Raw genomic sequence first — 144179 nt, 5'->3', positions numbered from 1 at the left:
TGACCTCAGGTGATTCACCTCAGCCTGCCAAAGGGTTGGGATTACAGGCATGAGCCATCGTGCCCAGTCTGGTCATTCATTAATACACATTTTTAAATTCCTACTAAGAGTCGGGCACTGCCAAGGTCATCAAGATGCTGGAGGCAGAAATGGAGTAAAACAAAATCCCTCAATAGAGTTATTCTAGGGCTCACAGCTTCTACACTGATTCCAACCCTTCCTTCTGAATTAGAGCTGGTAACCAAGAGTGAGAGCAATTGTTAGTATGACTGGCTAAAGACAAAAATTTTTCCACTGTAACATCTGACCCAAAAGTATTATTTTCCAAGAAGAAGAACAAAACACTTTTCTAAATTTTGGTGGGAGAAAGTAATGTCCAAGTGCTCACATGTAAGATTACATTGCACATAGTTTTGTCAACAAAAATACATGGCTATTAATATTTTTGCTAAGAGGACCGTCTTTTATTTTATAACAGTTTCATACTATATATATGTGTGTGTATAGAATATATACACACATATATTCTACTTTTACATATGAGGCACAGAGAGAATTTAGAGGCCTGTTGCCTTGGATTATAAATTGATGATAAATCAAGATCTGGAAAAGAAGCACTGTAACTTAGAAGTTATTCCTTGAAGATTAGTGCTTTTTAAACAATGTGCCTATCCATCTTAACATCCAAGCCGATGGAATTACATCCATAGACAAGGAAATAGCCAGGCCCCCAAAATAAAGATATCAGTGACCCAAGGAACTTGTATCAGTTTTATGAATTGAGGTTCTACTATAATGTTTTATTTGATACTTTTTTTCCTGCTCAAAAGTTAAAACCCCACGCTGTCACATTGCCTTGATTTGGGAAGATTTCTACCTGCTATGGTTTGAAATTAATTTTGTCATAGACAATTAAAAACTGATAAAAGTATAATCACAAATATAAAAACTCATGTACAAAGACAATATTTAAAATAGGACTTGAAGGAGTACATGTAATTCTGCCACCTCTTTTCATTGCTCTGTGACTTTGCAGTGAATTGTGCTGTGGTTGTCTCACGTGCTGTTCACACAGCTCTCAAAATAATTACAATGGCTTTAAAAAATAACTTGTTAATGTTTTGCTCTAAGTGCTGAGACTTTGAATATTTAAATAATTATCTTGGCTCTAAGTAAATCCTAAAACTTAAAAGGGTTCCTTACAATTTTTCCAATTTTTGTAAATCTGCATGAAACTTTTATGATTATTTCCACTTAATTTAGTTTTCAATTCATAACAAATATGTTTCTGTGGCAGGTTCTGTATGTGTGATACAGTGTTCTGTGTCAGGACTAATAGAAGCTAAATTTAGTGAGCACAAGAGAGTATAAACTCTCTAGAAACAATATCATTGAACCACCAGAACAAGACTACAATAGCTAGGTTCCATTGTGCAGGTGAGCAAATCAAGATTCGAAGAGTTTATTAAGTTTAGTAACTCTTCCAAGCTGAAATATTTAATAAGTGACCAAGCTCTCAGAAACCAAGTTTGTTTCATACAAATTATATGTGCTTAATAATTGCTATATTATTCATTCTAGATTCTGTTGAGTGATACAATTTGAAAGATCAGTAATCTAGGGAATAATATGGGTGAATGACAGTTTTTCCACCGTTTATTATTGTAACGTAATCATCATGTCTCAGGCACTTACTGTTCGACAGCAACAACAGCAACAACAACCAAATGGGAGACTCAAGGACAAACAAGGGCCTTCCCTCAAGATGCTTTTAATCTAGTGCCGTATTGTCCAGTATAACCACGAGTCACCTGGGGCTACTTAAGTCTACGTTTCAATTAATTAAAATTAAACGAAATTTTAGTTCCTCAGTCAGACTAGCCACATTTAAGTTGTTCAGTAGTGACATGTGGCTAGGGGCTACCATGAACAGTGCAGACAGAGCATTTCCATCAGTCAGTACTCTGTGTAATTAACTATCGGAGTAAAACTATGGCAGATGATACAATGATTTCTGATTTGACACAACCGATGAGAGACATTTGCTCTGTTAAACTGAAATTTTTTATGTTTGTTAAGTCTTCAAAGTCAGTACAGTAGCAGAGAACATCATTGTTAAATGTACTCCGCTCAAAAGAAGATATGGATACGCACTAGAATTCAGAAGCAGGCAATTAATACTGCAATTCAAATGTTCATAGTAAAATTATGGTGAAGAACAAAAGTAACACCTGCCATATATTTCAATGGGGGGGTGCACAATCTCCTTTGCAGAAGTTTATTTAAAAACATGGTTCATCTAGAAGTATTATAAATTAAGGACACTGCTCTAAACTCATCTTAAACAGTTATATGAGAGCTAAACAAGGAAAACAGCCAGGAGCTGACTTCCAGAGTTCCTTATTTAGGAAACCGAGAGCATAAAATCAAGTTAAAACATATTGTGTCTGCCACTTCTGCTTTCAGTGCCATGTTTTCTGAAACTCTCTTTGAACCTGACCTTCTATTGCTCCTTTGTGCATAATAATCAGTTTAACCAGAGGTTGATTTTTAAGGCATATTTTGTAAGTTGCATTTTTTCTTTCTTTTCCCCAAATTAGTATGTAAAATGTTAAAAAAAAAAAAAAAAAAAAAGTGCTACATAAAGCAGGTATCTCTATTATAATGAGTGGTTTTTTTTTTTTTTTTTTTTTTTTTGGTTATTTTTGCTACTAATGAACTACCAAGTTGGCCGAAATAAGTGAAAAACGCTAGAGCTAGGAAAAGCTTGCTAAAATTAGAGATACCACGTACACCTTTCTTTCTTTAACAGGTTACTAAGTAAATACTGGGAAGAGTAGTCTTAACTCCGCATTAAAATGTGTACACATAAGCAAGATAAGGTCTCCTAAATGTGCTCGTGATTTCAGCTTATGTTGAAATGGGCCTGCCTAGAAACAAGGAGGGTGCTCTCACTGTGTTTCTTTCTATTCGGCTTGCCAACTCCTCTCAGCCCTTCTCCATTAGGTAGTTCAGGTTACTGATAGACTAGGTCAGTGTTAGTGTTTAGCAAACAGATCAATTTAGATTTTAACTCTAGTAGTAACATCAGAATAGGAGCCACTATTATCTAGCCAAGTAGGCCGTTGCTATGTTTTGTATTTCCTTCCTTTCTTCCTTCTGTCCCTCCCTCCCTCCCTCTCTCCTTCCCTTCCTCCTTCCCTCCTTCCCTTCCTCCCTCCCTCCTTCACTTCCTCCCTCCCTCCTTTCCTCCCTCCCTCCCTCCCTTGTCCCTCTGTCCGTCTGTCCATCCCTCCCTCCCTCCCTCCATCCCTCCCTTCCTTCCTGTCTTTCTGTCTTTCTTTCTTTCCTTTTATTTTCTTTTGGTTAGGCCAGTAGTTTCCTCTTGTTGCTCTTGCTTTGCTTGTAGAAATCTGCTTTATATCAATATAAATATCTTTAGGGCTCTTCAAACAGGTATTTTTCCCTCCTTTCCCATCATTTTCACACTGAGCCACTTCATGCATTTATTTGTACAACTTACCAAGCCTCTGAAACATTTTGAGTTTTCAACCCTCGAATTAGATGTTTCTTCACATGAAAATAGTTAGGAATCTTACACAGAGATTTATGAGAAAAACATAATTGCTTGAAAATAATAATCATATATGACAAATAAATTAAAAATTCTAAGAATTGAAAATATTCTCTATAAGTGTGTGTCTATTATTAAACACATGAGCAATTTAAAATTATAATAGTTTTAAAAATACAAATTCATGAGAATTAGGTTTAAACCAACAATCTTTGAGTTAGCTATGTCTCTAGATGTGAATGACTAGCTGTCTCTACTTTACCATTTTTTTATTATTTATCGTTGTTTCTTGCCTATCCTTTTTAAAGATGCATTAGGCCTGCTCAGTGGCTCAGGCCTGTAATCTCAGCACTTTGCGCTGCTGAGGCAGGTGAATCACCTAAAGTCAGTAGTTCGAGACCAGCCTGGACAAAATGGCAAAACACCATCTCTACTGAAAATACAAAAATTAGCTGGGTGTGGTGGTGCGCACCTGTAGTCCTAGCTATTCGGGAAGCTGAGGCAGGAGAATCGTTTGTTTGAAACTGGGAGGCAGAGGTTGCAGTGAGCTGAGATTGCACCACTGCAGTGCAGTCTGGGTGACAGAGTAAGACTCCTTTCAAAAAAAGAAGCAAAAAAAGATGCATTAGATCCTTCCTCCTTCTTAATCCAGTGTCAGACAACTAGTATTTCTATTAAGATTTTGCTGTTCCCTCTGCAAATCTTTATAACTTCCCTTCTTTGAGCCCTTTTCTTCGTTCTGTTTTCGTAGCACATCACTTCACACTGTTTCATGCTTCCCTCTCTTCCAGTTTCTGCTTCTCTTGCTTCTCATCCTGCCCATACTTCTCAGTCTTCACACACATTTTCTGCTGTGCCTGTCATCATTCCTGAGTTCACCTTCTGCAGTTGCCCTCAAGCTAAGTGGACTAGTTTCAAAGTTCTCTTCTTCACTCTTTTTTTTTTAAATTTTTTTATTTTTTATTTTTTTTATTGCATTTTAGGTTTTGGGGTACATGTGAAAAACATGCAAGGTTGTTGCATAGGTGCATACGTGGCAGTATGATTTGCTGCCTCCCTCCCCTTCACCTATATCTGGCATTTCTCCCCATGCTATCCCTCCCCAACTCCCCACCCCCCCGCTATCCCCCCTCCCCCCAACAGACCCCCATGTATAGCTTCACTCTTTTTTTTTTTCCATTTTGAAATGGAGTCTTCCTCTGTCTCCCAGGCTAGAGTGCAATGGTGCAATACCAGCTCACTGCATCACTGCAACCTCTGCCTCCCGGGTTCAAGTGATTGTTCTGATTCATATTCCCAAGTAGCTGGGATTACAGGTGCCTGCCACCATGCCCAGCTAATTTTTGTATTTTTAGTAGAGACAGGGTTTCACCATGTTGGCCAGGCTGGTCTTGAACTCCTGACCTCAGGTGATCCACCACACCTAGGCCTTTCAAAGTGCTGGGATTACAGGCATGAGCCACCACTCCCATCCCTTTGCACTTTATAAAGCCTAAGAGAAGCTGTTTATCCATCCCTCCATCTGGATAGCCATAATTGTCTCTATTCCCTCTTCTTTTATCCTCCAGGGAATACAAAACAGCTGGTATAGGCTGGGTGCCATGCCTCACGCCTGTAATCCCAGCACTTTGGGAGGCTGAGGTGCGGAGATGACCTGAGGTCAGGTATTTGAGACCAGCCTGACCAATATGGTGAAAGTCCATCTCTACTAAAATTACAAAAATTAGCCAGGTATGGTGGTATGCACCTGTAGTCCCAGCTACTCGGGAGGCTGAGACAGGAGAATCGCTTGAACTCAGGAGGTGGAGGTTTCAGTGAGCAGAGATCATGCCACTGCACTCCAAACCTGGGTGACAGAGTGAGACTCCATCTCAAAAAAAAAAAACAAAAAAAAAAAACCCAGTAACAACAACAACAAAAGACCAGCTGGTATTTTCAGTCCTAGAAGCAAGTTGTCCATATAACTGAGAATAAGGAGAGTATATACAAAGAATATGAATAATGTAGTGAACTAGCAACATATGGTCTCTGTCTGTGTGGGGGATTGTATATAATACTCCAATTCTTCTTACCAGTAAGAACTTGGAAATTTTTCAATTCTGCATGCCTAATAAACTTAGCTAGTAGTTGATTTAAAAAGTAATGTGATAAACAGAAGAATGAAATTTCTTTTTGTTGTTATATATATACATTCTGTAGTTTCTGGTTGTTTAATTCTTCATTGCTTATATTTTGCAATAGGTAACATACTATTCCTAACTTGCTAACAAGAGTACTCAAGATCATAATCATTTCATTAGTGGAAATATTTTAAGTCTTTTGACTATCTCCTTTCATATTTTTAAAAATTGGGATTAAATTGCCTTCTGCTAAACAGTCATATTCTCCACTTTTTTTTTTTTTTTTTTTTTGCTAGAACACAGCACAAAACAGTATTTGTGTTAAGGTAATTTCAGGTTGTGTTTATAATTCTGAGACTACATAAAGAATAAACATGTGACTAATATGTATGATCCTTAGATTTATGAATTAGAACATGTTAATTCTCAATCTAATTTTTTGCAGTTTATTCTATTTAATTGGTAGCTATTGTCTTAACACAGATTTATTTGTAATTTCAACATAATGACCAGGAAAGAGGTAAAAAAATGTACAGGTCCAAGGAAGTATCATCTCACGTTAGTTATTTCTTCATAAGAACTGTTGTATGTGACCTAATTCTATAAGCTCATTATAGTCATCACTGTGAGTTAGCTCAGAGGTTCATCCTCTCAAGAGTGCAATCTACCTGTATACATCCGATGCATAACTGCAGTATAGGCATTCTAGCACCAGGTGGCACTAGTAGTAATTTATAGCTGGTTAGTCTTGGGTCGTGCGGTTACCTTAAATAAATTCAGAATATCAGTCAAAAAGTGTCTCTTTATTTAGAGCACCATGGGATACTAATCACTTTCTTCTAATTTTATTATTTTTACAAATAATATTTTCTCATATGAATTTTTAAATGATTTACATTATATAATCCATATTGTCCATTTCCCTTTGTTTAGATGTTTGCATCTCTTTGTGTCTTTCTGCTATGCTTCCTAGCCTTACTCCATGAAAACATGTTAGGAACACAGCTGGAACTGTTTTTAAATTAATAAAATTGAGCCATCTTCTACTTTTTGAGTTAGCACGTTCTCAGCCATTTCTTTCTTACATCTCTGCCTGCTCCCCATACCTTAATTTCATATCCAATCTTTAATTAACTGAACCAAACTGATTATAAAGCAATCATTACTTTATCTTTTTACACTCGAATGGTCCAAACAGCAGAAGTCTTTAAGCAAGATTCCCAACTGACTAGAACAAGCCTGGGCAGTTTAACCAGTGTATTGAGAACACAATGGGATAATTGTTTAATAAGCCTTACCACTGGGCAATCAAAAGCTGTCAGTCAACTTAGCTTTCATAGATAATATTGAAATCTAGTTCTTTAAAACTGTCTAAACATTAACTAAGATAAGTAACCTGTTTTAATGTAATATAGTCTCTAAGAAGCTGGGCCATGGGAGAAAAATCAGACCTTCCCAGGTCTCACACATCCAGGCCAAATATAGCAAAGAGAACAGAGCAGCAGAGGTGAGTGGTTGTTTAAATTCATACCCACTACTATATACTCAAAGCTTAATTGCAGCGATAGTGATTCATAAGCACTTTAAATGTAAGGGTTAAGTTACAGCGAACAAACACACATGGTGGTGGCTGAAGACACACATTGGTTTGTTCCTTCACATGAAGACCAGGTTGTTCCTTCTACAGAGGTTGAATGAAGAAGAAAGGTCCACAGAGATAAACAATAAATTAATAAAATGCAATCCATTTTGAAGGAATTAGATTCTCTCTTTTTCTCTGTTCTTCATTTATTCTGCCTCTTTTTTCCATTCCATGCTTGTGAGAAGAATAGCCTCAAATATTCAGTTTATAGGAGAGTGTGTTTTTAAATATCACAGAGAAATCCATATTTGTTTTGGCTGACACTCAATAGCTAATTAGTCTTAAACAATCTGGTAAAAGCTTGAACAGAGACTTTTTTTTTCCTTGAAATTCCCTCTGTGGCTTTACAGTACCCAGCTTTTCCAAAAATCTTTAGACAAATTTACAGTATATATGGAGCTAAATGCCTTCTTTTTTTCCTAGTTGCACTGATCTGTGGAAAATTGTATCCGGTTTATGCCATTGGATATGATAAAATAATGATAGCTGGCATTTATTGATGACTTCCTGTATATTAAACCCTTATTCTCAGCTCTTCATGTAACTTATTTAATATTTACAGAACCCTGATATTATGATACTTATTTTTACAGTTGACAAAATTGAGACAGAAACAGTTGAGTAAATAGTAGACTAAATACAGTATGTGGCAACAGTTTGTATTTCTATTAAGGTAGACAAAGCACAATCAGGATGGAGGGTTTAAGCTCTGAATGATCTGTAGGGAACACATGCTTTACTTGAGGGAGTTAAAAAAAGGAAAGCCAGAGTCCCTGGAGAGACAGCTGTCACATAAACAGACACTCTGACCTCATAGCACGTAGAAGACTATGCTAGTCCTCTGAAATGTAAAGAAGTGACTTTGATGTTTTTTATATGTATGATTCACAACTAAAAATTAAAACATTTTCATCATGACCAAATAGTCATACAAATACCCACATTCATACAAATTTTCATTTAATGATATTCTTACTGCATGTAATAAAATCTGACATTTCTTGTAATTCTATTTTTTTGTGTGGTTGAGATTCATGAATTGATTACTTAAACCACCAATGGGTTATAACCTGCATTTTGAGAAACAAGCTGGTTTGTATAACAAAACAATAAATAAGATCAAAATCCAAATAGATGAAGAGTGGCATTCAAAATCCAAATAGATGAAGAGTGGCATTACACTTTACTGTTTGATATCTTCTATATATGATTAAATAAAGAAAATCCACTATAATAATATTTCTTAACTGCATATGAATTTTCCTGTGGAAATGTAAAGTTGTGATCATGTGTTCCTTCTGGTAATGGGCAGCACAAAACTACGAAAGCCTGGCTGTTCGTGCTAAAAATTAGATTCAAAAGGCACAGAGCGTCCAAACGTTAGAACAGCAAGAGAAACGGAAGGATCAGAATTAAAAAGAGGAGCGAGTTGGGGAAAAGACCATCAAAAGGCACATGGGAATTTCAGACTTAGGCCAGCAGAAGCTTTGACAGCATGGAGTAGTGGGAAGAAAGGAGAAGGCAGGGCTGGCCAGAAGGGACAGTGGGTTGACAGCTAGATTATAGATAACATAGAAGAACATAGCTAATTTGGAATTGATTTTAATGAGTATTCAGATCCAGAATCCAAGGGATCGTGCTGATGGATCCCAGTAGAGAGAGACTCCAGACACTGGTGATATGCAATGTTAGACAGACCATGGAATTGTGGCCCTGAGGTGATGGTTCTCAAACTGTAGAATATATGTGAATTACATGATGTATTTGTTTAAAATTCAGATTCCTGAGTGTCATCCTCAAAAATTCTGAATGTATGGAAACCCAGAACTCTGCATTGTAACAAAAGTATAGCCATGTCTTGAGAAATACCTCTTCAGTATTTGGAGAAAGATCCAAACAGAGCTAGGGAAATGGTGACAGTGGATACCTACAGGGGCTTGGCCAATTCTATCTTTGAAAAGACTAAACATTAGTCGGAGCTCATGTTTAAGCCTTACCAAGCAGATGGGATGCCAGGCCTTGAGTTGCAAAGTTGAGCCTACAGAATGCTGCCTTGAAGGTCAAGAACAACCCTGCCTGATACAGGAGTCAGAACTGCCTCCAAAAATTGTTGTGTCTTGCTAGGACCATGAGCAAACGTAAATGGGTCTTCTGAAACCTAGTAAGAATGAATTTCTGAGGGCATAGAAGGAAATTTAGAGAAAATTCTAGATGAGGTCAAAGGTACAGATAGAACAAAATTTGGCCTTTTGGGGGCAAGCAGGGACAGGACATCAGATAGAACAGAGGTTTTCCAAGATAGGCATAAGTTCCCTAATGAACTCATTCTGTCATGTCTCACATGTACATGTTTTGTCTTTGTAAATTCTCATCTTGACATTACCAGTAATCACCATCAACAAGTATACATGAAATGCTTTGTTTCATTCTATTATTTGGTGTGATTAGTAGTTAAAATTTAGCAAATATCTTTGGTTTCCCTTAGCCGCAAAGCTCTTATAGGGTTACTGATTGATAACATGGAATTTGGAATCACCCTTAACTTTAAATTCCCATTCATTCATTTTTAACAATTTGACCTTGAGCAGGTTAATGGGCCCGGACAGGTCTTAATTATTGAACATATGAAATTAGATGAGGTAAAAACAAGTATTTCTTTTCTTATATCTCTAATTTTCAAAATAATATGGCAAAGTGAATGTATTGATTTTATTTTTCAGGTGAAAAAATGGAGGCTTAATAGGTTAAGTAACTCAAAGTCATAGAGCTAGTAATAAGTTGAATCACAACATATTAACAGCAATATTCACCCCAAAGTTTAGCATTTTCTTCCTAAGTCACACTGCTGCCTTCACTGTCCTCCACTATGATGACTTCACCTTGTTTTATTTCTTATCCTAGCACAGACATGATCTGAGATACCAGTAGAGAAAAATTTGCCATCATTCCTTTCACGAGTTAAGACAGTGAAAAGGGAGAAACTGCCTTCTCTTTCCCTCAAAACATATATTTTATAAGAATGAGAATAGTTCAATAAAACCCACCTGATGGTTAACCATTTAAAGTTATTTCCATGAATTAAATAAAGAATCTCTTAAGTAGGAAGGTATGGAGAATGTTGATATAATTAGGAAGAATCTCCACAGGTGGATAAATTTCTCAGCAGAATCACAATCTAAATTGCCACACCTATTCTGCATGGGATTTGGGGACATTACTTTAAAAAAAAAAAAAAAAAAAAAAGATCTGTTTTGTTGTTGGGAAGGCAGAATCAGGATTTTAAATCCAGTCTTTGGAAGCTCTGCCTCTACCTGACCTGGGATGCTTGAAGTTCATAGCAACAATGATATACTTAAGTGGGAATGTGGAATTCCACTCTTTGATTCATTTGAGCATAATATAGGAGCCAACATTTTCTTTTCTCTTTTCAAGTTCTTCTCTACATGACTGAACAAGTGATCTAGGTGTGGTTTTGATGATTATTTCTGGAGCTTGGAGCCAAGATAGAAAGAGGTATAGCGTTGCAGTTTGGCTTTCTTGCTTGCCTATAAAGGAATGCAGGAAAGGTGCCAATTTCATTGAGTGTAAGCCCAAGGACTCTTGCAAAACAATACTTTATAAATTCCTGCCTTAATGAACATCATTTGTGGCCAGGTGTGGTGGCTCACACCTGTAATCCCAGCACTTTGGGAGGCTAGGTGGGCAGATCATGAGGTCAGGAATTCAAGACCAGCCTGATCAACATCTACTAAAAATACAAAAATTAGCCTGGCATGGTGGCGCACACCTGTAATCTCAGCTACTCAGGAGGCTAAGGCAGGAGAATCACCTCAACCCAGGAGGCAGAGATTGCAGCAAGCTGAGATTGTGTCACTGCACTCCAGTCTGGGTGACAGAGCAAGACTCCATCTCAAAAAAAAAAAAAAATGTAATAGAATATGCCATCGTGTTAATGTCATAGTTTGATAAATTTAAGAAAACTAAGCTCACTGTTTTCTGAAATGTTATGAAAATTTAGAATTGAATATTTTTAAAAGACAACATTTTCAGGTCAGTCATTTATTCTAGACCTTAAAAAAGTCCGTTATTAAATGTTCTTATATTCTATGTGTCTTGATTTTCAATTAAAATTGTTAGATATTTTTATCACAGGATTCTCTGCACCCCTAATTCGAGGAATGGATATATTTTATATGTGAATAACAGAGTGCCTTATTCCTGCTTTTTCATAAGTAAATGAAACCACAGCAGGGTACCAATCCACAATATAGTTTTGCTTTCTCTCTTGTCCCCTCAGTTTAAAATTGAACTTGGGACACGAATAGAAAACAGCATCTATATTAAACTACTTAAAAAGCTTTTTTATATCTCTCGATTCAAAACTCTGTTTTTTACAAACCAAGTAGGATGATTGTAGCTGGCATTAAATCAATCTATTGAATGCTAAAGTTCTTTTTGTATAACACAAACCCAGCATGTATAGCTGTGGCTAAACCTCCATCACCCTCCCCTACGGAGGAGTCTCAAACTGAATTCACAGGGGACCTCCTTTAGCAATTTCTGAGTTTTTATATTCACATAATTTTTAGACCTTCATCCCTGATCATCAGAAAGATATTTTTTATCAGTTATGGACACTTGTGTTTTAAACATTCAAAGAAAATGAACCGCAGCATTTTGCACAGACAGCTGCTTCCAGAACATCTGCTAAACAACAACACTTTGATTCCCACTGACCTAAGTCAGAACATATATTGGCAACCTGCTTCAGCCTTAAGATTTGCTAGCTATTTTAATAAAATCCATTAATCAATTCCAACCTGTTTCTCATAATAAAGAGTAACCTCAGGAGAAAATGATATGACACTGAGCAAATAATGCCTATTTGTAAAATTGTTTAAACAAGTATTCATATGAGAGATTCTTGACCCAGAGGGATTTATATTATGCAGGTTCATTCCTTTAAGGGCAAGTAATTACTTTTCAAGATGAGCATTAATAATAAAGATTTGCAAAGACATGTTTAGAGTTTTATCTTAAATGCATCAAGACCAGTCCTTCTCCTGTTGCATCAAATTATTCTTCTTTGCTGGAACTTTTTATCTAGTTCTAAGGGAGCTTACCTGCTTTGTCCAGTTGCAACCAGGACAAATTTTATATTGTATATAAATTTTATATTGTATATAAAATTTAAAATATACAAGAACACCATGTGAAAAAAAAATAGAAAACCCTTGACTTAATACGTTACTGTTCAGTTAATAAACTGTAGGTTGTGGTCTTTTTCTTAGTCAAAGTTTCTAGAGGGGATTTAAAAATAGTGTTATATTTTAACATAATTCCAGTTATATTTTATTTGTATTTTCTTTATGCTGGAGAGGATGTGGAGAAATAGGAACATTTTTACACTGTTGGTGGGAGTGTAAATTAGTTCAACCATTGTGGAAGACAGTGTGGTGATTCCTCAAGGACCTAGAAATAGAAATTCCATTTGACCCAGCAATCCCATTACTGGGTATATATCCAAATGATTATAAATCGTTCTATTTTATTTAATTTTTTATACAATTTTATTGATGGAGATTCAAGATCTGAGTAGACTTGAGATTTTTGAAGTTAGAAATATATGTTCAAAATCTCTGGTTTGACATAGGTCTCAATTTGTAATTTGTATGAACTTGGATTGTCATATAACCTGTTTAATTTTTCTTTTCTGTCAAGTGCAATTTATAATAAATTTTATTTACCTCATAGAGTTATTATGGGTAACTAATGATATAATGTTTCTGAAACATTTAGAAACAGCAAAGTTCCATAATTGTTGGAAGAGTCGAACCCCTCATCTTAGACATGAGAAAAATGAAGCCCAGAAAAATTGGTAGGAAGGTCTGAAACTAAAAGCTGAGACTCAGTGAGATTGAGGAACCAGAAGAATATATATTTCCAAATCTCAACTTAGAGTTTATTATAACCTATTGGATTTCACTCAATAAATAATGCACAGAATATATTATATATTACTGACATGCAAGAGTCCCACAAAGGGTGACCAAGACCCTGATAGGTCTGCAGGACTGGGATATGAGTGATATAAATCTGTGGCTCATTTTTGAGTGATATTCCCAAAGTGTGTATGAGAATGGCTACCCAACAAATTCCTCGAGGAAAGAGAAACTGCAGATCCCTGGAAGTTCTCTCTAATGCAAGACTTATTGGAGAGCCAGCCAGTGGAAGAAAACTAATCAATATTATACCTGAGGCCAGTGGGGGAAGAAGGTTCCATCATTGTAGAGTGTATAGTTTTAAGCTCTTTGAAGTGAGGAATTTTGCAGAGGGCCCATGTTATGAAAATAAGTGGGCATTGTCAAATCAAGGATGGCTTTTCATAGGAAGTTATAAAATTAAGTATGTTAATAAGAGAGATAATGCTGTACTATGGGGGACCGCATGGACTCTGGAGTTAGTTCTGGGTTTGGACGTTAGCTTTGTGAATTTCGCAAGTCATATAATTTCTTTCTGGGTCTTAGTTTTCATAAATAGAAACTGAAGATAATGTTACTTATTTCTTAGGACTATTAGGGAAACAGAAAATATTTGTGCAATCATTTGCATATACTAACATATTTAATAAATGCTACTTCCCTTGAGATCTATTTATCTTCCTAATTATCTGTGTTTGTATATTCATTGGATTACTTTTATTCAACCTCATTTGTTCTTGGTTCCTTTCAATGCTTACAGGTTTGTTGATAAATTAAGTTAAACTGTTTATAGTTCTATTTTAATGAATTTTATGTTACTTCTGCAATAATTATTCTTGATACATCCTGGTGTGATTTAGTAATAGGTTCCATTTTAGAGAAGTTTTAAAGAAAATGTGTTTATTTTTCCTTGAAACTTTCAAACATTTAAAATTTTAAATTAAAATGATTCTATTAATCACTGAAATAGAAAAGTAATAAAGCCACAATGTTTTTTCTATTTTATCTCATATTTTAGGTAATATTTTTTGTGATTGCTGGGTATCTATAAACGACTATTTCTACCCAAGTTAGATTCTGCTACTAAGTGACCATGTAGCATTTGAAAAGAAATTAAGCTTTTCATCACCTCAATTTCTTCAGCTGTAAAGTGAGGATAGTAATTTTCCTACCTGCCTTCTAGGGTTTGTTGATGATCAGATGAATAATAGTTGTGAAAGTGTTTTAAACACCTTCATGTATCATTTAAGGAAAGTTGTTACATTAAAGTAGCTCTGTCTTTAGAAAATTCCACTATCTTGCTTAATATTTTATAATTTATTAAAAAGAACAAAAATACCTCTATTGTGGCATTTTTTATTTTAATATATTCTCTGAACATCTTGAAGATCTTCACTACTTTTTTAAAACAATTTTTAATTTCTGTGAAAAAATTTAACACTAGCAAAATGAGACACTTTAGAATAAAAATTGTGATACTAAGATTTCTACTTATTTTATCCTACGAATAAGAAGGACTACAGTGTCTTAGAGATATTCATGATATGACCTAGTCTCTAAAATTTTTAAGTGAAATATGTTAAAAGTTACTTAAATACAAGCAGCAAATGTAAGATGTAAAGAGTTGTGTTTCTGCATGAAAATATCGAAGGAATGTAAAGTGCTAGTCATGGCAAGTGTAAGAACTATAAATTTCTCACTGTGTTAAAAAAATTGATATTAAAAACATGTTAAAAAATACACCTCTCCTTGTAAAGTTTGTGGAGATGGGAGTTTCTTCTAAGACTGTGGATATTCAAACAACTCTAGTTCTCTACCATGTTCCTACTATCTTTAATCGGGATGCTCATATAACAGAATGCCATACTGGTATTAAACCCAAAGTGATCATCAAACCACTTCCTTATTATTTTCTTTCTCTTTCTACTTTCTTTGACACAATGAATTTCAATTCTAAGAGTTGTTTTATGTATTCATTTAGCAAATATCTACCATGTAACTACTATACGACTCTTTCTCAAGAAGCTTAAAATTGAATAGAGAAGCTATATATAGAAAAAGAAATAATGGATTATCAATACCATAAGAAAATTACAGAGTAATAAAGTAGATTAGGGGAGTAGACATAACCTTATGATTTTACTATGAAAGTATATTAAGAAAGTATACTTAACCTCATAATTTTTCTAAGAAGATCATAATCTAAACCACATGTATTTGATGAAAGACCTGACCTCCTTGTTGTTCAGAGGTGGTAGCATTTGCATTTGGCCTCAAAAATGGATAAGACCCTTGATAAGTAAAGATGAAGAAAAATAATATAGATGTTTAACAAAACAAGCATGAAGGTATAGAAAAAGAGGAAGACAGTGTTGTTACTGCAGTGAAAAAACAAAAACAAAAGCACTCACCCAGTCTAGCCAGAGCACACACAGTAACATGGAGCACACTACAAGGACATAGCTCTGGCCAGTTTAGCGTGTGATTGCAGAAGGTCTTAAATGTAAGCCGATCAGTTTGCATACAAATTTGAATAAAATGGAGAGCCACAGAAATTGTTTCATCATAGTATTGAGATAACCAAACTATAGCATCTCCAAAGATTAGAGAGATTAATTTAACAGAAGTTTACAGGCTTGGGCTTGCTTCCTATTTCTACAGTGGGAAGATATTAGGTAGGGTGGGCAGAAAAACAGCAGATAATTTTACTATAAGGAGCAAAATCCAAACCACATGTATTCAATGGAAGCCCTGAACTTCCTGTTGCTAGATGGAGAAAGAGACTTGCTCACAGTGAACCAATAGCCTACTTGGGCACAAAGGCCATAGGCAAATTTTTGTCAGATGAAGAACATGAAAAATTCTGCAGGAAATAAAACCATTCCTTATTTAAAAAAAAAAAAAAACAGGAATTCTCTAAGAGAAGAAAATAAGAAAAGAGTCAAAGGACTGGTCATATTTTTACAAAAAAAAATTTTCCTCTGTTAGTTTTGATACATCCCTACTTTCAACCCACTTTTGTTTAAGAATAATTGATGTAAAAGCAAATGTCCCATGACAGAAACCTCAATGCTGCTCTAATCACGACACTCGAGAGATATATCAAAGTAGAAGAAAACAGCTTCCATAGAAGGACAAATAAATACATGAGTGAAATGGACTTTTAAAAATCGACAATCTTCCATAACAAAGGATTTTTAAAAGGCATTTGCTTAACCTTGCAAAATTATGAAAAATGTGGATTACATGCCTAAAGATTTGTTCACTTGGCATACCAGAATCATTACGTGGAGTGCTCTTCCAAAAGTTTATAATGGAAGGATCAGGGCAATTATTTCAAAGAGAGCTCTCTACACCCTCGTAGTAACACAGACTGACAATATTAGGAGCCATGTGAAGGCTATTAAATAGAATTTATAGGTGACAGAACAACAGTACACTACTAATCAAAGCTAAGATGTTTTCAGTGAGAGAGCCATAACATTTTCATCTTTCTTGGAATCACTGTCAGTAGAGGGAAGGGAAGAAGGTATATTCTGTGAGAAGAAAAAGTGTAACAAGAAAAGATGATTCTGTGCTTATTGTGGCTTGTGCATTCTACTAGGTGGTTTCACAGAGTCGTTTCATTTATTCCTCACAGTAACTGTTGCAGAGGTAAAATATGAAAATAAGTTACTTATTTTTTTTCCTTTTACTATGCCCAAGTATTTATTCAATGACTACTTATTGAGCACCTACCAAATGTGCCTTACACTGAGAACAAACTAGTGAACAGGCAACAATTTTCCTGACATTGTAGGATTTATGTGATAGACACAGGTAAATCTATAGTCAAATAGGAGTTAGAGTAAATTTCTGTGAAGAAATACAAAACTGCTGTGAAGAAAGCAGAGTGAAAGAAACAGCAGGAAGATAAAGCATGTGGTGGAGGTACTATTGTATGCAATCAAGGCTTCTGTGAGAAAGGGATGTTTTGGAGATCTGAGCAAAGTGAGGAAATGAGACGCAGAACTCTGCCAGAAATGCATTCCAAGCTGATTGAACAGTACCTGCAAAGGTAAGTGGGAGGAAAGGAAGAGTGATCTTAAAGTCTTCAAGAAACAAGACAGTGTGACTAGAGAAGAGCAAGCAAACTGGCTTTGTTAGCAGTCCAAGTTTTCTACGGCGTCAGAAAATAATTGAAACCATGGGTTTAATCATCTACAAAAGGAGGGACTTGAATATTTAAAGGACACACAAAGGAGGGTATGCTGGAAACAGAGACTGAAAGAAATTAGAGATGTGGGAGTAAAACCAGCTAGGATAATGGAAGAATGGAAGAACAAGGGCAATCATATTGCATGCAGCCAAGAGGTAGGATGAAGACCAAAAGATGCCCATTGTATTGCTCTACATGGAGATCCTGACTGTAGTGATTTCCCAGCAATTCAAAAGAGGAAGAATAGCCTTTTCAACAAACAGTGCTGGAAAAATTGGACAGCTATAAGCCCCACCCCTCAAAAAGTCGACTTGACCTAAGCCTCACACCTTCTATAAAAATTAACTCAAAGTCAATCATAAACTTAAATATAACACATAAAACTATAAAACTTGTAGGAAAAAAACAATATATTTGGGATCTGGAGATAAGCAAAGAGTTCTTAGATGTTAGCGCAACTCATAAAAGAAAAAAATTGATAGATTGGACCTCATCAAAATAAAAAAATTTGTTATTTGAAAGACCCCAGACTGGGTGCCGTGGCTCAAGCCTGTAATCCCAACACTTTGAAAGGCCGAGGCAGGTAGATTGCTTGAGGTCAGGAGTTCAAAAACAGCCTGACCAATAAAAATGCAAAAATTAGCTGGGTGTGGTGGTGGGCACCTGTAATCTCAGCTACTCAGGAGACTGAGGCAGGAGAACCACTTGAACCCAGGAGGCAGAGGATGCAGTGAGCCAAGACTGTGCCACTGCACTCCAGCCTGGGCAACAGGGCAAGACTTCATGCCTGTAGTCCCAGCACTTTGGGAGGCCGAATCACCTGATGTCAGGAGCTCGAGACCAGCCTTGCCAACATGGCGAAACCCCATCTCTGCTAAAAATTCAAAAATTAGCCAGGTATGGTGGCACATGCCTGTAATCCCAGCTACTCAGGAGGCTGAGGCAGGAGAATCACTTGAACCTGGGAGGTGGAGGTTGCAGTGAGCCAAGATTGGGCCACTGCACTCCAGTTTGGGCAACAGAGTGAGACTCTGCCCCACCATAAAAAAGAAAGACTCCATTCACAGGATGAAAAGACAAACTATACACTGGGAGGAAATATTTGTGAGTCATGTATCTAACAGAATATATGCAGAGAACTCTCAAAACTCAAAAATACAAAAAAAAAAGAAGCTCATTTTCCCCCCTAGATAGAGTCTAGCTTCGTTGCCCAGGCTGGAGTGCAGTGGCCCAACCTCAGCTGACTGCAGCCTGTCTCCTACCTCCGCTTCCCAAGGAACTGGGACTACAGGTGCGTACCACCACATCTGGCTAATTCTTTTTTGTATTTTTTGTAGAAATAGGCTTTCTCCATGCTGCCCATGCTGGTCTCAAACTTCTGGGTTCAGGTAACCCATCCACCTCAGCCTTCCAGGGTGCTGGGATTACGAGCATGAGCCAGTGTCTGGCCAACAGCTGAATTTAATAATGGACAAATTTAATAATGGACAAAACCTCATTTCACCATGAAGGAGATAAGCACATGAAAAGATACTCATTATTATTGGCCATCAGAAAAATACAAATAAAAACCACAATGAGTTATCACTACATACCTATTGAAACAGCTAATTTTTTAAAAAATCATACTTTGTTTCTTATTAGGTATTTAGTAAGCATCAAGTATTTATTAGTATCAATATTTATTGACAAGTATTTTTTAAGATATAAACATGGTTATAAAAATGAGCTTTGATCTGAAGCAACTTTGTATACATTATATTTAGTATTATTTTTAAGTCAAACATTTAGTATAAATTGTCTTATTTGTCAAGTAACCACTATATAAATCACATTTTGTGGAAAGAAATGTAAAAGTGAGAATTTAGAAATGTTTTAAGATAGTTAGAACTTCATGTGAAATTATGTTTTAAACATTGTTTAATGCTTGGGAAGCAAGCATTAAAACAAATCAATATAGTCTAATATAACTAAGCTATTCCAAAATATTCTGTTACTTTTTTTCATTTGCTAATGCTTCCCATACCATGCATGCAAAGTGTCAGCAATTCTGCCAGGGTATACTTAGTGATCCAACCTATGACAGAATGAAGTTTTGTTGTAATTTAAAATTGAAAACATTTGATTATGTTGTGCTGAAATACCCTGTGATTTTGTGTTACTATATACAGAAAGCACACGTGTATTAGTCTGTTCTCACCTTGCTATAAGGAACTACCTGAGACTAGGTAAAAGAGTTTGTATTGACCCACAGTTCTGCAGGCTACTCAGAAAGCATGGCTGGAAGGACCTCAGGAAACTTAAAATCATGGTGGAAGGTGAAGGGGAAGCAGGTACATCTTACATGGCCTGAGAAGAGGGAAGAGAGTGAAGGGAGAGGTGCTAAATGCTTTTAAAACATCAGACCTCATGAGAACTCACTCGCTGTCAGAACAGCAAGGGGGAGGTCCACCCCCATGATCAAATCACTTCCCATTAGGCCCCTCTCCAACATTGGGTATTACAATCTGACATGAGATTTGGGTAGGGATTTGAAGTTTGTCATTACTATGCATACTTTTGTGAATGTATTTTACATATATCTTACTACACATACTTTTGTAAATTTATTCTATCTGTATATTTCTATAAACTAAATATAATGATTTTTAGAACAATGGTTTTGCATGCTTTTGAACTATATATATGGTGATAAGACTGTATACATTGCATAAGACTCTTTAATGAAAAAATTAACTTTGTACTTTATTGTTATAAATGTAACTCTAATTTCTAGCAGTCTGCTAGGTCGTTATTCGAATCATCTCTTTTTTTCTTTATTAGTCTAGCTAGTGGTCTATTGATATTATTTATTCTTTTAATGAACCAATATCTGGTTTTGTTGAATCTTTTGTATGGTTTTTGCCACTCGGATTCATTCATTTCAGCTCTGATTTTGGTTACTTTTTGTCTTCTGCTAGTTTTGGGGTTGGTTGGCTCTTGTTTTTCTCATTCTTCTAGGTGAATGTTAGGTGGCTAATCTGAGATATTTCTAACATTTTGATGAGGATATTCAGTGCTATAAATTTGCCTCTTTAACCCTGTCTTGGCTGTTTCCCAGAGATTCTAGTACTTGTTTCTTTGTTCTTTTTTTTTTTTTTTTTTTGAGACAGAGTCTTGCTCTGTCACCCAGTCTAGAGTGTAGTGGTGTGATCTTGGCTTACTCCAACCTCTGCCTCCTGGGTTCAAGCAATTCTCCTGTCTCAGCCTCCTTAGTAGCTGGGATTATAGACATGTGCCACCATGCCCAGCTAATTTTTGTATTTTTAGTAGAGATGGGGTTTTCCATGTTGGCCAGGCTGGTCTTGAACTTCTGACTTCAGGTGATCTTCTTGCTTTGGCCTCCCAAAGTGCTGGGATTACAGGCATGAGCCACTGCAGCCAGCCAGTTCTTCTTAGTTTCAAATAACTTACTGATTTGTGCTTTAATTTCATTGTTTACCTGAGTCATTCAGAAGCAGGTTGTTTAATTTCTATGTAATTTTATTGTTTTGAGTGATTTTCTGGGCCTTGATTTTTACTTTTATTACATTGTGGTCCAAGAATGTGATTCATATAATTTTAGTTTTCTGAATTTTCTGAGAAGTGTTTTATGGTTAATAGTGTGGTCAATTCTAGAGTATGTACCCTGTGCAGATGAGAAGAATGTATATTCTGTTGTTTTTGGGTGGAGTTCTGTAGATGTTTGCTAGGTTCACTTGGTCAAGTGTAGAGTTCAGGTCCTGAATATCTTTGTTAGTTTTCTACCTCAATGATTTGTCCAATATTGCCAGTAGAATGTTGAAGTCTACTATTATTGTATGGTTATCTAAATCTCTTCGAAAGGTGCATTTATGTTTAGAATAATTAACTCTTCTTGTTGAATTGAACTCTTTACCATTACATAATGTTCTTACTTGTCTTTTTTGATCATTGTTGGTTTAAAAGTCTGTTTTGTCTGAAATAAGAATAGTAACCCTTGCTTTCTGTTTGTCTGTTTTTGTTTCGTTTGCTTGGTAGATTTTTCTTCATCTCTTTACTTTGAGCCTATTGGTATTATTGCATTTGAGGTGAGTCTCTTGAAGACAGCATCCAGTTGTGTCTTCCTTCTTTATCTAACTTGCCACTTGTGCCTTTTAATTGGGACATTTAACCTGTTTACATTCAATGATGATGTTAATATGTATGGATTTGATCCTGTCATGGTGGTGTTGGCTGGTTGTATATAGACTTGAAGGTATAGTTACTTTATAGTGTCAGTAGTCTATGTGATTAAGTGTGTTTTTGTTGTGACCATTGACAGTCTTTTGTTTCCATATTTAGGACTCCCTTAAGGACCTCTCATAAGGCAGTTCTGGTGGTAACAAATTCCCTTAGCATTTGCTTGTCTGAAAAGGATCTTATTTCTCCTTTGCTTATGAAGCTTAGTTTGGCTGGATATAAAATTATTGTTTGGAGTTTGTTTTTCTTTAAGAATGCCTAATATAGGCCCCTAATCTCTTCTGGCTTGTAGGGTTTCTGCTGGAAGGTTCACTGTTAGCCTGATGGGGTTCCCTTGGTAGGTGACCTGCCCCTTCTCTCTTGCTGCCTTTAAAATTTGTTCTTTCATGTTGATCTTGTGAAATCTGATGACTATGTGTCATGGGGATGGCCATCTTGTAGAGTACCTTGCAGAGGTCTCTGCATTTCCTAAATTTGAATGTTGGTCTCTCTAGTGAAGTTGAAATCATTTTCATGGGTAGTATCTTCAAATGTGTTTTCCAAGTTGCTTACTTTTTCACCCTCTCAGGGACACCAGTGAGTTGCGTATTTGGTTTCTTTGCATAATCCCATATTTCTTGGAGATTTTGTTTATTATTTTTCATTCTTTTTAAAATGTTTGTCTGACTGTGTTATTTGGAGAACCAGTCTTCAAGCTCTGAGATTCTTTCCCCAGCTTGGTGTATTTTGCTGTTAATACTTGCTATTGTGTTAGGAAATTCTTATAGTGAATTTGCTATCTCTATCAGGTCAGTTTGACTCTTTCTTAAAATTGTCATTTTGTCTTTCAGCTCCTGTATCACTTTATTGTAATTCCTTAGATTCTTTAGTTTGGGTTTCAATTTTCTCCTCAATCTCAATGATCTTCATTCTTATCCATATTCTTAATTCTATGTCTGTTTTTTTCTTTTTCTTTCTTTTTTTTTTTTTTTCCCCAGCCATTCCAGCCTGATTAAGAACCATTGTTGGTTCCACTGTGGGAACTAGTGTGACTGTATGTAGGTGAGAAGACTCTCTGGCTTTTTGAGTTGCCAGAGATTTTGTGCTGGTTCTTTTTCATCTGTGTGGGCTGATATTCCTTTAATATTTGAAATTACTATCCTTTGTATGGGTTTGTTTGTTTGTTTGTTTGTTTGGATGGATGGAGTCTCACTCTGTTGCCAGACTGGAGTGCAGTGGCACCATCTTGGCTCACTGCAACCTCTGACTCCCTGGTTCAAGTGATTCTCCTGCCTCTGCCCCTGGAGTAACTGGGACTACAGGCAAATGCCACACCATGCTAATTTTCATATTCTTAGTAGAGACAGGGTTTCACCACGTTGGCCAAGATGGTCTCTATCTCCTGACCTTGTGATCTGCCCACCTTGGCCTCCCAAAGTGCTGGGATTACAAGTGTAAGGCACTGTGCCTGGCCTGGTCTGTGTGTTTTGTTTTGTTTTTCCTTTATCTTCTTTGATACCCTTGGGAGTTTGATTGTGACATAAGGTAGATTCATTCTGACTTCCATTCTGGACAATTTCAGGGGGCAAAGTCTCAGCTCAGCACTCCTGAACTGTGTGCTATAACTCTCAGAGTCTAGTACCTGGCTGTCTATTCATGGTTAGGAATCTGTTGCACTGGAGGGGGATGAGGTGTTCCTGGTCTTCTGGCCTCAATACCCCTATGGGGGTGCCAGCTAAAGTTAGGGTGGTGGCAATGAGATCCATGTTTGTGTGCATGTGCCAACAGCCAAAGTGGTGTGGCACTGTGCCACACCTTGGCTGGGGCAGGGAAATGGTAGCAGCCTTTGTCTTAGTTTTCATAGGTGCTGTATATTGGCAAAATGTTCTCGTGTTGTATTTTGTGCTGTGATTGAATAGGAGGCACTTAAGAGTGTCAGCCCGCACATAGGCTCTTACTCTGGGCATAACTCTTTTGGGTTTTGGCACATTTGGAAGTAGTGTTCTATGGTTGTGGGGCAAGGTCCACTTGTAGGCCTTGGAGATGCCCCCTCTGATTACTGGCTTCATGCTCCCATTTCTTTTGTTGAGTGTTCTGGTCCACAGGATTCCCTCAGGCAGGGGCTGCAGTTGGAATACAGGCCATATTCTTGATGTATAGGCCTTGCAGTGGGAGGCACACCCCACTTCTCCATTGGCCTGGGAACCAGGGAGTCTTAACCTCTCTCCGTGATCTGAGAGTAAGGGCTCCTCTCTGCTTAGGCACCATATGAGTCAGCAAGTCCCACTTGGCTAGGAGCTGGGGTGGGGGGTCACCTAATTGGCTGTCTAGGTGCTTTCCTGGGGAACATTGGGTTGTGCCTGCCACAGAGCTCAAGCAGAAGTGGGAAAGCTGGGCTGCTAGTAGGTATGGCCTCTCTGGCTATGGGAGGCGAGAGTAGGTGAAGTTACCCACTCCACCTCTGGGTATTTCCCAGGACAACAAGAGGCCATGCCCCTAGGCGGAATTCAGGCAGAAATATTACTACTGGGCTGGAAGCTCTAACAGTAGCAGCCTGCCCAGCTACCAGCGGTGGTGGTGGCGGGGGGGTGGGGTGGTGGAGTTGCCTGCCCTGCCATCCAAGTATTTTCCAGGACAACAGGAGGCTGCACCCACAAGCTGAATTCAGGCAGAGACAGGACTGCTGGGCCAGCTTCTGGCCCCAAGCCTTGTCTGGTGAGGGGGATTGGAACAATCTTACTGCTCCCAGGCACCCCAGTTGCCCGCTCTGTTAGGGCTATGGTGCTGATGCCAGTGTGTTCGGGGGTCCAATGTTTCTAGAGGTCCCCTTGGACTTGAGAGTTGTCTTTGTAAAACATTGGGTGGCTCTCTGCCTCTGTTTAGAAATGCGGTGGGGATGGTGGAGGACTGATGCGTAGGCACAGGGACTCTCCCATCCTCAGTGTGCATGGGTCTCTGTGGAGAGTGTGAATTTCCCTGGGAGCTCTTACTTACTCACTCACTCATGTAAGACATCCATTTGCTCTTCCTTCATCTTCTGCCATGATTGTGAGGCCTCCCCAGCCATGTGGAACCGTGAGTCCATTAAAGCTCTTTCCTTTTTTAAATTACCCAGTCTTGGCCAGGGATGGTGGCTCACTTCTGTAATCCCAGTACTTTGGGAGGCTGAGGTAGGCAGATCACCTGAGGTCAGGAGTTCCAGACCAGCCTGACTAACATGGTGAAACCCTATCTCTACTAAAAATATAAAAATTAGCCAGGTGTTGTGGTGGCTGCCTGTAATCCCAGCTACTTGGGAGGCTGAGGCAGGAGAATCACTTGAAATTGGGAGGTGGAGGTTGCAGTGAGCCGAGATCATGCCATTGCACTCTAGCCTGGGCAACAGAGCAAGACTCTGTCTCAAAAAATAGTAATAATAAATAAATAAATTACCCAGTCTTGGGTATGTCTTTACTAGCAGCAGGAGAACAGACTAATACATCTCATTTGCCCATTTTCTAGTTGTATCATTTGTTTTTTACTGTTGAGTTTTGAGAGTTATTTATATATTCTAGATGGTCATCTTTTGTTGGATATGTTGTTTGAAAATATTTTCTCCTTGTCTGCAGCTTATCTTTTTATCTTCATAAGGAGGTAATTCACAGAGCAAGAGTTTTTAATTTTAATGAAATTAAATGTATTTTTTTTCTTTTATGGTTCACATTTTTAGTGTCATATTTAAGAACTCCTTGCCGAGGTCTAGATTTCAAAGAATTTCTTCTATGTTTTTTCTAAACATTTTATAGTTTCATGTTTTACATTTAAGTGAATGGTCCATTTTAAGTTAGTTTTTGTAGGTGTGATGTTATTATAGGTCAAGCTGTAATTTTTTGCCTATGGATGGTGCATTTTGTCTTAATTTTTGTGAAGGGTGTTTGTCTAGATCCATTTTTACAGATTTTCTAGCACCATTTGTTTAAAATCCTACCTTTGCTCCATTGAATTGCTTTTGCTCCTTTAACAAAGATCAGGTGACTCTGTTTATATGGATTTATTTCTGGGCTTTCTGTTCTTTACCGTTTATCTATTTATCCTTTCATCAATACCAAAATATATTGGTCAGTTAGTTTTATAGTATGTCTTGAAGTCTGTAGTATCAATCCTCTAACTTTGTTCCCCTTCAATGTCATTTTGACTATTCTGGGTATTTTGCTTCTCCATACAAACTTTAGAATATGGGTGTTAATATTCACAAATTGCTAGGATTTTGATTGGGATTCTGCTGAGTCTATAGATAAAGTTTGAAAGAACTGATATCTTGACAATACTGATCTTTATATCCATAAATATGAAATATCTATTTAGTCTTTTGATTTCTTTTGTCAGAGTTTTGTCATTTTCTTCACGTAAATCTTGTTAGATTTATAGGTAAGTATTTAATTTTGGGAATGCTAATGTAAAAATATTTTGTATTTAATTTCAAATTCCACTTGCTCATTGCTGGCTTATAGAAAAATAATGGACTTTGGTATGTTAATTTTGTATCTTGCAACTTTGTTATAATTGTTTATTAGATCCAGAAGCGTTTCTTGGATGACTTTTTTTAAAATACTGTACATAGATGATCATGTTATCTGTGGACAAAAGCACTTCACTTTTTACTTCTTAATCTGTATACCTTTCATTTTTTTTCCAGTCTTATTGCAGAACTTGGTGGGAAAGCTAGTTCCTCACCATTATACATCATGTTAATTGTAGGTATTTTGTACATATTCTTAGTGTGCTGAGAATTTTTAGCACAGTTAGGTTTTAGTATCTGTCAAATACTTTTTCTGCATCTATTGTTATGATCATATATTTTTCTTCTTGAGGCTGCTAATGTGATGGATTACATTAATTGATTTTGAACGTTCAACTAGCCTTACACACCTGGGATAAATCTCGCTTGTTCATGGTAAATAATTTCTTGTACACATTGTTGCATTCAATTTGCTAATATTCTGTTATGGATTTTTTGCATTTACATTCATGAGAGATATTGGTCTGTAGTTTTCTTTTCTTGAAATGTCTTCGTCCCATTTTGATATTACAGATGTGCTAAACTCATAGAATTAAGTAGAAAGTCTTCCCTCTGCTTCTATCATCTGAAAGTTGTATAAAATTAGTATAGACTTCATCAGTAAACTTATTTAAGTCTGGTAAGATATTTTTTTAAATTAAAAAAACTATAAATTTATTTTCCTTAATAGTTAAAAATATGATTAAAAAGTCAATTTTATTTTGGATGAGTTGTGATAATTTGTGTTTTTTAAGGAATTAACACATTTCATTTAAGTTGTCAAGTTTATGTGTTAGAATTGTTTATGGTATTTGTTTTCTTATTATCCTTTAGATATCTACAGGGTCTGTAGTAATGTCTCCTTTTTTATTATTTATATTGGTAATTTCCATCTTCTCTCTCATTTTGTCAGTTTTGTTAGATATTTGTTAACTTTATTAACTTATCATAAAACATATGAACCTAGGTTTTGCTTCATTGCTTTCTCTTTATAATTTTTCTTTTTTACTGATTTCTGCTATCTTTATTACATTATTTCTTCTGCTTACACTGGGTATAATTTCCTCTTCTTTTTCTAGGCTTATAAGGTGCAGGCCTAGATTATTGACTTGAGACTTTTCCACTTATCTAATGTGTGCATATGGTGCCATCAGTTTCTCTCTCTTTACTGTCTTCATTGTATCCCTCAAATGTTGATACGTTATATTTTATTTAAATAAATACATTTATTTCTAGTTATTTTATTTTATTGTTGTAACTGTTGTAAATGGAATTGTTTTCTTGATTTTTTTTTCTTTTTTTTTTTTTAGCTAGCTTGCTATTGGCATGTAGAAATGCTACTGATTTTTGTATTTTGGTTTGGATCTGCAGCTTTACTGAATTCATTTATTAGTTCTAATAGAATTTTAATACTGTCTTTAGAATTTCCTATGCATAAGATTATGCCATTTGTAAACAGAGACTATTTCAATTCCTTCCTTTTAATCTGGATGCTCATTATTTCTTTTTGTTGCCTAATTGCTCTGGCTGAGACTTTGAGTATCATGTTGAATAAAAGTGGTGAAAGTGGTCATCCTTGTCTTGCTCTAGATTTTAGAAGGAAAACTTTCAAGATTTCCTGTATTTAGTATGATGTTAGCTGGGGGTTTGTCATATGTGGCCTTTATAGCATTGACATATGTTTTTTTTCTATACCTAATTTGTTGAGAATTTTTATTATACAGGATGTTGAATTTGATCAAATCTTTTTGTGTGTGTCATCAGGTTTCTGTCCTTGGTTCTGTGAATATGATGCATCACATTTATTGATTTGCATGTTAAAGCACCCTAGGATCTTTGGAATGAATCCCGCTTGATCATGGTGAATGACCTTTTTAATGTGCTGTTTAATTTTGTTTGCTTTGTTTTATTAAGGATTTTTGTTTCAATTTTTACCAGGGATATTGGCCTGTAGTTTTTTTATGTTGTGTCCTTGTTCGGTTTGAGTATCAGGGTGATAATGGCTTCGTAGGGTGAGTCTTTAAAAATTTTGTTCTCTTTGATTTTTTTCTTTTTGGAATAGTTTGAAAAAAATTGATATTAGTTCTTAAATTTTGATAGAAGTCAACAGGGAAGATACCAAGTTCTGGGCCTTTCTTTGATGGGACGTTTTTAATTACTGATTCAAGTTTCTTACTTCTTATTGGTCTGCTTGGATTTTCTATTTCTTCCTGGTTTGACTTGGTAAGTTTTATGTGTTCAGGAATTTATTCATTTCTTTTAGGTCTTCTGATTTGTTGGCATAAATTTGTTCATAACAGTCGTATATGGAGATATATATGAAGAGAGAGAGAGAGAGAGAGAGAGAGAGAGAGAGAGAGAGAGAGATACCATAGAGATCCTTTAGAGATATATGGAGGTCCTGTAGTAATATCTCCTGTTTCATTATTTTAGCTGTCATTTTTTTAAATAGGCTTTCTTAGCCTTTCTCCATCTCTTCTACCTCTAAAACTTATAATGTGAACATGTATTTGCTTAATGGTATACCATAGATTTTGTAGACTTTCTTTGCATTTTTTTGTTTTGTTTTGTTTTCTTCCCTCTGGCTGAGTTATTTCAGGAGACCTGCCTCAAGGTCAGAAATTCTTCTGCTTGATCTTGATCTAGAGATCCTTTATATCTCTATGGTATCAATTGTAATGTCTCAATTTTCATTCCTAATATTATTTATTTGAATCTCCTTTCTTTTTTTCTTAGTCTAGCTAAAGGTTTGTCAATTTTTATCTTTTCAAAAAAAAAAACTAACCCTTTCATTGATCTTTTGATTTTTTTAAATTTCGATTTCATTTATTTCTGCCCTGATCTTTGTTACTTTTACTCATTTTGAGTTTAGTTTATTGTTACTTTTCTAATTTCGTGATGTGAAACATCAAGGTTGTTTATTTGAGATGTTTCTCTTTTTCACATGTAGTTGTTTATTGCGATGAACTCCCTTTTAGAACTGATTTTTCTGTATCCCCTAGGTTTTGGTATGTTGTCTTTCCATTTTTTTAATCTCAAAAATTTTTAAATTCTATTTTAAATTTTTTAATTTACTCATTCATTGCTCAGAAGTATGTTAATTTTCATGTGTTTGTATACTTTTTAAAGTTTCTCCTGTTAATGATTTCTAGTTTTATTCCATTGTGGTCAGAAAAGATACTTGGTATGATTTCAGTTTTTAAAAATGTGTTGAGACTTATTTTGTGGCCTAACATGTGGTCTATCATGGAGAAAGTTTCATCTGTTGATGACTATATACTGTGCACCTATTGGGTGGAATATTCTATAAATGTCTGTTGGTTCCATTCAATCTAGAGTCTAATTTAAATCTATGTTTCTTTGCTTATTTTCTATCTGAATGGCATATCAATTGCCGAAAGTGGAATGTTGAAGACACTATTATTATTGTATTATAGTCTCTCCCTTCAGATCAAATAATATTTGCTTTATATATTTGGATGCTCTGGTGTTGGGGACACTTATATTTATAATTATCATATCCTTTTGCTGAATTAACCCCGTTATCAGTACATAATGACCATCTTTTCCTCTTTTACAGTTTCTGACTCAAATTCTATTTTGTCTGCTGTCTTTTGGTTTCCATTTTCATGGAATATATTGCCTATCCCTTTACTTTCAGTCTATGTGTGCCCTTACAGGTAAAATGAGTGTCATGGAGGCAGCATATAGTTGGGTCTTGTTTTTTTTTTTTTTTTTTCTCGAGACAGTTTCACTCTTGTTACCCAGGCTGAAGTGCAATGGCACAATCTCGGCTCACTGCAACCTCCGCCTCCTGGGTTCAGGCAATTCTCCTGCCTCAGCCTCCTGAGTAGCTGGGATTACAGGCACGTGCCACCATGCCCAGCTAATTTTTTGTATTTTTAGTAGAGATAGGGTTTCACCATGTTGACCAGGATAGTCTCGATCTATTGACCTCATGATCCACCTGCCTCGGCCTCCCAAAGTGCTGGGATTACAGGCTTGAGCCACCGCGCCTAGCAGGTCTTGTTTTTTATTTTGCTTTTGTTTTTATCCATTCAGGCACTCAGTATCTTTTAATTAGAGAATTTAATCCATTTACATTCAAGGTTATTATTGATAGGTAAGAATTTATTCCTGCCACTCTGTTAATTGTTTTCTAGTTATTTTGCAGAACTTTTGTTACTTTCTTTTACCCTGTTGTTTACCTTTTGTGGCTTGGTTATTTTTTGTCGTGATAAGCTTTGATTCTTTACCCTCTCTCCTTTGTGTTTATGCTATAACTTTCTGTTGTGACTACTATGGGACTAATATTTAAAAACCTATAGTTATAGAAGGCTATTTTAAGCTGCCAACTTAACTTTGATTGATTAAAAAATTCTAAACTTTTACCCTCCCACCATTTATAATTTTAAAAAATTATTGCTTAAATTTACATATTTTATTTATTTATTTATTTATTATTTTTTATTGTACTTTAAGTTCTGGGGTACATGTGCAGATCTTGAAGGATTGTTGCATAAGTACACACATGCCATGGTGGTTTGCTGTCTCCTTCCCCCTGTCACCTACATCAGGCATTTCAACTCAAATGTCCATCAGTTATAAACTGGATAAAGAAAATGTGTCACATATACACCATGGAATACTACACAGCCATAAAAAACAATGAATTCATGTTCTTTGTAGGGACATGGAGAATCTGGAAACCATCATTCTCAGCAAACTGACACAAGAATAGAAAACCAAACACCACATGTTCTCACTCATAGGCGATTGTTAAACAATGAGAACACATTGGCACAGTGAGGGAAACATCACACACTGGGGTCTGTTCGGGGATGGGGGTCTAGGGAAGGGACAGCAGGCGGTGGGGAGTTTGGGGAGGGATAACGCTAGGAGAAATTTACATATTTTATATTGTGTATTCCTTAACAACTTATTGTAGCTAAGGTTTTCGTTGACCATTTTGACTTTTAATCTTCATACTAGAGATTCGAAAGATTATATGCCACCATTGGAGTAATGCAGTATTCTGAATTTGCTTATGAGTTTACTTCCACCAGTGAATTTTATACTTTCATGTGATTTCAGGGTAGTAATTAATGTCCTTTCACTTCCAGTTGAAGCACTTCCTGTTTGGCTAGTGTAGTGATTATGAAGTCCCTTAAATTTTATTTTTCCTTCATTTCTTAAAATTAGCTTTGCTTGGTATAGTATTCTTGGCTGAGAGGTTTTTTTTTCTTTCTTTCATTACTTTTAATATATCATTTCTTTGTCTCCTGGCCTGCAAAGTATCTTCTGAGAAATCTGCTGATAGTCTAATGGGTATTTTCCTATATGTAACTTGATGCTTTTCTCCTGCTGCTTTTAGATTTCTCTCTGTCTTTGAATTTTGATAGTTTGATTTTAGTGTGCCTTAGAGAGGACTTCTTTGGGTTAAGTCTAAATGAAATCCTTTGAGCTTAATGGACCTGTATGTTTGTATCTCTCCTAAGATGTGGGAAACTTTTAGCTCTTATTTTTAAAAATAGGCTTTCTTAGCCTTTCTCCATCTCTTCTACCTCTGAAACTTATAATGTGAACATTTATCTACTTACTGGTGTCCCATAGATTTCGTAGACTTTCTTTGCTTTTTTTGTTTGTTTTCTTCCGTCTTCATGTTTCTAGAAGGATCCTCTAATCTACAGTACCCAGTTAAGTAATTGAGTTGCCTTTGTGACCTAACTTCGCCCAGGTACTCACATGACATATTGGATGAGAAACTTTGCATGTAGGACATTTTTAAATTTTCCCTTATCATTAACTAATTTCCAACTCTTTGTTAGTACATTTTGGTAAATAAGTCCCAAATTATAAATTATTATATTCTTGACCTCAAAGTATTCTGTTTTAATAGTACTATCAGTTTTTCTCAAAATTATTTAGTTTGCTTTCTTCTTTACTCAGCTCAATAGAATTTCTTTTGTATCATATCATACCATTCTAGAGCTGTAAGTTTCATCAGCTAGTTTTTGTTTTTATACTAGTTTTGAGTTATTTTAAGTAATATATAAGTATATATAACAGCTCATGAAGCATAAATGCACAGCTCACAGGGCAAAAACCCAAATAAACACAATTAAGGTAAGAAATCAAAGAATGCCACTCCCCAGGAAACGCCCATTATGTCTCATCCCCAAAATATTCACTCTACTCCCTGTAACACACGCTATCCCCGCAACACTCCCTCTCAATACAATATATTGATTTAATATGCTTTAAAATTTAGTTTGTATAAGTGGAATCAAACAGGACATATTCTTTTGAATCTGGCTTCTTTTACTGCACACTGTATTTGTAAAATTTATTATGATTTTTGTATGCACTTGAGCTGATTCATTTCTGTTTTCATTCTTGTATGTGATTTAAACATACCACAAATTATTTATTCTTTCTACCATTAGCAGACATTTAGGTTGGTTTTAATTTGGGGCTATCAAGAATAATGCTGCTAGGAATGTCTTTGTATATGTCTTTTTGTTCATTATTTGCATGCATTATTTTGGCTGAATGGTGCTATTCATATATATGTAAATTATTTACACAGCTAAAAAGTTACTGCCAGCAGAGATTGATATTTATAATAGCCACATAGCCTCAGCAATATTGTTTAAGTCAGATTTTCAAATTTTGACCAATACAAAGGTATATAATGCTATTTCATTGTAGCTTATTTGGCATTTCATAATGACTAATGAAGGTGATCAGCCTTTTATGTGTTTATTGGTCAATATATTTGATATCTTCGTTTTCGAATTATCCATTTTAAGTCTTTAATCCAATTTTCTATTAAGCTTCTGTCTTTTTCCCATTGGTTTGTATAGTTCTTGTATATTCCAGACACGGTCTTTTGTCAGCTATATGTTTTGAAATTATTTTATCCCACACTGTGGCTTCCTTTATCTACTTTGATAAACAAAAATTCCTTGATAAACAGAAAATTTTTATTTTAATATATTCCAATTGAATTTTTTAAGGTTGAGGCTTTCAGGAACTTTAAAACTTTAAAAACATAAAAAGACCATGCCACTCAAGGCTTACATTTAATTTGAGAAAGCTTTAATGACATCCTTGTAAGAATATGATATGTACATAAACGGTGCATGGCATTAAAGTTCAGATGTTACGTAAGGCCAATGGGAAAACAAGAGTGTGTTGAGATATAGTGCAAGAGATGCATTTTGACCTCCCTTTAAAGAAAATGCAAAATTTGGTTTTATAAAAAGAGAGGGCAGAATATTCAGGAATACTAAAGAAAATGTGACAAGATGCATAAAGTAAGCAGACATAGAAGAAAGGGGCATGTAGAAAGCAGAACCACATTACTTGGACTCAAATTCTTGCTTTGCTATTCCTTCCCTGTGACCTTGGGCAAATTATATAAGATTTTTAGCTCAGTTTCCCGGTGTATAAAGTAGGAAAGGGAGATTATCTATTACCTGCTTAATGACAGGATCAAAGTCGAAAGTAAATTTGAGTACCTATTAAATTGTCAAGAAATATTTGTCATTATCATTAGGAAAATTAATATATGTGCAGTGGTCAGTATGAAAAATTAGAATCAACTATTAACTGAATACTTATATCTCAAACATCCTAATGAGTATTCTAGAATAATACTCATCTCATTTGATGCTTATAGCAATATTATAAGGATAAATAATTATTTTAAAGATGAGGCCATCAACTTTACTGAAGAACTGTATAGAGAAAAACATCATAAATAATCCTAGCTATTTATGGAATGCCATTTAAGGGCAGACCTTGAGTGCTAGAATGAAGAATCTGGATATGATCCATGCTGTGCTTAAGGATTCACTAGAGGTAATGTAGTGATTGATGAAAGTGATATTTTAGGAAAATTTAATCTAGCAATAGTTTACAGGATGGTCAGGAGTGTGGACTTGCTAGAGGGATATACATAAGGTAGGAAACCTTTTAAATTGAATAAGCCTGACTTTACCTATGGTTTTTGGTTCAAAGAGAAAACAACTTAATAAAATTAAAGATATCATATATGACCCAAATTTCTTACCTAGCTCATCATATATAGTAGTGCTTTAGTCACATAAACCAAGCTAAATAAAAACTAATGTAAGGCCTTTCCAGTGAGGTCTTTGGTTAGCGCCTTTGTCTGCTTCGGCTGCTATGACAAAATATCACAGACGGGGTGGCTCAAACAACAGATATTTATTTCTCATAGTTATGGAGACCAAAAAAATCCAGGAGCAATATGCTGCCTGATTTGGTGCCTGGTGAGGGACCTCTTCCTGGCTAGTCGAGAAATGCCTGTTCTCTGTGTCCTTATGCAGTATAGAAAGAGGGCTCTGGTCTCTTCCCCTTTTTATAAGGGCACTAGTCCTACTGGATTAGGGCCTCACCCTCATTTAACCTTAATTACCTCCTTATAGACCCTATTTCTAAATATAGTCACATTGGAAGTTAGGCCTTTGAATTTTGAATTTTGAAGAAACAAAATTGAGTCAATCACACTCAAGATAATTTGGGATTGAGCTCTTTACATGACGGCCTGAGGAAGCTCAAAAAAGTGACAAGAAATTAAAAGCCTCTAAGGCTGACATGCTGCCCATGAGCCACTACTTGTGCTTCCTGGAGAAAACGTTAACATTTGTGAGTATCGAGGAAGAATCAAAGTTTTGAGACAATGGTCAAGGTTACAGCAGAGGCACAACTGCCTCACATTATTTTCTAGCCCAACCTTTCTAGGATTTATTTCCAAGGGGCCCAAAGAGAGGAGCTATAATGAAAAGCAGTTTAAGAACTCTGTTACTGGAAAAATAAAAGAAAGTTAACATCTCAGGGTAATATATAACTTTGACTTTAATGATTATAACACCATTTATGCAACACTTGCTATTTGCAAGAATGGTTCATGATGTTATTATCTCATTTAATTTTTATCAAGTTTATGGAGTTATGCTTACATCTCAAAGTTTTGGACTTGGAAAAGTTCTATAATTTGCTGATTTTTAATAGTAATGATAGAGTAAGTTTAATTCTAGGTATGTTTGATATTCTTGGTCTTAATCCCTGTTCTGTATTGCCCCAGCAAGTGGGTGAGGACAACAGGCAGGGGAATACATTACACTCATGTGAGAGTGATAATGACTAGAAGGGATGAAATGAAGGAGAATCTGTAATGACACTAACACTGTCAATTGTCTGCCAGATCAGCAGCTAGCATTAGCATCCATGACAATCCCAAGAGTTACATCTTGGGTTCAATGATTTAAATGGAAAAGAAATGACAAAAACATATTTGGTATCCCAAATGGCACCAGTGAGACAGCTCAACAACCCACTTTGAACTAGAGGAAAACCTCTTTGCTTAAAGATCCATGAATTATGCTGAGCATGAAAGTCTTTTAGTGACCTGGTTATTTCTGCCAGCTGGTTGTACCTAAGGCAAATGTGGCCACATGCAATTGGCATGATGGCTTTCTCCATTATTATCTCATTTTAAAAAAGGATATGAATTGTTTACTTACCTGTGTCAGATTTCAATAATGTAAAAATAAAACACTACTTTGTACTCAATAAGTATTTTTATATTTTAAATTCAATTTATTTGATCTATGAATTCATGTACTACTAAAAAACTGATTAAATAACTGATTTTGTTGAAATTTAATTTTATGACTGACTTATAGTAAATGCTACAGAGATATCCATCCGGCTATATTTTTATATTCTAATTTAGGGGTAAGGAGTAGGTAGTGTTAGAATAAGAATACAATCTTCTCATACATGAGGCTAATAAAATGAATATGAAAATTTAAAACACATGTAATGAATAACTTGGACACTGATGAACTTTGTCTGAGTCATAATCATATTCCAAAAAGACCTTCACTTCTTGGTAATAAATAGCATTGCCACCTGTAGTTCACCCAAATCTGAAGTTCTCACCAAATAATTCTGAATACCAATAAACTGCTGATTTATATTTGATTTCACGAATTTCCTGTAGAAAAATTTAAAAAATAACTGCCTATACAGAGAAATATTAAATGAACCAAATGATGTTGATAATCCACTAATCTTTCTTTAGAAAAACTCTGTTTTTATGAATTTACGTTTGGTTTATTTCATTGCTTTTTTAGGATAGCTGCATATATTGTTGTTCAAAATATATAAAAATAAGGGTAAATAAGCTGGTCTTTGTAGCATGTGCCTGTAATCCCAGCTTCTTGTGAGGATGAGGTTGAAAAATTGCTGCAACTTCAGAGTTCAAGACCAGCATGGGCAACATAGTGAGACATCATCTGAAAAAAAAACTAGTAAAAATATTTTGTGATTCAGGTATTTATATGTATGGTAATGTATGCTTTCTAAGTATGCCCTCTTTGTTTTTTCATATTTTAATAAAGGATTAATGAAGTCAGTAGTTGCTTCTCAGTTTTTCATAAGGTTATATGAAATTATATATAAATGAGAAATTTTTCATGTATAGCTTAATGTTTATTAAGCCATTCATATTATACTAAACAAAGTGAAGAATAAATGAGGTCTTTCATTAAATATAATGAGAAAATTTGAAAATCTATTTTTACATGACCATTTCTTTAACCACAGGGTAGACATCCCTATAGTCAATAATAGCAGTGCTACAGGTAATTTTCACATGGTTGTCAATAAGGCAATGGATTGTTTTCTATCTGAGCCTATCATGTTATTCTTCATTTTTAACTAATCTGAATATTATTTAACTTCAGGAATTTCCAGTTTGATTCCCAGGAAAGTAAATCTAATAAGGGTTACACAAAAACCAAAAGAAGAAGGCAACTTAGTTCTTTTTACCCCACAACTTAATGCATAGATGCAAACTGAATTTTTCTTAACTTTTTATTAATTAGCTCATTGTGGCTCATCACAAGATCCAAGTTTACTGGCATTTACATGTATCAAATATGCAATAAAGATTTTAAGATGAACAAGTCACCAGTAGGCAATCTAGGATTTTTTACCTCACACAAAATATCTCCACAAATGTATTCCCTTAGGGAAGTAGTTTACAAAAATTAATAAGTTTTGGGATATTTTTACCAAATGAGATCTCAAGTACAAAGTCAAGGTGTAAAGCAAATATAGTAAAGTTGCTCTAATTGCTTCTTGTTTGCCCTACTCCACTCCTCTCTGAGGAAGTCATTAAGGCTTAGAAGAGGCCTTTTTGTACAGCATAGAGTGAAACACCTCCTTTTTGACGTGAAACATATGAATACCATAATACTACACTTCTAACTGGCAGTGCTTCCATAGATATAAGTCCTTAAGGCATCAGTGGTTATTGAAGAAGGAAAATAATAGTCCTTGAATTGATCATTAATTTAGTCAGAGAATTTGGGCAAAAGTACCATCTTTTCTCTGCCAAAACTTGTCCTAGGTCTTAACTTCTCTATTCCACTTTATATATGTCCCTTCATCTATAAATGAAGAAATTGGTATCAGAACACTTGTCTGTGAAACAGGACACATATCTGTATAATCTACATGTAAAATACAAATAAGTAGTCTCTGAGATAATTTATTATATTGTTATGCAAATGGAGAAACCGAAAGCAATAAATATTTTGTTCAAGGGAATTTGATAGAAATTAATTTTATTAATAGAAAGTATTTTTCCTACTCACAGTCCAGTGTTCTGATATAAATTTCTTCATTAATTTGGTGTTATAACTGAATACTTACAAGCCTAAACAATTAATTGTTTTATACTCTTTCTTGATATATAAAGATGATAAATGTATATATTTGTTATATCTATCTTTGTTGCATATATTACATGTTATATAAAACAATATATAATATGTATATATAAATACATACAGTTGACTTTTGAACAACATGAAAATTGGGGGTACAGATTCCCAACATGGTAAAAAAATCTACTTGTAACTCTTGGCTCCCCAAAACTTAACTAATAATAGCCTACTGTTGACCAGAAGCCTTACCTATAACATACACAGTCAATTAACACATATTTCATTCATTCATGACATAACTAATTTTTTAGTTTTTTCAGTGTTTCTAGGCTGCCCAGTTTGCAAAGCTTTTCAAATTGTTACTAATGTGCAAAAATTTTTCCAAAGTATTTATTGAAAAAAATCCTTGTATGAGTAGACTTGCACAGTTCAACCCATGTTGTTCAAGGGCAGACAGAAAGAGAAATAGAGAATATATCTGGTAATTGTTTAAGCTTGTGAGTATCCAGTTATAACACCCAAATAAATCTACAAATTAAAAACAATGATTTAATATAATTACTGTTGTTTTCATGGTGTTATATTCCTGTTTACAATGTGAACATGGTATTCCCTGTACAATGCAAGTTCTGCTGTGTTTTACCTGCCTGTAGTTATGTGCTAGCGGATGCCTCAGTATTCCGTTACTCTCCCTTTGAGCTGCGATGAAAATCTCCATTTGTACAACATACCTTAATGACACTTGGCTTTCCGTTTAGTGACAATATATTATTTATACTTCTCTATTTTTCTGGGGCCATTAAAAACAAAAACTAATTGGTCACATTGCAGTTATAACTAGCAACACAAAAAAATGGCAGTGATGTCACAAAACGGCGTTTGTTCAAGGCTAGTGTATAAATAATACAGAATATGTTCACTTATTTTTTACTAAAATTAAATTCTCCTAGAAAACTTTTGGAGCTCTGAAATTTATTTCCACATCCAAGTTTGGGAATAACTGAGGTAAGCTGCCTGGGTAGTGTAATGTCCTCATTAGATCTCAAATGCTTTTGCTACTTTAGGGCACTGTATCAAGGTTCTAGCCCCCAGCTCAGTGGGTCTCCTTGAGGGAGAAAATGAGTCATTGTTAGCCCCGTATCAAAGATTAGCTTTTCCTCTGTTTCTTCATGGTATAAAATGAGAATAATACCTACTCCTAGGTTGTGATAAAGATTAAAGGAGAAAATGCATGTAAAAGTACATTATAAAGGTAAAGTGCAATAAACTATATCATTAGTGCCTAGTAGCTGACCACATTCAAAAGAGAGAACTTAAAGAGCTAAGTTTTAGTTTCAAAGACTATATATTGTACAAACACTTTCAGCTCATTTTTCCCTATTTTTACCTAATTAAAATGTGTTTACCTAAGTGTTGAATTAATGCTATAAAGAACATTAAAAAGTTATTATTTTAACGGAAATTGTGTTTTGAAGTAGTGCCAAATATTAGTTTAAATAAATTTATGAAAATATATCTGTGCCCATGCAAACACCTACTTGTATTCCTTTTCTCAGAATGAAATTTAATCATATGCTTTTAAACTTAAAAAGACTTGAAACATAATTTGCTCGGACTACTTCATAGAAAAAATTTTTTTTAAGTTTTCAAATAACTGTTAGTATACCAACAGATAAATCTGAGTCAGCGTATATATTTTAAGAAACTTTCTGTAACTAACATATTTCTTTCACTAACATTATTGCAAAGTTATATTCTCTGTCCCAAGACTAGTCATTCTTACTCACTTTCAGATTCTGCCTTAATTATTGTAGGTTTTCTTTAATAATACGTTTTTCTCTGAAAATTACATGCACAAAATTTTGTATTTAAAAATAAATATTTAATTCTCCTACCTTGACTATATGCCACAACAGTTAATTAAAAATAGATTGACTATTATTTGCCTGTATAAAAAATTAGGTTCAAATTCCAATAAAACTTTACTCCCTAGTCAGTGACTTTCAGGTCAAGTCATATCCTTTTAGACTTTTTGCCAGCATGGAGGGTCATCATACTCCATTTAGAAAATGAATCATGATATCAAAAGTATTTCATTTAGTCTTCTGAGTTAATATAATTTTTCAGAACAACATATTGCAGATAATTTTTACTTGATAGTCTCAGGCCACACAGTTACAAATTATGTCGAATTTTATTTATAAAATAAATGTTATCAATTTATATATGTATTATATGGTACTTAAAATTTTTTTAGTAGAAACAGAATTTAAATGCTTCCTTGTAATTTGGAATGGAATGATGTCACATCTATATGAATTCCATTTACATTCTAATTATTTTAAGGAAGTAGAAAGAAGTACAGAAAACAAAAACAAATGCAATAGGGGAGATATTGTTCATGAGGCAAACATTTGAAGAAGGAGAGTTAGATACATGTCAGTAACTTGATGAAACTAGTAGGGAAATTGAAAGTATCTCCAGTCCCTTCATTAGATACTTGGCTCTAATTGGGATAGGGCATATCTGGCATACTGTGTTTAGCTCCAGGAATCATTTATTTTAATTATTATTTTTATTTTTTTCATTTTTAAAATTTTATTTTAAGTACATTCAAGGCTACATGTACAGATTAGTTACACAGATAAACTTGTGTCATCGGGGTTTGCTATACAGATTATTTTGGCACCAAAGTATTAAGCTTAGTCCCCATTAGTTATTTTTCCTGATCCCCTTCCTCTTCCCATCCTCCACCTCTGACAGGTGTCAGTGTCTCTTATTCCCCTCTTTGTGTCCATGTGTTTTCATTATTTAACTCCCATTTATAAGTGAGAACATATAATACTTAGTTTTCTGTTCCTGCATTAATTTGCTAAAGATAATGGCCTCCAGCTCCATCCATGTTCCTGCAAAAGACATGATCTCATTCTTTTTACGGCTGCATAGTATTCCATGGTGTATACATACCACATTTTCTTTATCCAGTCTAACATTGAGGGGCATTTAGGTTGATTCCATGTCTTTGCTATTGTGAATAGTGCTGCAATGAACATACGCATATATGTGTCTTTATGATAGAATGATTTCTATTTCTTTGGGTATATACCCAGTAATGGAATTGCTGGGTCTACTGGCATTTCTGTTTCTGGATCTTGCAAGAATCACCACAGTTTTCCCCAATGGTTGAACTAATTTACACTTCCACCAACAGTGTATAAGCATTTCTTTTTCTCTGCAACCATACCAGCATCTGTTATTTTTTGACTTTTTAGTAATAGCCGTTCTGACTGCTATGAGATGGTATCTCATTGTGATTTTGATTGCATGTCTCTAATAATCAGTGATATTAACCTTTTTTCCATATGCATGTTGGCCACATGTCTGTATTCTGTTGAAAAATAGTCATGTTCTTTGCCCATTTTTAAATCAGATTGTTTGTTTTGGTCTTGTAAAGTTGTTTAAGTTTCTTATAGTTGCTGGATATTAGACCTTTGTCAGATGCATAGTTTGCAAAAATTTTCTCCCATTCTGTAGGTTATCTGTTTACTCTGTTAATTTTTTTATTATTTTTTGTTTTGTTTTGTTTTACTGTGGAGAAGCTCTTTAGTTTAATTAGATCCCATTTGTCAGTTTTTTCTCTTGTTGCAATTGCATTTTGTGTCCTTGTCATGAAATCTTTGCCTGTTTCTATATCCAGGATGGTATTGCCTAAGTGTCTTCCAGGGTTTTTAGTTTGGGGTTTTACATTTAAGTCTTTAATCCAGCTTGAGTTGAATTTTGCATATGCTACAAGAAAGGGGTCTAGTTTCAATCTTCTACATTTGCATAGCCAGTTTTCCCAGCACCATTTATTCAACAGGGAGTCTTTTCCTAATTGCTTGCTTTTGTCAGTTTTGTTGAAGATTAAATGGTTGTAGCTGTGTGGCCTTATTTCTGGGCTCTCTATTCTGTTCCATCGGTTGTCTCTGTTTTTGTACCACTACCATGCTGTTTCAGTTACTGTAGACCTGTAGTATAGTTTGAAGTAGGATAATGTGATGCCTCCAGCTTGTTTTTTTTTTTTTTTTTTTTTCTTTTTGCTTATGATTGCCTTGACTATTTGGGCTCTTTTGGGTTCCATATAAATTTTAAAATGGGTCTTTTTCCTAGTTCTGTGAAGAATATCATTGGTAGTTTGATAAAAAGAACCTTGAATCTATAAATTGTTTTGCACAGTATCACCATTTTAACAATGTTGATTCATCCATGAGCACAAAATATTTTTTCATTTGTTTGTGTCATCTCTGATATCTTTAAGCAGTAGTTTGTAGTTCTCTTTGTAGAGGTCTTTCACATGCCTGGTTAGCTGTATTCGTAGATATTTTATTCTTTTTGTGGTTATTGTGAATAGGATTGAACTTGTGATTTGGCTCTTGGCTTGACTGTTGTTTGTGTATAGAAATGCTAATGATTTTTATATATTGATTTTGTTTCCTGAGACTTTGATGAAGTTGTTTATCAGTTTAAGAAGCGTTGAGGCTGAGAGTATGAGGTTTTCTAGATAAAGAATTATGTCATCTTCAAATAGGAATATTTTGACATACTCTCATTCTATTTGGATGCCTTTTATTTCTTTATCTTGCTGGATTGCTCTGGCCAGGACTTCCAATCGATGTTGAATAGGAGTGGTAAGAGAGGGAATCCTTGACTTATTTGGTTTTCAAGAGGAATGTTTCCAGCTTTTGCCATTCAGTATAATGTTGGCTGTGGGTTTGTCATATATGGCTCTTATTATTTTGAGGTATGTTTCTTCAATATCTAGTTTATTGAGAGTTTTTAACATAAAGGGACTTGAGCTTCATTGAAAGCCTTTTCAGCATGCATTGAGATAATCATGTGATTTTTGTCTTTAGTTCTGTTTATGTGATGAATCATATTTATTGATTTGTGTATGTTGAACCAACCTTGCATCCCGGGGATGAAGCCTACTCGATCACAGTGGATAAGCTTTTTGATGTTCTCCTGGGTTCAGCTTGCCAGTATTTTGTTGAGAATTTTTGCATCAATGTTCATCAGGGATACTGGCCTGAAGTTTTCTTTTTTTATTGTATCTCTACCAGGTTTTGATATTAGGATGATGCTGGCCTGATACAATGAGTTAGAGAAAAGTCCCTCCTTTTCAATTGTTTGGAATAGTTTCAGTAGAAATGGTACCAGCTCTTCTTTGTATATCTGGTAGAATTTGGCCATGAATTCACCTGGTCCTGGGCTATTTTTGATTGGTAGGTTATTGCTGATTAAATGTTGTGGGTCTGTTTGGGGATTCAATTTCTTCTCATTGTGTTTTGTATGTGTCCAGGAGTTTATCCATTTTTTTCTAGATTTTTAAAATTTTTTTATTTTTTATTCAGCCACTTTATGTCTATTGATAGGAAAATTTAGTCTATTGACATTGATATTGATAAGTAAGTACATATGCTTGCCATTTTGTTATTTGTTTTCTGGTTGTATTTTGGTCTTCTCTTCCTTCTTTCTCACCCTCTAGTCTTCCTCTATGAAGGTAATTTTCTCTGGTGATACAATTTTGTTTCTTGCTTTTTATTTTTTGTTTGTCCATCATATTTCTTTTTGGTTGGAGATTACTATAAGACTTACAAATAGGCAGTTCCCAGCGCGAGTGATGCAGAAGGTGAGTGACCTCCACATTTCCAACCAAGGTACCAAGTTCATCTCAATGGGACTGGTTAGACAGTGGGTGTAGCCCAAAGAGGGCAAACCAAAGCAGGGTGGGGCATTGCCTCACCCAGGAAGTGGAAGAAGCCAGAGAACTCCCCCTCCTAGCCAAGGAAAGCCATTAGGGACTTTTCCAGACACTCCAGCACTCCAGTTCAGATACTATACTTATCCCGCAGTCTTTACAACCCACAGACTGGGAGATTCTTGCCAGTGCCTACAACACCAGTGCCTCAGGTTTCCAGCATAAAATGAGGTGGCTGTTTTAGCTGATGCCTGGAATGCCAGTGAGACAGAACCACTCATTCCCCTGAAAAAAAGAGGGCTGAAGGCAAGGAGCCAAGTGATCTGGCTCGGCAAGTCCCATCCCCACAATGACCAGCAAGCTAAGATCCACTGGCTTGAAATGCTCGCAGCCAGCACAGCAGTCTAAGCTTGATCTGGGACCTTCCAGAGCTCGGTGTGGGGAGGGGCATTCGCCATTACTGAGGCGGTTCTAACTTTGTCTGTGTAAACAAAGTCTCCAGGAAGTTTATTCAGCAGCTGGGTGGAGCCTGCAGCAGCTCAGCAAGGCCTCTGCAGGCAGTCTGTGACTAGACTCCCTTCTCGCTGAACAGGGCATCTCTGAAAAAAGGTAGCAGCCCATCAGGGACTTATAAATAAAGCCCCACCTTTCCAGATCAGAGCACCTGGGAAAAGGGGCGGTTGTGAGTTCCACTTCAGCAGACTTAAACGTCCCTGCCCAGCAGCTCTGAAGGGAGCAATAGAGCTCCCAGCACAGCACTTGAGCTCTGATAAGGGAGAGACTGCCTCCTCAAATGGCTCCCTCACCCCCTTATATCCTAACAGATACCTCATACAGGAGAGCTCTGGCTGACATCTGGCAGGTACCCTTCTGGGACAAAGCTACCAGAGGAAGAAACAGGCAGCAGTCTTTGCTGTTCTACAGCACCCACGGGTGATTCCCAGGCAAGCAGGGTCTGGAGTGGACCTCCAGAAGTCCTGCAGCAGAGGGGCCTAACTGGTAGAAGGAAGCTAAAAAACAGAAAGAAATAACTGTAGCGTTAACCGAAAGGATGTCCACTCAGAGACCACATCTGAAAGTCACCAACTTTGAAGACTGAACATAGATAAATACATGAAGATGGGAAGAAACCATCACAAAAAGACTGAAATTGCCAAAAACCAGAATGCCTCTTCTTCTTCAAGGGATCACAACTCCTCACTAGCAAGGAAACAAAACTGGATGGAGAATGAGTTTGACGAATTGACAGAAATAGGCTTCAGAAGGTGGGTAATAACAAACTTCTTTGAGCTGAAAGAACATATGCTAACCCAAAGCAAAGAAACTAAGAACCTTGAAAAAAAGTTAGACGAAATGCTAACTAGAATAACCAGCTTAGAGAAGAGCACAAACGACTTGATGGAGCTTAAAAACACAGCACAAGAACTTCATGAGGCATACACAAATTTCAGCAGCTGAATCGATCAAGCAGAAGAAAGGATATTAGAGATAGAAGATCAACTCAATTAAATAAAATGAGAAGGCAGATTAGAGAAAAAAGAGTGGAAAAAAATGAACAAAGCCTCCAAGAACTATGGGATTATGTGAAAAGACCTAATCTGCGTTTGATGTACCTGAATGTGACAGGGAGAATGAAACCAAGCTGGAAAACACTCTTCAGGATATTATCCAGGAGAACTTCCCCAACCTAGCAAGGCAGGCCAACATTCAAATTCAGGAAATACAGCGAACACCACAAAGATATTCCTCAAGAAGATAAGGCACATAATCATCAGATTCACCAGGGTTGAAATGAAGGAGAAAATGCTAAGGGCAGCCAGAGAGAAAGGTCTGGTTACCCACAAAGGGAAGCCCATCAGACTCACAGCGGATCTCTCGGCAGAAACCCTATAATCCAGAAGAGAGTGGGGGACAATATTCAACATAGTTGAAAAGAATTTTCAACCCAGAATTTCATATCTAGTCAAAATAAGCTTCATAAGTGAAGGAGAAAGTGGGCAAAGGAGATGAACAGACATTTTTCAATAGAAGACATTTATGCAGCCAACAAAAATATGAAAAAAAGCTCATCATCACTGGTCATTAAGAAATGCATATAAAAACGACATTGAGATATTATCTCATGCCAGTTAGAAAGGCAATCCTTAAAAAAAATACAGAGAAAACAGACGCTGGAGAGGATGTGGAGAAATAGGAACACTTTTACACTGTTGGTGGGAGTGTAAATTAGTTCAACCATTGTGGAAGACTGTGGTGATTCCTCAAGGATCTAGAAATAGAAATTCCATTTGACCCATCAATCTCATTATTGGGTATATACCCAAAGGATTATAAATTGTTGTATTATAAAGACACATGCACACATATGTTCATTGTGGCACTGTTTACAATAACAAAGACTTGGAACCAACCCCAATGCCCATCAAGGATAAACTGGATAAAGAAAATGTGGCACATATATACTATGGAATACTATGCAGCCATAAAAAAGGATAAGTTCATGTCCTTTGCAGGGACATGGATGAAGCTGGAAACCATCATTCTCAGCAAACTGACACAGGAACAGAAAACCAAACACTCCATGTTTTCACTCATAAATGGGTGTTGAACAATGAGAGCACATGGACATGAGGGGAACATCACACACCGGGGCCTGTTGGGGGTGGGAGGTTTAGGGGAAGGATAGCAGGGGTGGGGGGATTGGGGAGGGATAACATTAGGAGAAATACCTAACGTAAATGACGGGGGGATAGATGCAGCAAACCACCGTGGCATGTGTATACCTATGTAATAATCCTGCACAATCTGCACTTAAAGTATAATAATGAAACTTAAAGTATAATAATAAAATATAAATATAATACTTAAAGTATAATAATAAAAAAGACTTACAAATACTATCTTATAACCTATTATTTTAACCTGATAACAACTTAATACTATTTGCATAAACAAACAAGCAAAAAGAAAACTAATAAAAACTCTATGCCTTAATTTTATCCCTCGCTTTTCAACTTTTTGTTATTTCTATGTGTATCTTATTGCAGTTACTTTTTCTTCAGAAGTTGTAGTTATTATTTTTGATTGGCCCATCATTTAGTCTTTCTACTTTGGATAAGAGTAGTTTGTACATCATTATTACAGTTTTATAATATTTTGCATTTTTCTGTGTATCTACTATTACCAGTGTTTATTGCCTTCATTACAAAACTCATTAATGTCCTCTTCTTTTTAATTAAAGTGCTACCTTCAGTATTTCTTGTAGGACAGGTCTAGTGTTGATAAAAATCCCTCAGCTTTTGTTTGCCTGTGAAAGTATTCATTTCTCTTTAATGTTTGAAGGATATTTTTGTGGGAGATACTGTTCTAGGTTAAAAGTCTTGTTACTCTAGCACTTTAAATATGTCATGCCACTCTTTCCTGGTTTGTAAGGTTTCCACTAAAAAGTCTGTGCCAGACATATTGGAGCGCCATTGTATTTTTTTTTTCTCTTGCTGCTTTTAGGATCATTTCTTTATCTTTGACCTTTGGAAGTCTGATTATTAAATGCCCTGACGTAGTCTTCTTTGGGTTAAATCTGCTCGGTGTTCTATAGCTTTCTTGGACATAGACATTGATCTCTTTGTCTAGGTTTGGGAAGTTCTCTGTTATCCCTTTGAATAAACTTTCTACCCTTATCTCTTTCTCTGCCTCTGTTTTAAGACCAATCACTCTTATATTTGCCCTTTTGAGGCTATTTTCTAGATCCTGTAGCTATGCTTCATTGTTTTTTATTCTTTTTTCTTTTATATCTTCTGATCATGTATTTTCAAATCACCACTGGATTGGTGATTCCCCTCTGATAAGTGCTGATTTAAATGCTTCTTCCACGGGCAGGTATCTGCTGAGTTTGGTCTGCCTTTCCTCTCTCCAAGCTCACTGATTCTTTCTTCTGTTTGATCAGTTCTGCTGTTAAAAGTCTTTGATTTATTCTTCAGTATGCCAATTGCATTTTTTAGCTCCATAATTTCTGCTTGATTCTTTTTAATTAAGTTAATCTCTTTATTAAATTTATCTGATAAGATTCTGCATTCCTTCAGTGTGTTATCTTACATTTCTTTGTCCTTCCTTAACATTGTCTGAATTCACTGAAAGGTCACACATCTCTGCTTCTCCAGGATTGGTCCCTGTATCTTACTTAGTTTACATATTTGGCGAGGTCATGTTTTCCTGGATAGTGTTGATGCTAGCAAATGTTCTTCAGTGTCGGGTCATCGAACTAGATATTTACTGCAGTCTTCACTGTTTGGACATATTTGTAGCTGTCCTTCTTGGGAAAGCTTTCCAGATATTTGAAAGGACTTGTCTGTTGTGGTCTAATGGTTTTGGAAAAGATCTTAATGGTTTTGGATGAGATCTGGTAGTTCACCTTCATGATTTTCAACAAGATCTGAAGAATTCTCGAGATTACCAGGCAGAAACATTTGTTCTCTTCCCTTGCTTTCTCCCAAACACACAGAGTCTCCCTCTCTGTTTTGAGCCACCTAAATCTGGGGGTAGATTCACACAAGCTCCCCTGTGGCCACCACCACTATGACTGCACTAGGCTGGACCTGGAGCCAGCACAGCTCTGGGTCTTGCCCAAGCCCTACTATAACCATTCCTGAATACTGCTTATGTTTGCACAAGGCTATGGGGCCCTACAATCAGCAAGCAGCAAAGCCACCTAGGCCTGTCTTCATCCCTTCAGGATAGTGAGTTTCCCCAGGCCCTCTGTGGGTCCAGAGTGCCTTCTAGGAGTCAGGGGCTAGAGTTAAAAACCTTAGGAGTCTACCTGGTCTTCTGTTGTATTACAGAAGATCTTGCACTCCACCACAAGATGTACTCCTTCATACTCTTTCTTCTCCTTTCCAAAGGCGGAAGAGACTCACCCCATAGCCACCACCACTCCAGGCCACCAGGAATACTGCCAGATTACCTCCAATGTTTCCTTAAGACTCAAGGTCTCTTAAATCAGCTTGTCATGAATGCTTTCTGGCCTGGGACTCACCCTGCAGGGCACTGGACTCCCTTCTGGTCCAGCACAGGTCCAGAAGTGCCATCCATGAGTCAAGTCTTGGAATTGGGGAACCAAGAGCCTACTTGGTGCTCTAACCCTCTGTGGCTGTTGTAGTACAAGACAGAGTCCTCTTTACTTTTCTCTCTGCTTTTCTCAAGCAGAAGTTTTGCCCCATGGCCATCATAGCTGGTAATGTGCTGAGTCTCACCTGAAGCCAGCAAGTCTCAGAGGCTCACCCAAGGCATATGATGTAGTACCTGGGTATTGCTGCTGCTTGTTCAGGATCCAAGGACTCTTTAGTTAGCATGTGACAAACCCTACCAGGATTGGGTTCTTTCCTTCAAAGTAGCAGGATTACTTCTGTCCCAGAGTGTGTCTAGAATTGTCATCTGGGAACCAGGGTCTGGAATGGGGGCCTCACAACTCTCATCAGTAGCCTATCTTGCTACGGCTGAGTTGGTGTCCTGAATGCAAGTCCTCCTCACTCTTCCCTCTCCTCTCCTCAAGGAGAAGGAAGAGGTCACTTTTGGAGCTCTGAGCTGTGCAGCCTGGGGTTAAGGGACGGGTGATGCCGGCACTCCTTTGGCTGCCCCAGCTGGTGTCTCAGAATGTCATGTGCCAGCCCAGTCCACTGTCCCTGGGCCTAGTTTGGCCCTAGGACTCACCTAAGAGATAAATTGTTATGGCCTTGACTACCCTTCAGGTTTACTTGGAGACACAGAGTGCTGTAGCCCTCAGTAGCGAGGTTTGCGATCACTCAACTTTGGACTGTTGATTCCCCTCTAGTTAGGGCTGGTTGAAATACTCCTTCCATGGGTGGGCTTCCACTGAGTTTGATCCAGTTTTCTTTTGTGTTCTAACAGGATAGCACTGAGTCAAATGCCTTATAATTGCTGTATTCTCCCTCCTCCAGTGCCCAGAGACACTCTCTGCACCAGCCTGTGCTTTAGGGGATGGAGGAGGGGTGATGTCAGTGATTCAGGACTGTTACCTCTATCTATCTCTTCAATGCATCTTTCAGCAATATGAACTGCAAACCAGGTACTATGAGTACTCACCTGATTTTTGGTTCTTACGAAGGTGTCTTCTCTGTGTAGATAGTTGTTAACTTGGTGTCTTTGCAGGGAACAGGATGGGGGACAATCAGTAGAGCTTTCTGTTTCATCATTTTGCTCCCATATGGTAAATGCTTTTAAAAGGAGGTCTTTTACATATTTTCTGAATTGTCTCAAGACCTAATTCTATTCATAGCATCACTCAATAGATGTTGTACAAAAGAAAGAATAAATATTTGGGTTGTAATTAAATCGCTTTGGGTGAGTGTTGCTTGAGTGACTGACTGCCTGCCTCAGGTTTTTGCCTGCCACAACATGAAATTTCAAAATGTTCAAAAAAATAAAAGAAATCTCCCTTGATACTATCTCTCTTGGAGCTTCCTCTCAAGTAGAAGAGGCCACACAGTTATGGCTGAATGTCCATGTTTCTACTTTGGAGTCAGAAGCCAAGAGAATAAATGAATGTTAGGATGAAGTTAAGATTTTCTAGCCCTTTAGTAAGAACTTCTATTACTGATGTAAAGGTAGTGATAAAGCAATAAGCCAAACACAGAGACATGAGAACCACAGTTATAAGAAAGGAAAGATTAAACAGAGAAATGTGTTCGGAGAATTAGTACTCTCTACAGGGATAAATCTGGTTTTTATTTGAAAGGAATTTTTTTTTCTTTTCTAGTATTAAAGCTAGACCAGACTATAAAGTGTCATGTAGAATAGCCACAATGATAATGCTGATGAAATATGCAGGTGCTATACTAGTTAGCAATTTTTCTCTATCTCCTTTTTAAACGTTTTTTTTGCTAACCAAACACAATTATTAAAACCAATATGGTTTAAAATGAATGTATACTACATACTCAAATTAGGAAAAAATAAACTACATGCATATTATTGAATAGAATTTTTCTACAGCATTTTAATATAGAATCCCAGAGGAAACTGAATGAGGATTATTTAGATGATTTTATGTTTCTTAAAATTCAGATACTTTAAAAATTTTATGTACTTTTTATTTCTGTTATTGTTTCCTGGTTTTTGTTAGAGAAAGATCATTTCAAGCTAGGAATAACAAACCAAAAAAATGCTAAAAATACAAAACAAACTGAGTTAAGGTAAACATTTTAGAGTACCTAAAGAAGTCAAATCCAAGAGTACTAACATTAAAAATCCACCGAGAATTTTTAGGTAATGGCAATGCAATGATTACATCTCAATTGCTTTAAAAAAAAATACTCATCTGACTCCATGACTTTCAAATATACATTTTTTGGAGTAAAATAATGAAGTCAGACTTCTAGAGGAAAAGAAAATGTGTTTATTAATGATGGGACTATAAACCATATCTCTATAGAATTAAATTAGATTTTTTGTTTTTTGATGAGGAATATTCTATTACTTGATGAAGAATAAAATGATTCTTTGAGTTATATCATTTTTCCTTCAACAAGCAATTCCGTATTATAACTTATTACTTTAACTGGATATATTTGTCATTAGTACTGTTCACTTTTCCCTCCTTTTCTTTCTCTACTTTACTAGGCACAATAATGCTTCCTCACACTCTGGAACTTAGGTATGGCTATAAGGCTGAGACTAGAGTGAGGGGAAAGAGATCATAATTTTTGGTGCAAAATTTAAGGAGGTGCCAAAAAACAGTAGTCAAAAAAAATTTTCAATGCCATATTTTAAAGAATCAAAATTAATGCAAAAATTCCAGTGTGATCAAAATAACTATGTGTTAGTAAAGGTATGATGAATAATTCCGAGTTTTCTCTTTGTCTTAGGCTGCAATGTGGCAGGGTTGGCTCTGTACTGATCAATGATCTGATCAGTGGTATCTAATCATAATACACAAATTTAAAACCATTCCCCTGGGAGGAATCAATTATTGGACATACACATGTAACAAAAATTGTTAAAATAATAGAATCACACTATCAATCAAATGTATTCAAACAACATCTTTTTTTTTGAGATAGAGTCTTGCTCTGTCACCTAGGCTGGAGTGCAGTAGCCTGATCTCAGCTCACTGCAACCTCTGCCTCATGAGTTCATGTTCATGTATTTATTTTGCCTCAGCCTCCCAGGTAGCTGGGATTACAGGCACCCACCACCATGCCCAGCTAATTTTTGTGTTTTTAGTAGAAGCAGGATTTCACCACTTTGGCCAGGCTGGTCTCAAACTCCTGACGTCAAGTGATCCACCTGCCTTGAACTCCCAAAGTGCTGGGATTACAGGCATAAGCCCCTGTGTCTGGCCATCAAACATCTGATTCTATTGAATAGTAATTCAATGGGTTGACAATTTAATGGATTGCTACATTACTACTATATCTTTATGTAATTATTTGCAAATAGATAGTTTTATAAAGAAAATATGTTTAAAGAGCAGGAAATTCTTCTCACATACAGATCTGGCCAGAAAGTTATTTATTTAGACTTCGTTGATTTATTATTTAATGAATTAGTACTTGAGCATCTCATGTTCAATTGAAAGTTTTCTAAATATATAATGGGAGTGCAAGAAAAGTCCTTGTTGTTAAAAGACTTACAATCTTACTAAAAAAAAAAAAAACTGATATCCTCTGCATCCTATCCCCAAAAGATTGAGTTATCAGAGTTTAAGTCAGTTGTTTGGGACTTAAAGCGCATTTTCCTCAAGAAACACAATTAGAAAATAGTTGGTTTCTGAAGCTCTATTTTAAATCCTACTAAACCAAAGCAGTCTACTGGAGAAATTATTTGTGCACACTTGCATTGGATTCTTCTCTCATGAGCACACAGCAGGACTAGATACCCTGTCTTTCTTGTAACAATGTGAGATCATCTGACAAGTTTAGATCAGTGGAATGTGAGAGAGTCATATATGAAGAATAGTGGGACCTCATGTAGAGTACACTTACCATCTGTATTATCTGGAAGAAAGGGATTTCTCTGATAAGAAATTGAGTGGGCACAAAAAGACTTAAAAGCACTATAGAAAAGTTTTATTGGTTGAAATTACCAATAACAGCTTTTAGAGCTTGGGTGATAAGATGGTGCCTACAGCCCACATAGAGGCAGACTGGAACTCAGGAAGCAAGTGACTCAGACAAGTTGCCTACAAAGTTATATGTACTTTGAATACTTATTTCACTGTTTCAAGATTGAATTAAAAAATATGGCAAAACCAGCATCCTAAGGAACAAATTTGTTGAGAAGCATCGGAAGTTTGTTCTATGAAAGTCTTTTATATGTTTATGTTTTCTAACTACTAAGTTTATCGTTTTTAAAAAGTTAGCAACTAGTTAAAGCTTTTAAGGGTTCTAATCTAATTTACCTGTCCTCCTTGAAATCAGAGGGGGAACATATGCTAATGTTTAGGTCACAGTGTTAAAAGGAAAACAGTATATGCCTTTCCGTAGTAAGAATTTTGTGCTCTGGTAACTGAAGCAAGGGAAAGTAAAACTCAGAGATCCTTAGGGATACCATTAGAAGACTCTCCTTTGAGAGAAAAACCTTTAAGGCTCTGCATTCTATTTATTAGAGTGAGCATATTTCCTGGTTGGACAACCCTGAATTTAAAAAAAGGCTGAGTCAGAGCAGATTCTAATATTTTAACCCTAAATGGCAAGAAAAATAACATCCTTGACAGGAACAGAAGATTGGAGAACATTAGGTGGAAGCTGGGAAGTTCTGATTTGGATTTATTGAGTTGGAAATGATGGGATGGCAGAATAACTTATTAAGTACTGATTATGTACCAGGTTTGCTTGTGCCCTGTACCCAGACTTCCTTAGCAAATTCTGGGTTAAAAAATAGGAATCATCTTTAAATAACTATAGTATTTAATAACATTGGCAGTGTCCCATGGTGGCAGAGAGGAGAAAATGGGTAACTTCGAGGCTCTTATATGCTTCACTGAGAATATAATATTTGAGTTTTATCTAAAATCATGAGCACGAACTTGCCAGATAAACTTGCAAAGAAGGGGTAAAGGCAAAGATAGCCACAGAGAGGAAACAGCTAGGTTCTAACTGTATGAAATCACATAACATATTTGGCTCACTAAAAGTAATTTATGGGGTGAGAAGAAAGGACAATAAAAGGTGACTTCAGAGAACACGGCTTGCAACATCATAAAGAATAGGCCATGAAATGAAGTTTAGATTTTATTTTGTAAGTATTGTGAAGCCATTACAAGTTTGTTTGTTACAGTTTGTTTTTGTTTTAGACATGGTTTTGCTCTATCGCCCAGGCTGGAGTACTGTGGCTTGATCACAGCTCACTGGAGCCTTGACTTCCCAGGGTCAAGCAATTCTCCCTCCTCAGCCTCCCAAGTAGCTGGGACTATAGACATGCACCACCCAGCCTGGCTTTTTTTTTTTTTTTTTTTTTTTTTTTTTTTTTTTTAAAAGAAACGAGGTTTCATCAAGTTGCCCAGGCTGGTCTTGAATTCCTGGGCTCAAGTGTTCCTCCTGCCTCAGCCTCCCAAAATGCTGGGATTATGCAATTATTATTTAATTATTTATGTAGACATCAGCCCCTGTGCTCTGCCCCACCATTCCAAGCTTTTAGGAAGAGGAGTAACTGATCAAATTCATAGTTTAGAAAGATTAATATGACAAAGTAGTAGGACAAACGGATTATATAAGGACAGCATATGATGTATAGAGAAGATTTATGAGACTTTTAAGATATTTCATGTGAAAAATGATGAGAACCTAAAAAGTATCAGTGAATATAAAAAGGAGAGAATGAATGCCAAACTTACTTGCAATATAAATCTAATCTATTTTGATGACATCGTAGATGTAGTGTTCACTAATTGGATATGATTTAGGCTGGATTGAGATGGGAATGCAATGATGCAGTTATATAGGCAAAGGAAAATCTCTAATATGACAGTCAGTGTTCTAACTTGACACTCATTCTTTTTCACTAGTCACTATAGGGTCAAGTGGAGCGCCTACTGATCCATAAGATGTGCTAATTGTTACCACCAACTACAGTTAACTTGAATTCCACATGTCTAGTCTGCCTGCACTCAACAATTACAAGAGTTTCTTGGAGCTTCAGAATGATAGGGAACAGGTTAGTTTTGTTGTAATTAATAAAAATACCAAAAAGCTCTCTGTTTGAAAGAACACAGGGTTTTTCCTTTATTCCATGCTTCTAAAACTAATTACAATGGCACTAATCTAGTGTTGCTGGGGAGAGGTTAGGGTCTATCTTTATTGTTCCATTTTGTTTCAAAACATGCACCTGAGAGGCACAGATCTTTTTCCGGTGTGTGGTTGCCAAGGGTCTAAGGCCTGTCTAGTTTATCCTAGTTATTTCCCTTTCTCTTTTATTTTCTTTGCATTATTCAGAATTAAAGGAATGATCTCGTCTTACTTTTCCAAAAAAAAAAAAAAAAAGAGAGAGAATTTATTAGAGCAACAAAAATTCGGTAAAATAGTAATAAAATATCCATGCATTACGACAATAAAACTCTATTGTTTTTCTTATTTAACAGATTAATGGGCTTGTTCTTCTTAGACACTTCTTTGAGAAAATATTTTGTTCATATGAAATCCTAGTTTTATTTTTGGTAACATGGCTTTAAACAGGTATCTATAGATGTGTTAATGCCAATGGAATAATACTTTAAATCTGATAACCCAGAATAAAATTTCCGCAAAATTTGCTTTATATGTCCAATAATAAGAGATCAACAGTGCTGATACTCATGAACACTTTGACCTGGGAAAACCTGTGGACTACTTTCGCACAAGTTAGAGGTTTCTTATCAGGCTGCACAGATACTACAGGCTGGGTCTGCAACCAAAAAGAGCATTCAAAGTTTTGGGAAAGAATAGAGAATAGTAGTTGGTAAGAGATTATGGAATTGACACAAGGAGGTGAAAAGTAAAAAGGATCACAGTAATAAAAGGAGGTAAAAAGTAAAAAACAGTATCACAAATGAGGAAGAGAGATATCAAGAAGGTAGGGAAGTTCATTATAGTTTCAGGCTGAAAACAATAAAGAGGGTCAGAATTCGCATACACTCTTGATAAATTTCAAATAGTCATTCTCCCATTACATTCATGCTAGTTTTTGTACAAACCCAGTTTTCATAATTATGATAGACTTTTTGTTGAGTGGGGCCAAACTGTAATGTGTACCAGTAAAAAATGCTGGAGCACATATTCATGGAGAGGATAGTATTCCTTTAAAATTCAACAAATTGTGTTTGCCACTTAGAGTAAAACAGTATATTTAGTTTATGTTTGACACATTGAGAGTTTTTTGGCTTTTTTTTTTTTTTTTTGATATAGAGTTTTGTTCTTGTTGCTCAGGCTGGAGTTCAATGGCACAATTTCAGCTCACTGCAACCTCCACCTCCTGGGTTCTAGCGATTATCCTGCCTCAGCCTCCTGAATAGCTGGGATTACAGGCATGTGCCACCACACCTGGCTAATTTTGTATTTTTAGTAGAGACGGGGTTTCTCCATATTGGTCGGGCTAGTCTTGAACTCCTGACCTCAGGTGATCCATGTGCCTCAGCCTCCCAAAGTGCTGGGATTACAGGTGTGAGCCACTGTGCCTGGCTTTTTTTTTTTTTTTTTTTGGCTTCAATAGCAATTTTATTACGTTATTGATTAGGTATTTAATGGTGCTGTTTTACATGATTCTCATTCTGCTCTCCTTTATCCTTGTTCTGCTTTTTCTCCTTCTCCCTCACCTTCTTCTGTTACTCATATCTCCTAAAAGTCATCTGAAGACAAATTAGACTTGAGATATTCACCATAATGCTTTGGGAAGGTTGCCACAGAAATCTGCTCCTCAGACATTTCAACAAGTTGGTTTTATCACATACCATTTAGCAACAGTTTTTAAAATTTATTCATTTATTTTGGATGGATAATAAATGTACATAGTTTTGGGGTAGACATATTGAGTTTTAGGTGTCTGTAAAATATTGGAAATATCTGATAGACAGTGGTAGAAGGTTCTGAGGCTTAAGAGAAACAAAGACTAAGAAGAACAGGGTGAAAATGTTGCTGTTCAAATCAAGGAAGAAAAGCATTTCAAGGATAATTGAGTACTCAACAGCTTGAACACCAAAATGAGGTCCTTATCTCAACATCAGCCCATTGGCTGGTGGGCTTTTCCACCACTACCCAACTCAGATCTTCTCTGCTCATTTTTCAAAGAGCTGACTCTTATATCCATATTTTCAGACACTTGTTAATGCGTAGCACTGTAAGTATATATCTAAAGATAATAACTATTTACATCATTCCCAAATATTGCCTGTTACTTGAATTCACTAATTATATGCCCTTATAAGAACAATCAGTATATACTGTTCATGATGGTTGTAGGCATAAGGAAAGAGTTTAACATTGGCTGGGTGCGGTGGCTCACACCTATAATCCCAAAACACTTTGGGAGGCCAAGGCAGATGAATCACGAAGTCAGAACATCAAGATCACCCTGGCTAACATGGTGAAACCGCATCTCTAGTAAAATACAAAAAGTTAGCTAATTGTGGGGGTACACACCTGTAGTCCCAGCTACATGGGAGGCTAAGGCAGGAGAATTGCTTGAACCCGGGAGGTGGAGGTTGCAGTGAGCTGAGATCAAGCCACTGTACTCTAGCCTGGGAGACAGAGCAAAACTCTGTCTCAAGAAAAAAAAAAAAGAGTTTAACATTCTATTAGGTCTCTGTGACCCACTTAATTTCTTTGCAGAACCTGTATTTATATTCTGATTATAATTCCAAGATTTGGCCTTTTCTTGATGGGGTAGAGATTAAACCCATTATCCAAAATGTGTCCTTTTAGTGAAGACAGAAGAGCTCTATCTGTGATGTACTATATATATTTGACAGCAGTTACATTTATCTTAATCTTACCTGACCAACCTACTGTATTTGGCACAGTAGAAATTTTCTATTTCTTGCATCTCCTTTGCAAATTTATTCTATTTCAGCCATAAAATATCTTAGTTCCTCAAGCTTTAATTATGCTTCTTCGTCCTTTACTTCCCTATACTCTTTCTCCCAGGCAATATGAGACAAGCATAAGGCATAGTAGCACTGATGACTACCACTGTTATCCAGAAAAATCACCTAGTCTGCATTTTCACTATCAAAATCATATTAATGTGCCCCACAATAAATCCATGGTATATATCTTTCTGAGCAGGTCTGACCTGGTCTTGGTTATGAAGCTGAAGTCTGGATGAGTAATGGCATAAGGCTCTGTGTATATCAGAGAAAGTTTACTTGTTTATATACCTATTATTCAACAATTTATGAAAATTATGTATTAATTTCCAGCATAATTACATGCATCTCATTAAGTGGCACCAGGATCCGTGGAGTTACATCTAAGAGACCTAAGCATCTTCAGAGCATCTCTTTTCCACAAAACTCATAACCAACCCATAACCAAGACCTGTCAGTTTTCTCCTTAATCATCTATTTAATCCATTGATTATTATTTTTTAAATTGTCACTGCCATCAAAGTCCAAAACACAGCCAATTTTACCTGGACCATTGTACTAGCTGTTTAGTTTTTTGTCATTCATTCTATCTTTCCCCAATTTATTGTACATACTACAATCAGAGTGATCTTTAAAAAGACAAATATGATAATATCATCTCAACTGAAACTCTTCAGCAATCTCTCATTGCTTCTAGGAGTTAAAAAAAAAAAAAAATGGACTTAGCATTTAAGGTCCTAATTCTCCAACCTCATCTTGCAATATTCTATCCCTTTTCTCTGCACTCTAGCCATACCAGCTCTCTTTAAGTTTCCTGAGCTTGTCACATGGCTTTTGTACACATTGTCTGCAAGTGTATATTTGTACATATGCAGACATATATTGTCCATACATATAAAATGTTAAACCTATAGTTCCACCTCCTGCCATTCCTCTCTGTGAGTGCCATGGACTGCAGCTGCCTCGAATTGGCTATCCTGGCCTCTTCCTAAGATTTTTTTTTACTTTCAACGGGTTTATCAAGACATAACCCCATTGTAAGTCAAGAATATCTGTACTATATTTCAGAATTTGCTATTTATATCTTCCTTATGTTCACACAGAAAGATGCAAAACCCAAAATTGATTACTGATTTTTAGCACATAATCCATAATGCTATCTTATGAAAAGAATTACAAGTGTAACTCATTCAAACTAAATTTGTTCAATAATAGCCTAACCATAATACATCTTAATTTACTATAATATAGGAACCCGTAATTTATATACACTGAGGTAACTGTTACTGTTTCTCTATCCAAATCAATAAACAGTCCTCAACTGTTAGGCCTAAGTCCTGGAAACTAAACTTGAGAGTTACATGTTAATCTGTTTCTTTCTACGCTTTATTTGAATATCTGGTACATATAGAGATGACATGTTTACAGATTTTTCCCATTTGAGATATCAGTGACTAGAACTGTATTTTTTCTTTTATCTTATAGTCAAGCTTTGATCATTATTTTCTAAGTTCTTTAGAACTCTTGTATTAGTTAACATATAAAAAGAATTCAGTAAAATGCCTGAGACATTGACGGTGCTCAATAAATGTTATTTACCCAACTAACCTTAGACACTATTTTAATTTACTTTAATGCTTTCTCAAATTTACACATTATTAATCTTGTCTTATTAAATATATAAAAATTCATAAGTGCTTATATTTTCTTTTAACAATTTTTAAGTGCTTTTTTTTCCTTGAAGCAATCTATAGGGAAAAATAACTTGCCAATTTTAATAACTCTGACAAAAATCTTAAGCTCTATCTTCAGGGGCCAAAAAAAAAAAAAAAACAGTGGCAGAAAGTGACACGAAGTAAACAATGACAACAATGCTACAACAAAAACATGTCCTGTGACCAGAAAGACCAGTGAAGTTTTCCTATTTAGGAGGGTTAGCAAAATGGTATTTATGTTATTTACAGGAAGACAAGGGGGGAGTAAAAAGAGATACCAGGAACATGCAGAAAGAATGTGATATATTCCAGAACATTTAAGCACCATGACCCAGATGGAGTTCAGAATGAAAGTCAGGGATAGGTGAGATGAGGCTGGATAGGCAGGCACATGTTGGATCAGGGAAGTCTGTGTATTTGACTTTACGGAGCAGAAGAACATTGAAGGATTTAGAGGATACAAGTAATGTGATGAGATTTGGCTTTCTGAAACCTCACTGTAGTTGCACCAGCATGTGCTTTCATTTAATAAGGTCTCTCCAAAGAGAAAATGGGGGCAGTTTAAGAGCTATATAATTTACAGTAAGCCATATGACAGCTATTACAAATACAGTGTATCAATTTACTGCTTTTTACAATGGAGAAAGAGAGCAAGCCTTGGATTACTACACTAATGATAACTAACCTTTTCCCCCATAAATGCAAAGATTGCATAGAAAACAATTATATCAGACTAATGCAATTCATTTCTCTGACATCATCTATCTGGGCTTCCATAAGGACTGATCCAGTTCCAGATGGAAATCAAAATAACAAGCTAGACTGATACAATCTAGAACACTCCACCACTGAGAGAAAGAACATGAAATTTGAGGAAGGGCTGATTACTTTTGTTTGGGAACAGAGGGTAGCAGGTGGATGATCTGCCTATAGCTAGTGTTGTTTAATATCTTTATTCATTTGTGTCTGAGGGCTTACCTGTTAGTTTTTCATATTATAAAAAGTTTCTTGAACTTGATTACTTGCAAAAGCAAACATCTTTACATTTTTAATCTGTATTATATAGATGAAAGTACAGTGTAAATAAATGAAAAGCAATATATGAAGAAGAAGAAAACAAATTCTAAGTAAAAAAAAAAAATTGTACCAGTAAAGTTGAATGTGTTCCTGGGGCCATCCTCATGTATATAAGTGCATTCATGAATTAAGTTATGCGGTAGTTTAACATGCATGCATTTTCCTGCAATGTGCAAATAAAAGTATGTAAGAAATTTAAATGCTTCCCCTTAAAGGAGCAGTTCATCCTACTCAGGGAAACAAATTTATTTTGACCTCATATTTCAATAACAATACTGTTATAAACACTTATACTTACTAATTTAATCCTCACAATAACCCTATAAAACAGGCACTACTGTGTCTCCTTTTAAAGGCAATGAAGCTGTTGGCCGGGCGTGATGGCTCACGCCTGTACTCCCAACACATTGGGAGGCCAAGGTGGGTGAATCATTTGAGGTCAGGAGTTCGAGACCAGCCTGGCCAACATGGTGAAACCCTGCCTCTACTAAAAATACAAAAATTAGCTGGACATGTTAGGGGGCTCCTGTAATCCCAGCTACTCAAGAGGCTGAGGCAGGAGAATCTCTTGAACCTGGGAAGCAACAGTTATTGTGAGCCAAGATTGCACCACTGCACTCCAGCCTGGGTGACAGAGAGAGACTCTGTCTCAAAAAAAACAAAAAAACAAAACAAAAAAAAAATGAGGAAGCTAAGTAACTTATTATAGTCACTAGTGAATTGTGGAGTAATTTCAAGATCTAAAGAAAAAATTTTATCAGATAAAGATTTAAACGAAACTAAAGTTATTAGAAATAGGTGCTGGTCATTATTTAGTATCACTTTTGAATACTCACTACGAGAATTCATGCTTTATAAAGCATGATCAAAATTTGATTTGATATAATGCACACTAACATGTCAAATATATCAGAAGTATTGTTTAACAGTGACCTAGTAAGGATGATTTTGACCCAAGTTATTATTTCAAGAGAAAACTGGAGGAGACTATTTCTAGCAGAATATTTTTTATCCTCTGGAGACCTTTCACATGCCAACAACCTGACAGATGATGAAGAATGCATCATGACAAAACTGACCTAAAGCTTTCAATAAGATTCACAGTGTTATTCTTATTTGCAGATACTTTTTAGCTACTCTATTGCAATTTAGAAAACAATCACTCCAGGGAGAAGCATGGCCTACTATTTAGTATATTGCTTAACATTAAGATCCACTGAAGTTTGCTGGTTCTTTGAAATAAAATGAATCTTTAGTGCTTGACTTTATCCTGCATCATAAATTCCTAAGGAACGGAATAAGCTTTGATTGCCTTATCTTGAGAACTTGAAAGTATTGCCATTTGAAGAAGTCAAAATCCTTGGGAGGTATTTTATTATCACTGAGAAGATTCCAGAAAATAGTATGTGGCTACCAGTTGTTCATTTTTATACCATTTTTTATGGGAAATCTGGTGACTTGTATTTTTATTCTGTCTTTTCATTCAGTATTTATAGAAAGCAACTTCTTAAGATGACAGGAAATTGAAATCTTCCATAACACATTTCACCCATTTTGTCTTGTAAGATAGAGTTCTTATATTAAAAAAGTTAGTGAAATTAATATCAATTTAAATAATTTTATTAAAAATGAGTAAATGTTGCTCAGGTAAGAATAAAGGAATTTGGAAAGAGAGGGAGGAGTTGAAGAGGACACTGTTTTTTGGTTTGGATAACTAGATGATACTGATGCCATTAAGAGAGAAAAGAAAATCTAGGGGAGAAAGCAGGCTTGAGGTGGAGTGGTGTGGAAAGATAGCAAAATCAGCAGTGCAGCTTTGAGTACTTCCATTGAAATACAGTGTGCTGTGATGGCTAAGACTTCATCACTGGAGCCATTTGGCTTTCACTGAAATCCTGGCCCACATTTTCTATTTGTGTGCTATAGAAAAAGTTATAAAGTATCTCTATGCCTCAGTTGTGCCTCCTATAATATGGAGACAGTAATTGTGTCTATCAGAGTTGTCAAAAATAAATAGTAAATTCACTTAAAATATAAATACTGGTTTACATAAAGTACTTAAGAACATGAGTGGAAACAAAATCATTTCTAAATTTGAGTTAAGAAGTGAAAAAAAAGTCAACATGGAAAATATAATCAACTGTAGTAATGGCAGGCAGTAAAATTGCCTGAGGAGAGAGTGTCTCCCATCAGGCAAGATTTCCTTCAAAGGCCACTTTCAGAACTTACTTTATTTTTTAATTTTAAATGCTTATTAAATCAGATTGGGTGGCCACACAGGAAAGGATGGAAAGAGGTTACATGAAATTTTTATAAGCAAAAGGAAAAGCACTTAGAAACTTTTCATAGAAAATAGAAAATCGTGGTTCCATCCTTCAGGATAGTAAGCACAGCCCACTGCATTGTCAACGGGAAAGGCAGTTTCTTCACCCTACAAGTGAAGGAAAGGGAGACGGAACACAGAGTTGAGCAGAGGAACAGCCTATGGCAATGTGAGATTCTTGTGGAATTGATACCTGTGGTATAAAAAATAGCTGCAAAGGGTGTTTTTTTACCAGGTAAAGTTGCAAGTCTGTAGAGCAGAACAAAAACCCATGAAGATTCCTGATGAGTCAAGGAGAAAGTATTCTATTGGAATTTGATAGCAGAACACTGGATTAGATTAAAGATGCAGATTTTAATTTTGAGGTTAGCTAGAGCCTTCCATACCTCAATCCGTGCCTTTGTTTTAGCATTACCTAATTTTTAAACATTACCTAAGTTTTAAGCAATACCGAAGTTTTAGCATTACCTAGTTTTTTACCTGTTCCATGCAAACTGTTAGCTTTTACCTTAAATGCTTATTTATTTATTTATTTATTTATTTATTTATTTATTTATTTATTTATTTATTATTATCTGTACTTTAGGTTCTGGGGTATATGTGAAGATTGTGCAGGATTGTTGCATAGGTACATACATGGCAATGTGGTTTGCTGCCTCCATCCCCTCGTCATCTACATCTGGCATTTCTCCCCATATTATCCCTCCCCGACCTCCCCACCCCTCACTGTTCCCCCCTTGGCCCCCCGACAACAGACTCCAGTGTGTGATGCTCCCCTCCCTGTGTCCATGTGTTCTCATTGTTTAACACCCGCCTATGAGTGAGAACATGTGGTGTTTGATTTTCTGTTCTTGTATCAGTTTGCTGAGAATGATGGTTTCCAGATTCATCCATGTCCCTGAAAAGGACATGAACTCATCGTTTTTTATGGCTGCATAGTATTCCATGGTATATATGTGCCATATTTTCCTTGTCCAGTCTATTGTTGATGGGCATTTGGGTTGGTTCCAGGTCTTTGCTATTGTCAATAGTACTGCTATGAACATATTTGTGCATGTGTCTTTATAATAGAATGACTTATAACCGTTTGGGCATATACCCAGTAATGGGATTGCTGGGTCAAATGGAATTTCTATTTCTAGGTCCTTGAGGAATTGCCACACTGTCTTCTGCAATGGTTTAACTAGTTTACGCTCCCACCAACAGTGTAAAAGTGTTCCTATTTCTCCACATCCTCTCCAGAATCTGTTGTCTCCAGATTTTTTAAATGATCACCATTCTAACTGGTGTGAGGTGATATCTCAATGTGGTTTTGATTTGCCTTTCTCTAATGACCAGTGATGATGAGCATTTTTTCATATGTTTGTTGGCCTCATATATGTCTTCTTTCGAAAACTGTCTGTTCATATGCATCTCCCAATTTTGGATGGGTTTGTTTGTTTTTTTTTCTTGTAAATCTGTTTTAGTTCTTTGTAGATTCTGGATATTAGCCCTTTGTCAGATGGGTAGATTGCAAAAAAATTTTCCCATTCTATTGGTTGCCAGTTCACTCTAATGATTGTTTCTTTTGCTGTACAGAAGCTCTGGAGTTTAATTAGGTACCATTTGTCTATTTTGGCTTTCATTGCCAATGCTTTTGGTGTTTTGGTCATGAAGTCCTTGCCTATGGCTATGTCCTGAATGGTTTTGCCTAGGTTTTCTTCTAGGGTTTTTATGGTGTTAGGCCTTATGTTTCAGTCTTTAATCCATCTGGAGTTAATTTTAGTGTAAGATGTCAGGAAGGGGTCCAGTTTCTGCCTTCTGCACATGGCTAGACAGTTTTCCCAACACGCTTTATTAAACAGAATTCTTTTCTCATTGTTTGTTTTTGTCAGGTTTGTCAAAGATCAGATGGTTGCAGGTGTGTGGTGTTGCCTCCAAGGCCTCTGTTCTGTTCAATTGGTCTATATCTCTGTTTTGGTACCAGTACCATGCTGTTTTGATTACTGTAGCTTTGTGGTATAGTTTGAAATCAGGTAGCATGATGCCTCTGGCTTTGTTCTTTTTGCTTAGGATTGTCCTGGCTATGCGAGCTCTCTTTTGGTTCCATATGAAGTTTAAGGTGGTTTCTTCCAGTTCTGTGAAGAAGGTCATTTGTAGCTTTATGGGGATAGTGTTGAATCTGTTACTTTGGGCAGTATGGCCATTTTGACGATATTGATTCTTCCTAACCATGAGCATGGAATATTTCTCTATTTGTTTGTGTCCTCTCTTATTTCCTTTAGCAGTGCTTTGTAGTTCTCCTTGAAGAGGTCCTTTACATCCTTTGTTAGTTGTGTTCCTAAGTATTTTACTCTCTTTGTAGCAATTTTGAACAGGAGTTTGCTCATGATTTGACTCCCTGTTAGTTTGTTATTGGTGTATAGAAATGCTTGTGATTTCTGAACATTGATTTTGTATCCTGAGACTTTGCTGAAGTTGCTTATCAGTTTCAGGAGATTTGGGGCTGAGGGTCTTCTAAATATACAATCATGTCATCTGCATATAGAGACAATTTGACTTCCTTTTTTTCTAATTGAATAGTCTTTTTTTTTTTTCTTTCCTAATTGTTCTGGGTAGAACTTCCAATACTATATTGAATACGAGTGGTGACAGAGGGCATCCTTGTCTAGTGCCAGATTTCAAAGGGAATGCTTCCAGTTTTTGCCCATTCAGTATGATACGGGCTGTAAGTTTGTCATAAATAGCTTTTATTATTTTGAGATGTGTTCCTTCGATACCTAATTTATTGAGAGTTTTTAAGCATAAAGTGCTGTTGAATTTTGTCGAAGGCCTTCTCTGCATCTATTGAGATAATCATGTGGTTTTTGTCTTTGGTTCTGTTTATGTGGTAGATTACGTTTATAGACTTGCATATTTTGAACCAGCCTTGCATCCCCGGGATGAAGCCTACTTGATTGTGATGGATAAGCTTTTTGATGTGGTGTTGCAATCAGTTTTCCAGTATTTTGTTGAAGATTTTTGCATCAATGTTCATCATGGATACTGGCCTTAAGTTTTCTTTTTTTGTTGAGTCTCTGCCAGGTTTTGATATCAGGATGTTGGTCTCATAAAATGATTAGGTAAGGATTCCCCCTTTTTGTATGGTTTGGAATAGTTTCAGAAGGAATGGTACTAGCTCCTCTTTGTATGTCTGGTAGAATTCAGCTGTGAACCCAACTGGACCTGGACTTTTTTTGGTTGGTAGGCTATTAATTGCTGCCTCAACTTCAGCCCTTGTTATTGGTCTATTCATGGTTTCAACTCCTTGTTTAGGCTTAGGAGGATGCAAGTGTCCAGGAATTTATTCATTTCTTCCAGGCTTACTGGTTTATGTGCATGGAGTTATTTGTAGTAATCACTGATTGTAGTTTGTATTTCTGTGGAGTCAGTGGTGATATCCCCTTTAACATTTTTTATTGCATCTATTTGATTCTTCTCCCTTTTCTTTTTTTATTAATCTGACTAATGGTCTATTTTGTTGATCTTTTAAAAAAACCAGCTCTTGGATTTATTTGTTTTTTTGAAGGGTTTTTTGTGTCTCTATCTCCTTCAATTCTGCTCCGATCTTAGTTATTTCTTGTCTTCTGCTAGCTTTTGAGTTTTTTTGATCTTGCTCATCTAGCTCTTTCAATTTTGACAATAGGGTTTCGATTTTAGATCTTTCCTCACTTCTCATGTGGGCATTTATTGCTATACATTTCCCTCTAGACACTGCTGTAAATGTGTCCTAGAGATTCTGGTACGTTGTGTCTTCATTCTCATTGGTTTCAAAGAACATCTTTATTTCTGCCTTCATTTCATTGTTTATCCAGTCAACATTCAGGAACCAGTTGTTAAATTTCCATGAAGTTGTGCAGTTCTGAGTTAGTTTCTTAATTCTGAGTTCTAATTTGATTGCCCTGTGGTCTGAGAGACTGTTTCTTATGATTTCCATTTTTTGCATTTACCGAGGAGTGATTTACTCCCAATTGTGTGATCCATTTTAGAGTAGGTGCCATGCAGTGCTGAGAAGAATGTGTATTCTGTGGATTTGGGGTGGAGAGTTCTGTAAATGTCTATTAGGTTTGCTTGTTCCAGATCTGAGTTCAAGTCGTGGATATCCTCATTAATATTCTGTCCCATTGATCTGTCTAATATTGACAGTGGAGTGTTAAAGTCTCCCATTATTATTGTGTGGGTGTCTAAGTCTCTTTGTAGGCCATTAAGAACTTGCTTTATGTACCTGGGTGCTCTTGTATTGGGTGCGTATATATTTAGGATCGTTAACTCTTCTTGTTGCATTGATCCTTTTACCATTATGTAATGTCCTTCTTTGTCTCTTTTGATTTTTTTGGTTTAAAGTCCATTTAATCCGAGACTAGGATTGCAACTCCCGCTTTTTTTCTCTCTTTCTCCATTTGCTTGATAAATCTTTTCCCATCTCTTTATTTTTAGCCTATGTGTGTCCTCGCATATGAGATGGGTTTCCTGAATACAGCACACTGATGGATCTTGACTTTTTATCCAATTTTCCAGTCTGTGTCTTTTGATTGGGGCATTTAGTCCATTTACATTTAAGGATAGTATTGTTATGTGTGAATTTGATCCTGCCATTTTGATGCTAGCTGGATGTTTTGCCCATTAGTTGACACATTTTCTTCATTGTGATGATGGTCTTTACCATTTGGTACATTTTTGGAGTGCCTGGTAATGGTTGTTCCTCTCCTTGTTTAGTGCTTCTTTCAGGAGCTCTTGTAAGGCAGGCCTGGTGGTGATGAAATCTCTCAGCAATTGCTTGTCCATAAAGGATTTTCTTTCTCCTTCGCTTATGAAGCTTAGTTTGTCTGGATATGAAATTCTAGGTTGAAAGTTCTTTTCTTTAAGGATATTGAATATTGACCCCCACTCTCTTCTGGCTTATAGGGTTTCTGTGGAGGTATCCAGTGTGAGTCTGATGGGCTTCCCTTTGTGGGCAACCAGACCGTTCTCTCTTGCTGCCCTTAGCATTTTTTCCTTCATTTCAACCCTGGTGAATCTGATGTCTGTGTGATTTGGGGTTGGTCTTCTTGAGGAATATCTTTGTGGTGGTCTCTGTATTTCCTGGGCTTGAATGTTGGCCTGCCTTGCTAGATTGGGGAAGTTCTTCTGGAGAATATCCTGAAGAGTGTTTTCCAGCTTGGATTTATTCTCTCTGTCACATTCAGGTACAGCTATCGAAAGTAGATTAGGTCTTTCCACATAATCTCATCTTACTTGGAGGCTTTGTTTATTTCTTTTCACTCTTTTTTCTCTATTCTTGCCTTCTCGTTTTATTTCATTGAGTTGATCTTCAATCACTGATATCCTTTCTTCTGCTTGGTCGATTTGGCTATTGAAACTTGTGTATGCTTTGTGAAGTTCTCATGCTGTGTTTTTCAGCTCCATCAAGTTGTTTATATTCTTCTCTAAGCTGTTTATCCTAGTTAGTATCTCATCTAAACTTTTTTTCTAGGTTCTTAGTTTCTTTGCATTGGATTAGCACATATTCTTGTAGCTCTGAGAAGTTTGTTATTATCCACCTTCTGAAGCCTGTTTCTGTCAGTTCATCAGATTCATTCTCACCTAGCTGGTGAGGAGTTGTGATCCCTTGGAGGAGGAGAGGCGTTCTGGTTTTTGCTGTTTTCTTCCTTTTTGCGCTGGTTTCTTCCCATCTTAGTGGCTTTATCTACCTGTGGTCTTTGTAGTTGGTGACTTTCGAATGGGGTCTCTGACTGCATGTCCTTTTTGTTGATGTTGAAGCTATTTCTTTCTTTCTGCTTCTTAGTTTTCTTTCTAACAGTCAGGCCCCTCTGCTGCAGGACCACTGGAAGTCAACTCCAGTCCCCGCTCACCTGGGGATCGCCCGCATGGGCTGCAGAATGGCAAGGGTTGCCTCTGGATTTTTCCTCTGCTATCCTCATCCCAGAAGGGTACCTGCCAGATGTGAGACTGAACTCTCGTTTATGAGGTGTCTCTTAGAGTATACGGGGGTCAGGGAGTTGCTTAAGGAGACAGTCCATCCCTTATAGGAACTCAAGTTCTGTGCTGAGAGCTCTGTTGTTCTGTGCAGAGCTGCTGGGCAGGTACCTTTAAGTCTGCTGCAGCTGAACTCATTACTGCCTCTTTTCCCAGGTACTCTGTCCTAGGAAGATCAGCTTTATTTATAAGTTCCTGTTATGCTGCTGCCTTTTTTCTTAGATGTCCTGCCCCACACAGAGTAGTCTAGTCACAGTCTGCCAGCAGAGGCATTGCTGAGCTGCTGCAGGCTCTGCCCAGCTTCTGTGTGAAGTGCCTCAGTAGTGGCAGACTGCCTTAGTAGTGGGGGATGCCCTTCCCTGCTCTGAGCTGGACCATCCTGGGTCCAGCTGCACTTGCTGTGAAATTCTCAATCCAGAGTGGGTTGCTTGTTTTGTGGGGGTGGTACCCTCCAAGCCAGATTGCCTGGCTCCCTGTCTCAGCCCCCTCCCTTTCAGTTAAATGGGCGGCTCTGTCTCCCAGGCATTCCAGGCACCAGTCAAAATGGCCGCCCAGACTTATGTGAGTTTCTGTGCACCAACGTGGCACTGGCTGAAACGGCCACACTGAAAACTCATGGTGCTCTTCAGCCAGGGAATATCCTGGTCTGTGGGCAGTGGAAACTTGTTTAGAAATGCGGTGAGCACTCACCCTCCACGCTGTTGTCGCTGGGAACTACACCTGGAGCTGTTCCTATCCGGCCATCTTGGATCCTCCCCGCCCCCCCAAATGCTTATTTTTAAATGACAGTGGAGCTTTTTTTTTTCCTCTAAGTGCCAGCATTCCTGTAGTTTTTGTTTTTGAACAAGGAATGCCTGTGAAAAAGAAACTGAAAATCTGAGATTTCTGTCTTGGGGTTTTTGGTGCATGAAGTTGATTACTTCTTAATTTTCTTACTAATTGTGAACATTGGTGTGAAACAAATTAATAAAGCTTTTGAATCATTCTATTTTATGTTTTATCTAGTCAAATAAATAGATGAATTACTAATTATAATTTCAGTTCAGGCTTTATAATTGATTTTCCTTAAACACTGAAGAAATACAAATTTATGGGCTTCCTGATGATTTTTCTTCTAGGCATCATGTCCTATAGTTTGTCATCACTAATGAATGTAAAGTTACACTGTTCACAAAGGTTTCGTCTCCCATTCCACTGCTATTAGTCATGATCACCCTTCCAAAAATATATTTTTTCTACAAAAACAAAAAGATGGAAAAAATTTACAAGGCAATAGAAACTATTATAAGGCCCTTTCCTTTCCACATTAGATAAATTACTATAAGGATTCCTAATAGCTTTTCCTGTTAAGGCAGACCCAGAATGAAATGGGAATTATAGCAACCATTTTGGAGCCATACTTACATGCTATTAATTTTTATAATAATTGAAAAATATTTAACAGATATAAAAAATTCTCATAGGAATTAAATGTAGTCTCCCTGTGTCAGATTGTTCTTTCATAGTATAACTTTAAATCTTTTCTTTAACTTCAGTCTTTGAAGATAGTTTTAATCCTTCTTGTGATACTGAATATTATTTGGGCCAGTTATACCTTAGTAGGTGTGGAAGAGACCAAGGTTGCAAGGCCAGGCCCTGTGTGAACCTTTAAGCTTCATAGAGAGTTTCACAGCATGGATTGTGTCCCCATGATCATCCAGTGTTGTCATGCATCGGTTGGTCAAAATGGGGAGGGATTAGGATAGTTTGGATAGCTCAACAAGATACGTTCTCACTCTGTGGCGGTCCTGCTGACAAATCAGAGCATCACTTTTCTTTTTAAGAAAACAAATCTTCGCCGGGCATGGTGGCTCACCCCTGTAATCCCAGCACTTTGGGAGTCCAAGGCAGGTGGATCACCTGAGGTCTGGAGTTTGAGACCAGCCTGGCCAACATGGTAAAACCCCATCTCTACTAAAAATACAAAAATTAGCTGGGCATAGTGGCAGGCACCTCTAATCCTAGCGTTTGGGAGATTGAGGCAGGAAAATTGCTTGAACCTGGGGTTGGGGGTGGCGGAGGTTGCAGTGAGCAGAGATCATGCCATTGCACTCCAGCCTAGGCAACAAGAGCAAAACTCCATCTCAAAAAAACAAACAAACAAGCAAAGAAAAAAAACTGTTTTTTAAAAATTGCTTTTCAATATTAACTCAAAAGTTCAGATTTTGGAGTGGTGGGATGCCAAGACATTAATATTTCTTTTTTTTTTTTGAAATGGAAAAGCTTTAAAATCTCTAAATTTGGTTAGTTCTCTCAGCACTGGTTAAATTATTGTTTCATAAACACTTTTCAGTTTGATCCATATTTAAGAATAATGCCTTATAAATATATATTAAGAAAAACAACCCTTTAAATAAACTTGAAATGTTACTTATTTTGTGGTGAGGTGAAAATATCACTGGAATAGGAGCAAGGTGACTTAAGTTCTAAATAGGTATCTTTTAGGACTCTGATTCTGAGGAAATCATTTACTATCCATTTCGTCATGTTAAAAGAAGTCATCTCAAACTCTTAGCTTTTTTACAACTGTGAAATTTATATTCTGTTTACATAAGGATACACTTGTTTGTCAAGCTCAGCATACCTGTAACTTTTTAACCTATGCTACCATCTTCAGTGCCAATCTTGGGCAAAATTGTGCAAGAGGTGAAGTTTATATGAATATCCACTCTCATTTTAGGACTCTCCTGTCATATTAGTGTCATCTTGCCTGCCTACCTTCCACATGCCCCATGACTTGATGCAAATTTAACACTTCTAATTCACCTAACATAAGATTTACTGGTGCTCTGGATATCTCCAGGAAGGTTTCCCATTAAGTGACATCAAAATGCCCCACATCTTATTTCCTCAGGGCTCAAAAGAATCTTACAGATATCATAATGGGATTTGACCTGATATCTAATTTTCACGTGGTGGCTGATCCTTTGAACATCTCTTTGCTGACCAATCCATTAGTGACAGTATAGATTTTCAAACCTGGTATGAATAGACAGAACCCTATCCAGTGGAAGGAGAATTTAATAAAGATAGTGCTAAAAGAATTCCTTAGGTAATCTACAACTAGGACTATGCCTGGTAACAGTAATACATTCCATTGTTCCATTGTTTTAAGAACCAGAAATCTTCTTACAATGAAAATGACTTTAATATTTAATTCATAAAGCTTACTTTTTTTTTTTTTTTTGTCAGAGTCTCACTCTGTCACCCACGCTGAAATGCACTGTTGCTATCTCAGCTCACTGCAACCTCCATCTCCCAGGTTCAAGCAATTCTCATGTCTTGGCCTCCTGAGTAGCTGGGATTATAGGCATGTGCACCATGCTTGGATAATTTTTCTGTTTTTAGTTGAGATGGTGTTTCACCCTATTGTCCAGGCTGGTCTCGAACTCCTCACATCAAGTGATTTGCCTGCCTTGGCCCCATAAAGCTTACTGTTTTGCAGAACTCATGTATTCAGCAAATATTTATTGAGTGTCTACCAGATACCAGTCACTGCGCAAGGCACTGGGGATATGGTATCCCCAAACAAGAGACAAAATCCTAGTCCTTAGGGAGTGCTAGTGTGATCTGTAATATCTTAGTAAGGCCTTTGGCATATGACCCAGAGTTAACACAATGTCTATTTTAGTTTTTCAAAGAAGGGGCTTGGTCTCTAAGGTTTCTTCCAGTTCTATAATTGTTTTGCTGTGATTCCAGTGCAACTCTTTGATCAAGCTACTTTATATGAATCACTTCATTGTTTTAAAGGAATAACCTTGATTATATTGTTTTTTATTTGGCAAAACTGTGAGTCTGTTGAAACATTTACTGTACACATTAAGGTATATGTCAGATACTCAGATTAAAATTCCTAAATGTGTAATATTCTAGTTTTCTCTGAATAAAAAATTAAAATAGACTTAAAAATTCGATATTCACTTCTAAAATAATATAGCTGGGTACAAATAAACAGGTGCCTGAACTAGTTCACAGACAAGAAAACTTTTATGTAAAAATCAGTATGATTTCTGAAATGCTATGCTGAACTACAGATCTATGGAATATTGTTAAGGTAAAGTGTTGAGACTTATACAGTACCTCTGTTTCTATGCAGAGAAAGAAATGGCCATACTTCAGGAACTGCAGTTCTTATGAGAGGGTATTTAGGCCTCTTGAATTTTTTATGTAGAAGGGAATTTTTTTAAGGTAGTGGTAATCACCTTTTATTATGTGAACTTTGAATGGTTAAACAAAAGTTTGTTCTTGCAGAGATTTTAAAAGGGTGGGGAGAATTCTAGAAATAAATGTTATCTAATTATTATATCCTTAAAGATAAAAATCCTTGTTGAAAATTTTTTTAAGTGCTAAATTACGTAGTCTTAGGCATTAACATGCTTGTGGAAGAATATAGCAGACATATATTGTATCATTTGAGTGAATATTCCCAATTAGGCTTTCTAGGCTCTATTTTAGCTGAGTTACACTGCATAGGAATTTAGAACCTAACTTTATAGGTTATAAAAACTGTTGCCACCATTGCACAATTTTATCCTAATCTATCTATCTATCTATCTATCTGTCTGTCTATCTATCTATCTATCTCTATTGATAGATAGATATAGATAGATAGAGATCGATAGATAGGTATGTGGTGGGGCATGTTAAGTTACAGTTTGCACAAGTTCATCTCATTTGTATTCCAGCGATTTTATTTCTTCTATTTTTTCTTCAAACAGTATATACACATTTAGGGGATTTTTTTTAGACAGTAAAAACTTTGACAAATTTCCATTTGTCAAAAAGTAATGATTTATTGATAATTATGTAGTAACATTTTTTAGAATCCAGCAGTTACTTTAAAGCTGAATTTGTAATTAATAACTTGTGTGTTAATACTGGATACTATGAATTCTGCATTGAGAAATTGAATAGCATACTACTGAGTTTGTTGGAATATGAAAATTTCTATAGATACTCACATGAGTTCTTGAAGAATAGTCATAACTAAATTAATATTTGTGTTTTAGTTTAATAGTTTGAGGTGCCTGTTTGGGATAATGATAGATAATTTAGATGAATTTAGGGGAAAAAAAAAAGTTATCTGCAGAAATGTTGAAAGCCCATCCCCCACCCCCCAAATAGAATTAACTGGGTTACAATATTTTATCCAAAAGTTTCCAATTCCACTGTCTTGTGTTTTCGTGTTGAAATTACTTTTGCAGTTTTCCTTTGAGTGCCAATTTCTTACTAGTACTCTTTCTTAATGTAACATGGTTACCTGGAATGCATTTTAACTAGTTTTGTATAGTGTAAATTGAAACATGCACATTTTGTACGTTTTGCTTTCTTTTGTGGAACACAGGCAGTGTGACCCAGTTGTTTTCCATCATTCGGTTGTACTGACCTAGGAATGTTGGTCATATCAAACATTAAAAATGACCACTCTTTTAATTGAAATTTACTTTTAAATGTTTATAGGACTGTGTGCTGTGAAGTGATCTGAAATTTGTAATATTTTTGTCATGAACTGTACTGCTCCTGATTATTGTAATGTAATAAAAATAATTACAGTGTAAAAAAAGAGAATTCTGATTCAGTAGCTCTGGGATGTAGCCAAAGTTTCTGCATTTCTTACATTCTTCCAAGTGATCACGATGATTCTGTTGCAAGGGGTCCAAGCTATACATGTTGAGGAGCAAAACTGTACAGTTACTCATGCAACATATCAAAGATAATACCATGTACAGGAAACAGGCACGCACACACACACACCCCCTTGATTCCTAAGGAATTACTACGTATATGAAGTACATAATTCATTTGTCCTTGTAAATTTGCACAGATTATTTTCTTTTTACCTCTAGCATAACAGTCTTTCTCTTCCTTATCAACTGATACATTCCTGCCCCCAACATACTTTGTGCAAGTTCATTTATATAATAGGCACTGAATCACAATTCTCTGAAACAGGAATTTGGTTCTTATTATTATCCCCATTACTGAAATATTTTCATTTAATGAATATGAGATGCTGCCCACAGGGGTCTTTCAATCAGGTGGAGAAACACGATTAATTGTCATAATGTACGGTGAAGATTGGAAACAGATCATAGAAACTCTTAAAATTGTATTCCTAAGATAATAGTTTTATATATATGGATTTTTTTAAGTTCCAAAAAATTTTGGCTCATAGAGCTATGTTGAAAACCCCAATGTGCTATCAAGAGAAAGGAGAAAGAAATGGGAGACAGTATGCTCTGTTAACAAAAAGAGCTGAACTCTGTAAAATATTTAAAGAAGTTTAAGTCTGAGCCAAATATGAGTAACCATGGTCTGGAATACAGTCTCAAGAGGTGTTGAGAACATATGCCCAAGTCAGTCAGGTTAAGTTTGGTTTTATACATTTTAGGGAGACAGAAGCACAAGTAAAGACATAAATTAATACATGTAAGGTATATATTGGTTTGGCCCAGAAAGGCAGGACAACTCAAAACCAGGGGCTGATAGGTCATAAATCCATTAAAAATTTTTCTAATTAGCAATTGGTTGAAAGAATTAAGCTTCAACCAGGCACACTAGCTAACACCTGTAATCCCAGCACCTCAGGAGGCAGAGGCAGGGGCATCACTTGAGGTCAGGAGTTTGAGACCAGCCTGGCCAATATGATGAAACCCTGTTTCTGCTAAAAATTAGCCAGGCATAGTGGCATGTGCCTGTTAGCCCAGCTACTGAGGAGGCTGAGGTCTGAGAATCGCTTGAGCCCAGGAGGCCGAGGTTGCAATTAGCTGAAATGGCAACACTGCACTCCAATCTGGGGGACAGAGCAAATCTCTGTCTCTAAATAAATAAATAAACAGACAAACTAGAAAATAGTTGAAACTTCTTATGATTCACCTTCCTTTTAGTTTGAATACTTTCTCTTGATCAGGAACCTCAGATTCCTTTTGTATGCATGTTGGTTTCTATAAATTTGGAGCCAGAAAGTAACTGGAAATTAAAGATATTATAATATAAAAAATAAAATTACATTGATTCTACTATACATATTTTATTCTACTTTTGGATGAAAATCTCAAACATTTTTGCCTGCTCTATACAATTATAAACCCTCTTGCCAATATTACGTTTGTCAAAATTTGTCTTCAAAATATGCTTATTATAGTGCAAAACTTACTGTGAGCACACAAGAATAGAATTTTTAGTCCCTAAATTATGCACAGTTTATGTTAAATTATTAACATGAAGTCTGTATGTAAATAAAGGAACTTGGCTAAATTAAAATTTCATTATCACTAAAAATGCAGCAGTATTTATAACTTCCACAATAAGGAAAAACCAGCTCTTCAACTGAAAAATTTATGGATAAAATCTTTCTTCTCTGAGTAAAAGTTAGGTAATGACATATGTTTGCTTCAAGGATTTCCAAATGCTTTACATAGCAATTGGTGTTGAATATGCCTTCTTCCTGGGCATATAACCCTTCTGACTTATGCCACATAACACACTTACTAGTTATACAAAAGTCAGTGACATAAATTATGTTAAGAACACAAAAAATTTATTGTTTCTTGTGGATAGTGTGTCTTTATTTTGATTTATGAGGAAAGTAGCATAGAGTTAAGGATTTAAATGGTTTAAATATCTTTGAATACTTAAAAGAAGATATCAAAATGTTAGCAAGCATATATACTTGTAATTTCGGTTGTAAAAATTAGCCCTTAAACCACTAACAATTAAAACTTAATTAATTGTGTGTTGATTTAATGGAGAATCAGTTAACAATAGAGTTTAAGAATTTAGTCCATTAGAATTTGGGAGAATTTGCTTAAAACAAAAAAGAATTGAGTCTAATCATAGAACCATTACTTATTAACTGAGTACAATTGGTTAAGTTTCTTAACCTCTTTAAACCATAGCATTCTCAATTCTAAAATACTGTTACTAAAAATAACCATCCAACAATACTAACATTTATATGAAACCATATAAATAGCCAAAGTAATAGCCAAAGTAATCTGAGGGAAGCAAAAAATAGCCAAAGTAATCTCAGGGAAGAAAAAATATGCTGGAGATACTATACTACCAGATTTTAAAATTACTACAAAGCTATACTAATCAAAATAGCATCATAGTGGTATAAAAACAGATACATGTACCAATGGAACAGAGAGAGTGTCACAAATAAACCCACACATTTATGGTCAAATGATTTTTGACAAAGGTGCTGAGAGCACACAATGGGGAAAGAAGCGTCAGTTCAAAAATAGTATTGGGAAAAGCAGATATCCATATGCAGAAGAATGAAACTGGACTCTCATCTCACACCGTGTACAAAAATCAACTCAAAATGGATTAAAGACTAATTTTAAGACCTGATGTGGCAAAACCACTGGAAGAAAACAACCAATTTATGACACATTTTTGGACAGTGATCTTTTGTATATAACCCAAAAGATAACCCACAGGTAACATAAACAAAAGTAGACAAATGGGATCGTATCAAACTAAGAAGATTCTACACACCAAAGGAAACAATCAACAAGGTGAAGAGAAAATATTTGCAAATCATAAATTTCATAAGGGCTTAATACCCAAAATCTATAAGGAACATAAACAACTCAATAGCAGGAAAACAACCCAAGTTAAAAATCAGCAAAGGACTTGGAGAAACATTGATTAAAAGAAGACATATAAGTGGCCAATAGATATATGAAAAGTCACTCAACATTACTAATTATCAGAGCAGTGCGAATTAAAATTACAATGAGATATCACCTCATACCTGTTAGAATGGCTATTATTAAAAAACAGATAAGTGTTGGCAAGGATATTGAGAAAGAGATACCCTTGTGTACTTCATGAAAATGTAAATTACTCTAGCTATTATAAAGGACAGTATGGACGTTCCAACAAAAAATAAATAAACTACAAATAGAACTATCATATGACCCAGCAATCCCACTACTGGGCATATATCCAAAGGAAATGAAATCAGTATGTCAAAGAGGTATCTGCATTCCATATTTATTGTAACACTATTCCACTGGCCAAGGAACAGTATCAACCTAAGTGTCCATCAACAGATAAATGGATGAAGAAAATGTGGTATGTATACACAATGGAATTGTATTCAGCATTAAAAAGAAGGAAATCCTGTTATTTGCCACAACTTGGATAAACCTGAAAGATCTTATACTACCTGAAATAAGCCAGGCACAGAAAGACAAATACTGCATGATCTCCCTCATCTGTGAAATCTAAAAAAGTTGATGCATACAAATAGAGTAGAATGTTAGTTACCAGAGGCTAGGAGTTGGGAGGGTGGAGGAATAGGGAGATGGTAATCAAAGGGCATGAAGTTGGCTGGGTGTGGTGGCTTATGCCTGTAATCTCAGCAAGTTGGGAGGCTGAGATGGGCAGATCATGAGGTCACGAGATTGAGACCACACTGGCCAACATGGTGAAATTCCATCTCTACCAAAAATACAAAAAGAAAAATTAGCTGGGCGTGGTGGTGCGTGCCTGTAGTCCAAGTTACTCAGGAGGCTGAGGCAGGAGAATCACTTGAACTTGAGAGGTGGAGATTGCAGTGAGCTGAGATTGTGCCACTACACTCCAACTTGGCAACAGAGCGAGACTCTGTCTCAAAAAAAAAAGGCATAAAGTTTCATTTAGACAAAAGGAATGAGTTTTCCAGATCTACTGCGTAGCATAGTGGTCACAGTTCATAATAATATATATTACATTTCAAATATATAGGATGTTAAATATTCATCTTGCTGAAAGAATATATTCTGAATGTTCTAACTACAAGAAAATAAGTATATTAATATATATTAATAAGCTTGATATAATCATTACACAATTTATGTATATATCTAAACATCAAATTGTATCCCATAAGTATATATTGTCAATTTAAAATTTAAACTAAAAATTTTTTAAACTGAAAAAGAAGTAGCTATATTGGATAAAATAAAATATATTACTAAAATTATAAAATTAACTAGCACAATGTTTGCTATTTGAAGATTTAATGGCATTTTCCATTTAAAGCATTTAGCACAATGTCAATCACAAAGTAACAACTTAATAATTAACAACACAGATTTTTGTTTTTATCGCATTATTGTTAATATTATTTTAAAGTTAAAGAGAAAGGGTTCCACAAATTTTTTTCAAAAATCTTCAAATGTATATCAATGAAGCATTAAGTTATTGGGCACACTTTTTTTTAATTGAACCATTACAATATCTCTTGAATTGCCATATTCTTTCTATCTGCAGAGGTACATTTCACTGCATCTTAACTCTTGAATATTATGACGGTTATTTAGTTGGATGCTAGCTTTACTAACAATCAACTCACTCTCTATACGACTACCAAAATGATGTTTTTAAAGAAGAATAAGAGTTCAGACATAACTTTGTAGGGTCTTTTTTCCCTGTTCTTATCTGCTGAGTACAACTATAATCCCTAGGGGAAGAAAATGCAAAATGAAGCCAAACAATAACTCTAAAAATTAGAAATATGAAGGCAAACTGGTTAGGAACCCCAGGAGTGGAAAAACAACGTAATGACAGGGCATCTTACTATCCTTCACCCAAAAGAAGAAAGCAACCCTGGCCAGTGCCTAGGAGGTTCATTCTCTCTTAGATCAAATACGGATTCTATCAGCAATACCAGGCAAGTCCAATACCATTGGTAAAGAGGGTTGATCTGGAGCCACACTAAGAATAAACAGCCAGGGGAAGCATTGTCCTTCTCTGAGATGCTACAGACTACCCTCCCTCACTGAGAGTAGCCAAGTGAAGCAGTCACTACAAGCTGCTAGACCTTGGAACACGAACTTTGTCCTTATAGGCAAGAAAAGCTTTTTCTTTACCTTGAGGCACTAGGTGATGCAGCAAGGGGCAACCCCTCCTGCCCCATTGAGATGGACCAACAAAGACCAGGGGGAGCTTCAGCATCACTGAATAAATCAAGCAACCAAAAGAGCAAGGCAAAACTCTAAAAATGAAACTATCTTTGAAAACACAGTAAAGAAAAAAAAAAGTGGTGTGGAACTAATGTTACAACTATACAGGGAGCTGCCTACTATAATAAAATATTTAAATATGGCCTAGAATCATCTAATATAATATCTAAAATGTTCAGGACATAATTTAAAAAAGAGAAAAAAATCTTGACATAGCAAGAACCAGGAATATTGTAACTTGAATGAGATAAGCAATTTAATGTTGCTAACACTTAAGTGAATCAGATATTGGAATTATATGGCAAGAATTTTAAAGCAGTCATCAAAAATTTTTCTGGAAGCAATTACAAATCTCCTTGCAACAACAACAAAAAAGACTTTCTAATCTCAGCAAAGAAATAGAGGTTATGAAAAAGCACCAAATGCAAATAATAGAACTGAAAGATCTGATAATAAAAATCTAAAAAACTTGCTGGGTCAGTTCGGTAGTAGGCAAAAGATGACAGAGGATAGGATCAGTTAACTTGAAAACCAACAATAGAACTTACACAATTTTCACAACAGAGAGGAAAAAGAGAGAAAGAGCACAAGAGAGAGCATGCACAAGAGAGGATGGAAAAATAGGAAAAATAAAACTGCCCCTATTTGCAGATGTCATGATTGTCTTTGTAGAAAACCCATGCAATCTATAAAAATGCTCCTAGAATGAATAGGTAAGTTCAACATGATTGCTAAATACAAGATCAATACACAAAAATCAATCACATTACTGTATAATACCAAAGAACTTCAGTAGACCAAATTTAAATTATGCTTTCAATTTAAAATTAAAATTAAATTAATTTAAAATTAAAATTAAAAGCTTAATACTATTTATAATCAGTCCAATTAAAGTGAAATACTTACTGAGCTGTATACTTACTGAAATATGTCCAGAGTCTGTATGTGGAAACTTATTAAATGCTGTTGAAAGAAATCAAAGAAAACCTAAACAAATATAGAAACATAACAAGTTCATAGATTCAAAAATTCAACATTGAAAAAAAATGTTAATTCTCCCCAGATTGTTCTATGGGTTCAATGAAAATTACTCTCAATATCACAGTAAGAATTTGTACAGGCATAGACAAGCTCATTATAAAATATATACAAAAAAAAAACCACAGCTCTAGAATAGCTTTTTTAAAAATCTTCGTACAGAAGAATAAAATAGAAGAAATTACTCTATTTGATATAAAATCTTATTATAAAGTGACAGTAAACAAGGCAGCATGATATTGACAGAGAGATTGTAGATTAATGGAACAGAGTAGAGAACCCAGAAATACACCTACAGAAATATACTTAACTAATTTTTGATAAAGGTGCAAAAGCAATTCAAGAGGAAATAGAGTCTTTTCAACAAACAGTATTGAAGCAACTGGACATCCATAGGCAAAAAAAATAAGCCTTGACCTAAATCTCAAAGTTTATACAAAAATTTATTAAAAATAAATCATAGATGTTAGTGTAAAAGTATAAAACTTTTAGAAAAAAGATATAGAAGACACTCTTTGGAGTCTAAAGCTAGTGAAGAGTTGTTAGACTTGACATTAAGAGATGATCCATAAAAGGCAAAATTGATAACAAGGACCCCATCAAAATTTAAATTTTTTGCTTTGTAAAAGCTTATATAAAGAGGATGAAAAGACAAGCTACACAATGGAAGAAAATACTTACAAACCACATGTGTGTAAAAGGGCTGCTATTTACAAGACAGAATGAGCTCTCAAAACTCAACAATGGAAAACAATTTAATTAATGGGCACAAAACATGAACAGACACTTCACCTGAGAGTATGTACAGATGGCATATATGCACATGAAAAGATATTCAATGTCATCAGCCGTTAGGGAAATGCAAATTGAAACCACAGTGAGTGCTTGCTTCGTACCACATATGCTAAAATACCAGGTAAAAGAGAAGATCAGTAAGGCCCCAGCACAAGGATGAAACACAAAATCATAAAGCATCCCATATTTTACATTCCTTTTCTAATGTTTACAGATAGGAAAACTGAGGCTCCAATAAGCAACGTGACTTTCCCAACTAAGAGTCATTTTAGCTTTAAACTATTTCCAATTCCTCTTCCTCTAATAATCAAAAACCACAATGAGGCACTAAGTATCTATCAGACTAGATATAATTAAAATACTGGTAATGATGTGTGACTACATAGAATTTAATTCTATTTTTTCTTTTCTTTTTCTTTTTTTTTTTTTTTGAGACAGAGTCTCGCTCTGTCACCCACACTAGAGTGCAGTGACACAATCTCAGCTCACCGTAACCTTAGTCTCCCAGGTTCAAGCGATTCTCCTACTTCAGCCTCCCAAGTAGCTGGTATTACAGGAGCCCACCATGCCTGACTAATTTTTGTGTTTTTAGGAGGGACAGGGTTTCCCCATGTTGATGAGGCTGGTCTCGAACTCTTGACCTCAGGTGATCCGCCCACCTCGGCCTCGCAAAGTGCTGAGATTACAGATGTAAGGCACTGCACCTGGCCATAATTCTATTTCTACAACATTTTGAAATAACATTTTAAAAATGGAGGAAAAGTTAGTAATTCTCAGAGGTATGGACAGGGGACGGTGATGGGGCAGAGGTGTAGGAACAAGATGAATGTGGTTATAAAAGGACAACTATGTTTTCCATATATGTATTTAAAGAAAATAAGTAATATATAATAATATACTTATTAGTGAATAATACATTAAAATATATTTCAATTGTAAGAGAGAGAGACATAAAGACAGAATAATAGCCTTGTCATTAATAGCACTATTTTCAGTGTATCTGTTATACACAGCAGTTCTCTACCTTTTAACACATCATAAAACATTTAGAAAATTATATTTATGTGCCACATGGAAGTATACGGAGAATCACAGCCTAAGGTCACCAGCCAATCTCCTTTAGAAACCTCAATTCCCACCCATTGCAGACTGAGGAGATTACCATCTTAACATACTTGTAATTTTGCATAGCCTTTGAGAAGTTCTCATATATGCTAAACTTAAGATCTTTTTTTACTTTCTGGATGAGAAGCTCTCTAGCATCTGTGGTCTTCCTACAAGTCCAGCTATGCCTTCTTCTATTTTATGCCTCATACTGGGAGCTTAAATAATAATTTCTTGTAGTTCTCCAACCCACCAAGCCTCTTGAGTCCTTTCTATGTCTATGCATACTAATTCCTGCCTGGAAGTCTCCTCCTGCCTCATTCATCTAGCACATGCCTTTTCTCTCTCTGCTAATGGGATGATGCAACTCTTGAAAGAGTAAAGTTATGCTCAAAGTCTATGCTTAAACATAATTTTATTTGTCAGAATTACAAACTTCAAATTTAACAATTTTCTTTCACTGTATTCATGTATTTACTTGACAATATCCTGACTGAACTGTAACATTCTTGGATGAAATAAATACATATTTTTAATATTTTTTTATTAGGATTTGTAAGATATAATAGTCAACACATATTTGTTGAATAAATTTATAAATGCTTAGAAGTTATTACTAAAGTTGTATCTATCCCAGAAGAATAACACATTTATATTTTTGTGTAATATGTAGACCTCTTAATTGCTGAATGAGAATTATAAATTGTCTCTCCAGAAAAAAATGCTTTCGTATAAAATTTGCACACAATTACCCTATTGACAGATTCTCCATTTTACTACCTAATGGGCAACTGACTGCTCAAGACTAGACTATACAAAAAAGATCCCCTAAAATGGAAACTTGATTTTCAGTCTGTTGGACAAATGACTAGTATGATTTGATATTTACAGATATTTTTACCACGTACTAGTGATTAAACAGAATATACTAATTCTTTCAGAATTTAGTGGTAGTTTTGCACTTAATATATGAAGATAACATTGTACCAAATTATGCATTATGCATCAAGGAAAAGGAAGTCAACCAGGCCGGGTGCGGTGGCTCACGCCTGTAATCCCAGCACTTTGGGAGGCCGAGGCGGGTGGATCACGAGGTCAAGAGATCGAGACCATCCTGGTCAACATGGTGAAACCCCCTCTCTACTAAAAATACAAAACATTAGCTGGGCATGGTGGCGCGTGCCTGTAATCCCAGCTACTCAGGAGGCTGAGGCAGGAGAATTGCCTGAACCCAGAAGGCGGAGGTTGTGGTGAGCCGAGATCGCGCCATTGCACTCCAGCCTGGGTAAAAAGAGCGTAACTCCGTCTCAAAAAAAAAAAAAAAGAAGAAGTCAACCAATAGCCAATAAATTAAAAATGAGTTCTCACCTCATATATAGTTTCCCCTATTATTAACATTTAGTATGAATGTAGTACATTTGGTGCAATTGATGGGCCAATATTGATAGTAGTTATTAATCAAAATCCATAGTTTATATTAGAGTTCACTCTGTGTTGTACACTCATGGGTTTTGGCAAATGTATAACACATAGTCACCATTACAGTATTATACAGAATAGTTTCACTGCCCTAAAAATCCTCTGTATTTCACCTGTTAATCTCTCCTTTCCTTCTGCGTCCACCTTTAGAAACCATTGACCTTTTTACTGCCGCTATAGTTTTGCCATTCCACAGTGTCATATAGTTGGAATTATATAGTATGTAGCTGTTAAAACGTGCACTCTACATGAAGAGACACCCGCCAAACAGACTTTGTGTGAGCAGCATGTCTGTTTATTCACCCAGGTGTGGGTGGGCTGAGTTGGAAAAGAGAGTCAGCGGAGTGTGGTGGGGCAGGATTTGGTTTTATAGGTTAGGGGTAGGCAGTGGAAAGTTACAGATGTTACAGTGTAGGGCAGTTTTTTGCAAGGTAGGAGGGGGTCATAGGGTCTATAGTCATGAGGTTGACCAATGTCAGTTACCAAGTCCAATGACCTTGACAATTGAGGCAAGAATAAGAAACAATAGAAGAATATTTCAAGTTAGTTAGGCACCACAGGGGTTGATCGTTCTTCCGTTTTTCATGGCCTTCCAGTTACTTTAGGTTTTCTAATTCTGGAAGACCCTCCGGAGGTGTACGTGCAGGCCATGGTGCCATCAGGCAGCCTAAAAGATCTTACATTCCTGTATTTTTATATTAGTAATATAGCGGAAAAAGAAATGAAGAGTGGAGGGTAGCAGAATACTAGGAAGGCCGGCACAGAGGGGTGATGGGGGGATGTTTCTTAGGGCTTCTTCTCGGGGGATTGGGGGCAGCGCAGAAACCAAAAATGGGAAAGAATTTAGATTGCTGGGAGATATGGGGCAAGGAGTGATATTGTGGGGTTGCTAGAAGGAGCATTTGTCATATTGACTGATTGGTTATCGCTTGTATATGATTTTGTAAGAATTGAGAGATTAATTGGAAAACACAGGGTCCAAATAAGAGAAGGAGAAAGATAGGTATCAGAGGACTAAGGATTGGAAGAAACCATGACTGCCAGTTCGAGAGTGTCCAGCCAGTCCAGCCAGCTCCAGAATAACCATTTGCCTGATTAGCAACCTTTTGGGCTCTGTCTTTTAATCTATTGATGGCATCATATACGAGCCTGGACTGGTTTACATGAAAACAACATTCTTCATTTAGGAACAGGCAAAGACCTCCTTTTTCAGCAGTCAGTAAATCAAGACCTCTGCAGTTTGGGAGGACAGCTGCAGCTAGGGAATTTGCTTAAGCTTGAAGAAGGGATAGTGATTGAGTTAATTCTGCAGTGCTAGCAGAGAAATCACTGGAGAGGCTATGGAAGGTGGCGACTGACGTGGTAAGGCCTACTGTGCCTGTGCTGAGTGCAGTAGTAATTCCTAACCCTACAAGTAAGGGGATCAGAGGAATGACCCGCTTGTGTTGTTTTGGGGCCACAGGGGAACAGGAAGGCTTTCATCTCTGTTGGCAAACTGAATTTTGGGAGTAAGGAAAACTAGGGTACGAGTGCCTGTCCAATTAGTAGGAAGGCAGATGTAAGCAGAAGAACCACAGAGGGGAAAAAAAAAAAATCCTTGGCTTACACAGAACTGGAAGTATAAACTGAAAAGGTGAGAAAATGTTCTGAGGGGGTTGGGGCTTTGGACCCAAATGCCAAGGGAACCAGCAAAGGCTGCAGCTGTTATCAGGGCAGAAGCTACTGCCAGGCATAGGCATGAGAGCCAGCCCAGGGACGTGAGGTTAAGTTGTTTGGATAAAAAGGCTATAGGCGGTGGGCCTGGCTCCTGTGTGAGAATTCCAATGGCACAGCCTTTTATTTCTGCTGTGTAGAAAGAGAAGGGTTGAGAGGAGTTGGGGAGTGCTAGCATAGGGGCTGTTTCTAAGGTCTTCTTTAAAGAGTTCAAGGAAGAATGGGGGAAGGATTTGGAGGTCATGGATTCAGTTAAGTTTCCTTTTCTAAGTTTATGAAGTGGTTGGTTAGGAGGACAAAATCTGGTATCCAGAAGTGAAAGTATCCTGGGAAAGGGCTTGACTAAAATAATGAGGAATATCTCAGAAACCTTGGGGAAGAATGGTCCAGGTTAACTGCTAGGACTGGTGGGTGTCAGGGTGAGTCCAAATAAAGGCGAAAAGAGGCTGAGAGGAGGGGTGTAAGGGGATGGTGAAAAAGGCATCTTCCAGGTCAAGAATGGAATAATGAGTTGTGGAAAAGGGTATGGAAGATAGGAGGGTATAGGGGTTTGGTACTATGGGATGGATGGGGAATGCAATCTGATGAGGTGGAGGTCTTGGACTAGTCTGTGGGATTTGTCTGATTTTTGGACAGCTAGGATGCGGAATTGTAAGGAGAGTTCGTAGGAATTAAAAGGCCATGTTGCAGTAAGTGAGGAATAACAGGCTTTAGGCCTTTTAAGGCTTGTGCTGGGATGAGGTACTGATGCTGGGCGGGATAAGGGTGGTTAGGTTTTAAGGGGATGATGAGGGGTGAGTGGCTTGTAGCAAGGGATGGGGAGGTGGTGTCCCATACCCTAGGGTTAAGGTAGGAGGACATAAGGGGAGCTATTGAGGGAGATACGGGTTCAGGGAGGAGAGCAGCAATGAGGTGTGGCTGTAGCCCAGGAATAGTTAAGGAGGCAGACAATTTTGCTAGGATATCTCAGCCTAACAGGGGAATTGGACAAGTGGGAATGATTAGGAAAGAATGTGGAAAGGAGTGCTGGCCTAATTGACACCAGACTTGGGGAGTTTTGAGAGGCCTGGAAGCCTGGCCATCAATTCCCACAACAGTAATAGAGGCCAAGGAGACAGGTCCTTGAAAAGGATGGGCTTACCCTCCACCATAAGATTTACCCAAAGCTCGATTTCCATGATAGTCTAGGGGGCTTCTAAGGTGTTCTGGCAGTGTTAGTCTTCAGCTGCCAAGCCGCGGAGCAGAGGCATGAGTTGGACAGTCCGACTTTCAGTTGGGACCCTGCATAGATGGGGCAGGGCTTAGAAGGAATCCTGGGCTGAGGGAATTCCTTGGCTCAGTGGCCAGGTTTCTGACCCGTGAAGCAAAGTCCAGGAGGGGTAGCTGGATGCTGCAGTCTGGGTGCTTTGAAGTGTTTGTGAGCCGGTGGTGTGGCTGGGGTTTGTCTAAAGACAGAGGTAATCATCTGTAGTTCTGAGATGCGCTGCCGCTGGGCAGCTTCTTCCCTATTATTGAACACCTTGAAGGCAAGGTTGATTAATTCCTGTTGTGAGGTTTGAGGGCCAGATTCTAATTTCTGTAGCTTTTTTAATGTTAGGGGCTGGTTGGGTGATAAAATGCATATTAAGCATTCATTAGGGCTGAGAGCAGAAGGATGACTTTTAAGTCACTCCAGATGAGATTATAGGACTGGATTAAGTATTGGAACTCCTGTATATATTTAGTGGGATTTGATGAAAAGGAGCCTAATTGTTGGCTGATTTGGGAAAGGTTGGATAAAGAGAAGTGAACGTGCACCTTAACTATGCCTTTCGCTCCAGCCACCTCTCAAAGGGTGGATTGTTGGGTGGGGCAGAGGAGTTAGCTGCAGGACTAAACTGCAAGCCAGACCAGGTATGAGGTAGGGAGGTGACAGGAGGGGCATAAGGAGGTGTTACAGGCAGAGGAAGAGGAGGGAGACTCTGGGGTGGGGGGAGCAGATAGGGCCTGGATTCGGGTCTGGTTCAGACAGGCAGGGAGGAGAAAGGTGGGAAGGGTCGATGGACAAGGAAGATTCTGGATTGCTGGCAGAGACAGGAGGGGTGGACGGAATTTGAGACGTGTTGCATTGAGAGCAGAGATTAGGGAGAGATTGGAATGTAAAGAAAAAAAAATGCCTGAACCTAGGGAATTTCAGACCATTTGCTCATTTTACAACAAAAGCAGTCTAGATCCTGTAGCATAGAAAAATCGAAGGTACAGTTTTCTGGCCATTTAGAGCCATTGTCCAATTTATATTGTGGCCAAGTGGTATTGCAGAAGGAAATACAATGCTTAGCTTTTAGGTCAGGTGATAGCTAGAGGGGCATGAGACTTTTTAGAACCAGGCTAAGAGAGAGGAGGGAGGAACGGAGGGCAGGAGATTGCCCACAGCTTAAGAAGAGTGGCAAAGACAAGGAAAGTGAATGCATGACCAAGCAGTTTAGCAGGTGTCCCAGACTAAACCTTGGTCTGAACCTGGGGTGAATCGGTCAAAGGAGGTGTCCCCTGTGTTGATCCGTCACCTATGAGTGCGAGTGAGTGACCGGAGCAGACGTCTCTGCAATGATCAGTCACCAAGGGAAGACCGTCTTTCCAGTTCTGTGACCTATGCAGGATTTTTTCCGGTCATGAACCTCACGAAAAGTCCTGTCTTTCTTGTCTCCACTGAAAGGGAGAGGAAAATGAAACAGAAAGAAGGAGGATGACAGGTTAGCGAGAAGGACTAAAGAAGAGAGTTGAGGCAAACTGCTTACCTGATCTGAGGTTGGTGAGTGGATCTGTGGGCTGGTCTGATGAGCCTAGGCCTTAGGTGGGTCTCTTCACAGAGGGAGAGTGGGGACAGGGGGGTGGGCTCCCCAAAGGAGTACCCCGTCCCAGGTTTTTGGCACCAAATGTTAAAACATGCACTCTGAATGAAGAGACCCCTCAAACAAGATTTGTGTGAGCAACATGGCTGTTTACTCACCTGGGTGCGGGCAGGGTGCAGGCGGGCTGTATCTGAAAAGAGAGTCAGTGGAGGGTGGTGGGATAGGATTTGGTTTTATAGGTTTGGGGTAGGCAGTGGGAAGTTACAGAAGTTTCAGTATAGGGTAATTTTTTGCAAGCTGGGAGGGGGTCATAGGTTTGCAAGCTGGGAGGGGATTGTAGGGTCTGGAGTCACAAGGTTGACCAATGTCAGTTACAGAGTCCAATGGTCTTGACAATTGAGGCTGGAATAAGAAACAGTAGAAGAATGTCTCAAGTTAGGCACCTCAGGGGTTGATCATTCTTCTGCTTTTCATGGCCTTCCAGTTACTTCAGGTTTTTTACTTCCAGAAGGCCCTCCAGAGGTGTACGTGCGGGCCATGGCATCATCAGCCTAAAAGACCTTACAGTAGCCTCTTCAGATTGACTACTTTCTTTCTTTCTTTTTTTTTCTTTTTGACATGGATTTTCACTCTGGTTGCCTGGGCTGGAGTGGAATGATGCAGTTTTGGCTCACTGCAACCTCCGCCTCTCAGGTTCAAGCAATTCTCCTGCCTCAGCCTCCCAAGTAGCTGGGATTACAGGCGCTCACCACAACATCCGGTCTAATTTTTGTATTTTTAGTAGAGACAGTTTCACCATGTTGATAAGGCAAGTCTCAAACTCCTGACCTCAGCTGATCTGCCTGCCTGGGACTCCCGAAGTGCTGGGATTACATGCATGAGCCACTGTGCCTGGCACATTGACTACATCAATTAGTCATTTGCTTATATGATTTCTCAGTGTCTTTCCGTGGTTTGATAGCTCACTGACATGTATTGCTAAATAATATTTCATTATATGAATATACTGCAGTTTGTTTATCCATTCTTTGTGTCTTTGTGTCTTTCACAAAGCATACGCTTTTCCTCTTCATGAAGTTCATCTTATAACTTTTCCTTTAATTGATACTTTTGGTGTTGTACTTACAAAGTCATCTCCAAACCCAAGATTATCTATGTGTTCTCCTATGTTGTTGTCTAGGAGTTTTATAGTGTTGCATTTTACTTTTAGGTCTATGAATCATTTTGAGTTAATTTTTGTGAAAAGTATAAGGTTTGTGTCTTCATTCTTCTGCATGAGGATATCCAGTTGTTTAACCATCATTCGTTGAAAAGATTATCCTTTTTCTATTAAATTACTTATGCATTTTTGTTAAAGAATAACTGACTGTAATTGCATGGGTCTATTAATGGGCTCTCTATTCTATTCCATGAATCTATTTGCCTATTTTTTCACTAATACCACACTGACTTGAATACTGTAGCTTTACAGTAAGTCTTGAAGTCTGGTTGTGTTAGTCCTTTGACTGTTCTTCAATATTGTGTTGACTATGCTAAGTCCTCTGCTCTTTCAAACTTTAGAATCAGTTTGTGGGATCCAAAAAATAACTTGTTGTGATTTGTTCATTTGGTTTTTGGTATGATTAACCCCTTAGATTTTATTCTATTTTTTAATCTTCAATTTTAAAACTAGCGCTATACAAAGATGCAAATTATTTTCTCCAATACAGGATTAATCTTAGTCTTTAAGCAGTTCATTCTATATATTGAAGCCACAATGCTTTTTGAATATCAATTAAATATACTGCCTAATAATTTATTTTCTATTACCTCCGGCCTAAAATAAAGAATATTTTTGTCTTTTTTTTAAATGAATGTATTGAAAGAGGAACTCAGTTGAAACGAATTCACAAAGAAACAAACAACAACAAAACATCTTCACAGTAGGAAATAGGAATATATCAGAGACAGAAGCAGATTCAAAATCCTTGTTTTTTTTTTTTTTTCTTTTTTTTTTTGAGACAGAGTCTTGCCCTGTCACCCAGGCTGGAGTGCAGTGGTGCAATCTCAGCTCACTGCAACCTCTGCCTCCCGTGTTCAAATGATTCTCCTGCCTCAGCCTCTTGAGTAGCTGGGATTACAGGTACCTGCCACCATGCCCAGCTAAGTTTTGTATTTTTAGTGGAGACAGGGTTTTACCATGTTGATCAGACTGGTCTCAAACTCCTGACCTTGTGATTCTTCTGTCTCAGCCTCCCAAAGTGCTGGAATTACAGGCATGAGCTATTGCACCCGGCTAATCCTTGAAGTTTTTATGATTTATTTGAATATAATTTATTTTTATAGACATTGATTAATTTATATACATATGTTAAAACATTTATTAATCAGAACATAAAACCCAGACTAGAAAATGAAACTAGCAGCATTCATATTATCACTTCAATTAATTAGGTACCCATCCACTGTGGTGTCAAGTTAATTATGGGAAGGTCTACAAAAATATTTATGGGGTTGTAAAAAGTTAGGAGACTAATAAACTTAATATAGCTATAAATTTCTGACATAGCATATATCTGTTAAGATGATAGAAAATATTTACTCGGTATGTATGTTTTGTGTGTGGGTTTGTATTCAGTCTTAAATCAGTTATTGCAATAAAAGTCAACTTTACAACAAAAAGTTTCAAGTCACTTACTCTAAGCAATATTTTATACAGCAAACTTTCAATATTTGTAGTCTTTGGCTTGCCCTGGAAGTTCATATGCAGAACATTTTGCCTATATTGTAAATCTTATATTTAAATCAATTCACTTGTGAAATACATACTTATTGATTTTTTTCAACTTGATAAAAGTAACAATTTATACTGACTAGAAGCTCAGGACACTTCCCTTCCATTACCTTATCTTATTCTCTTAACATTCACATGCAGTAGGTGGTACAAATGGTGTTGTACCTACTTCATCCATAAAGAAATAAAAGAAGAAGAACCATAACTAAATTGCCTAAGTTTAGACTAACTAGTAGTTATCAGAATTAAACACAAGTAATGTGATTCCAAGTAGAATGTTTCTCTATAATACCATATCCAGAGATGAAGAAAGAATAAAGAAGGGCTGGGCATGGCACCTCACACCTTTAATCCCAGTACTTTAGGAGGCCAAGGTGGGTAGATTACCTGAAGTCAGGAATTTGAGACCAGCCTGGGCAATGTGGTCAAATCCCATCTCTACTAAAAATACAAAATTAGCCAGGCATGGTGGCAAGTGCGTAGTCCCAGCTATTTGGGAGGCTGAGGCTGGACAACTGCTTGAACCCAGGAGGTGGAGATTGCAGTGAGCCAAGATCATGCCATTGCACTCCAGCCTGGGCAATAAGAGCAAAACTCAATCTCAAATAATTAATTAATTAATTAATTAAGAAAACTCTGGGGTGGGCACAGTGGCTCATGCCTATAATCTCATCACTTTGGGAGGCTGAGGCAAGTGGATTGCTTGAAGTCAGGAGTTCAAGACCAGCCTGACCAACACAGTGAAACCCCATCTCCACTAAAAATACAAAAACATAATTAGCTGGGCATGATGATGAGCACCTGTAATCCCAGCTACTTGGAAGGCTGAGGCAGGAGAATTTCTTGAACCTAGTAGGCGAAGGTTGCAGTTAGCTGCGATTGTGCCGCTGCACTCTAGCATGGGCAACAGAGTGACACTCTGAAGGCAGAAAGTCTTTTACAATTTTTGCTTCTTTGTTTTGGCCAGTTTCTCCCATTTGGAATGATGGTATTTACCCAATACCTATGCTCTCATTGTATCTAGGAAGTAACTAGCCCTAGCTTGCTTTGGATTTTACAGGCTCATAGGTGGGAAAGACTTGCCTTGACTCAGGTGAGACTTTGTGCTGTGGACTTTGGGTTAATGCTGAAATGAGTTAAGACTTTGGAGGACTGTTGTGAAGGCATGATTGGTTTTGAAATGTGAGAAGATGAGATTTGGAGGGTCCAGAGTGGAACGGTATGGTTTGGCTGTGTCCCTACCAAAATCTCAACTTGAATTGTATCTCCCAGAATTCCCACGTGTTGTGGGAAGGACCCAGGGCGAGGCAACTGAATCATGGGGGCAGGTCTTTCCCATGCTATTCTTGTGATGATGAATAAATCTCCCAAGATCTGGTGGGAAACAACCTTCATGATTCAATTATCTTCTATCGGGTCCCTCCCACAACACATAGGACTTATAAGAGCTACAATTCAAGATGAGATTTGACAGGGGACACAGCCAAACCATATCAGAGAAATATGCTGCAATGTCATAGGGATTATGTAATCATGTTGAGTCAACACCTTTAGTAAAAAATTCTCACATTATTAGGGAGATGGCACTATATATACATAAAAGCTTCTGAAAAGTCAAATTGTTGAATTTTTACTTATCTCTTTCATGTCAAAGATAACATTTTATCATGTGACTAATTTAGAATAATATGTTGAATCCCTAAATATTAAGTATTATCAGTGCTACTACTTAATATTTAGGGATTCAACATATTAATATGATAGTATATACATCATATATATGTACATACATATATATGATGTATATGTGTGTGTGTGTGTATATATATATATATATATGATGCTACATAGTGTTCTATCAGTGCTAGAACTTAACCTGTCAGTTCTTATCCAGTTGAGTGTATAATAAATTAAATTTCTTTTGTATGCTATAATTCATTAGGGTTCTGCTAGATCATTTTACCTTTCTGTCACTCATATATAAAGGATATTAATATCATACTGCTGAACAGTTGAATGAAAGCAAGATGAACCCACAATAAACCTGAGCTAATTATGATCAGGAGAGTAGAGATTAGTCCCTATTTATCTTCTGATAGGACAGAGAGAAAATAGACAGCTTTTGATTGGCCTTGCTGATAAATAAGGAGCAGTGGCATCCATGCTGGACTCCCAAGTAGCAGCAGTCCATAGGCAGCCCTCAGTGCTGCCTTTCCACTAACCTAGGCTCACATCCTTCATGGTTGGTGTGCCTGTTCTGTCAATCCCAGTCCTGGATTATCCCAACCTTGTTTTCTTCCACTTCTGATCTGGCCCCCAGATGGTATTAGACCAAATGCAGAGATTACTGTCCAAACTTCGACTGGATTATTTTCTACTCTTGTGCAATTATTTTATATATCATCTGCTGATTTCACACTGTAGTGATTTCCCAGAACAACTTCTTCTTGGGTCTCTGGTCTTACTCTCATTTTAGTCCTCTGACTGAGCTAATGCCTTTACAATACATCTGGAGAAAATTTCCAAATTTCTCTCACTTCTATCCATCATCATTCCATTTCTATATCTATATTTACCTTTTCCCTTTAGAGAGAGAAAGATTCCTCACCTTGTTTAAAGCTATCTCACTTGGAATAAATATCAATTTATTCCTCTCTCCCTTTTTAGATAACTTGTTTTCTCATAAATTTTTTCCTTTCATTAGTAAAGTTTTTTTTCCATTGTCATGCAGAGGTCTCACCTAACTTAGTAGCAACAATGAAACTCCTCATTTACTTTACCTGCTTTTTCTATTTAATTATCTCATTTTATTACAAAATGCCTTAAATATCTATATGGTAGAGCTTATTGGACCTGGACCATAGGACTAAAGCTTGACAGACCTAAGTTTAAGAACTTATGCCATCAATGTTATTATCTTTGTAAATAGTTTTTGAGAGGAAAAAACTATTTTTTGTGATTTTTTTGTATCTTTGTGAATAGTTTTGAGAGGGAAATTTTATGAGTAAAAGTGGCAAAAGAAGAGAAGAAAGAATAAAATGTTTATATGTGTAAACATACATATATAAACAGATACTTATTTATATACATATAAACGCTTTCTTCCTCTTTCTCTTCTTAATCTTTGTTCCTCTTCCTAATCTCTCTTGTTCATAAGAAGCAATATATAAATGCTCGTTAATCCATTAATTGGCATCCAAATGCTATATAGCTTTTTCTTAATTGGACAGTGTGGCTGGTAGTTAGAAGAAAATGAAGGAGAAAGCCCAACTCCTACTCTAGCCAGATGGTATAGAAACGACGTGATGGGTTCCTTTTCTCCTGGGTGGAAGAAAGGACTCCGTATATGAATATGATGCAAAGCAAATAATCTACAGGTGACTGAAACATGACATCACAGTGGGCCTATAAAGCCACGTATACAGTTTGCTCAATGGGGTAAAGTCTTCATTAATAAAATTTTAATTTAATAAATATCATAACATTGTTTTATTACCCTATTGCTTATCATTTGCTGATGGTATCTGGGACATGGAATTTGACATAATTTATGAGCACTCAATGTACATCTGACAAAGACAACAGTATGAGAAAGAAAATGACAAAATAACACTGGCATGATGCCAACGATAGGGGAATTTATTATCAGAGTCAGTAAGTCATTTCTCTTTATCTATAGGACCTGAACCTGGATAATATTCAGGTTCATGGATAGATGCAACATTTACTATCTTACCCAAAGTGGGAAATGTTGTGGGTAAAAGCAGCAAAAGATTTAAACAAAAGCTGCATTATAAAAATTGCCGCTCAGAGCATTAGTCCTATAAAATGAAGTAACCTCTGCAGGTACTAAAAACATAGGAGCCTGTTGATATTTTTCTCATCCCTTACTGCAAATTTAAAAGTGAAATATTCAAACATGCAAATAACAATGGTAAGTAAGTTCCAATATTTACTAGTCAGTTTCTAGCATACAGTAAACCATAGAGACCCTACTAGCTGAATAACTTGGAATGGACTAGTTTCCTGCTGTACCAACATGGGCCTTGTTAGTGTGACTATTCACAATAATGAGGAATATATTTTTCTGTTAGATTTATATTTTTAAATATGCACTGTATGCCAGACACTGAGCAATATCCTGGAGGTACACTCAAATAAGGCAGGAGCTGCCCTTGAAGATTTACAACGGCACAGAATATGAGACAGGGTGTTTTTGAGTTTCAGACTTAGGCACTAATATATACATATACATTTAAAAAATTATTTCATTTAAATTATTCATTGCATCATTTCCCTCCATTGGTGCAGAAAATTAATCAAAGAGATTAAAGAAGAGAGGAACAGTTAGACATAAAGACAGATTTTATTAGATACGACTTAAAAATAATTAAAATTTTGATTTACTCATCATTAAAAATATCGGTCTTTCCAGGAAATCCAAAGTCCTGCCTGTAACAAAGGAATTGCCTTATCTGTCAGTCAATTGCACTGAACTCATTGAGAACATATGCCAACCATATCACCATGCACATCAATCAATTAATCAACTAAAAAGTATCTGTATGGTGCATACAATGTGGGCAAATGCAAAACTGTCTTTTTTATTGGCTTTATTGGAAGGATTTGAATTTTCAAAATGGAAAGTTACCAGAATGTAACCCTTTGTTGGAATGTTAGCTGTCAGCCATTATGAGACAAATATAGCACAAGAGCTAAAAAAACCACACTGTTATAATCTCCATTAAAAGCAAAATGATAGTTCCTTCAGCATTGAATCATTACCTTACATGACTTACACTCAGCAGACTCCAATCACCAATACAATATTTCATGTGTGTCCAGGCTTTTGTTGAAAACCTCTGTGATGCACTATCCATCTTACCTTGAAAATGTTAATTATGAAATTAGAGTTTACAAAGCTGTGCTTGCTAGCAGAGTCATGGGATAGCATGATGTCACATACCTGTAACTGAGCTTTGGTGTTTATGACTCATATTAGTAATCCATAATGAATCAGGCAGGCAGAGCTATTTGTGAGTCATTTAGCTATGAGATGTCCTTCTTGCTTGCTGAATGTTCCTGAAGAATATGCATCTCATATATGTTGCATGTGGTTCACATTAATAAATTCATTGATTTAAAAATCTGTGTTGTTAAGCAAAACCTCATATTAATCAATGGTTGATTGAACTGAGGACTGAGTTTCTCTTTTCCTTTTAAATATATGCAATAAAGGAAAGCAATAATGTTAGTCCCAGACAAATTTGTAGTCTTTCCTTAAAATTGTAAATAACAGTAGAAGTAAACCTGAACTATAAGAAGACATAAATGTTAATTTGAATTGGAATGTATCAATCATGTTCTAGAAATATATTATTCTGGAAAATGAGCTCACTACAGGAGCCTATATAGCCAATGTAATTGTTGGCAATGTTACTTCATTCAAACATTCCATTGACCTCATACACAAGAAATGATTTTTCTTTAAGTACAGACTGCTCACCCAGATTTACCAACAGCTTTAGATCTATTATTTTTGCCAAGAAAACACAGTGACTGCAAAGGTTACATGAAATTATTTTAATTCTACTGTTCTCTGTGATCTTTCTTAAGACTAAGCAGTAAGTCAACAAAACCTGTCTGTGGTAAAATAAGGTTAGTAACATGGCACTGCCTAATAGAAATGCTTGCGAATTAGCTAACTACTTGCTTTCAAGTACATATAATGTTTTAAACAAAAAGGTAATTAATTAATGTAATTTAGAAGTCACAAGTATTGGATACATATATTTATATGTGATTATTAAGATCATTGTCTTCTATTCTGTCTTACTTGACAAGGGATTGGAGAAGGAAAATTCAATCCCACTATGCAGTTTGTGTGAGATTGGCAAAATTCTAACACTCAAGCCAACTCTGTCCTTGGTGCTTCACTAGTGCTTCCTTCATATCTTCAGCTTTGCTGAGATATGCTTTTTCCTTTCTCCACTTACTTTCAAAAGTCAAGAGTCTGAGTCATTGCAGTAGGACTCTTGGTAAGGGCTGAATATGTATTTGGATTTAAGGGGATTGAAAAGTCCTGGCGTCAGAAGTACCTTTACAGTGACATAAATGATAGCTTCCAGGTCACCTCTGGGAATCAAGCCCTCTCTCTAACTGGCTTCTAGTAAAACGCATGCAAGTTGACATAGTGAAGATGAGGGACCTGGAGAAAAAGTGCTCATTAGCATACACCTCAACCACTCCTTTGAAAAAAGAGCAGAAATCTGAGTGCACAGAATACAAAAGAACTACAATTGGATGACCTGTGCTTGGAGCGCCACTTGGGGAAGGCAGGACAGACGAGGCTGGCTATTGGCATGATGAGGAGGAATCCAACCATTCAGAGAAGGCCCTGGAAAGAGAACTCCCTAGGAAGCAGACTGGAGAATTGTGGCCAATTCACATACCACACCTCTAAGTCAAGTTCTCACTTCTGAAGGGTGTAAAGCTCACCCACATATCTCTTAATTAGAATGCATGTAATTGAATTCCAGTAAAGAAAGGGTGACACCATTGGAACAGGAATAGGTGTAAACTGACTTAGATAGCAAATGTCACGCATTTTAAGGATTATTTCAGACATTTAAAATACTCTTGAGTTTTATATAGTTAAACTTAACATATAAATATGATTTGCTCTAAGCTATTTTATAAGTTAAAGGCAAACTACATCAAACACTGCCGAAGTTAAATAATAATAGAAGCAGATGAATTCAGGACAAAGCAGGTCAAAAAAGATAAGGTAATCACAGAACTTTGGAATGCCAAGGCAGGCGGATCATAAGGTCAGGAGTTTGAGATCAGCCTGGCCAACATGATGAAACCCTGTCTCTACTAAAGATACTAAAAAAAAAAAAAAATTAGCCGGGTGTGGTGGCATGTGCCTGTAATCCCAGCTACTCAAAAGGCTGAGGAAGGAGAATCGCTTGAACCCAGGAGGTGAAGGTTGCAGTGAGCTGAGATCATGCCATTGCACTCCAGCCTGGGCGACAGGGCGAGACTCTGTCTCAAATAATAATAATAATAATAATAATAATAATGTGACCTAGTATTACAGTCAGGCAGACCAGGAATTGAATCCTAGCGGCTTATGCTACTTGAAGTCTTAGTCTACTAAGCTGTAAAATATGTAAAATAAGATCTACCTGTTAGAGTTATACATGAATTGACTAGCAACATGCTCAGTGAAATAGTAACTATCATTAGACAATTATTATTGTTATTGTTGCTACTACGGCTACCAGTATGTACAATAAGGGCAACAGGTTTTCAAAGAGAGTATACAGTTCTGTGAACTTTGGCACTGAAACTGTTTTGAGGAAGAGACTGGGCTTGTGCTGGTTTTGAATTCTGAGTAGATTATATGGGAAAAGAGGATTCTGTGGGTGAGAGGAGGCTTCATTTCATGAAACAGGAAATGATATAGTGGTTAAGCAGGCAGAAATAACTCTGACATAATTTGTTTTTTTGAGAGAGTGTCTTGCTCTGTTGCCCAGGCTGGAGTGAAGTGGCATGATTTCGGCTCACTGCAACCTCCCTCTCCTGGAATCAAGCGATTCTCCTGCCTCAGCCTCCTGAGTAGCTGGAATTACAGGCATGCGTCACCACACCCAGCTAATTTTTGTATTTTTAGTAGAGATGGGGTTTCACTATGTTGACCAGGCTTATCTCAAACTCCTGACCTTAAGTGATACATCCGCTTTTGGGTATTGCATCTGGCCTCTCTGACATGATTTAAGGAGATAATAGAGTGATTTAATAAGAAAACAATTTTAAGTAGACACAGGTAATACAGGAGAAGGGGTAAGGGGGGCCTAATTATAAATGATACTGAATATCTGCTAGCCCTTAGGCTTTTTTTATATAGTCAATTGATAATGGCTTGGGTTAAGATTAAAAACCCAGAGTGAGATGCTTGGTCATAGTCTGTTGGGCTATTCTCAATGCTGTCATTTTAAATGGGTTATCAAAGACCTAGCCTACATAAATAGTCAGAGAGTTACTCCAGAGCCAGAGAATTGAGAGTTCCATTCTCTTCTTCACTGAGCAGATCACACTGGAAGTAGGGGACATGTTCACAAAGGATTAAATATGATAATTAGAAAACTAGAAACTTTGTCATCAAAAGGTCTTTGGAAAGGGCTGGGTGTTGTCAAACAAAAAGCCCATAGGCACTTTTTGATATCTGACAGAAAGGTTTTATTTCTGCCTATGAGCATAGGACAAATTGCAAGATAATTCAGTTTTCAGAATAACTGGCGTCCCAAAATAAAAAGAGGAGTTATTTATACTCTGTTATATAGCATAAATATTATATCTTATATTTTCTATAGTTTATAGTATACAGAGATGGGGTTTCACCATGTTGGCCAGGTTGGTCTCAAACTCCTGACCTCAAGTGATCCATCCGCCTCGGGGTACCGCATCTGGTCTCTCTGACATGATTTAAAGAAATAGTAAATAGAGTGATTTAATAAGAAAACAATTTTAAGTAGACATGAGTAATACAGGAGAAAGGGTAAGTTGGGGCCTGATTATAAATGATCCTGAATATCTGCCAGTCTTTAGGCTTTTTTTCTACTCTGCATTCATATTTCAAATAATTATTTAAAGTAAAAAATATTAACTGGATAACATTTTAGTCATTTGGATATAGACCAGGCATTTCTGTGCTTGATTATAAGAGAAAGGAATTTTCTGGTATACAGCACGATTCGAAGCTATCTGAGTCTGTTTGTAAACTGTGTCTTTAAGGAATGTAAGGCATTTAGAAATGCAGCTCCTTCTGAGCTATGCAATACGACAGGCTCAACGTCCAATCAGGGATGGGCTAAGCTCATAGCAAAACATCAATGTTTTCTTTTTTTCAAGTTCTAATTGTTTAGCTTGGGAAGTGAATGTTTAGGAAGGCCATGCTTAGCAAATGTTCAAGTAATTAACAGGCTGTCATGTGGAAAAGGATGGACTTCTCCTTTGTAGTGTCAAAGGGTGGAACTAGTTCTGTGGTTAAAAGATACAAAAAGACCAATGTTAGCTTTACATTAAAAAACACTTTATCGAATTGGCTGAAAATAACTTAGCTTGCTTCATGAAGATGGAAATATTAATGCCAAGTGTGAGTAATCAGTAATCTGTGAAGCAGGAAGAGCTATCAACTAACTAATTCAGTAATTTTCATTCTGCTTGCATATTAGCATTACCTGAAGGTTTTTTGTAAGGCTATACTGACACCAGGGTCCCGCCTCAGATCAATTCAGCAGAACCCCTGGTGTAAAGTCTGTAGACATTGATGGTTTTATTAAGCAGCAGGAGTATGAATCGTGACATTAGCTAAGGTAAGTCTACATGGTCCCACAGCATCCATCCTGTCTACAACGTGAAGCAAGAGAGTACCACACAGAATCACTATTAGAAAATTCAATCATAAAATGCTATACAGAATGGACTGGGAATAATCGTGTTTATAGGCAACAAAAACAAGGTCTGCTTTGAGTCTAGTTGCCAGATACTGGAGACTGCTACAAAGAATATGCATTGCTTTTATAACCCAAAAAATAACTCATTTTAAATTAGCAGTAAATGGTAAGAAAAATAAATGAAAATTGGAGACTATTCTAACCTTATCTTCAGTCCCGCCTTTGCTCCCACCTCTACCCTCATTCCTATCACACACACTTGTATTCTGGCCACAGTCGGTTTCTCAAGATTCTGCAAATATTTTAAATAGTTTCACACTCCTCTAATTTCAGTTATTGAAATCAGTCTCCCAAGAGTAACTTTGCTTCCTTCTGTACCTGAAATCATACCTATCCTCAGATGGAGCAGTTACTTTATGATATGGTAATTGCGTCAAAAGCTTCCCTCTCACTGAGATAAAAGGCCACATTATCTCAATTCTTTGCCCTAAGGGTTACTTTCTTTCTTTTTTTTTCTTTTTTTTTTTTTTTTTGAGATGGAGTCTTACTCTGTCACCCAGACTGGAGTGCAGTGGCCCAATCTCAGCTCACTGCCACCTCCACAGCCTAGTTTCAAAGGATTCTCCTGTCTCAGCCTCCGGAGTAGCTGGGATTACAGGTGTGGGCCACCATGCCCAGCTAATTTTTGTATTTTTAGTGGAGGCCAGGTTTCACCATGTTGGCTAGGCGAACTCCTGACCTCAAGTGATCTGCCCACCTCAGCCTTTCAAAGTACTGGAATTGCAGGCACGAGCCACTGTGCCTGGCCCCCTACGGGTTACTTTCAATTGTACTGACATTCGTCTGATACATCAAAGTCCCTCTCACCCCCATGGGATAAAATTTGAAGGAACTGACAAGCCAAGTAAGAACTAAACCCAGAAAATGACTTGTGCGTGGAAGCAACCAAGGTCATTTAGGTAGAAAGAGAGAAAATGTCGTTACAGAAAGGGTCCCGCAAGGTCTGGAAAGGACAGGCAAAGAAACAACAAAGCTACAGTTAAGATGCCCTGAATGGTGCACAACAGTCACTCCTGATTCCCATTCAAGGTGCGCTCTTCATAGATCACAGTAAGTGTTGAAGTAAAGAATGGTTCAGTCTAGCTTTCTGGACTCCATTTTGGTGCTTCATCACCTAAGGAATTTTTTGTCATCAATGGAAATACGTATATGTAATTTAGACATATATGTTAAGAAACTAGTAAACGAATAAACACTTCTCAGGAGATACTGATTATCTAGCTTTTCAATTTAAGATCATTTAGCAAACACAGTAATGGTGAACTGAGTAGTATTAATACCACTAAAATATAAATACTATTTTGGATAACAATATCAAATTATTAATTTTTTTTTGCGGCCAATCTCACCTTATTGCGCAGGATGGAGTGCAGTGGCACAATCTTGGCTCACTGCAACCTCTGCCTCCCAGGTTCAAGTGATTCTCCTGCCTCAGCCTCTCAAGTAGCTGGGATTACAGGCATCTGCCACCATACCCAGCTAATTTTTTGTATTTTTAGTAGAGACCAGTTTTCACCATGTTGGCCAGGCTGGTCTTGAACTCCTTACCTCAGGTGATCTACCCATCTCTGCCTCCCAAAGTTCTGGGATTACAAGTGTAAGCCACCAAACCCAGCCTAAATTGTTAATTTTTAATTAAGGATCTGTTGTTTGTCGTTAAATGCATCATATTAAATCCAGTTTCATTAAAATTAAGCATTTATGATTTATAGTTACAACAATGTAATATGATGTAATAGAAATCAGGAGTCCTAGATTTCAGTCTAGTTACCAAACTTTTAATCTGATTAGCTGTGTGATCTTTGGAAGACATTTACTATTTCTTGATATTTGGTTTCTGCAACCAACAGAATGGGAAAAAATTTTTGCAGCCTACCCGTCTGACAAAGGGCTGATATCCAGAATTTACAATGAACTAAAAAAGATTTACAAGAAAAAAACAAACAAGCCCATTCAAAAATGGGCGAAGGATATGAACAGATACTTTAAAAAAGAAGACATACATGAGGCCAACAAACATATGAAAAAATGCTCATCATCACTGGTCATTAGAGAAATGCAAATCAAAACTACATTGAGATACCATCTCACGCCAGTTAGAATGGCGATCATTAAAAAATCTGGAGAAAACAGATGCTGGAGAGGATGTGGAGAAATAGGAACACTTTTACACTGTTGGTGGGAGTGTAAATTAGTTCAACCACTGTGGAAAACAGTGTGGCGATTCCTCAAGGACCTAGAAATAGAAATTCCATTTGACCCAGCAATCCCATTACTGGGCATATATCCAAAGGATTATAAATCGTTCTACTATAAGGACACATGCACATGAATGTTCATTGCAGCACAGTTTACAATAGCAAAGTCCTGGAACCAACCCAAATGCCCATCGATGATAGACTGGACAGGAAAAATGTGGCACATATACACCATGGAATATTATGCAGCCATAAAAAACGAGGAGTTCACGACCTTTGTAGGGACATGGATGAACCTGGAAACCATCATTCTCAGCAAACTGACACAAGAACACAAAATCAAACACCACATGTTCTCACTCATAGGCGGGTGTTGAACAAGGAGAACACATGGACAAGGGGAGCACTATACACGGGGGTCTGTTGGGGGGGAGGGGGGATGGTGCGGGGGTGGGGAGTTGGGGAGGGATAGCATGGGGAGAAATGCCAGATATAGGTGAAGGGGAGGGAGGCAGCAAATCATACTGCCACGTATGCACCTATGCAACAACCTTGCATGTTTTACACATGTACCCCAAAACCTAAAATGCAATTAAAAAAAAAAAAAAAAGATAATATTTCTTTGCTCGCTTTGAGGATATATTATGACAAAGATATAAGATCATTTGTGTGAAAGTGTTTTGTGAACTATAGAGTTCTTCAAGTGTTAAGTTATTATTTCTAGGATCATGACAAGTAATGTCAATTTTATATAAAAATATAGAATATACTCATACCTATTCTGAAAAAATAGTTACTCCAGGAAAACTTTTATCTTTTAATAAGAAAAAGAAAAACTTTACATTTTGATAAAAATCTAGGGAAAGTTAAACTCTCAAGGATGGATTTTCGTGTTGGATCAACTAGTTCACTTAGTAGACATAAGTGCTTCATATACTAATTTGATAACAACTGAAAATGAAGATCTAGCATTGCTGATCTTGTAACTCAGCATTTACTTCTCTTTCTGGGCATACAGGATTAATATTTTTGGAAAGATAAACTTTATTTCCATCTATTCTACACAACTTTTATACTGTGACAACATTATATCACTCATTATTCTTAAATAGCTTCCTAGGTTTTCATATATTCACTCCATTCCCTATCAAATATCTGCTCCATTTTTGCCTGCCAAAAACTATAAATTTCATCATAGCATTATTTATTATATTAAAACATTAAAAACAACATAGGTGTCAACCACAGAGATTATCTATTATAGTCCCCTCTTTGTTCTCCACTTTTAACCTGAGACTAGAGCCCATCATTTCTACCTGTGTCTTGATTACTTGTTATAAAGGCCAGTTTCCTCAATCCTTTTACAGCTAGTCATTGAGATGTGACTAAGTTCTACTCTTTGGATATAAATAAAATGGTGTGTGCAACTCATGAAAAATGCCCTTGCCCCTATTTACTTGACTCCATTCTCCTGAACCATGAGAAAGAGATAGCCCGGGCCTGGGATTCTACATTATGTGGTATCATACCAGCGCAGAGCTTCTTTTATTCATGTAAGAAAGAAACTTTTGTCTTGTTTCATCCACTCAGTTTTGTTTTTTTCCCACTTGCAGCCCAACTTGACTAAAAAAATACAGCTTTTTACTTGAGGGAACAAGTTAAAAAAATTATTCTGACATTAAAAAGAAGTAACCAAATGGAAATATAATCACAATCTATTGAGTGTGAATACCAGATTACAAAATAGCATTTACAGTATAATGTCATTCTTATAAAAGCAAAGCATAGAAAACACTGTATTAGCTATTGACAAAATCATCCTTCATAATAAACCACCCCAAAACTCAGTGGATTAAAACAATAGTGATTTATTCTCAATCACATGCTATTGGTTGTTTGATGATTATTGGCTAATCTAGGCTAGACTTTTCTGGACTTAACTCCAAGCTGTTGACAGGATCCAGGTCTTCTTTGTGAGATTGTATTCTTTTGGAACCAGGAGATAGCTTATTTTTTTCATGGCAATGGGAGAAATGTCAGAGAGCAGTCACATTTCAAGCCACTGCTTGTGTCACGTCTGCTAATACCACATTGACCAAAGCAAGTCACATGGATAATGCAGAATTCAAGACACAGGAAAGAATACACAACCTTTAGTGGGAGAGAATGCATGTCATGTGACAAACACCATAGATATGTGGGAGGGATAAAGTAATTCAGTCCTCCACAATCAAAACATTGATTTCGACTGACAGGCTTATAGATGATTTTATTTCCTTCTATTTGAAGGTTATTTTGCCAATTTATGAAAAAGAAGTGGCTGTATTTATAGAATAAGTTCAAAAAATTATATTTTAAAACATAATACTCAAGCTTCAAGGCTCGTCTCAATGCTACTTTCTCTTTATAGTGTTTTTAGAGACTCCAACAAGTGCTAATATTTTTCTCCTCTGAATTACAATTTATTTATATTTATATCTTTTATGTAGAATTTCTCAGATTTTTTTTGAAATTATTATTGGTATTTATTTCCCATTGGACTGTAGGGAAGAGATTATGCCTTGTTTAGAAATACATCTAGGCAGGACATGGTGGCTCACGCCTGTAATCGTAGCACTTTGAGAGGCTGAGGCAAGCAGATCACTTGAGGTCAGGAGTTTCAGACCAGCCTGGGCAACACAGCAAAACCCTGTCTCTACTAAAAACACAAAAATTAGCCGGGTGTGGTGGTGCATGCCTGTAATCCCTGCTGCTCGGCAGGCTGAGGCAGGAAACTAGCTTGAACCCGGGAGGTGGAGGTTGCAGTGAGCAGAAATCGTGCCACTGCACTCTGGCCTGCGTGACAGAGTGAGATATCTCAAAATAAAAAAAAAAAAGGAAGAAAAGAAATATATCTACTTACTTAGCCCCAAGTTTTGCACATAGAAGTTACTGAAAGAATATTTATGAAAACGAATAAATTGGTAAAGTATAATCAAATTTTAAAAATACAATATTTTGTATTAGAAAAATATTTTTAAGTTAGTCACAAAACAAATATTGACAGGTCATACACAGAAATATGGAACCCATGCGAAAATAATATTCATTAGGAGAGATTCTCATGAGAGATGCTGTTTACTTGGTTTACCCACTCTGATCACCTGAATCTTGACTCTTGCAGGCAGACAGGGGTACGTCCATTTTGGATAGCCAATCTTTTTTTTTTTTTTTTTTTTTTTTTCAGAGCTAGCTGAGGTTTTATTTTGGACCAAAAAAAAAAAAAAAAAGTAATTGAATTGTTTTGTAGCTGGAGGCATGGGCAAGAGGGGTCCCCAGGCAGTAAACTTCCCCGAGGGTGGGCTGAGGGCTAGGGCTGAACCTCAGGCGGGTCTCTCCTGTTCCCTGTGCTACCTGCACAGGCGCCTCCCTCCCAGGATCTGGGGCAGCCTCAGGCTGGGAGGGGCTGCTGCAGCTGTTCACTTGGGCAGGACATCAGAGGATTTGGACACCAGCTTCCCATCCCAGGTCTCGATCTCCTTCACAACTATGGCCCTGGTGGAGCTGGTGCAGCTGAAGAAGCTGAGTCTGTGCCAGAGCCAAAGATGGAGCCTAGGCCATAGTTGAGGCCAGGGCTTGTGAGACTCCCATAGCCCGAACTCAGATCACCTGCATAGCCACTGGTGGTTTTCGTATACATACTCATGTTCTGCATCCCAGGCTCCAGCTGGTGGATAGCCAATTTTTTTTTTTTTTTAACTTAGGGTATTATGAATACCACAAAAGGGTTAAATGCAAATGACTAAGCATTGTATGAGCCATCCTCTGGGAACTCTCCTGAATAACTTGAAGAGACTTAAATGGTGGGATTAAGATCCTGCTCTTATAAAGGTGAGGAATACACTTTGAATGCAATATTAATATGCCCTTATTCATTTCCTCTGGCTGGTAAGAAGAGGCTTACATACGTATAGTCAAATCTACTAGATACAGAGTGGGTTGTTACCAATCGCTAGGACTTTCTTTTTGACTTTGAGAAAAGCCTCATTTAAAGGAATATATGATGTCTCCTGTAATGCTTGCTTTATGCCATTTGGTCTATTCAAGGCATATCAGCTCTTGCTTTCATGATCTGCTATTTACATTTTTTTTTTTTTTGTGAGATGGAGTCTTGCTCTGTCACCAGGCTGGATTGCAGTGGTGTGATCTCGGCTCACTGCAATCTCTGCCACCCGGGTTCAAGCAATTATCCTTCCTCAGCCTCTCGAGTAGCTGAGACTACATGCGCATGCCACCGCACCCAGCTAATTTTTGTATTTTTAATAGAGATGGGGTTTCACCATGTTGGCCAGGGTGGTCTCCATCTCCTAACCTCATGATCTGCCCACCTCAGCCTCCCAAAGTGCTGGGATTACAGGCATAAGCCACTGCGCCCAGGCTGCTTTTTACATTTTAATGGACTTTAAAAAAGTACTACTGCTTATTACCAGGTTTCTTCAGAAGTCTTTCCGTCTCTCCAAAGTGGTCTGATAGGTGCTGGACATGACCATGACTGCTGCAGCTCTCTATATCTCTGAGAGGAGGACTCTTGTGTTCTATGATGTGAAATAAGGAAGATGCAGTGTGAACGATAGTTTAATAATCTCTTTTTGGCTGGCTGATTCACTTTCTGGTAGAAGTGATACCTGAAAATTTGAAAACAAATGTGCCACTATACAAAACCCGGAGGCCATGGACACTATATAGGACTATTAAAACACAACGATTTATTGAGAATTAAACGCAGCAAGCTCATCTTGGTTGACCAAGATGGGTCAAGCCATGTAGGTTGGTTTTCCTTCTTATTGCTGTGGGCCCTTTGAGAAGAAATAAGTTATTCTCCTCCAGCTTCTCAAAAGGGCAGCTGGTTTGTAATTATAAAGCATAAATGTTTCTTCTTTGGATGAGAATGTCCTGGTAAAAAGACAGTAGTCTTTTTATGTTTTAGCTCTGAAAAGAACTTACAAGTATGAATGCAAACCCTAATGGAAACTCTTTAATCTTTAGGGCAAGTTATGTATCTGGAAGGAGAAAATGATGGCAGTTTTAAATTTGGAGTTCAGTTGTATATGTGAGGAAGGGCTTAAGAAGAGAAGACTCCCAGGGACATGGAAGAGTTCCAGGGTTGAAAGTTCTGTGAGGGGTAAAGGGGCCCAAGAGAGCTTACTTTCAACATCTTTCTTAGGAGTCAAGATCGAAAAGAAAAGAAAAGAAAAAAAGAAAGAAAAGAAGAAAAGAAAAGAAGGCACAACTTCCTAGATGCTTGTGAGCACTAGGGGCCCTAAGAAAACAGTGTGGCCTGGGAGCCCAAGCAATGGGCCCTCAAGATAGAACCTGGGCCTGAGGGATAAGAACCACAAGCAGAGCTGCCCCACTAAATAAGTTCCACTGGGTTTGGTAGGAAACTGGAAAAAACTCCACATTAGATGCAACTTCAGTATTGAAAAGAGGCAACAGATTAGAGTCTATCAAGATATTCTGTATCCACTAAAAACTAAGGTTGCTATGGAAACCATGAAACTTGTTTTTCCTGAACAAAATAAATACATAAGCCGACATGACTGTCCAAATGCAGGGATAGGAAAGGAGTTTCCAAAAATCACTTATAGAGGTAGCTCTGTCTGCATAAATTTGATTTGGGTAATCCAAAACCCCGTGACATCATTTTTTGTTTTTTTAATTGTGGTCAGAACGCTTATCATGAGATCTACCTTCTTAACAAAATTTTAAATATACAATATAGCATTTTAAACTATAGGCACAATGTTGTAGAGCAGATCTTTAGAACTTCCGCATCTTACATAACTGAAGCATCAGACTTGGTTGCATAGTGGCCCATTTTCTTCTTTCTCACTCACTTCATGGCAACCACCATGATACAACTCATATAAGTGGTATCATGCCGTATTTGTTCTTTTGTGACTGACTTATATCACTTAGCTTGATGTCCTCCTGGTTCCCCATGTGGTCACATATGGCAGGATTTCCGTTTTTGATTTTTCTTTTAAGATGGAGTCTTACTCTGTCACCCAGGCTGGAGTGCAGTGACGTGATCTTGGCTCACTGCAACCTCCTTTTCCTGGTTCAAGCAATTCTCCTGCCTCAGCCTCCCAAGTAGCTGGGATTACAGGCATGCACCACTATGCCCAGCTAATTTTTGTATTTTTTATTAGAGATGGGGTTTTATCATTTTGCAGGATGGTCTCAAACTTCTGACCCTGTTGACCCAACCGCCTCAGCCTCCCAAAGTGCTGAGATTACAGGTGCAAGCCACCAATTTCTGTTTTGGGGCTGAATAGCATTCTATTATATGTCTCTATCACATTTTGTTTATCCATTGATGAACATTTAAATTGTTTCCACATCTTATCTATTGTGAGTAATGCTACAATAAACATTTGAGTGCAAATATCTCTTTGAGATCTTGATTTCAATTCTTTTTGATAAATAACTAGACATGCGATTACTGGATTATATGGTATTTTTACTTTTAATTTTTTGAGAAACCTCCATAGCAGCTGCATCAATCATTTTTGATTCCCACAGATAGTGGACACAGGTTCCAACTTTTGCATGCCACTCCAACAGTCATTATCATAGTTTATTTTTAAGCATAGCTATCCTACAGGTATGAAATGATATTTTTTGTGAATAAGATTTGCATTTTTATAATAATTAGTAATTTTTAGCATCTTTTCATACACCTATTGGCCATTTGCATGTCTTCTCTGGAGAAATGTCTATTCAAGTTCTTTGTCTGTTGTCTTAGGTTATTTGCATTTGTCTGTGTGTGTGTGTGTGTGTGTGTGTGTGTGGTTGTTTTTTTTTGTTTTGTTTATATTTTTGTTCTGCTATTAAGTTGAAGGGATTTCTTATATATTTTGAATATTAACCCCTTATCAGATACGCAGTTTGCAAATGTTTTCTCCCATTCCATAGATGGCCTCTTTATTTGGTTGATTGCTTCCTTTGTTGTGCAGAAGGTTTTTAGTTTGATGTAGTCATATTTATTTTTGCTTCTGTTGATTGTGCTTTTGATGTTATATCCAGGAAAACATTTCCAAACCAATCTTATTAAGTGTTTCCCTATGTTTCCTTCTAGTAGTTTTACAGTTTCAAGTTTTCTGTTTAAACCTTTAATCCATTTCTAGTTGATTTTAAAAGATAGGGGTTCCATTTTATTATTTTGAAATTGCATGGCCAGTTTCCCTAACACCATTTGTTGAACATACTAGCCTTTCCCCATATGTATTCTTGGCACCTTTGTTGAAGATCAATTGACTGTATTTCTAGGCTGTCTATTCTGTTCAATTGGTCTATATGCCTATCTTTATGCCTGTACTATATTGTTTTAATTACTGTTTAACTTTGTAAAATAGTTTGAAATCATAAATAATAGTACCTGCAACTTTGTTCTTTTTTCTCAAGATTGATTTGGCTATTTGTAGTCTTTGTAGTTCCATATGAATTTTAGGATTCTTTTTTTCTATCTCTGTAAAAAAAAAAAAAAATTCCGTTGGAATTTTGGTGGACATTACACTGAATCTGTAAACCACTTTGGGTAGTATGACCATTCGAACAATATAAAGTCTTCTCATCCATGAACGTGGGGTGTCTTTCATTTATTTGTTTCTACTATAATTTTACTCATCAATGTTTTCTAGTTTTCAATGTAGAAGTTTTTCTCCTTCTTAGTTAAGTTTATTTCTGTTTTTCTTCTTGATGCTATTGTAAATGAGGTTTTTAAAAATGCATTTTCAGATAATTTGCTTTTAGTGTATAGAATTACAACTGATTTTTTATGTTAATTTGTATTGTGAAATTGTATTGAATTTGTTTATTAGTTTGAATTTTTTTCTCTGTGTGTGTGTGTGTGTGTGTGTGTGGAGTCTTTGGGATTTTCTACATATAAGATCCTGTCACTTGCAAACGGAGATAATTTTACTTATTTTCTGATTTGGATGCCTCTTAACTTCTTTTCTTGTCTATCTAATTTACCAAACTGAATTCAATAGCACGTTACAAGGACCATACACTGTGTCCTAGTGCATTTATTCCTGGAATGTGAGGAAGGTTCAACATATACAGGTCAATTGGTGTGATATAACACATTAACAGAATGAAGGATATAAACGACACAATCATCTCAACACATGCAGAGGAGGCATTTGACAAAATTCAATACCATTTCATGACAAGACTCTTAAACTAGAAGAATAGAAGAAAATAAACCTAACATAATAAAGGCCATATAAAAAATTTCCACATAAAAAGACCATATATAATATGTTTCATCATAGTCAATGTGAAAAACTGAAAGCTTTTTCCTCTATAATGAAGAATAAGGCAAGGGTGCCCACTCTTGCCACTTCTATTTAACATAGTACTGGAGGTCTTAGCCAGAGCAACTAGACAAGAAAAAAAGAAATAAAATTGAAATTGCTTTTGTATTCTGAGTATGCTATGGTGAAGCAAATGACAACTATTACACCAACAGTATTGCTATATCATTAATAATTTAGAATCTTTCTATTTACTTATATTACCCAATAATGGATGAAGCTTTATTTCAAATGTGGTGCCCAGGGAGTTTGATGTATAAAACAGATAATTAAATTGTGGTATAGAATTTTTAGCAATTTAGTTTAAAAATAAATATTACAGTATTGGTTTTCTGAAATGCATTGGAATAACATCACTGATATTTTAGTTTTATAGGTTAGAAGTATATCAATTAAGGTCAGGTTGTATGAAGTATATTTTTATCACAGTTAATTAACTTCTAATTCTCTTATATGAAAATATTCTCAAGTGATTGGCAATAGAACATGTATACAGATAGAAAATATATATGCCTGACTGAATACATGTTAAAATTATGTTTTTCCATGTTTTACCAGTCTGAAATTTTTATTAGATTATTCCATTTATTATTCCTGATGTATAATAGTTATATTTCCCCCTTGACTCCCATCAAAGATTCTTTTTGATTAAATACATATATATATGGAAAGAGAGAGAGAGAGAGAGAGAGAAATTAAACATTGGTCTTAAGTATTTATACCACAGGTCTGTCTGAGATAAGACCCTGCTGACTTAATTGGTAATTTGTCCTAGGAGCAGCTTTATGCAATAGCTTTTCAGCTATTATGTTAATGAGCTATTCAGTCTCTTATGTTAATTACAAGAAGTATTTAGATAGAGGTTTAATTGCTGTACATAATGCATGCATTGTCTACTGTGAGAGTTTTCCATGATTTAGTGAAGCTAATGTAACTAATGACATAAACATTAAAAGCTCTTCTTTCTTCATAATATGCTTAGGTCTGAGAACAAGATGCCTGGAAATGTTCCAGAGATAAGTGAGCCTCTCTATATCATGTTGACCACAGACTAGACCCTCTTGAACATTTCCTATGAGTTTTAAGGCTTGGGGATATTATTGATTCTATTAGTAATGCCTCATGGTATAAACTGGAGTTAATGCAGTGGCTCATGCCTGTAATCCTAGCACTTTAGGAGGTCAAGGTGGGTGGATCACTTGAGATCAGGAGTTTGAGACTAGCTTGGCCAACATGGTGAAACCCTGTCTCTACCCAAAATACAAAAATTAGCTGGGCATGGTGGCGGGTGCCTGTAATCCTAGCTACTTGGAAGGCTAGGGCAGGAGAATCACTTGAACCCAGGAGGTGGAGGTTGCAGTGAGCCGAGATTATGCCACTGCACTCCAGCCTAGGCAACAGAGTAAGAATCTGTCTCAAAAAAAAAAAGAGTTAAAATATTACTAAGTAGATAGACGAAAGTACAATAAACACAGTCTTGAGAGTCTACCACAACCATGGTTGGTTTTCAGCCGTTTCTAATCTGGTAAATCCTTCTGTCTTTTTTGCCCCCTTGTAAAATTGAGATAATAATGCTCAGTAATGTTTATAGACTGTGGTTTGGGATGCTCAGATGAAATATGTTATTAGATTTAGAGAACATTTTACAGATATAATCTAATTAACCAGACGTAATCTTGTTTACAGACATAATCTAAATAACTACACTTCTTGAGTGAATTGTCTCTAATTATTTTTACGTGAATATAGAATCTAAGAAATGATGAGGTTAAGTGATGTGCTAAAAGTAATATTGTAGATTAGGGACAGTGCTAGAAATATAGCCTAATGGTTATAAAGCTTACTGGTATAGATCTGAATAGTGTCCAAGAAATTCACTGACTATTTATTTTAGGTAGAATTTTCTGACTGGCTTGGTAAGTTTCAATAAGAAAACTACTATAATGTAATAAAGAATCATATTTTAAAACATTTTCTTCTGTAATTCTTATATTTTATACTCATGGACATTATAGTTATGCCAGTCTATGAAAATTTTAGACATAGCATGAGCTAATAATCTTAGAATGGGGTTAAAATGAAAATGCTACTGGAGCTAATGGGAGCAATAGGATAATGTGAATTATTTGGTGAAGGATATAATGAATTTGATAAATCCTTAGTCAAAACATTTGTTCTCCATCCTTTTAATCTTCTGAACTTCTGAGGATCCAAAACTACTTCCTAAACTTTATTCTGTACATATTTTTTATAGCTCTTGTAACTATTATGTTTCTTTTCTACTGCTGCTATAACAAATTACCACAAATTCATCGGCTTAAAAAAACCACACACTTTTATCTCACAGTGCTGGAGTTCAGGAGTCAAAAATGTGTTTCATGGGCTAAACTAACATTAAGGTGCCGGCAGAGCTGTGTTTCTTCTGTAGGATATAAGGAAGAATTTGTTTTCTTGTTTTTTTCAGCTTCTAGAGGCTGCCCACATTCTTTTGACTCATGGTCTTCAAATCCATCAATGGCCCATCTAGTCTTTGTCACATTGTCATAGCTCTGCTTCTCCTTCTTTGGCCTCTCTGTTATATTAGCCCTTCTGGTTATATTGCACCCTTGTATCCTACCCCCAATAATCCACAGTAAACTCATCACAAACTCTGATGATTGGCAATCCTAATTCCATCTGCTGCTTTATTACTTCTTTGCCATGTAAGGTAACATATTCTCAGATTCTGGGGATTAAGACATGGACAGCCTAGGATGGCCATTATTCCACTGACTACAGATGCAAAGAAATAAAGGCTCTCAAAAGTAGGCTTATGAAACTATGTTGCCAACGTAACTTGGTTAATCTCAAAAGTTGTAACCTACTTTAGTAGGTCTAAATACTATTTTAATTCTTTAATTAGACAACTGTTTTCAAAACGCAAAGCTGTTAAATCTTAATAGTTTTCTTTTTCTTAAACTTTCTTTTAATGTATTTATTATTTATTTATTTAATTTTGGAGACAGCATCTGGCTCTGTCACCCAGGCTGGAGTGCAGTGGCACGATCTTGGCTTACTGCCTTCTGGGCTCTACCTCCTGGGCTCAAGCTATCCTCCCAGATATCCTCCTCAGCCTTCTGAGTAGCTGGGACCACAGGCACATGCCACCATGCTGGGTTAATTTTTTAAAATATCTTTTCATAGAGATGGGGTCTTACTCTGTTGCCCAGGCTGGTCTCAAACTCCTGAGCTCAACCAATCCACTCCCCTCAGCCTCCCAAAGTACTGGGATTACAGACGTGAGTCACTGCGCCTGGCTTTAAATGTTTTTCTAATAATTAATGAAGATGAAAATATTATTGGCTGATAATTATTTGAAAACATACATTAAATTAAATTTTATTCAGTCAACACAAACACATGGGATTTTAAAATCTGCATGACTATGACAATAGGATGTTAATCCAGGAAAAATTCTTCTGGGCATTTTGAATAGAAAACACAGCCTTACAGTATGTGGTATTTGAAAATGATCACATACATTTTATGCTCCTTGAGAGTTTTTTCTTTTCTTTTATTTCTTTTTCTTTTTCTTTTTTTTTTTTTTTGAGACAGCATATCACTCTGTCATCCAGGTTGGAGTGCAGTGGTGCCATGGTGTCATCTTGGCTCACTGCTGTCTCCTGGGTTCAAAGGATTCTCCTGCCTCAGCCTCCCAAGTAGCTGGGATTACAGGTGCCCACCACCATGCCCAGCTAATTTGTTTTTACTTATTTACTTATTTATTTATTTATTTGTATTTTTAGTAGAGATGGGTTTAAGCCGTGTTGGCCAGCTGGTCTTGAACTCCTGACCTCAGGTGATCCTCCTGCCTGGGTCTCCCAAAGTGCTAAGATTACAGGTGTGAGCCATCGTGTCTGGCCCCTTGAGAGTTTGTTCTTTTTCAAAATAATAAGCCTCTGCATTAAATCAGAGAAAAACTTTGTTACAGGAAGAATAATCTTAATTATAAGTATAATTTATATTTTATGGTTTTCCAAAAATATTGTTTGAAATAAATATATTTTCAAAGGAATTTGCCAAATATTTCTTTTAAATATAAGGATTATTTCTCAACTTCCTCATTCTTCCAGAATTAAGAATATGATTCTTCTAGTCACTCAGCATTATAATTTATATTTTTATTTTATTCATCCAGATATCAAATTCTATTCTTTTGAAAGAATATTCTGTTGCCTACTAAAAATCCTAATCAATTCATATGAGCATTACTATAAGAATATATTTTAAGGATTAGTCTACATTGATTTGTTTATTTAAAAGTTAATGGAAAAATATCAACTCGTATTTATTGATCAACTCGCTGTGTCCTAAGCAGCATTGCAAACACTTTAAAATTTAAAATTTAATTAATTCTTACCTTGACACTATGTGTTAAGTATTATTAATCTAATTTCACAGATGAGAAATTGAGAATGGAGAAATTAAATAATTTGCCCAAGCATTGACAAATAAAACTAGTGAAGTCAGGATCAGATCCACACGGTCTTGGCTGAGAGTTTACACCAAACTGCTCACTATGCTACCTGAATGGCTTTGTGAGAACCAAATTAACTCCATTTGTGTCTTCTAGGTTTTGGGTGACCCACTATACTAATTCTAATAAGTTCTTGCTCTGACAGAATCCACAGGGAAATGAAGGACATATTTGGTAGAGAAAAGGAACTACCAAGCGTGAGGGCCTCCATTACCAAAGGAGGAAAGAGGAGGAACAAGTCCTACCTCGTTCAGATAGAAACTAGCCGAGTCCTGTTTCCTTAGTCCTGCCTTGTCATCCTTCTTCCAGTCTAGCTAGACAAAGCTGCCAGATAATTTGTCCAGTAGCACCCCTTACATCATGTTATCCTCTTACCCAAGAACTAGAGTGACTTTGTAATGCTTGCAGAAGCATGTCCAAACTACTCCAGTTGATACTGAATGTAGTTTTATTTAGCTCTATTGTATTTATGTTATCTTTCACTTTTTCCAAACTCAAATCTTCTATTCTCAAACCTTTCAGTCATTCCTGAGTTCTCTTTTTCTTTAACACCTTATAGCCAATCTATCAGCAAATCCCACTGACTCTAACTTCAAAACATTTCCTGAATCCAATTATTTTTCAAAACCTTTGCTGCTACCACCCTAGATCATGTGATTATCAACCTGTTTTTGGGCCACTGATATAGCTGCTTAACTGGTTCAACTGCTTGCACCCTTACCAGTCTATAGAATCTTCTAAACGCTGCCACCAAAGAATTGTTTTAATATAAATTACTCTTTTGCTAAAATCCTTCTGGCATCTCTCCATATGATGCAGGATAAAAGTCCAAAAGCTTTTCCAGAGATTATGAGGCACTACATAATTTGGTCCCAGGTATCTCTGACTTTATCACTTTCCTTTCTCCCACTTGATCACTCTGTACTAGCCACATTGATACATGCTATTCTTTGTAGATGTATACTTACAAGTCATTTCTGCAAAATAGATGGTTTCCATGTATCACTCCCTGGAACATAAAGATAGAATTAGATAGAAACTTTGGCTGGGTGTGGTGGCTTATGCCTGTAATCCCAAGGTTTTGTGAGGCCAAGATGGGAGGATGACTTGAGTCCAGTAGTTGAAGACCAGCTTGGGGAAAATAGTGAGACCATATCACTACAAAATTTTTAAAAATTAGCCAGCTGTGATGGTGTCTTCCTATGGTCCCAGCTAGTGGTGCGGGGGTGGGTCGAGGTGGAAGGATCGCTGGAGCCTGGGAGGAAAAAACAGAGTTTTTTTGAGTTTCCTAAAAAAATATTGGCTGAAATTCCTAGGGATTAAAAACAATAGTCATTATAACTGAAATTGTAGTCTCTGGAGAAATACAGTTTTTTATACCTGCTTATACTTGAAAAATACAGGGGTTAAATGTCACCCTCAAATTCTCTTAAGGGTTTTGAATTATTTAAGGTAGACATAATTAATGTACCATTGATAAAAATGTAACACCAAAGATATTTATAAATTGATATTTTCTAAATGGAAAGAGCTTATGAATATAAAAACCTAACCCTGAATGTCTTTTAGTAAGATTATCCAGTTTGAATTTTGGTAATACCTAACAAAAATTGAGCTGGAGATGCCGCCTATTCTTCTCCTTTCTTAAAGTAAAATCTCTGTTAAAACTAATACAAGTAGATTTTACTTTATCTTCTGTTGAAATATACAGTTTCTCCAAGTCTTTTTAAAGGATTTTTTTAGTCTTTTAAAAAGAAATTCCCATTTTAATGCTAAACAAACTATTAGAAAACTGAGTAAATGAATGTCTTTTTTTAATATACTTTAAGTTCTGGGATATCTTTGCAGAACAGGCAGGTCTGTTACATAGGTATACATGTGCCATGGTGGTTTGGTGCACCTATCAACCTATCATCCAGGTTTTAAGCCCAACGTGCATTAGGTATTTGTTCTAATGCTCTCCCTCCCCTTCCCACTGACACCCCTGACAGGTCTCAGTGTGTGCTGTTCCCCTCCCTGTGTCCATGTGTTCTCATTGTTCTACTCCCACTTATGAGTGAGAACATGTGGTGTTTGGTTTTCTGTTCCTGCATTAGTTTGCTGAGAATGATGGTTTTCAGCTTCATCCATGTCCCTGCAAAGGACATGAACTCATTCTTTTTTATGGCTGCATAGTATTCCATGATGTATATGTGCCACATTTTCTTTATTCAGTCTATTATTGATGGGCGTTTGGGGTTATTTCCAAGTCTTTGTTATTGTAAATAGTGATGCAGTAAACATACATGTGCATGTGACTTTATAGTAGAATGATTTATAATCCTTTGAGTATATACCCAGTAATGGGATTTCTGGGTAAAATGGTATTTCTGGTTCTATCTACATCTTTGAGGTATCACCACAGTCTTCCACAATGGTTGACCTAATTTACACTCCCACCAACAGTATAAAAGCATTCCTATTTCTCCACATCCTTGCAGCATTTGTTGTTTCCTGTTTTTTTTAATGATCGCCATTCTAACCGGTGTGAGATGGTATCTCATTGTGGTTTTGATTTGCATTTCTCTAATGACCAGTGATGATAAGCTTTTTTTTCTATATGTTTGTTGGCTGTATAAATGTCTTCTTTTGAGAAGTGTCTGTTCATATTCTTCACCCACTTTTTGGTGGGGTTGTTTTTCTCTTGTAAATTTGTTTATATTGCTTGTAGATTCTGGATATTAGACCAGATAGATAAATTGAAAAAAATTTCTCCCATTCTGCAGGTTGCTTGTTCACTCTGATGATGGTTTCTTTTGCTGTGGAGAAGCTCTTTAGTTTAGTTAGATCTCATTTGTCAATTTTGGCTTTTGTTGCAATTGCTTTTGGTATTTTAGTCCTGAAGTCTTTGCCCATGCCTATGTCCTAAATGGTATTGCTTATGTTTTCTTCTAGGGTTTTTATGTTATTTAGGTTTTACATTTAAGTCTTTAATTCACCCTGAGTTAATTTTTGTATAAGGTGTAAAAAAGAGGTTCAGTTTCTGTTTTCTGCGTATAGCAAGTTTTCCCAGCACCAATTATTAAACAGGGAATCCTTTCCCCATTGGTTGTTTTTGTCAGGTTTGTCAAAGATCAGATGGTTGTAGATGTGTGGTGTTATTTCTGAGGCATCTATTCTGTTCCATTGGTCTATATATCTACTTTGGTACCAGTACCATGTTGTTTTGAATACTATAGACGTGTAGTATAGTTTGAAGTCAGGTAGCATGATGCTTCCAGCTTTGTTCTTTTTGCTTAGAATTGCGTTAGGCTATACAGGCTGGTTTGGATTCCATATGAAATTTAAAGTAGTTCTTCCTAACTCTGTGAAGAAAGTTATTGGTAGCTTGATGGGAATAGCATTGAATTTATAAATTGCATTGGGCAGTATGGCCATTTTCACAATATTGATTCTTCCTATTCATGAGCATGGAATTTTTTTCCATTTGTTTGTGTCCTCTCTTATTTCCTTGAGGACTGATTTGTAGTTCTCCTTGAAGAGGTCCTTCAATCCGTTGTTAGTTGTATTCCTAGGTTTATTCTCTTTGTAGCAATTGTGAAAGAGAGTTCATGCACGATTTGGCTCTCTGCTTGTCAATTACTGGTGTATAGGAATGCTTGTGATTTTTGCACATGGATTTCGTATCCTGAGACTTTGCTGAAGTTGCTTATCAGCTTAAGGAGTTTTGGGGCTGAGACAATGGGGTTTTCTAAATATACAATCATGTCATCTGCAAACAGAGACAATTTGACTTCCTCTTTTCCTGTTTGAATATCCTTTATTTCTTTCTCTTGCCTGATTGCTCTGGCCAGAACTTCCAATACTATATTGAATAGGAGTGGTGAGAGAGGGCATCTTTGTCTTTGCCAGTTTTCAGAGCAAATGCTTACAGCTCTTGCCCATTCAGCATGCTATTGGCTATTGGTTTTATTGAGAATTTTCAGCATGAATGGGGTGTTGAATTTTATCAAAGAACTTTTCTGCATTTATTGAGATAATCATGTGGGTTTTTTCATTGGTTCTGTTTATGTGATGGATTACATTTATTGATTTGCATATGTCGAACCAGCCTTGCATCCCAGGGATGAAGCTGACTTGACTGTGGTGGATAAGCTTTTTGATGTGCTGTTGCATTCAGTTTGCCAGTATTTTGTTGAGGATTTTTGTGTCAATGTTAATCATGGATATTGGCCTGAAATTTTCATTTTTTGGTGTATGTCTGCCAAGTTTTGGTATCAGGATGATGTTGGCCTCATTAAATGAGTTAGGCAGGAGTCCCTCTTTTTCTATTGTTGGGAATAGTTTCAGAAGAAGTGGTACCAGCTCCTCTTTGTACTTCTGGTAAAATTAGGCTGTGAATCCATCTGGTCCTGAACTTTTTTTGATTGGTAGGTTATTAATTACTGCCTCAATTTCAGAACTTGTCATTGGTTTCAGGGATTCAACTTTTTCCTGGCTTAGTCTTAGAAGGGTGTATGTGTGTGTAATTCACCCATTTCTTCTATATTTTCTAGTTTATTTGCATAGAGGTATTTATAGTATTCTCTAATGGTAGTTTGTATTTCTGTGGGATCCATGGTGATATCCCCTTTATCATTTTTTATTGTGTCTCTATGATTCTTCTCTGTTTTAATCTTTATTAGTCTGGCTAGCAGTCTATCAATTTTGTTATTCTTTTCAAAGAACTAGCTCCTGGATTCACTGATATATTTTTGAAGGATTTTTCATGTCTCTATCTCCTTCAGTTCTGCTTTGTTCTTAGTTAATTCTTTCTTTGTCTAGCTTTTGAATTCGTTTGCTCTTGCTTCTCTAGTTCTTTTAATTGTGATATTAGGGCATTGAGTTTAGATCTTTCCCACTTTCTGATGTGGCTGTTTAGTGCTATACATTTCTCTCTTAGCACTGCGTTAGCTATGTCCCAGAGCTTCTGGTACTTTGTCTTTTTTTTTTCTCATTGATTTCAAAGAGCTTAGTTATTGCTGCCTTAATTCCCTTATTTATCTAGTCGTCATCCAGGAGCAGGTTGTTCAGTTTCCATGTAGTTGTGTAGTTTTGAGTGAGTTTCTTAATCCTGAGTTCTAACTTGATTGCTCTGCTCTGAGAGACTGTTTGTTATGATTTCCATACTTTTATATTTGCTGAGGAGTGTTTTATTTCCAATTATGTGGTAGATTTTAGAATAAGTGCCATGTGAGAGTGAGAAGAATGTATATTCTGTTGGTTTGGGGTGGAGAGTTCTGTAGATGTCTATTAGGTCTGCTTGGTCCAGAATCAGTTCTGGTTCAAGTTCTGGTCCAAGGATATTCAGTTCAAGTCCTGAATATCCTTGTTAATTTCCTGTCTTGTTGATCTACTATTGACAGTGGTGTGTCAAAGTCTCCCATTATTATTGTGTGGGAGTCTAAGTCTCTTTGCAGGTCTCTAAGAACTTCTTTTTTTTAATAAATCTGGATGCTCCTGTATTGGGTACATATATATTTAGAATAGTTAGCTCTTCTCATTGCATTGATCCTTTTACAATTATGTAATGCTCTTCTTTGTCTTTTTTGATCTTTGTTGTTTTAAAGTTATTTTTATCAAAGACTAGTATTGCAAGCCCTGCTTTTTCTGTTTTTATTTTTGCTATCCATTTGGTTGTTAAATATTCCTCCATCTCTTTATTTTGATCCTATGTGTGTCTTTGTATGTGAGATGTGTGTCCTGAATATAGCACACCAATAGGTCTTGACTTTTCTTCCAATTTGCCAGTCTGTGTCTTTTAATTGGGACATTTAGCCCATGTACATTTAAGGTTAATATTCTTATGTGTAAATTTGATCCTGTCATCATGATTTAAGCTGGTTATTTTGCACATTCGTTGATGCAGTTTCTTCATAGGGTTGTTGGTCTTTATATTTTGGTGTGTTTTTGCAGTGATGGTACCTTTTTTTTTCTTCCATATTTACTTCCTTCAGGAGCTCTTTTAAGTCATGCCTGGTGGTGACAAATTCCCTTAACATTTGTTTGTCTGGAAAGGATTTTATATCTCCTTCATTTATGAAGTTTAGTTTGGCTCGATAAAAAATTCTGGTTGAAAATTCTTTTATTTAAGAATGTTGAATATTGGCCCCCATTCTCTTCTGTCTTGTAGAGTTTCTGCATAGAGATCTGCTGTTAGTCTGATGGGCTTCCCTTTGTGGGTAGCCAGACCTTTCTCTCTCACTCCCCTTTACATTTTTTCCTTCATTTCAACCTTGGAGAATCTGACAATTATGTATCCTGGGGTTGCTCTTCTCGAGGAATATCTTAGTGGTGTTCTCTGTATTTCCTGAATTTGAATTTTGTCCTGTCTTGCTAGGTTGGGGAAGTTCTCCTGAATAATATCCTGAAGTGTGTTTTCCAGCTTGGTTCCATTCTTCCTGTCATTTTCAGGTACACCAATCAATCATACGTTTGGTCTTTTCTCATAGTCTCATATTTCTTGGAGACTGTTAGCTCCTTTTCATTCTTTTTTCTCTAGTCTTGTCTTCATACCTTATTTCAGTAAGTTAATCTTTAATCTCTGATATCCTTTCTTCTGGTTGATCAATTTGGCTATTGATACTTTTGTATATTTCATGAAGTTTTTGTGCTGTGTTTTTCAGCTCCATCAGGTTATTTATATTTTCCTCTAAACTGGTTGTTCTAGTTAGCAGTTTCTATAACCTTTTATGAAGGTTTTTAGCTTCCTTGTATTGGGTTAGAACATGCTCCTTTAGCTCAGAGGAGTTTGTTATTACCCACCTTCTGAAGCTGACTTCAGTCAGTTAATCAAACCCATTCTCTATCCAGTTTTGTGGCCTTGCTGGAGAGGAGTTTCATTCATTTAAAGGAGAAGAGGCATTCTGGTTTTTGGAGTTTTCAGCATGTTTGTGCTGTTTTTTTCTCATCTTCGTGGATTTATCTACCTTTGATATTTGAGGCTGATGACCTTTGGATGGGGTTTTTATGGGGGTGGTCCTTTTTATTAATGTTGAAGCTATTCTTTTTGGTTTGTTAGTTTTCCTTTTAATAGTCATGCCTCTGTTCTGCAGGTCTTCTGAAGTTTGCTGGAGGTTCACTCCAGACTTTGTTTGCCTGGGTATCACTAGTGGAGGCTGCAGAATAGCAATGATTGCTGCCTGGTCCTTCCTCTGGAAGGTTCATCCCAGAGGGGCACCTGCCTGATGCTGCCCAGAGTATTCCTGTATGAGGTGTCTGTTGACCCCTGCTGGGAGGTGTCTCCTAGTCAGGAACCATGGAGGTCAGGGACCCACTTGAGAAGGCAGTCTGTCCATTAGTAGAGCTCGGGCACTGTGCTGGGAGAATCCTCCTTGCCAAGATCCACTGATCTCTTCAGAGCTGGATGCAGGAAGGAATGCTTAATTCTGCTGAAGCTGAGCCCATAGTCACCACTTCCCCCAGGTTCTCTGTCCCAAGGGAGATGGGAATTTTATCTATAATCCCCTGACTGTGGCTGCTGCCTTTCTTTCAGAGTTGCCCTATGTAGCAAGGAGGAATCTAGAGAGGCAGCCTGGCCACATCCTCTTTGCTGTGCTGCAGTGAGTTCCACCCAGTCTGAACTTCCTGGCCTTCTTAAAACTGTCAGGGGAAAACCGCCTACTCAAGGCTCAGTAATGGTGGATGCCGCTGCCCCCACCAAGATGTGTCATCTCAGGTTGACCTCAGACTACTGTGCTGGCAGAATTTCAAGCAGGTGGTCTTTAGTTTGCTGCGCTCCATGGGAATGAGACCCATTGAGTGAGAACACTTAGCTCTCTGGCTTCAACCCCCTTTCCAGGGGAATGAATGGTTCTGTCTCGCTGGGGTTCCAGATACCACTCAGTTAGAAATACAGAAATCGCCCACCTTCTGCAGTGATCTTGCTGGGAGAAATGGACCAGAGCTGTTCCTATTTGCCCATCATGCCAGATCTCCAGTAAATGTCTTTATATAAGCTTTTCTTATTTAAAATTTACCTGCTTTCTGCAATTGACCAATGGATCCGATATTAAAATTTATGAAATGAAACTATAAAAGTACTATATGATGATATTCTACTGTTTGCAAATATCACTTTTGGTTTATCCATTCATCTGCAATAGACATTTCAATTGTTTCCACCTTTTGGCTATTGTGAATAATGCTGCTATGAACATCAACATGTAAATATCTGTTAGAGTCCTTGCCTTTAATTCCTTTGTGCATATACTTAAAAATGGAATTGTAGGATCATAATATGGTTGGTTCTATGTTTAATTTTTTGAGGAACTGCCATACTATTTTCTACAGTGGCTGTACATCTTACATTTCCACTGGCAATGCCCAATGTTTCCAATTTCTACACTTCCTCTCTAATACTTATTATTTGCTGTTTTTTGGTTTGTGTTCAGGACTCACACATAAATGGAATTTCTAATGTTCATGGTTATTCACTGACGCATTGTTTCTCTCAGGGACAAATGAATATAACACAATTGTCCGTTAATGGTAGACTACTTAAGTAAGTGGTTAGAATGTGTGTGGCCAAAATGTGGTTGTAGATCTGATACATTTGTAGTGTCAATGTTTGACGAGGGGAAAGCAGCAAAAAAGAAAAGTGAAATAGGTTCTTAAACCATCTTACACTTATGCTACAAACAAGAAATAATTATTTCTTTGAAAAAAATGTAAAAATTAGAGGACTTGTCTATAGTAGTGGCTCACAATTGTCTCTCGTCTTGTGGCCAACCATGGTCTCTTACCTTGTTAGTCAAATATAGACATTCAGGAAGACCCCTTAAATAGTGACATGAACCTTGTTTTTGCATTCTTTTCTCTTGCTAGATAGAATGCAGATGGGTGTCTGGGCTATAGTAGACATCTTAGATTGTGAAACAATTCTCTCAGTATGATGAACCAGAGAGATAGAAGGAGCCTAGGTTGCTGATGATTATAGAATTTCCTGGAAATTTCTATGTTCTTCATGCCACTACTGTGTATTCTTTTTCAACATGGTGGAACAAAAGCTTAATGAATATAGGAGCAAAGGTGAAAGCAGATTGACAGTTAGGAGGCTTATACAATAGTGCAAGTAAAAAGCAACCAAGATTAAGAAGTAGTGAGATAATAACAGGTGGTGAGATTCAGGATATACTTTAAAGGACAATACAACAATTTGTTGGTGGATAGAATGCATACTAATTATTAAGACAGGGACGAAGCATACATCCCTATTTTTAGCTAGAATGAAGTTACTATTTACTAAGTTGGGAAAAAATTGCAGGTGGTGAGGCAGTGCTTTTTGTCTGCTTTTTTGAGTTTTTGAAGGTCGGCCCTGATCAAGACTATTTCGAGTATGTTAATTTTAGATGCTGGTATATTTCCATGTTGAAATATGGTGGAGACATTTGATAAATGGTTCTGCATTTCAAGGGAGAGAACTGGGCTGGAGATGTATAATTATGGACCCATCAGGTGTCAGGTAGGAAATATGTATAGATAAAGAAGATACCAAAGACTGAGCTGTTGGGCACTCTGATGTTTGCAAATTCAGAAGATAGGAATTAGCAAAGAAAACTGAGAGGCAGCAGCCAGTGAGGTGTCTTAGCAGCAAAAGACTTGTTTCAAGAAGAAAGAAGGAGTGATCGTTTGTGATAAATCCTGCTTTTAGGTCCAGGTGAATTAAAATCAAGAATTCAGCATTGGATTTGGCAATGTGAATGATAAGGATAGGCTTGTCAAGTGCTGTTTAAATAGAATAGTGATGAAAAAGACTTTACTGGAGTAGATTCGAGAAAGAATGAGGAGATAGACATTAAAGATTCCTGGTACAGACAACTCCTTTTAGAGCGTTGGTTGTAAAGAGGAGCAGAGAAATGAGGAGTTAGCTTTTTATCACCTTATTGTAGATGGAAAATACTATAACATGTTTGTATGTTCACAGGAGAGATTCAGTAGAAAAGGCCTGTAGAAAAAGCATAAAACAGGAGAGAGAAAAATCCATGTCCTATCTTTGAGTAGGTGAGAAGGGACAGAATCCAGTGCACACATGAAAGGACTGGTTTTTTGCATGAGTAAAAATAGTTCAACCAAAGAATAGAGCAAATATTTTTATTTCAGGATTTAAATTTGGTTGTTGGAATGTTGGAACATTTTCTCCTCATTTCTTCAGTTTTTCAGTAAAATAATAGACTCATGTTGAGAGTAGGAGGATAGAGAAGATGTTAAAGGCTTGGGGATAGAAAAGAAGATGGCAAATAGAAAAAAAAAAAAACAGTGTGAAGAGTGAATTGACCAAGATAAAATTGGTAGGGGTGGTTGAAACTTAGTAATCATAAATGTAAACTGAGAGTAATCAGCACTGTGATGAAATTTTCTCCAACTATACTCACCCCCTGGGTGTAGGTGGAGAAGAGGTGGAGGGTTATATTTACCCAGGCTTGGGAACTTGGCCATGAGAAACAACGGAGCAAAAGAAGGAGGAGAGAATTGCTAGTATATATAAGGAAATGATTATAATGATGAGCCAGGGAATCTAAGCCAGGTGGGAAAGAGTAAGGAATGAGAGAGGCAAAAAGGAGTAAAAAGGCATTAGAGTGAATGAATTGGAGGTCCAGTGGGGTTGAGGTTTTAGATGTCAGAGATCCAGTGGGAACAAACTGAGAAGAGTAAAAGTGGTGGTCAGAGTGTATGATGTTAAAAACTAATATTATAGAGAAGATATTGCTATTGGTAATGGCAAAGTCCAGGGTACGATCATAGAGTGGTTACCTGAGGCAGGTTAGAGGCTAAGATTATTGGAGAAGGGGGTAAAAAACCTAGTGATCACAGTATTGGAAAATTGATCTATGTGGATATTGCACTCACCAAGAATTAGAGAGAAAACCAGGTGCCTAGAATATTAGTATTGGTCCATTCTTGCTCTGCTATACAGAAATACCTAAGACTGGTAATTTATTTAAAAAGAGGTTTAATTGGTTCACAGTTCTGTAGTCTGTATAGGAAGCATGGCAACATGTACTCAGCTTCAATCATGGCAGAAGGCAAAGGAGAAGCTGGCATTTCACATGGCAGGAGTGGGGGGAAGAGAGAGCAGAGAGATGCTATACACTTTTAAACAACTACATCTGGTGAGAATTCTATCACAAGAGCAGAACTAGAAGGATGGTTTCTAAAACATTAGAAACTGCCCCCATGATCCAATCCCTTGCACCAGGCCCCACCTCCAACACTGGAATTACAATTGAACATGAGGTTTGGGTGGGGGCGTAGGTCCAAACCATATTAATATTCAAATAATTACAGAGTGATATAGAAGTCGTAGGTGTCAAAGTTCTCATTAATTCCTTAGAAACTGAACTGTCTTAGTGAATACACTGGAAACTTGAGATGATTCTATGTTTGATATAATATTAGTTAACTTTACCTGTTTTTTATCAAATGCTAACAAAATACTAAGCACTGAAGAGAGAAAGGTGTATAAGGATGGCACAACCTCTGTTATTAAGGAAACAATTCTAATAAAGGCAGCAAACATGCAAACAAATGGCAATTCAGTAAAAATGCATTTCAACAATCTGTGAAACAATAACAACAAAAAATTATGTGGTGATGAATTGCTGAAATGAAAGCCTTCTTGATCATATACAAGTTATCCCTGGATGCAGTTCAAAACTGGATCCACCTTACACTGATTCTCTCAAAAATATCTAGTGAGAACCACATAAGAGTGTACAAAGTGTGGTGGAAGATAGAATTACATATTAAATTCTAACCCTGCCTTTATATTGAATTATATTATGGTAGGCCTTGTCATAGGTTAGATTCTCTGTGGTTAATTTTTTTTCCCAGACATTTTATTTAGGTGGTGCATGAGCTCTGATCAGCTAGGGGCAGAGTTATTCTTTCATGCTACGTCAAATTATATGAGTCAGGTATTTGTTTAAAGTTTAAAGTCAGAGCTTCAGCTAAAAAAAATATCGGGGAAAACAAAACTGGATACTAGATGCTGAAGACAGAGGATATTATCTAATATTCAGATTTTCTTTGAGAACGTAAAACAGGTTCAGTGTCAGTGGGATGTTGTTTTGTTTTTGTTTTGGGTGATTTTTTTTAATCAAATAGTATTATCTGTCAGAGTGACTCATAATGTCACTGGATGGCTGGTGTTTACCTCCCTGTAACCATCATGCTATGCTAGTGAATAACCAATTTTAAGAAGAGAACTTTCAGCCTTCCTGAGAATATTTCTCTCTCATCTTTTTGGTTGGAAGTTTATTATAACATCACAGTTTACTTAAAGGAACTCAGTATCTATTGATTCTCTAATTCATAATAATGACTTGCTTGAATGATTTTTCCAGCTAAACATGTAACAATATATGTTAATATATTGGGTTGTGGATAATAATAGCATCTATCTGATGAGGTTATAGTGAACATTACATAATTAATGTATATCTGTGTATATATTAATGTATAGTTAGTATATATTAACTAACATTATTGTTATATAATTATTTTGACTACATAGCTGTTTTGTTTTGAAACATCTAGTTGCAAGTAAACAGAACTAACAGAACTCAACTAGGAGTAGTGCAAGCATACAATGGAGCTTAATTGAATTTATGGAGACTGGAGTGACATAAGGGCTGGAATGGTATTGGGACTCAGAAGACAATGGGATTAGAACCAGTAGAACCATCAAAACTCTATTTAAGCATCTCTCTCTTTACTTTTTATTTCTGCACACTTGCATCCTTTTTTTTTCTCTTTTTTTGGTCTCTGCATAGTGGTGGAAAGAAGTAGAAATCTCTGCTTTTCATCCCTAAGGTGTAATGGCATTGCCATAGCCTCTGAATTCACATGTTGAAGGTCCAGGCACATGCAGGACTAACCAGTTGACTCTGAACTCCATTTCTATGTAGGAGAGAAAGTGTAGTGAGTCCAATTTTGCTTAGTGATTTTCTTCTGACTTTGTTAAGATTAAGGAGAAATTAATACAAGTTAAGAATGGTGGCCATCTCATCCTCATGATGCTTGGGCAAAAGGAGGAGGATTATTGTCAGTATGGCAAAAAATGATCTACAACATACTCTTAATTTCTCAACACATATGTAAGCCATTCTTTCCATATATGTAAAAGTATCTTAGCCATGATCCAACTAACTTATGCATAATAAGGAACTACTCAATGACTTTACAACTGGAGGAACCTGATCTTGTTTTGGTTATAGGCCCACATAAATCTAATTGCTCTACTTAAGAAAAATAGAGATTTATCTGTTACGTGTTTACCTCTAAGGCTGGGACAAATGGATAAGGGTAAAGACATACCATATGATTGACAGCCCCACTGGAACCCCATGAATGAGGAAGGGATGGCTCCATAAGGGTAGAGTGCTTATAAGATATTTTCCAACTCACTGCCGTATTCCAACCCTAGCTGCCCAGCAGTCACATTATGAGAAATTATTAAATTTCTCCACCTATCATAATTCCAAATACCACCAAATATATACTCAGTTCCTAGGGGAAATAAATTCGTGTCCTCTCCAGATAACACATCTACTGATCAGGTCTAGATGCGATCCTCTGTGATGCATTTAACCATTCTAACACTTAAATTCCACCATGAAAGTAGGCGGAAAAAGAGAAGATAACTGCAATAACTGTCTTTTTCTGAAGTAGAGAAGGAAAAATAAGAAATAGCCATCATTGAATCTCAGTATAAATCATATTCTATAAGAAGGGGTAGTAAGGATTCCCACCTTGGCCATGGGGGTAAATTACCGATCACATATCTGCCTCCTTTTGCTGTGACTGCCAGGAGGATTGCCAGGGTTCATTTTCCTCCGTGGCCATATTCCAAAGCAGCATATGATAAGATTTCATCTGTAGAATTATAATCTCTTAGTCCACCCATTTTCTGTGTATATAATAAACTGAGTGTTGAATTAATGGTTGGGCAAAAATAGATCTTTGTTTTTCAGGCTTCAGGGTTCTGTGACAATCATATTTTCTGAAGTACCCACTCTTTTGCTTGTTAATTTATTTCTGAAATCCCCAAAGGATAATAATCAGCATTATAAATCTTGGATATAGAGCACTGAATCTTAACCCTTCAGGTGTTTGTCTCAGTAATTGCCTTTAGTGCTCTGCTGGCCTCTTGAGGCCACTGTTCACTGCCTTCCACTGTGCCCTGAGCTGAAGGCGGTGAAGGTGAACCTGTCTCTACCCTGTCGTGGTGCATCCCGGTAGAGAGTGCTTTACACGATCTACTACCTGAAGAGAGAGAGTATTACCTCTGTCAGTCTGGGAACAAATGTTAAGATGTGTTTGGAAGATAAAATCTGACTTAAGCTACCTCTAGATTACTTGCTTGCTTTCTCTTTCTTTTCTTTCTTTCTTTCTTCTCTTCCTTCCTTTCTCCTTTCTTTCTCTCTCTCTCTTTCTCTCTCTTTCTTTTTTTTTTTTGATGGTGTCTTGCTCTGTCACCCAGGCTGGAGTGCAATGGCTCAATCTGGGCTCACTGCAACCTTCACTTCCTGGGTTCAAGTGATTCTTCTGCCTCAGACTCCCAAGTAGCTGGGACTAAAAGCACGTGCCATCACACCTGGCTAATTTTTTGTATTTTTAGTAGAGACGGGGGTTCACCGTGTTAGCCAGGAGGGTCTCCATCTCCTGATCTCGTGATTCACCAGCCTTGGACTCCCAAAGTGCTGGGATTACAGGTGTGAGCCACCGCACTTGGCCAGCAATCTTATTTTCTTACCTCCCTGATTTTGTCTGCTCTAACTTTTGCTTAAGAGCAAATGAGTTATTTTCTTTCAAAATTCACAAAGCACTGGTTTTCTGACTCTCAGTCATCTCAGATTCATCTGTTGTGCTTTATTAACAAAGCTAAATATTGCTGTCTTTCTAACTGCAGATAACTGGCTTAAGAACCTAAGCATGCCCACTTGTAGGATCTTACTGGAAGCTGTTGAAAGTGAACAGTATTTGCCAATATTCTCATCTATCTCTTTTAGGTCCTCCAAAGTTCCACCTGAAGAAGGCATATCAGAAACATAACAAGTATTTCCAATCTCCAATGCAGAGATACAGAGATCATTGCTGCCTGCAAAGAAATCTGAATTCAGACAATTTCTCATTTCAAGATTTTGTACCCACAGTTTTACTTTTTAACATACCAATTTATGCATTGAACTCTTTGGGTTACAGGGACAAAACCCAACTCATACAGGGACAAAAAACCAACTCATATCAGATCAAGTTTACTTTAATATATATATATTAAGATAGAGTCTCACTCTGTTGCCCAGGGTGGAGTGCGGTGGTGCCGTCTCGCTCACTGCAACCTCCACCTCCCAGGCTCAAGCAATTATCATGCCTCAGCATCCCCAGTAGCTGGGCATACAGGCATGAACCACTGTACCTGGCCAGATTAAGTTTAAAATTGGAAATGGGTTGATAGTTTTAGACTTGGCTGTATTCAAAACTCTATTAATTTAGTAAATTTTTTGTTCTCTCTCTCCCTTCTTTCTGTCCCCACCTTCCCTTCATTCCATGTTTTTTTGTTTTGTTTTGTTTTGTTTTTTATCATAAGCTAGCTTCATTTTCTTTTCCTTTACACATTTTTCCTACATACAGTCAAGAAAGATAGACGGCAACACTCCAGGCTACCCACCCCAGTTTAACAATCTTAACAGAAAGACAGCTGCTTACTTCTCGAATTACAATATGATATATTGATACAGTTTTTAAAAATTGTCCATTTGTAAAATTGACACATTTTTGTAATTGTACACATGTATGGCATGCAATGTGATGTTTCAGTGCAAACACCACATGATCTTAGTTGTATGTGGAATCTAAAAAATAACAGCTGATACCATAGAAGCAGAGAGTAGAGCAGTGGAAACCAGACACCGGAGAGGGGAGGGGGAAAAAGAGGAGGAGGGGAGAATGAAGAGAGGGTGGCCAATGCATACAAAGCTGTAATTAGATAGGAGGAATAAACTATGGTGTTCCATTGCACAGTAGGGTGACTACAGTTAACGGTAAAATACCGAAATCATTTTAAACTCCACAAAATAGTACTATCTATTCTTTTTGGATGTCTACATAAAAAAAAAGTTTCATGACCAACATGGGAATAATAAACATTAAATTGAGCAGAGTGATTACTTCTGCAGGACCATGGGGGAGTGAGGTACAGTGGGGTACATAGGAACCTTAGCTGTGTTGGATATATTTTATTTCTTAAACTAGTTGGTGGTTATGTGGATTCTCGTTATATGATTTTTTATACATGTACATATGGCCAATTTTTTTTATAAGTTTAAAAAAGAAAAAAACCCAGGCCAGGCACAGTGGCTTACGCCCGTAATCTTAGCACTTTGGGAGGTCAAGGTAGATGGATCACAAGGTCAGGAATTGGAGCCCAGCCTGGGCAACATGGTGAAACACAGTCTCTACTAAACATACAAAAAATTGGCCAGGTGTGGCGGCATGCACCTGTAGTCCCAGCTATTCAGGAAGCTGAGGCACAAGAATTGCTTGAACCCAGGAGGCAGAGGTTGCAGTGAGCAGAGATTATGCCACTGCACTGCAGCCTGGGTGATAGAGTGAAACTCTGTCTCTAAAAAAAAAAAAAAAAAGAAAAGAAAAGAAAAAAACCCAATGGTTATTAATGTTAGGAGATTTGGATTCCAGAGACAACCTCAGATTGGTCCTGTTTGGATGATTCAAGCATCCTAGTCTTTTATTTCTTCCCAGTAAAACATGGATGGCTAGGTCATGCACTGATCGATGTGGCTGTGGGTTGGGTCAAAAGATATTGTGGTTTCCAGCTCCATTATATACAAAAGGAATAGGGAAATGTGATTTTTTAAAGAAAGCGATGTTGGCTAGGCAAAAACATCTTAGGGCCATTTTAATCTGGGTTAATCTTCCCTAAGCAAAGCTCATTCCTTTCTCTAATTTATTCTCAATCTGTCCAGGTATAGCTTCTTAACACTTTGTAAACTGTGCCCTAAAATTTGAAATTTAACCATGGTCAACACACCTGACAAGCAATGGTGGTGAAAAAATAATTTTTTTTTTTAAATGAAATAAATGTTAATCTTTTCCTTAGGTAGTGCTGTTCAAGGCCACTCCCAAGAGGAACATGAGGAAAGTTCCTGTGATTGGGTGTGTGTGTTTGCACATACACAGGTATAAAAACACCACTTACTTCCTAGTAGTGTTTAAATTTGGATCTGAGGGTAACCCAAGTGACTAACACTCCCCTTACTGTTTATTACCATGGTCACTATTCTTCAGAATTTCACACCATCTTAAGGCTCTTGTATTTGCTGTCTTTTGATATCATTTTGGGAGACTTGGTTTGTTAAAAACAACAACAACAACAATAACAAAACATTTCTGTAAGACACTGTCTGTAAAGACACTTCCCAAACCCCATGCTACCATGACAACTCCTTGCTGGTGATGATGAGCTATTGAGAGTACTCAACCATCCTCATATTTTTCTGTGGATTAAACTCAGCTACAGACCACAAATGGGTAACGATGACCATGGGTGGGTAACAATGGGATAAAGGAAGGAGCCTTTCTTACCATGATCCTGTCCTGCTTCTTTCTCCTGACAATGTAGTCATGGGATGAGTTTTACAATGTAATGAAGAAGAAATTATTATTATTGGGAGAAAATGTTAGGGGATTGTTCTAAAGACACTGGGGTTGGAGGTAGAAAGGAAGGTCAAGTTTTATATGTATATATCCGATGTTAAGATTCGATAGATTTTCCATCAGCATCAATCTTATCCATAGTTCCAGTTGAATCTACCTACTGCAATTCATTTGATTCACGATGATGATGATGATGATGATGATGATGATGATTTTTGCTTGGACCTCAAATATTTGAAATCAGTGACACGCATTTTTTTTAACTTACAACTGAGCACAGGATTGGAGCATACTCTGGGCTAAAATGAAATGTGTCAGGGTACAAACAGCACACTCTCACATCTGCAGTTATTTGCTATTATTTCTACGAAAGTTTCATTATTGGTAAGCACTCAGCCTAAGTCTTAAGAACTAACAGAAAATAGCTTAATCAAAACCATCACTGTATAGTAAACTACCAATTTCTCCCCTGGGGTGGGAAAACCTTTCCTAGACCTGAACCTTGTCTGATTTAGCCAGTTCCATATTTTCTGAAGGTCTGTTATTCTTAGCACTTCACCTGATACTAAAATAGGTTATTAGAATTCTTTAGAACACAAGTAACAGAAACCCATTTGTGTTTACAAATATAGGAATGGAAAATGTGTTGTGAGAATGTATGCATATCTCATCTCCTAGAACCTAAGGACAGGATCACACTCAAGCCTCACACAGAACCTGGACCTAGGAAATAAAAAGCAATTAGGACTCAGTTTCATTTCTTGTCTTTACTTTGTCCTGTGCCTTTGTGTCCTTGTCCTCTTTCCAGATTAGTTTTCTTTGCTTTTCTATCTACGTGACTACATGCAGTTACTCCACAGTTTGATTTTATAGCTTCAGACACTTGCTGAAGTTGTGTCCAAATTCCAAGGGAAAATCTGATTGGCCTAATTGAAGACAAATGCCTTCACCTTGTCCACAGGTTGTACCAAGTGAAAATTTAATTTGGGGGAGTTATTTTGAAGTATCAGCTGATCTCTTTAAAACATAATCATTCAAGATAAACCATTATAATGAAAATTTTGCCACTTAGAGGAAACAGTCTATGTTTCTGTCTAATTCATCTTAGAGCTTGTCTTGGCTTTGATGTTTGAAATAGATGAGGAATGTCTGCAGTAACGATAACCATAGTAATACTGAACTTTTGTATGATAATTGCAGGTTTTACGAGCTACCTAACATCTTTTTGAAGTGAGTCAGTATTATCATAATTATGCTAGGTTTAGGGATAAGGGTATGAAGACATAGAAATTTAAGTTGCTATGCTAAGTGGTCATAACAAATCTCAAAAAAAAACACCCAAACTAAAATCAACTGGCTCTAAAACTTGGGCTCAAATTTAGTAATGGTATTGGTGTGCAAGTTCTATTCCATCTGGATTTTAATTTTCTTCTTACCACTTCTCATTCCAAATGCTCTAATGGCCCAGCCATTTCTCATAATAGATTTTTAAACTAAAAATCATTTGTTCTTTATACAATAACAAACAGCAATGCAATCTGTCTATAGCAATAGTATCTTATATGTTTTTGTAATGTTTTTTGATTAAACACTTTCCCATAATTCCCTTTTTTCAAATAACAACCATGAATTTTATTCTGTCTACATATAGTTATAACTGGAGCCCTGGCAAACATTAGTGTTTTAGTGGGGATTCCTGCTTAATCCCTACTAGATAAATATATTTTTAGTTTGAATACAGGGAGTAGGGAAGATAGAAAAGAGAATTGTTCAAAACTGTATCTAGGCTGGGCACAGTGGCTCATGCCTGTAATCCCAGCACTTTGGGAAGCCAAGGCAAGTGGATCACCTGAAGTCAGGAGTTCAAGGCCAACATGGTAAAACCCTGTCTCTGCTAAAAATATAATGATTACCTGGGTGTGGTGGTGGACGCCTGTAATCCCAGCTACTCCGGAGGCTGAGGCAGGAGAATTGCTTGAACCCTGGAGGTGGAGGTTGCAGTGAGCCCAGATTGTGCCACTGCACTCCAGCCTGAGCAACAAGAGTGAAACTCAGTCTCAAAAAAAAAAGTGTATCTATTATATTTGTGATTTAAATATAAATATTTTCACTGTAAACTATGAATAATGTTATAATAATTACAGGAATGATTAGGAGATAAATTTTGATATTGGAAGTTTGATATTGAGTAATGTAGATGCTGAATCCTTTGAAGCTTACAGTTTCCCCCAGAAACAATTGCGTGTTCTCTGAAAACCAGAAAAGTTGATCTTTTGTATAAATAAACCTAAAACTGTAATTATAACAGCCTCATGGTTTGGTGCTATCTTCAAGATAGTGAGTTATCGTGACCAGATCTGGTTGTTTAAAATATGCGTGGCACCTACCCCTCCTTTTGCTGTGTCTCTCACCATGTGAGACACTGGCTTACTCTTTTGTCTTCTGCTATGATTGCAAGTTTCCTGAGGCCTCCCCAGAAGGCAAGCAGATGCCAGCACCATGCTTCCTACAGAACCATGAGCCAATTAAACCTTTTTTCTTTATAAATTACCCAGCCTCAGTATTTTTTATAGCAACACAAAGAATGGCCTAATAAATTAGGAAGAAAAAGTACATAGAAGCTTGTAAACCTAGAATTGAGAGTCTAAGAAGCCAGAAGGCTTTCCGGTGAAAGAGAGAGTGAAGCTGAACTGTGAAGGAGGAGTTCATAGTAGATTTTTTTAAAATAAAAGAAGTGGATGGCAATATGGTGAATAGTAGAAAAAATAATCTGGATATAAAATTCTAATCAATAAGACAGTGCTACATATATATCCTCATTAAGGGGTATTATGTGCACATTCAAATAAACAATTAGAGCTCTGTTTTTTGACATGGAGGGATTTCCATGAAGTAATGAGAAGTGAGAAAAGAAGCATGCATTTTAAAAACTACAGAGGGAGCGTCCATTAAGGAAAAGAGAGGGGAAGTAGCGTAAAGATGAGCTTCCTAGGCATAAGGAACAGCATGTGCAAATGTCTCAAGGAAGAAGACAGCCTGCTGAAATAGAGAAACTGAAAGGAGAGTAAAGAGGCTGGAGCTCAGAAAATAAAATCAGGGACTGTAGGATGGGAGGGGAGGTGGGAGGGATACCGGGTAGAGAAGTAGACAGGTCAGAGCATATAAGAGAAAGACCCATTAAGAACTTTGTTGTTATCCTTCAATAGATGATTTATACCTTGAACTATTTCCTTTTCCAGCACTTAGTGATTGCATGTCATCACTGGGGGAGCTCTGCGGAGTATTCACTATATTTTAGAATCAATGACACTATACCCAGAACAAAGGAAATACTTAATAAATTCTAGTTTTTCTTCACTTTGTCCCCTTTCCAGTCCTTTTCTCCCATGAATGCATATAATATGGTCCTGTAGTTTTCAGCTCTCAGACTCAATGTCCTTTCTTGGTTTTAAAGACATATTTTGGCCGGGCATGGTGGCTCATGCCTGTAATCCCAGCACTTTGGGAGACTGAGGTCGGCTGATCGCCTGAGGTCATGAGTTCGAGACCAGCCTGACCAATATGGTGAAACCCTGTCTTGACTAAAAATACAAAAATTAGCTGGGTGTGATGGCAGGCACCTGTAGTCCAAGCTACTCAGGAGGCTGAGACAGGAGAATTGCTTGAACCTGGGAAGTGGTGGTTGCAGTAAACTAAGATTGTGTCACTGCACTCCAGCCTGGGCAACACAGCAAGACTCAAAAAAAAAAAAGAAATATTTTATAATATTATCATTATAGTAAAACAATAACATTTATGAAGAATGTGATTTAACCTACACATATAACTTTTAAGAGTAATGTTATGTCCTGATTGTAATGTAAATAAAAAGAATATATAAGGAATGCTATTTGTTGTAATATATAAACATTCATACACAAATATACCAGAAGACATGAAGAATCTGTGAGATGTCTGACCTAGAGATGCTAGGGGAGACTGATGAGTTGTATTGTATCTCTGAAGCAGTCTGTTAGTGTTGTGATCTACAAAATGATGAATAATTCTTAGCAGATGTCTACATTAAACAAAATATATCGTAATTGGATTCCTGTAATTCAGTATACATTAAAACCGTGCCAAATATTCCTTGTATTTGTATGTAAAACAGAGAGAAGTTGTAGACTTAGGCAATTATAAATAAATTTTTCACCTTCATTTTGTCTGGCAGGACTGCTGTTAATTGCCCAAGACATCAGATAATTTTCCATTGTGCTGGATACATCACAGGACATTGTCATTCCCTGCCCACCAAATACCAGTACAACCGTCAACCACTGTAATATTTTCCAAATGTTCCTTATCAGTTGGTCCACTGACAGCCACTGATCTGATTGGAAGACAAGACACTGGAAATGTCACATGGTACCAGAAGACTTCAATAACAGTTGAGAAAAAACAATAAAAGGGATGCTATACAGTTACATATAGTTGGCAGAGAAAACAGTAAAAGGATTAAATCTTAGGCATTTTAAGGGGCCCACACCAGTCAAAGCTGGAATAAGACAATGCAGAAATTGCTTTTGAACAATGACTAACCTGAAGCCAGACAGAGGAACAAGGGAGGCATTGCTGGCTGGAGGTCCACAGAGCAGAGGTGGGCAAAGGTGTGATGTACAAATAAACATGTTATGTCTGGGAGCCAGTGATAAAGAATTTCGGACATCCTCAAATTAGGTCTTCTAGAAAGGCAGTTGGAGTCGTCAGTTTACTGATGCTCCAGTTTTTTTGTTGTTGCTCTCTCCTTCTTTCTGTCTTTATTATAAAATATACAAGTTATATCCCAGACCTCAGCCGATGTTTGTGAAATCCAGTACAGATAGTGAATGACTCTAAGGCCACCAAGAACGATCACTACTGATGTATTTTTTTAATAATTCATACAACATAGAGTAGTAATGGATGTCTATGATTATGTTAGCAATGTTAGTGATAATAACCTTTCCATATTGCTATGATAAAATACCTTTGAAGATGGCTATTCATATTCATCTGTAATAAGGATAAGTAACGAATGACTTCAGAAGTTAGAGTTAATATTTTCAAAGACGTTAAAAATGGACAATTCTCATGTCTTAACAAATACTAATAACAAAAGATGAGTGGATATTTTAAAAATTGAATAATTAAAATAATCAGTACTTTGTATCAAATAGATTCTATTAGCTCACTCTATGTTCTGTTTTTACACCTAATGGCATAATAATTAGGCAATTTACCAGTAAACATCAGCATGGTTTTTAATGTTATTTATATTAATTATGAAGAATGTAAGAAACCTAATATTTTCATGTGTTTGATCTGCCCAAGAGAAAGAGAAGAGGAAATGCATTCATGAAAGAATAGGATCTAATGAGTTTAGCAAATTAAAAATTAAGGACCATGATTTTCTGCTATTTTAATTAAGTCATTTTATATCTCTTTACCTCATTCTCTAAAATAATTTGTTACAATTATCTAACCTTTTACAAATGAATACAAATTAAAAGAAATAATTACCCAGTACTACACCATAATTTTGAAGAATGGATGAAGCACACAGTATGATAATGTGTTTTTCGTCCTTCTAAAGGAGGTTCGTGATGACAAAAGCAGGAAAAAAATATTCTTAATCTACATATCTGTTGAATTTTATTACATTTGTTTTCACACCTCTTTTCACAAATGTTTGTACCATCTTTTTGAACTTTAACTGGTCTTTAATTTGTTATCTCTTTATATACCATTGAACACACAAACGTAAGTCAAGGCATTAAATAAACACAGGATTCCTAGTTATATTATCTGCTATGCTTTATTAGTCTTTCCATCATCTGCCCCAACCAATGTTTGGCATAATGCCTTTCCTTTAGAAAACTTTCAATAAATGTATTTATGACACTTGCATAATACTTTATGTAACAATTCAAATGTGAGAGATATATAAAATGATTATGAAGTTCATTTCAATAATTTTCACAGTAGTCTTACATGAAATGTCATAAGACAATTAAACTAATGTGATGATTCATCTAGCCATACATTTAGCCAACACTGACAGGAATTTTGCTTGGTAACTGCTCAAAGTACCCAAGGAAAATTTTTGTTGTTGTTGGTTTTTGAAACAAAGTCTTACTCTATCATCCAGGCTCCCAGGCTGGAGTGCAAGCGTGATCTCAGCTCATTGCAACCTTCGCCTCCTGGATTTAAGAAATTCTCCTGCCTCAGCCTCCTGAGTAGCTGGAATTACAGGCAGATTCCACCACACTGTGCTAATTTTTAGTAGAGACAGTGTTTCACTATGTTGGCCAGGCTGATCTTGAACTTCTGACCTCGTGATCCACCCACCTTGGCCTCCCAAAGTGTTGAGATTACAGGCATGAGCCACCACACCAAGCCAAGAAAAATGTTTTTGAGAGACACATCCATTTTCTTATTGTTAGATATGACATTCTTTCTGAATTAAAGACTTTATGTGCCTGAAAACCATTGTCTTGTATTGAACTAAAATACATACATCCTAAAGCTTTTGAAGGAACTAGAATCTTAGTGCTCTTTTTGTGTACAAATAATGACTGAGACCTCTTAACCAATTGAAATAGCTTCTCATACTTCTCATACTTCTAAGGATTTTTTGAAGAAACATATTTATTAAAAACAAATCAACAATTGAAAAGAAACATCATTTAGAATATGATTTCCTTCTTTCCCAATAAAATTAGTTGCTTTTTCTCTTCTATAACTTCTGTCTCTTTTTATCATATTTATGTGTATGTATATATATATTTTCTGGATTATTCTATTTCACATATATTTTATCTTATCAATTAAATTATAAGTACTATGAAAGCAGGAAAAATACCTGATTGCTTTTGAACTCTCTTGTATGTTTAAACTCAATATGGAAGGCACATATATACCTATTAAGTGTAACTTCATATTTCCACTAATTTGTTAGACTTTAGACTAAATTTTGTAGAATGGGGTAAAGATTAAATGAAGATGGACTTGTAGTTTTCTCAGTAAGTATTGTTTTAAGAGCTTCTTAATCATTAGTGTAATCTTTCCATTCATCCTGCTAGCTACTTTTAAAGTATTAATTGTAAAAGTCTAACTTTTGTTTCTGTCTTAAATATAACCTATGTAAAAAGTAGAATTGAGAATGTATTAGGCATAGTTTTCATATGGAGAGACTGAGGTTTTGTATCTCCCTTCCCATACCATCTGAACCTTGTTATTAACCATTATTCTTTCTATTCTCTGCTATTTCTTTTCCAACACATTCTCCTGAGTACCTATAGCTATAGAAAGATTCCCAACATCTCGAAAATAACCTTTCACATTATCCTGCTCCTGCCTCTTGCTACTTTTCACATGCATGGCCATTTTATTTCTTTCCTCCCCTCTACTGACTTTTAGCAGCGTAAAAATCCAGTTATAGCTTGGGAAAGATGGCAGAACCCTGTCTCTACAAGAAAATGCAAAAATTAGCTGGGTTTGGTGGTATGCACCTGTAATCCCAGCTACTAGGGAGGCTCAGGTGGGAGGGTTGCTTGATCCGGTTAGTTGGATGTTGCAATGAGTTGAGACACTTCACTCTAGCCTAGGGGGCAGAGCGAGCTCCTATCTCAAAAAAAAAAAAAAAAAAAAAAAAGAAAGAAAGAAAGAAAGAAAAGAAAAGAAAACCTAGTTATTTATTTCACTTTAAATTCTACATGCAATCTCTCTAACTCACATCATATTGATTTTCAATTTCACTGGCTCTCAAATTGGTTTCCTCCTTTTCATTTTCACTATTCCTCCCCTTGTCATACTATTCACACCACAGCAAGGCATATCTGCTCTTCCTGACTCCCTAGAATTTATGCCAAAGGCACCAGCTGTTAGATTAGTCAACATACCACCAGCAAGAGACAGAAGTCCCTATTTTTCAGCTTGCAATCAGGGTTCTTCCCAATCTGATTTCCAGTATAATTAAGAGTAATGGCCACTTACGGGCTTACCACAGATCAAGAACTGGGATGTTTTCCACATACCATACCTAATTTATAATTCTCACAACAATCTTAGATTGCAAATAATTTTGATGTCATTCTGTGAGAAAATTAGTCTAAACTTTATTTCTAAATGTATCTTCCACCACAATCATGTGATGCCCGTGGCCAAATCAGGTAACTGATTTGCATTGTTCCACAACTTGCTTTAACTTTCCTCCTCTAGCCTTTACTCTGCTCTTGCAGTATCTAATCACATGCCAATTTCATTCTCCTGACAGGTTTGCTCATCAGTCAGGACCCAACTCAAATTCTAATAGTTCTGTGAAATTCTGTCCACATTCCTCACCTACCTTCTAGGCTCCTTAAGAGGTGAGATCAATTTTATGTATTTTTCCATCCCATTAAGGACAGAAAGGTCTTACATAGCGTAACACCTTTAATGGATTTTCCCTCTCCACTTACATTTTCTGATCTTTTATTTGCTTTTAATAATGAATACTCCAGTAGCTATCCTTCTTTCTTCGTGATTTCACGTGACTTAGCATGAGTGCATAACTTAAGAAAATTAGACTTCCTGTGGGCCTCATTTTACTCTAAATATTCTTGATATTTTTAAAATAGGGTAAGTGCAGTCTCAAAATATTCATAAATATTGCACCTTTAAGAAACATCCAGACTTATTCTCAAAGGTTGTAGAAACATGCCAGTATATGAAGTACCACATAGAGAATATTTATTTAGTCAAAGGATTGCATGCCAAAAATGAGGAAGAGCACTGAAAAAATATTGAAAAGTGAGATGTGAAAATTAGGAACAGAAGGAAAAGAATACATAAAACAAGACAATTCTCTACATTCTTTTGAAAAAATGAAACTACAAATCAGACACCAAGGTTTGTAAGATTAGCTTTGTAGTATCCTGGAACTTGCATTTACTTTCCTGACTTTGGCCTTTGCTCTGATATTTCAGTATCTAGATTAATGCGAATTTCATTCTTCAGTCTAAATCAGCACATCTGTCAGGGGCTAATCCAAATCTTAATGGCTTAGCATTTTCCTACACTGTTTTATTCGGGATAAAATAGCTATGAAAATCATTTCTAAGGGTCAATTCCATTTTATGATAATTTATGTATTATGCCAGAAGCTTAAAATATGTCTATTACCCTAAATTTTATTCTTCCAGTACTAGGCTGCATTTTAAACATTTGCTGCAAATGACTGTATCTTGAAGTCTACGTGATTACATAAGTTATTACAAATACTCATGACAGATTTACTGAGGCGTAGGCAAGGAAATTAAAAAAATAAATTTTATTAATTGCCATCTTTATGTCAAAACTGAATTACACTGTCTCTACTTCCTTAACATTGCTCCACAGTATCCCACCTAGAGTGACCTGCTTTTCGCGCACGTATCCCTAAACAATGTCCTTTCATCCCAAATCCGTAACTAGGACTGTTGAGAGTCAGTACCAAAATCTTTGATGATATTTGAAATTCTTTTACGTAAAAAGGTACATGCACACGCACTTTTTCTTCTACTTTTCCACCCCCCTCGTCTTCTCCAAGCCTGAAACTCTTAGGCGCTGAGCAGGGGTCTGCGCTGCCGGATGCCCACTGGAATTACCGCCTGTGGGCTGAATCCGCCCCACACTCTTGAGGGTGCTACAACCCTTGCTCTCACCCCGCGGCCCCTAGGCCTCTCTTCCAGGCACTCTTGAGCCCAGGGAAAAGCGAGGCCAGGACTAGGGCCCCGCTCAGCCTAGATCCGCTTTCTTCCCAGGTGAGCGTCGCTGTCCTCCCGGGTCGCTCCTCGCCCCGGCCCAAGAGCAGGGTGTCGGGACTTGTAATTGCCCCGTAGCCCCGAGGGCGGGCAGGAAAGAAAGGCTTTTTCATTCTCCGCTGGGAGAGGGTTGGGTGTTTTGAGTTCAGACAGGTTCCGAGCGCCTTCTGGCTGCGCGGGGTTTGGCGCGCCCCGGCTTGGGACTTGTAGCAACCCGTCCCCACTCCCGCCTCCTCTAGCGCTGCACCTCGACTCCGCGAGGCGCGGTTCGGGCCGGAATGAGCCTTCCTCCGCCGACCTGACGCTGGGCAGGTAACTCCCCTCCCCTCTCCGCCCTCGCCCGGGAGCTCGCAGCTTCCTGGGAGGCACACCTTCGGCGGCGGCGGGCGCGGTGCGGCGGGCGCGGCTGCG

At 36.8% G+C, this 144179-nt stretch overlaps 1 non-coding gene across 1 annotated transcript; it reads left to right on the top strand.

Moving 5' to 3' along the window:
- Nucleotides 1-81868: 81868 nt before the first annotated feature.
- On the top strand, nt 81869-81973 carry LOC135268541 (U6 spliceosomal RNA). The gene has a single exon (XR_010336851.1). It is a non-coding gene; the product is annotated as a U6 spliceosomal RNA (small nuclear RNA).
- The last annotated feature ends 62206 nt before the right edge of the window (nt 81974-144179 follow it).

This window comes from Aotus nancymaae, unplaced genomic scaffold (assembly GCF_030222135.1).
Source record: "Aotus nancymaae isolate 86718 unplaced genomic scaffold, 86718_ANA_hifiasm-v0.15.2.pri h1tg000040l, whole genome shotgun sequence".
NCBI classification, from domain to species: domain Eukaryota; kingdom Metazoa; phylum Chordata; class Mammalia; order Primates; family Aotidae; genus Aotus; species Aotus nancymaae.
Note: the sequence above shows the minus strand (reverse complement) of the source record. Positions and strands in the feature narration are given on the sequence as shown.